This window comes from Sturnira hondurensis, unplaced genomic scaffold (assembly GCF_014824575.4).
Source record: "Sturnira hondurensis isolate 20B ecotype Veracruz unplaced genomic scaffold, ASM1482457v3 Scaffold0004152, whole genome shotgun sequence".
NCBI classification, from domain to species: domain Eukaryota; kingdom Metazoa; phylum Chordata; class Mammalia; order Chiroptera; family Phyllostomidae; genus Sturnira; species Sturnira hondurensis.
In genome coordinates this window covers 1,549,360-1,684,836 of record NW_028076783.1, presented here as the reverse complement: position 1 = coordinate 1,684,836, position 135,477 = coordinate 1,549,360, and the positions used below count along the sequence as shown (strand labels likewise).

Here is a 135,477-nt window from a genome sequence, read left to right as displayed (position 1 = left end):
GTGGGAATATGTGTACCCCTTTGTCCATGCATTTGGGGAGTTTCCTATATGTGCATGAGCATCCATGCATGCGCCTGTGTGTAGGTGCATGTGTAAGCCGCGCATGAACTGTGGTTCTCCTGGCTGCTGGGCCGCTGGTAATGAAATTCAGTGAGCTCTCCCCCACTGGTGGTTGGTAAGCTGGAATTTGGCTCTGTTCCCATTCTGGGTTCTCCCTCACCCAGAGCCTTGGCCCTGCCTTGTTCTGATAATGAAGGAAGAAAAGCAGGGCGGCAATCAATCATCACATATAAGCCAAAAATACCATTAGAGTTTACTGGGCAAGGGGAAAAACAGATTCAGTAGAGGAACCATATGATGGTCATCACAAACAAGGCCCAGGTCTGGGACCAAGTCCACCACTTGTTCGTGAAGCCTCTTGGTGGATTTATGAACCAGGTTGTTGGGCTTGAATGAGATGATGTGCACAGCCATTACGGACTCTACAGATATGCAGGAACGTGGAACCACTTAGACGAGGAATCAAATCGATGCTCACCAACCAGATGCGTTTTCTAAAGAGATTTATGCCACCATCATTAGTTACTGAATGCTTAATTATATGTCAGGAACTCTGCTAAACGATGCAGATGTAATATTTAATTCTCACAATCCTCAGAAATAGATAATATTATTCTTCCCATTTAACAGATGTGGAAACTGAGGGTTAAGAGAGTTACATAAATGGTATTCACAGCTAATAAGTGGTAGAAATAGGACTAGAGCTCAAAACTTCCTGATCGTAAAGCCCGTGTTCTTAACCACTGCACTCTCCTTTGACCTGCGCCCCTCAGGGTAATGCAGTCATGGGGTCAGCCACACCAGTGGCCAGTTCCAGCCCAGCTCCAGACAGGGAATTTAAGGATGCATGGATGTTCTAATTAAAAAAAAAAAATTGTCACCCTGGCCGGTGTGACTCAGTGAATTCAATGCCAACCTGCAAACCTAAAGGGGGCCTGTTCAATTCCCAGTCGAGGCACATACCTGGGTTGTTGGCCAGGTCCCCAGTTGGGGGCACGTGAAAGGCGACCACACATTGATGTTTCTCTCCTTCTCTTTGTCCTTCCCTTCCCCTTTCTCTAAAAAATAAATAAATAAACTCTTTCTATAAAATTTCTCATTGGATTGTATTGTAAGCCAAAGGGGCCTCCAACACTGAACATCACTCACACTGAAGGACATGGTGAAAATACAGACACTGGGTGAGGCTCTGAGTTCGGAGAAGCCAGAAAACATGGGGAAGACATGATAATAGAGGGATTCAGAGAAGATCTTCCCATGGAAAGCCCACCGACTTACGGGATTCTATTCCCAGGCAACTCAGGGAATTCATCTCTGGATAAACCGAATGGCCCTAGTAAAACAGTCACAGAGACTGATATGTGGGTATTTCCCAACAATAGCATCTAACCCCTTCAGTAAACTCACCAGTGTATGATCCTCAGTCATACATGTGGTATTCCTAACCAGGTTTTAGTGTGTCACTTTAGATACAGGCAACCGAAGATCACCTGACCTTTGGGGAAAGTCTTCAACACAAAACACATACAAAGACATCCAAAACGCCTTTTCACTCACATATCTAGCAAATTGACAGGATGAAGAGCTAGGGGGCCCGACAGACAACTTTCTCTCTCTCTCTCCACATTGCTTATCTACACAGCACCTTGGGCTTCCTGCTCGTATGGCAGTCTCAGAGTAGATGGACTCTTACACAGCATTGGCTTTCTCAAAAATGAGCCTTCCAACAGGCTCAGGAAGAGTCTTCGAAGGGGAAGCAGCTTTGGGAACTACTCACCAGAGCAAGCAAACCATGATGGAGCAGTAGGACAGAGGCAGAGGTGGTTTGGGGTGGAGGTGGTGAGTGTAACTAATAGATTATCTCACACATTTAGTACGTTTAAAATAGATTTGATAGGGTTTCAACAGATAGGTTGGAACATTTGGGATACATTTAATGGATACTTGGGGAATTAAGAAAAGAAAAAATGAGGCAATGATTATGATCAGGAAAGATAAAATATATCAGAAAGAATATGTAATAGAGTACCTTTGCTCAGTGTGAAAGATATTTATATGGTGATAGTAATGGAACCATGGCCACTGGTTGAACACAAAATCATGATGTGACTACGTTGGAAAGATGGGCAAAGAGGAAGTGGGATGAGGATGCAAGAGCACCAAACCCTATTCACCCTTACAGGAGGTCAATAGATAATGTCTCAGGTTGATCAATGGAAAAAATATAGTATAACCACATTATGAGTAACATAGAACAAAAAGAAGAAAAAACTCAAAAGAGTTTAAATTTTATGAAAAAGGATGAAAAAGTAATTGATTTGTTTTTACATATAAACCTTTTCAAATAGTTTTGCTTTAAAAATCTATATATTGAGCACACCCACCACCCAGACCTTCATTTCCAGATACCACTCTCTGGTACAAAGAACCAGGGCTCCTTGGAGAAATGGCTGATTCTAGGACTGGTCAGGGGATATCTTAAGTAAGTCTGGAGTAATTTCTCATTCTAGAAAGTATGGACATGCTTGGAAAAAAAACCAAAACAAAACAAAACACCAAAACACAATTATGGGATTGTTGCAGGGACAGAAGAGACAACTCCCAGCGACCAAACTTGAAACAATCTGAGCAATAAAATAAACCAAGTACTACTGAATTATAACCCAAGGTATAAATGTAATACATAAATAACTGAATCAGTAAATAAGTGAGGGGGCAGAGGGAAAAAGATCTTCTGTCCAGAAGAATTCCACATAATTTATGTAAATACTTTCTTCTTAAAGAGATGAAGCGTAACTCCTCCTTCTTAAATGTGGTCTTGACATATTGACTTCCTTCCAAAAAACATAGTGTGGAAGGAGAGGAAAGAAGGCTAACTTTACAGTGAAGAGACCTGGCAAGCGCTACCTCAGGCCACCAACCAAGGTCAATCTCAACAGAGATATGTCATGTTGATCATTTGCACACTGGACATAATATAAATGGTACTTTTCCTCTGTGCTCTCTTTTCAAGAAGCATAATCCCAGTAGAAGCATGAGAAAAACACCAAACACAATCAAATTGAGGGACAATCTGCAAAATATCTGACAAATACTTCTCAAAACTGTCAAGATCATCAAAAATAAGGAAAATCTGAAAAAAACTGTTGCAGCCAAGAGAAACTTAAGTAGACATGACAACTGTATTGGATAGGACCCTGGAAGAGAAAAAGCATTTGGTAAAAACGAAGAAAATCTTTGGACTTTTGTTGATAACACTGTGTTAATATTGGCTCATCATTTGTACCAAATATGCCACACTGCTGTAAGATGTTGACAATTGGGAAAACTAGGTGTGGGCTGGGTGAGAACTCTCTGTACTATTTTCATAATTTTTCTGTAAATCTAAAATAAAGTTTATCTATCTATCTATCTATCTATCTATGCTCCCCCAAGGACATGCTTATTGATTGTAGAGAGAGGGGACTGGAAGGAGAGAGCGAGGGAAAGAAAAATACTGATATGAGAGAGAAACACAGATCAGTTGCCTCTCTTGCAGCCCCTGACCAATGACCAAACCCACATCCTAGGCATGCTGTGCCCTGGCCGGGAATTGAACCCACATCTTTCAGTGTGCAGGACTCCGTTCCAACCAACTGAGCCACCAACCACAGCAATAAAGTTTATTTTCTTAAGTGCATGTATTCTTTTATTTTAGAAATGCAACTGTTAATAATAATTTGGTATCTGGAAAGGGCTATACACTAGAAAAAGAGACCAAGCTTAGTTTTCTTCTCTTCCTAAGTTAGGGTCCTTGGACAGGCTTCACAGAATTCACAAACATCCTAATAGTGGATGCTTAATTTGTATTACTGTATTAAATCATAGTATTCTTGAATGTATAGGCAAAGCCAAAGAAGGGTAGGACTAATGGTGGGAGGTGGGGTTGGGGTGGAGCGAGGGAGGAGTGATGGGGGGGAAATGGAGACAATTATACAATTGAACAGCAATAAAAAAAATTTGTTTTGAGAAAGACAAATACCATCAGTTCACTCATGTGGAATCTAATGAACAAACTGAACTAACAAGGAAAATGGGGACAGGCTCATACTGGAGAGCAGGATGACAGCTAGTGGCAGGGAAGGTCAGAGGACTGAGGGATGGAGCCGAAAGAAAAAAGGACTCATGGACATGGACAACAGTGTGTGATTTCTGGGAGAGAGGTATAAGGGGACTAAAAGGTAATGTAAAAAATACAATAAAGATTAAATTTTTAAAAATCAGTGGATTGAGCACCAGCATGGGAATCAAAGGGTCACTGGTTCAATTCCCAGTCGGAGCACATGCCTGGGTTGTCGGCCAGGTCCTCAGCTGGGGGCACACAAGAGGCAACCACACATTGATGTTTTTCTCCCTCTCTTTCTCCCTCCCTTTCCTTCTCTATAAAAATAAATAAATAAAATCTTTAAAAAACAATCGTAGTGTTCTTGGGGGAGGGTCCATAACAGTTCTAGATATTTCATGTGTCTGCCACCTTCTTTTTTGCACACGGGGGTTTGTCTTTGGATAGCCGGTCCTCCCTCCTTCTCTGTCAGTGAAGCTCAGGTGGTGCGATTTCATTCATGGCCATGGCGTCTGGCTCAAACATGGATAGGTGACCTAAACGAGGCCAAGAATACACTATCTGGACCCATTTACCAGGACCTTTGAGAGACAGACACCCTCCCAGTTCTCCACTGGTCTTTGAGCTGTGAGGATATGAGCCTGAATCCAGTGTTAGCCATCCTGCCACTGATAGGCAAAGCCGGGCTGATAAAAGAACCTATCAGGCAGAAGGCAAATGAAGAAATAGAGAAGCCTGGGCCTTTGACACGGTTTGAGGCCCTCAAACAAGGCACTTATTAGTGTGCCAATAAATTCTTTCTGGAGATTAAGCCAATTTTTGTTGTTTTTTTTGTCACTTGGAATCAAAATACCCTAAGTTCTTAAACCTAGAAGGACCTCTACATAGTAGTAATCTAGCTGATGACTAAAATTTTTCCAATTCTAAGAGTTTACAACTATTATCTGGCCCAAATACCTGCTTCATTAAACATGGACTTCACCCCGACCTCTCAATTATTTGGCAAGTGCTTGGCTACCTACTATACTCTAGGCATGTGGGAATTCTGCTAGGCTCTGGAATCAAGACAAACAAGGCACAGATTCTACCCTTAGGATCCTGACAGTTTCAAATCTTTAAGCAGAGGAAGCAGCATCAGGCTGATCTTAAAGATAAGGCCACTGAAGGCCTGAGATAAACCACTATTAAGTAATAGGGGAAAAAAAGAACATAAGTTCTCTGATAAAGTGTTCTTTAGAGTAACCAGTACTTCCTTTCTGGTAAATGGTGTTAATGTAATTCCACTTATTCATTTTTTATTTGTTAGCAGTCTTCACTAATTATAGCACAGGTTCGCAAACTATGGCCCATGAACCAAATCCATCTCTGTAAATAAAGTTTTATTGCAACACAGACATGGCATGTTTTTACATATTGTCTATGGCTGCTTTCTCACTACAATGATAGAGTTGCGTAAATACCAAGATACTGTATGGTTTTAATAGGGAAAGTTCACCAATCCCTGAACTGCATACTGAGTTCATGCTGTGCGACAGACACTGTTCTAAGGACTGAGATTGCAATATTACACCAACCATTCTTGTCCTAAATAAGCTCACGGCTGTGCCTCCTGGTGGTAGAAAAGCAAGTGAACAGGCAATACAGACATTGGGATGAGATGAGACAGGGAAAGGATGGAGCACTGCGGGAGTGTTGGGAAAAGGTTCCTAGCCCAGTACTGAAGGTGGAAGAAGAGAGTTGAGGAATTTTGCAAGTACAGACCTAAAGGACATTGGAGAAAGTTGGACTGGAGTGGAAAGAATTTATCAGCCTCCTTATTTTTTGTGATTTCCCATGGGATGGAAAATGAGATTGCCTGGGTTTCACCTTGACCACATACCCGCTGTGTGGCTCTGAGCAATTTACTCAGCCTCTGTGTTCAATTTTCCCTCTCTGAACTTGAGATAATAGCACCTACATCTTGAATTGCTGTGAGCACTAAATGAGAAAAAGCACAGTGGCAGGGAAATAGCAGAGTGCCAGGCAAATAGCGAATACTAAATATATGTTCATTATTATTCAAGTAGTTGTTATTTGGGTTAGGGTTAGAGCAGCAGAAAAAACAGAATGACCTGTTTTAGTGGATATATCTCATTGCCTGTCAACATCCCACCCTTTGTGGAACCAACCCTTCCTCAAACTCTGTGGCTCCACTCCAGCGTCTGAGTGAGGTGGGCATATGCTTTAAGTATAACTGTTCATTTTCATCTATTTTCTTGCGGGGATTGATACAAGGCAAAGAAAACAGACTGGTTTACTTGGAGAAATCAGTTCAATCAGAGACATGAAGACTCATGAATCTTGAAAAAGAAAGGCAAGTAAATGATCACAAATTTACCCATCCATCCAAAGCTTTATATATGTGGCCAAGCTTCTGCTGGCACACTCCCTGCCAAGCAGACCAATCTACCTCCATACAACCCTGTTTCTTGGGAAACAGGGTTAAGCAGTAAGGGGTTAGCAGTCACTAAGCTATGGCTCTGTGTTGGGCACTGTGGTAAGTGATTTTCACATAGAATTCCAACAACAAACCTGTTGAGGAAGTATTACTTTTTACCTATACATACAAGGAAAGCAGGCTTGGAAGATGTTAATAAAGAAAAGAAAAAGCTTTACCCCGACCCTTCACTTGCTGTTCCTTCATGTTGGTTTGTCCCAACATGGTCACAGGAGAGCTGGTATGCTTCTGAATATCAAAGTCATCTTTGGGAAGGGGAAAGGAGAGTCATGAGGGCTTTTGCATTATTATTCCTTGACTTTATTTGGAAAGAAAAGTCCTTCTAAGCAGACTTTACCTTACAATTTACTATCCAGAATGAGCTCACCAGCCAACTCTCAGATCCACCCTATGAGATGTCTACGACTAGGTCCAGACAAACTGGGGCATGCCTTGAGTCTGAGGTAGGAACCTAAAGTTTCTGAGAGCAAGGGGTAAAATATGATGGCCTCCTGGAAAGAAAGTAGAGTTCTATTAGGACATGGAAAAAGCTATTGGTGTAATGATGGACAGCATCTCCTTTATTGAAACACTCCGCCAGGACAAAGGAGTGTGTAAATACACCCCCTATGGCTGGCCCAATGCCAGGCTTCCAATAGATAACAAGTTCTTCTTGAATGAATGAATGAATGAATGAATATGAACAAATATTTTGCCTCATTAAAGGAGAAACTGATACAAAAGAAGACTAAAGTGGCTGTAAGAGATGTAAATATTTCAGAAATCCCTATGAGACCTTGTCTCTGAACCTCATTTTCTTCATCTGTGAAATGAGATTGAATCATCCTTTCACCAAAAAGTTGATTCGGGATTGAGTGAGACTACTTATGGGTAAGTTCTCTGAAATCATAAAGAATTAGGAAAACATTGTTTTGATTTATAAGCAATGGAAACAAAGATAGGAGGAAGCTGGCATGAGTCAATTGGACTTTGAACTCAAGCGCACAGGGGGACTCCGCAAATAGAAAAGGAGAAATGAAGCCTGGGTGGATACATGTCCTGGTTGGTTCAAGAAGTCATCGTTGCATTAAGTTTACCCTCTGGAGATGAGTTTCCATCTGATGAATGGAAAGTGCTGAAATCTTAGAAACCCAACTCTTACTTTTCTGAGAAGGTCAGGACTTGGGTTAAAACATCAAAAGTTAGTGAATTAGATGTAAGAATGGAAAAATACAGCATTCAGCAATCCTAGGGATATCCGAGTTGACCCAAATACAGTAAAATTACTACTTCCAGGTCACATTATATTAAGGAACCTCAGATAAATATAACTGGCTGCCTTTGGGCATTGAGTTCAATTTGATTTCATACAGCTTAGTGACAGTTCTTTTTATAAATATTCCCGTTATCTTCCAGACACCTAGTGGAGTAGCACATCCCACCCCCACAATGTTAGATATAGCCACGTGACTCGACTTAGCCCCTATGTGTGGGCAGAAGAGCCATGGGTCACCACCAGGGGGGAGCCTGTAAGAACTGGTGGACAATTCATTAGTTCCCTTCCCCTGACAGAGCAACTAGCTCCATATAGTGAAACCTCCACAAACCTGGGTTCCTGAGTGAGAATGACATGAAGCAGGAGCCCCTTCCCCAAGGACCTCAATGGAAGCAAGCAAAAACAATTTTTTTTTTGTTTTAAACCACTAAATTGTTTGACTGCAGCACAGGTAATGAATCTTCATACCACCTCAGCTTTGTGGAAACAGCAATGAGGAGTGGTTAAGAACATTCTCTGAAGTGAGGTTTGGGAGCCCCGACACTTACTAACCATGGAGCCTACCATTCTCCATCCCTACAGCCTTGCTATTCTTTCTCTATCCATCTAGCTCTTGACTTTCTGCTCTGTTTGAACCTTAAAATCACAAGAGGAGCTTCTAAAAAACATGCCCAGGTCCTACCCCAGCCATTGTGATTTTATGGCTCTTGGGTGTGGCCAGGGCATCTGTATTTTAGGCTCAAGTGTGAAGCTGGGTTTGAGAACCACTTGTCTAGAAACCCTTAACTTTATTTAACTGGATCACCCCTCAACACTCAGACAGAATCTTCTCCGAAGTCTTGCTGAATCCCAAGCTCCCACTTGGCTCCAGTAGCACCAGGGGCACACCTGATCTCTGTAATTAGAGCACCTTTTGCATATCTACTTTCTAACCAGGCAGGAGTCAATTGGAATATAGGGACAGCACTGAAATCTCCTGTAGCCCCAGCACCTAGCATAGATCCTGGAGATAGGATATATGTATATGTATATCTATATGTATATGTATATGTATATGTATATTCTGTAAATGCTTAGTTATTTAAATATGGAAAAGACCACTTGTTTAAAATTAAGAAACCATTGGTGGCTTTTGAGAAAACAGCTTTAAGGGAAGAATGGAAGAAATGACCAACAATTCTACATTGAAAAGTGAATGTGGAAGTACATCTGCTTAACTGTTTCCAGATGTTGCCTTGACACAAGAAATAGAAAAGCAGATCATGATGGTCAAGAGAATAAGTTATTTTTGAGATGGGAAAAAAGCAGGTTTTGTAGCATTAGGAAAGATACCATTCCAAAAGGAAGTGTGTTTCAGCAGAAAAGTATAATTTTCGTTAGTCGAGGATTCAGAATTAGGCGAAGGAAGTGGAGAGAAGAACACCGGCATACAAAATGTCCAAAGTGGTTATTTCTTTGTAGTGTGATTTGCATGGCATTTTTTCACTTACAGCAGCTGTTCATTAAGTATTTGTTGAATGAATAATTTCTGTGCATGTGAGTGAATGTGTGTATTTTTTCACAGGTGCAGAACAGTTTATCATTCAGTTTGAGGCACAATATCATCACCGGTCTGCTAACACCCTCTGTGCTTTCCCTGGTATCTATCTCCGTACCTATCCCAGTTTTTCTCTCATGTATTGTGTAAACAACACTAGACATGGAAGTATCCTTGAAATATGAATAGTACATTATATTTTAAACTTACAAAACATTTTCCTATAGATCTTACTCTGCTCCCCTTTTTATTCAACCCTATGTTTTTAAGATCTGTGTTACCATGTATCTTATAGCTTCTAATTGCTGCATGATGTACCATTATAGGCATGTTGCTTATTATATTTATCCATTCTTTTAATGATGGGCACCTAGGTTACAATCCCCCCTGACACAAAAGAAAGATTTCCATAAACAACATCATACATGTCCCTACATGGACCTGAGAAAGAGTTTCTCAGGGGTAGGTAACCAGGAAAGGGATTATTAAATCATAGGCTAGTCACACACTTAACTTCAATAAGCACTGTCGAATCTCTCTCCGGAACCACTGGCCACTTTTACTTCTCCCAGCTGTGTCTGGGAGTTCTGTTTCTCTACGTCCTTCCTATCGAATTTATCCCTCTTAATAATTTTTTCAAGCTAATGGATGTAATGTGTTGTTTTGTTCTCTCTGGATCTCTTTGATTACTGGGGAGTTTAATCATCTCTTCACACACTGGTTGTCTGTTTATGTTTCCCTTCCGTGAGTTGACTTCTCTTATCTCTGCTCACTTTTCTATTGGTTGTGTGTGTGCATGTGTGTGATGTCTTCTCCGAACATAAATTTCTTCTGCGCCATCGTCCCTCTCTCCACTTTGCCCATCAAATACCATATTAAACTGACATCCATAAAAATAATATACTAAAATCCAACCAGCTTTATCATATGGCTTCTGCTTTGGGAATCTTATTTAAGAAGAGTTCCCTTTCCACCCAAGATCACTACATTTGCTTACATTTTTCTCTATTAACCTTTTCATTTTACTTATGGTCTCTAATCCCTCTAGAGTTGGCTATTACATATGGCATGAGGGAAAGATCCCACTTAATTTTTTTGTATACTAAGATGGTTTTTCTCAGCAATTTTTGCTAAAACTCCATCCTTTCTTCACTGATTGGTAATGCCAATCAATCTCTCTCGTATAGGCTATGTGGACAGGTAGCTTAGTGAGCATGTGTGTTCTGTGCTGATTACTTGTTGTATCTGAGTTTGCTGTTTTTGTGCCACCACCACATTATTTGTGATGATGGCTGGGTAACAGGCTCTAATGTTAAGAAGGGTGACATTCTCCCACTGCCTTTGGTCTTTTCCTGAAGCTATCTTATATTTCCATGAAAATCCTAGAATCAATTGCTGAGTACTGAAAAAGGTCCTGTCAGGAGGATGGGAAATGGACAAGATGGGTGAAGGTGGTCCGAAGGGACAAACTGCATTATGAGATAAATTAGTCCTGGGCATGTCATGGACGGTATGACACCTACAGCTAATGACACTGTGCTGTGTATTTGAAAATTTTGCTAAGTGAGTAGATCTTAAAAGTTCTCATCACAAGAAAAATTGTAACTATGTGAGGTGAAGGATGCTAACATGTGGTGACCATATCACAACATACACACATACCAAATCATTGCATTGTACCATAATATACTGTACATCAATTATAGCTCAATAAAACTGGGGAATTCTGTTAGATTTTTATTGGAATTGGCTTGAATGGCCTTGTTGATTGAAGAAGAATTGTTATGTTTATGAATATTAAGTCATTCCATCCACAAACTTGCATTATCAGGTTTTCTTGTGTTCTTCAACTGAGTTTAAATTTTTTTCATAAAGGTTTAGTATACCTTGATTAGGTTAATTGCTACAGAATGTTGGTTTCTATTTCTATTGTCTATTTATGCTTTCTATTATTATTTTGATTTATACCTATTTTATATCTTCTAGGCAATTATTGCTGAGATAAAGATTGCTACTGACTTCTTAGCTACTTTCTATTTTATATTCAATTAACGTAAGTTACTTTTCAATTTTTTTTTAAAAAACATAAGAAGAAAAAAATAACACATAGAAAGTTTACCTTCGTAGGAACAAGGCTCTGTCTTTCTTTGTAACAGGAAGGAGAGAAATAAGAAAGAGTAAATACAGAGAAAAACTTAGTAGACTAAGTAAGGGAAGTTGAACAATTCATTCATGAAACTGAAATAGTCCTGAGGGGTTAAACCTCATCCTTTGAAGAAAGAAAATACTTTTCTGGTAGAAAACCCAATGTAATCATGTGAATGAAGGAGTTACTAGAGAAATAACCACTTTCAAAAAAAGTTATATAAACCCAAAATTGCAAGACTAACCCCTCAAAGCAAAAAGAAAACAACAATCAGAATGAAACCTAACTATGATATTCTCCACCTACTTTCTTATCTATGGAATGAGGAAACTGTACTAAATCATCTCAACTTCCTTCTGCCTCAAGTCTCTGAACATACTCTTTTGAGACGATGAACAGTGGGAGTGGGGAAAAGAATTCTAAGTGCGAATTAATCTCCTCTATCGACTTGCCTATTCTATTGCTTTCTCAGGCAATGAGACTTTGAGAAGAGCTATTTTGTGTGGAAACTAAAGGGCTGTAAGTTTAGTCCACGTAGACGCACAGAGACAGTTTGAGATTGGGCACGTTGGGAGAAGACCTGGGTTATGGGTTATTTTCATCACTGTCACTGGCTGGCTCCCCACCCAGCGCTTTCCCTGCCATCAGCTCCACCCGCACTCTACCATGGAAGCTCTTGTCAACGAGGTCGGTGGGTTTTAGCCTTTTCTGCTTTGGGAAGAGAAGAGGAAAAGAGAGAAGTGAAACTTCTGGACTTGCATTGTTAAAGGAAACTTGTTTTTTCAGACATCGTGCTGCCAGATTTTTACTCAAAGTTCCTCTTTTGTGAGGTAGCAGAGGTTTTTTCCCATATGCAAATTTAAAAAAAAAAAGTGAAATAAAGTACAAAACCCAGTACCTGAGTGTCTTGCATAATAGACACATTTCTTCACGTAGATGAGTTCTGTTTCTCCATCTATACAGCTGGTCCAGTGCCCTCCCCAACATCTCTAGGGTAACTTGGAAAGAAATTAAAGTTATGCTTTTGAAAAACAGCAAATCTTCAAATCAAATGATCACTTCAAAATACAAATATGTGGTTTAGAAATAGATGGAGATACAAAAAAATTCTTCAAAATGGATACAAGGCTGTTGATAATAATAGTACAAAATTTAAAATAACCTGATCTCCATGTGCTATCAATATGAAGGTTCATACTGAGTCGCCAATATAAAGATCTGGTGACCATTTGAAAGAATATTGTAGGTGTATATTTATTGATGTGAACCGGACACAAAAGATTATGCGCGATCTCAGCCTATCTTGTAAGAAGAAACACACACATACAACAGACAAACCTGCAATATTAAAAATGTTAACAATGGTCTCCTCTGAGCAGAGGAAACAGGTGATTTTAGGCACCCTTTTCCTTTATCGCTCTGTAATTTTTAATTTTGTGTACAAGGTAATTTATATTCTTGTGTTAAGGCACAAGTTTTAAAAAAAAAGAAAACCTAAACCAAAACAGCAGGTAAGCACTAGAGGGGTATGCCCTAATCCTAGCATGTTCAAACCTACCAGTAGAAAAATCCAAGTAAATCACCAAACGTTCTTCCTGCCTCAGTTTCTTTATATCTAAAGTAGGAAGAGCAGCCCTCATCCAGCATGGAGCTTCTGTGATTAGTAAAAACATTCTCCCACAAGCAGTTAGTAATTAAATTAAACATATGCTTGCTAGGAGGCCCAGCAATTTTGATGGGGGACTCAATGTTGGAAAAATCTTAGTTTCAGGTAATAGCTAATAAGCTTAGTAATCAATGGATGTAAAAAAACCTATTATTTCAGGAACTGAAGGTATGATCCACCTTGACTCCAGGAAACTACAAACACTCCCACCTTTGTGCCTAGGAGGACTACAAGCCATCAAGATGGCATGTGAGCAATTGTGCTCCAGGGTGAGATGCCCACTGCCCAGGGCACAGATGAAAGGATGTTGCAGCTTTTATCTGATTAACTTTTTCCCTGAATTCCAAACCTCTTACCTACACTTTCATTCTCCTTAATAAAAAAGTCAGTTTAAAATGGAATTTAAGATGGTCCGTTAGGGCGGCCATCTTCTCAGATCACTATCTGAATGAGGCACCCATAAAGATTCAATCCCTGCCTCTGCTTATTGGGTCTGGTAGGTGACAGGCAGCAGGAACACTGGCTTTTCTGGTTTCAATTCCACTCTTAGGTATTTGCCCAAGAGAAATGAAAGTGTGTCCTCACACAGACTTATACATAAATAAATGTCCACAGCATCATGGGCAGTAGCCAAAAACTGAATGTCCACACAACAAAACGCTAGTCAGCAATAAGAAAAACTACTGATATGTGCAAAGACATTAATGAAATCTCAAAAACATTACTCAAGGTGGAAAATCTAGACACGGAAGATTATGTACTATAATATTCCGTTTAAAAGAAGCAAAATCAACAGCTCTGGATGGTGTAGTTCAGCGGATTGGGTGCTGGCCTGCAAACCAAAGGGTCCCCTGTTTGATTCCCAGTCAGGGCACATGCCTGGGTTGCAGGCCAGGTTCCCAGTAGGGGGCAAGTGAGAAGCAACCACACAATGATATTTCTTTCCCTCTCTCTCTCCCTCCCTTCCCCTCTCTCTAAAAATAAATAAACAAAATCTTTAAAAAATAAAAATAAAAGAAGAAAAATCATAGTGACGGAAAGCAGATCAGTAGTTGGCCAGGTGAGGCTGGCAGCGAGGGCGGAGGCCTGCCTGCAGAGAGGCACATGGGAACACGCCCGAGCGATGGAAACTTCTGTCTGTGGTAGAACGTGGTGGTGGTTACGTAACTATGCGCATTTGCCACTATGATGTGCGCTTAAAATGGGTGAATTTTGCTTAGTGTAAATTGTACATCAGTAGAGCTGTTTTTAGAAGCACACAACAGAACTTTAAACAAACTCACACACGTCCAATAAAGTATGTGAATTATACTCTAAAATGTAAAGGTCCATAGAATGTAAGGAATTTTTCTTAAGTGCATTTCTTTTAACACTAAACTACGTACGCAAAAGCAACCTTGTCATGTATTCAGCTAATGGCAATTTCCCTTTGCTAAATGGGAGAGAGGGTGTAAGCAAAGAGAGAGAGGAATAAATGTTATCTACTCCTTTGATTTCTTTTAGCTGCATTGCATTTTACATAACAGTTCGGGAAAAAATACATTATCTCCTCTAAATTAATTCTGTTCTCTGCTAAATAAACACTTGGAAAGTAGAGAGAGGAAAGCAAAGGAGAAAAAACTTGCTCAGCTTCAGGCTCCAATCTCGCCATTGGAAACCTTGCAAAGCTAACATTGGACATTAAATATTTAGAAAATCTCCAAGTTCACATCCTGACACTCTGGACAACCTGAGTCTGAGCGTTGTTAATTACTTGCTTGAGGATGCATACTAATAAATGGAAGGGCCAGGCTCTTCCCTCTGATTAGAGCTTGGACAGCCTGCCTCAAAGAGGAATTCTCTGCAGAATAAATACACAGTGCGAAGCAACAAGGGGACGGTGAGGGGTCTGGGAGGAGGAAGTCCTTTGGAAAAAAGAAGTGGGAAAGGTGGGGTGGCCACACAAGAAGGAACCCAAAGGAGAAAAGGCGAGGTGCCAGCAGTCAGGTTCTCCTTTCACATCTGTGGCCTGCTGGCCTCTGGTGCCCCTCACCACGGGCACAGGGGAGGGGTGCCCACATGACAGCCTGGACTGTGCCAAGGGTGATGGCCCACTGTGTCTCAGTCATGGGGCAGAGTGTTTCTGTGCTAAAGGCTCCCTGGACCTTGGGGTTGAAAAGAAGCAGCTAACAATCCTGCCTTTTAAACTACAGGGCATTTCCATTTTGTGTCCAGGTTCTCCTGTCTTCCCCCTTTCCAGTTTCTGGGCTCCCAATGGAAGAGAGCCATGACGGCTGTGGGCAGGTGTGGCTTGGCTTCACCCTGCCTCGTCTCTTTAAGAAGGTGGTCTGGCAGACTTGAGGAACCTGCGGAAGCCACAGAGGCTTATACCCTCTTTACACCATCTTATTTCTGGGGGAAGCTTTTGCAAACTGACTTTCGTTGGTTTTATGTTCATACGATTACAAAACAATGCAGGATCATTACGTATCTGTCTTTTCTTGATTTCATCAAAGGGAAAACAGGAGAATGAGGCTATGCTCCAACACTCATCAATAGTGTTGGGATCCAGATCCTGTCAGTCAGAATCGCCTATGAGGCATCTATGTTTGTGACCAGCTTTTAAAATGTCCTGCGACATGTTTTAGGCTCTCAAATTTTAAATTAAAGTGTCTTTTACTGCACACATGTAATGTCCTCAGAACTGGTTGCACACTGCCTGGATACATCATAATTTATTTAAACAAGTCCCCTTTATTAGGTAGTCAGGTCCTCCCCCAATTTTTTTACTATTTAAAAAGAGCACTTTAACAATACCACTTATGAAGTATTCTTTCCATAAAAATATTGAGTTTGGATCTAATAAAAAATTTTAGCTCTTTTAATTTACAGGAAATGATCCAATCGGAAAAGTCCACAATGTAGGACATGTTAAGAATGGCTCATCTAGTCTTTCAACAGGCCGATGGCATGAAAGAAAGGGAGGAGTCACAGTTCTAAGTGAGAAGAAACTTAAAAGACATAACAACCAAATGCAATCTATGAGTTTTGTTTGGATACTGATTTGGATGAACCAATTATAAACAGACAATTGGAGAGGGGGCAAATGAGAAAAATTCAAATATGTTCTAGTATTAAAGAGTTATCACAAATTTTGTTAGGTGCAATAATGGTGATTACATACAAATTTTCTTTTACATTTCACAATTTTATGTTTATGTATTTCATACTGAAATACATAAATAAATGGACCTCACTTTAAAAAGTATTCTTGTCTATAAAAATGTCTAGGACTATAAAAAAGAAATAGAGGTTATAAAAATGTACCAAATGGAAACCATGAAATTGAAAAACATAACAAATAAAATACCATATTTCTCCATGTATAATGCACATTTTTTGCCCAAATTTTTGAGGAAAAAATAAAGGTACCCATTATACATGTGTAGTACCTGAAATACCTTGTATCTGCTCTCATGTTTTGTAATTATTTGTTACATAAAATTTTTTATAGTATAATATGTTTTAAAAATCCTAAATTCCTTCTTAATACAAAAAACAGGGATCTAAATATAAATAAATAATTTAATTAAATAATTAAAATTAAAGTTTTTTTCCCTGAAAGTTTGGGCCCAAAACATGGGTGGGTGCGCTTTATACATAGAAAAATACCGTAACTGAAATAAAAGCTGCTGGGTGGGCTCCATACTAGAGAGGAGATGATAGAGGAGATGAGAGAGGATAGAGGAGATGATAGAGGAGATGAGAGAGGATAGAGGAGATGATAGAGGAGATGAGAGAGGATAGAGGAGATGATAGAGGAGATGATAGAGGAGAGAGGAGATGATAGAGGAGATGATAGAGGAGAGAGGGTGATAGAAGATACAGGGTGACAGAAGAGAGAAGCAGAGAACTTGAGGACAGATTCACAGAATTTACCTGATCTGTGTAACAGATGGAAAACAGACTGGAGGAGGGGGGACCGCATCTCAGTGACCTGAATGATTATAACAAAGCACTAATATCCACATCACTGGAAGTCTAATAGGAGAGGGGAGAAAAAGTGGAACTGAAATGATGGGAAGAAATCATAACTGAAAACTTCCAATTAGGCAAAGACATAAACATGCAGTTCACAATTGGGTCTGCAGCTCAGGAGAGAGACTGTAACTATAATAGAGATTTAGGTCTCCAGTTAAGAGGGAGAAGGTGGCAAGAAAGAAGCAAGTAATGGAGTGAGTCTTGGAGGACGTGAGTGCTTAAGGAGACAGAGAAAAAGGGTCCAGCCACAAATGCAGGGAGGTAGGAAGAAAACCAGGACAAAGGCACCACTCCCTGAGAGCAAAGAGGAAGAGAGACTTGTAAGGAGGATGGTTTGGTCATTGGGGTCAAATGCTGTGAAAAGGTCCAGTATGATAAGAACTGAGAAACAGCCAAAGTTCCTTACATGAACTTTGTCTGACAGCTTCATTGGATGGGTGGAGCTAGAAGGCAGCCTGCATTGGCTCACAGAGTAAATGGGAGGCAAGGAAATGGATATTTGCAACAGAACAGTTGGACTGAGAAGTAAAGGAAAGGGAAAGGGTAGTAACTGGAGGTTGTTAAAGGGTCAGGGAAAGTTGGTAGGGGCTTTTGTGCCTCACACAGGCAGAAAGGTAGGGCCCAGGAGAAAGCAGAGGTTGCAGTTATAGACGAGAATGGAGTGTGCACATGTCAAGGTTTCTTACACAGTTCTCAAAGTCATGCTCCTTGTTCAAAGCACAGATACCTTTAAACCAAGCTTTTCTTTCCTGGGTTTGGAGCCCATAAAAAAATCCTTTCTCCCACAATCCTCAAATCACACATGTTCCTCTACCAATTAGTACAAGCCTTTTCCCTAATCTGAATTATTTTTTATTCTGGTGCAATGTACACACAATAAACTTTACCATTTTAAAGTGGTTTTGAGCATGTCCACAAAGTTGTACAACCATCACCACTATTTAATTTTAGAATGTTTTTATTACCCCCCCAAAACCCTATATCCCTTAGTAGTTACTCTCTATTCTTTCCTCCCAGCCTCTGGCAGTCAGTGCCCTACTCTCTTTCCCTATGCGTTTGCCTGGTCATTTTATAGAAGGAAATCATATACAATATGGCCTTTCACATATGACTTCTCTTACTCACTATAATGTTTTTGAGGTTCATCTATACTGTAGCACCAATAAGTACTTCATTTCCATTTTCTGACTAATATTCCATTATATTGATATATTACAAGTTATTTATTTATCAGTATGGACATTTGGATTGCTGCTATGAAGATTTGTATATAACTTTTAATGTTATTGTTACACCTTCCTGCCTCTTGAGAAACTTATTTCTTCTAATTTATTGATGAGAGAAAGACAGAAAGACAGAAAGAGGGGAGGGGGAGAATGAGAGATAGAGGGAGAGAGAGACTTCAACCCACTGCCGCACCCATCCATGCATTCACTGGCCAATTCCTGCATGTGCCCTGACTGGAGATGGAACCCAAAACCTGGGTGCACCAGGACCACACTCCAACCAACTGAACTACTCGGCCAGGGCACACTTTTTTTATGCACATATGTTTTCAATTCTTGTGGGCCTATTGGTAGGGGTGGAAATGCTGGATCATATAAAAATGTTATTGTATATTTAACTTTTTGAGCAACAGCCAGAATGTTTTCCAGGATGGCCATAACATTTCTACTCACAACTGCACTCTATAGGATTCCAATTTTCCACAGCCCCATGAATACTTGTTGTTTTATGGAATTTTAAAAATTATTTGTATAGTTATCCTAATGGACATGGAATGGTATCTCATTGTGTTTTGGTTACCATTTTCTTGATTATTAAGGATGTTAAGCACCTTTCATGTGCTTATTGGCCATTTGTGTATCTTCTTTAAAGAAATGTCCATCAAAGTCCTTTGCACATTTGAACTAGTTATTTGCATTTTTGTTGTTGCATTGTAAGAGTTCTTTATGTGTTCTACATGCTAGTCTCTTATCCAAAATGTGATCTGCAAATATAGTCTCCCAGAATGTTGGTTAACTTTTCACTTTCTTGATAGTATCCTTTGAGTAGAAGTTTTAAATTTTGATCAAGTTTAACATCTGCTTTTCCTTTGCTTGCTCACCCATTTCGTGTTATAGCTAAGAACCATTGCCTAATCCAAGGTTATAAAGATTTACACTTATATTTTTGCCTACTCTTAATCTTAAAAGCAACACTGTCTAGCAAGGATGTGGAGAAAAGGGAAATCCTGTACCCTGTTGGTTGGGTTGTAAATTGGTACAGCCACTACAGAAAACAGTACAGAGATTCATTAACAAATTAAAAATAGCACTACCATATGATCTAGAAATCTCACTTCTAGGTATACATTTAAAGGGAACAAACACACTACGTAGAAGAGAGTTGCACCCAATATTCATAGCAGTATTATTTATAATACCCAAGACATGGAAACAACCTAAGTGCGCACAGGTGGATGAATGGGCAAAGATGTGGAATTGTTATTATTCAGCCATAAAAAGGAATAAAATCCCACTATTTGCAACAACATGGGTGGACCTTGACAGCATTTTACCAAGTGGAGTAAGTCATACATAGAAAGATAAATACTGTATGATCTCACTTATATCAGATTTGTGGTTCCCAGGGTTGAGGGGTGAGGGGTGAGGAGTGAGGGTGGGGGAGAATTGGATAAAGCAGCTAAAAAGCACAAACTTCTAGGAAGAAGATAAGAAAGCACTGAAGATAAGAAAGCAAATTCAATTTGCAACCTAATGACTACAGTCAACACGGATGACATATGGCATATTTGAAAGCTGTTAAGAGAGTTAATCCTAAGAGTTCTCATCACATGGAAAAAATTTTTCTTTTTTTGTATCTATAGGAGATTACGAATTATTGTTATAATCACTTCACAATATACATAAGTAGAGTCATTATGGATTACACCTTAAACTGATACAGTGCTATAAGCAAATGAATCTCAATAAAACTGAACAAAAATAAAACTGCTCTAAAAATAAAGTTTATTCATTAATAAAAAGACAAAAATCTTCAGCCTGTCTTGTGCTACAAGTACAAGTACATTTGTTCAATCTGAATGAAAGACCAGTTAGGGGTGGAAAAATCAATGTAAATTTTTCTTTCTTATAGAAATGTGAATTAGTAGAGGGGAGCACAACTTGATTTGTTAAAATCTACAAGATGACTGCAGTTAACACCACACTTGTGACAAACTGAATGCTTTTCCCCTAAGATCAGGAACAGGGCCAGGAGACCAGGAGACCCCCCCTCGCCATTCCTTCTCAACACCACACTGGAAATTCTAGCTGATGCAATAAAATAGAAAGGTAAAGAGAAGGTGCACAGGTGGGGAAGGAAGAAATTGAGCTCTCTTTGCACATGATGTGACTGCCCACAAAGAAAATCTCGAAGAGTCGGCAAAAAAATAATTCTGGAACTAATAAGCAATTCCAGCAAGGTGGCAGGTTATAAAGTTAATATCCAAAGTCTATTACTGCCTTTTATACTTGTGATAAAAAAAATTAAAACTTGAAATAAAAAATACAAAATCATTTCACTAGCATATATAGGTAAAATATTTAGGTATAAATCTAACAAAATATGTTTAATATCTATATGAGGAGAACTACAAAGAATTTGATGACAGAAACAAAAAAAATTAAATATAGGGAGAGGTAGTCCATTGTTCACGAATTGGAAGACTCAAAATCGATGAGATGTCAGTTCCTCCCTATGTGACCTACAGACTCTATGAATCCCCGATTATGATTCCAGCAAGTTATTTTGTGGATAAAGACAAACTAATTCTAAAGTGTAGGTGGAGAGACAAAATAGTCAACACAGTACTGAAGAACAAAGTTCTCAAACTGACACTTCTCAACTTCAAGATTTATTACAAAGTTAACCATAATCAAGACAGTATACTACAAGCCAGAGCACAGAAAAATAAATCAATGAAACAGAATAAAGAGCCATAAAGGAGACCCACACACAAAGAGTCAACTGTTCTTTGGTAAAAGAACAAAGGTAATTCAATGGGGAAAGGATTGTTTTTTCAACATCTATTTTCAATGGATATATACATGTAAAAAAAAACAAACAAATGAAAAAAAACCCAAAAACCTAGCTGTAGATCTATACCTTTCAAAAAATTGACTTAGAATGAATCATAGCCCTTAATGTAAAACACCAAACTAAAACACTCCTAGAAGATAACACAGGAGAAAATCTAGATGTCCTTGGTTATGGCAATGACTTTTAAGATATAACACCAAAGACATGATCCGTTAAAAAAAGTGGTAAGTTTAATTTCATTAAAATTAAAAATGCTCTATGAGAGGCACTGTCAAGAAAGTGAGACAATAAGCCACAGATTGGAAAAAAAATATTTGCAAAAGACATATCTGATAAAGGACTATTAAGCAAAATACACAAAAACCTCTTAAAACTCAACAATAAGAAAATGAATAACCTGATTTAAAAAATGGTCAAAATATCTGAATAGACACACCATCAAAGAAGATATACAGATGGCAAATAAGCATATGACAACATATTCAACATGTTATCAGAAAATTACATGCAAATTTTAAAAAATGAGATACTATTATATAATGTAGTAGAATGGTTAAAATTCAACACCAAATGTGAACTGATGTGAAACAACAGGAACTAATTAATTGCTGATGGCATACAAAATGGTGCCACCACTTCGAAAGATGACAGTTCAGTAGTTTCCCACAAAACTAAATGTTGTGGACCACTCTGCCTGGTCCTAGGAATTGTAACTCTCTACCCCCTGTGGCTAAGGAGGAGTCAGTGACCTTTGGGATACTTAGCAGAGCTTGTCTCTGGTAGCAAACGCTGCCTCAGTTTCCTCTCCCTGCCCCCAAAGCTTGGTCAGAAGTCAATGATGGGTAAAACCCCTCACAGCGGGGGCAACCTAAGCAAGACTGGATTACATGGGAGGCCATCATGGAAGGACTCCGGAGCCTGCAATAAAGAACAATGAACTCTCCCCATCCCCCTCCATCTTTGACAAAGGCTGAGTCCCCATGTCCCCTGGGAGAAGCACTTCCTGGCTCTAATCCCCTTAAGCCTGAAAAACTGATGGGGAGGGGTGCAGCTCTTTGCCTTGCTAGAGCAATGTCCTGGGGAAAAATCTGGCATCACAAAGACTTCCTGATAAACCTGTGAAGTCTGCTCTGCTAAGAGTGCTTTCATTCATATGATAAGGGTCCGAGAGGAAATGAGTCTGTCTCCCCAAAGTTTCTGCAACTCTCTTCCTGACAGACACTGACTCAGACTAAGCCCTCAGATTTCTTTGAAATGTTATCTACTGTTTGATCCTTGCCACCCTGTATTCCTGTGCATTATAACACAATAAAGCCCTTGGAGGAAGGGGCTCAAGGCCTTTTTCCCCTGAGAAACTGGCCACTGCTCAAGGCCTTTTTCCTCTGGGAAACTGGCCACCTCTCCTCCCCAAGCAGATCACATCATGTCTCAGTCATGTTTACTCTCATCTGTGGCACACAGGGAGACTTGCAAGGAAACTCACCCCCACAACTAAACATACTCTCATCCTACAATTCATCAGCCACGCTTCTTAACCTACACGTGATTGGTTATAGCAACTTTATTCAAATGGCCAACACTTGGAAGCAACCAAATGTCCTTCAATAGGTCAATGAATAAACAAATTATGGTACAATTAAATTAAAAACAATTAAATATCATTCCACAATAAAAGGAAATGTATTATAAAGCCATGAGAAGGAAGAGAGAAAATGTAAATTCGCATTGCTAAGTGAAAGAAGTCAGTGTGAGAAGGCCCCATACGCACTGCATGAGTCCAACACAACAACATACTGGAAAGGGTGAAACTGCAAAAACAACAAAAAGGTTAGTGGTTGTCACAGTTTGGGGGGAAGAGGGACACAGATGGAGTGTAAGGGGGATAAACAGATGATGGTTCATCAGCTGCACCAAACGTACCTCACTTGGGGAAGAGGTGGGGTAAGGATCCTGAGTGCTTTGGGGAGAAGAGGGTAGTTACATGGGAACTCTCTGTACTTTCTACTCAATTTGACTGTGACCCTAAAACTCCTCTAAAAAATGAAGTCCAACAATGAAATACTACTAGGCCATAAAAAGAAGATAATTTTACCCTTTGCCACAGAATGGATGGACCTGGGAAGCATTATGCTAAGTGAAATAGAAAGACAATTAGATTTCATTCATAGGCGGAATCTAATGAACAAACCAAACTAATAAGCAAGGGAGAGACAGACTCATGGATGGAGAGCGGTGTGGGGGGGTCGGGGGGGGATCAAGCGAGAAAGAAAAAGAATTCATGGATATGGACACCAGTGTGGTAATTGTCGGGGGGCGGGCGGTGGAGGTGGAAAAGGCTATAAGAGGGATACATGGTGATGGGGGAAAATACAATAAAAAAAATAAACTATTAAAGAAATGAACTCTATTGAGAAATGTGTGAACCAGTCATCACCCAAGCACTGTCTAGCCGCAGGCCAGTTCAGCCTTCACCAGACAAACAGAGCCCATCCCAGCGACCCACAGTGTGGAACAAAGAAGGTTACCTTAGAGCAACTCCTCGGAGGCCAGAGGGACTTTCCTGTTTGCTTATTTTTACAGCTTGTGGAAGAAAACAACTAGTTCTTAGGAGGCCCAGGGACAGTCAGCTAGCATCTGGGCCAGTTTCCTGAGACACTTTCAGAAGTGTGGCGGGGCCAACTTCTTATTCCCAGGGCTGCCACGGATATAGTCCTGTCGCCATGGGAGCCAGACTCAGAGAATGATCTGCTGTCGCCCAGCGTCACGCCCCGCATTGTTGTTCACCTGTCCCAGCCCCTTGTTGATGTTTTTCTGATTTCATTTGTATTTCTTAGGCTTTTCCAGAGCGCCCGTCGCACAGAACAAGAAAACATGCACTCACTTTCCCCCATCAAAATTTCTCTAAATCATCTCAGCCTCGCCTACACATTGAAATCACCTGGGGAGAATGAAAAGTAATGCTATCTGAGTCCCACCTGCTGAGATTCTGGGTCGGTTCGTCTGGGCATGCGCAGTTGGCCAAGCGTCCCAGGTGATTCTGAGGCCCACGTTGCAAAGCCCCGGGGTCTCGGAGACTCTTTGAGGTGCCGGGGCTCCAGCCACTCATGTGAAGGATGTTGGTTCTATATTAGAAAAGAGAGTTTCAAACACACTACTCTCTCCCTCACCGCAACCTCAGCACACAGGAAGGTTCTAGGAAACATTCTTCGATTTTCTTTTTCTTTGTTAAATGTATTTTTTTGAATTTTTGTTCAAGTACAGTTTTCTGTCTTTTACTCCCATCCCAGCCCACCCTGCCAGTGCTCCCCACCCATTCTTCAATTTTCATAGAAACGTATTGAGCACCTACTATGTGTAAGCTGGGTGCTGAGAAACTGCAGACCCCTCCTTCAAAGCCTCAGTACACAAAGCATCGTCCACCCACACATCTGGAACACGGAGGCCAGAGCTATAGCGTCACTAGAGAGTCGCCATGTGTGCTTTGCGGGTTGGACAGACTCAGTTTGACATGCCTCTGCCCTCGCTCAGGGGCTGCGTCAGCCAGAAAAGGAGGGCGGGGCCCTCTGTAATTCACCCGGATGTGCTGCACGTGCCAGATAGGGCCCTGACCTCCTGCAGAAAGACTTATGGTGGACACAGCTCCATGCCCGGCATTATTTGTCAATTGATAAAAAGGGCTGCACGGGAATGCCCGTAACAGGGGCTTAATTCTGGTGAGGGCGATGAGGTCCAGCACAACTAGAGAGGTGGCATTTGAGCTGAGCCTTGAGGAATGGCATGCCCAGGGAGGAAAATACAGGAAAATACACCCTACAACAGGAGACAAGCATTCCCGAAGAGTGGGTTGACCTATGGAGTGAAGAGTGGGTATCTGAGGCATTTATTACCACCAGCACACATCTCTCCACTCCTCCAAGCCACAAGCTAGGGAAGACTGTATTCAGCTGCTGCCCAGCCCGGTGGGTCTAGCTCTGATGCCCGGTCTCTCTTCCTCCAGGACCCCTCTCCCGAGGCCCGCACACAGCCCTGTGAAAAGTCCCTCACTGCCAGAATGCACCCCTCTCCCATATCATTCCCCCACCTACTCTCTTCAGGCACGCCCATTAAACTGGCTTTGTATGTGTAAACTTAGGACACATCACTGGAGCATGTTCATAAATGTCAGTATAATAAGCAGGTTTAACCCTTAACACGTAAATGTTCCTAAGGGTGAGACTCTTCCCTAACAGACGTGTTCACAGAGCGTTTTGCCGCCAGCACCCATGGGACAGTGCCCATGTCTCCAGCATCATCTTTCCTCCCTGGGCCGTGCCATTCCTCAAGGCTCAGCTCAAACGCCACCTCTCTAGTTGTGCTGGACCTCCGCCCTCACTTTGCCGCAGCCACACTGGCTTTTTTTTTTTTTTTAAGATTTTATTTATTTTTAGAGACAGGGAAGAGAGTGTGAAGAGCAACGTCGATGTGAGAGCGAAGCGTTGATCACTTGCACCCAGGAATGTGCTCTGACCAGGACTTCCACTCTGCGGGAAGATGCCCCACCAACGCACTGAGTCCTGCGGGTCAGGGGCTTCTTTAGTCCTTGGAACCCACCGGACTCCCTCCCTCTTCATGCACAAGCGTCTTCCTGCCCCAAGGCCATCGGATTCCTCCTAGAAGCCGCCGTGTTTGGTTTCTCAAATGTCACCTCTTTCTCAGAAGCTGTTCTGACCAACCTCACACCACTCCCCACACACACACCTCACCTCCCCCACACCCTAGCATCCTGTACCATGGTGATTTTCAACCAGGGATGATACTGCCTCTCAGAAGACATCTACAGTTGTCACCGCTGGAAGGAACACAACTGTCCCCTCATTGGCAGAGGTCAGGGATGCTGCTAAACATCCTACCACAGACAATTATCTGGCTCCAAATGCCACAGCTGAGAAACTGGCTGTCACTGTACTCTCATTCTCTGCAGCATGATGGTCCGGGGCGGGGGGTCCCCTACTAAACTGCAGCTCCTCAAGAACTAAAGATCCCCTGAACCTAGAGGAGGGCCAGGCACACTTGACTCCCCAAACTTGGCCCACCTGCCCTTGTCCAGGGGATCCACCACATGTCGGAGATGCCGGGCAGAGACCACTGACAAGCCTGAGAAAAACAAAAACTCAACTTTCAAAATGAGAAGAAAAACCTCATCGTCAGTGTTAATAGAGTGAAACTAATAAAAGACCTCACGTTTTCACATACTCAAAATTATCTTCACCACCATCAGCAAAAGATTTGTTCTGCTACTTCTTAAAGATGTGCCAAATTACCTAAGTTTAAAATATGGTCTTAATTACACTGATATCCTCATGTCCCAAGAAAGATTTTAGAAAATGAAAACTCAATAGTTTCAAAGGATCAAGAAAAAAATTCTATACATTCTACATTAATAGAAAAAATGTAATATTAATTAAATATCTCCCTTCTTTCCTTCTTACCCTTCCTCCATTATTGACAATCATTTTCTAGTTTTAAATCATGGCCAAATTAACTTTTCAGAAAAACATTATTTAAAAAATATAAGAGGTACTCTATAGCAAGAGACTTATGAATGTAACACTATTGAAATTATTTACTAAATACTAATACCAGACCTACTCTTGCTAAAACCTCAAACAAAATAAAAACCCTTTGCATTTCTACAGTGGTGTTCACTTTTCAGACTTCTCATAATTGCCACTGTGCTCTGACCTTGCATGGGAACAATGATCTCTAATGGATGTAAAAATGAAGGCATAAGGAGCAACTTGCCCCCAATGTCATCCAGTGTCACTGGTAGGAGGCTGAAACTCAAGTCCTAGTTCTCACTCTGCATACCAACTACTGCCCCCCACCCCCCACCCCCACATATTGTTTCACAGGTACTGGTGGGCAGGGCAGCAGCTAACACTGTGCTCATGACCTCCAGACAAGTACTGGAAATGCTGGAACAAAGCTTGCCAGAACCCCAGAGCCTTTGATGTGCCATCAGTAAGGTCATGGAGAATGGAACTGCATCATAATTCAAAGCCCTACAAGTCACAAAGCAGGAAACAAGTGTGACCTGCAGGTTAAGGCAAGGACTAGGGAGTGAGAGGATGGGATGCCACCCACAGGGTCCTGATGGCACAGAAATGCCATCCAATGCCACAGGTCTTTCCAGAGAAGCTACAGATCCGGGCTTTAAACTGAAATCTCCACGTTCATGCATGTTGTCTTGAATTTAAAAGAAAAACACTGTAGTTTGAACAAACTCTTTTAAAATTTAATTATTGTTCAAGTAGTTTTCTGTCTTTTACTCCCATCCCAGCCCACCCCCCGCCCCGTGCTCCCCATCCCCCTCCCATCTCCACTCCTCTTAGTTGTTGTCCATGTGTCCTTTGTACTACTTCCTGTAAATCCTTCCCCCTTTTCCCCTGAAATTCCCTCCCCTCTGGTCACTGTCCGCCTGTTCTCTATTTCAGTGTCTTTCTTTTTAATTTGCTTGTTTGTTTGAACAAACTTTTCTAGACCAGATTAGGCTAGCCCAATTTGGCAAATCTGATGGACAATGTTTAACAATCTTATTTACCCATATAACCTTTATCCACAGGTGCTTGCTATTAATTTTCTAGAGTTCTACAGAATTGTGTCAAAGATGTTGCCTTCAAGCACAAGCCTCCTGCCCCCCTGGACCACCCTGGTGTAAGTAGCACTGAACCCCAAGCGAGAACTATTTCAGGACTAACTCAAATTGGAATCAATACCCAGCCTTGTGAACTATGAATGTTGAAATGTTTCTGGCGGAAAAAATCCTTATTTTTTCCTTGTTTAACTCTAAGCAAACTCAGAAATTTAATTCAGTTGTGAAAAAAGAAGAGCATTGAAATTGATTTGATATGAAATAAAACCTTCATTTTTCTAAAATATGGCCAAATGAAAAATAAAAATTAAAAAGAAAATTATTTTAAAAAATAAAACCTGTATTTTTTAATGATCAAAGGGGTTGGGGATGATTTAGAATCTCAGTTGAAACTAGTTAATACTCTCAAACAACACTAGTATACTTTTCTAAGGCAGCAAGCCTTCTTCCCTAATCTCTCCCTTTCTTTTTTCTTTTTCTAAAAAAAAATCTCAGTCCTGCATCACTCTAAAATTAGTTCAGATTCCCTGACAGTGGCCAACTTCCAGCTAAGTGCTGGAAGCTATGGCGCACGTAGCAGAAACAGAGTTATGTGTGTTCAATCAGATGGCAACTGATCTTCTTCCCCCGATATACTTAGTTCATTCGCCACCCTAGCTTCTAACTACTAGAAACCCCATCCTGGTCCAAGAAAGGACTTAAAACTTTACATTTTCAGCCCTGGCTGGTGTGGCTCAGTGGACCGAGTACCTACCTGCAAACCAAAGGACTGATTCCCAGTCAGGGCAAATGCCTGGTTTCAGGCCAGGTCCCCAGCAGGGGGTGCACAAGAGGCAACCACACACTGATGTTTCTCTCCCTTTCTCCCTCCTCTCCTCTCTCTCTCTGAAGTTAAATATAATCTTTTAAAAAATGGATGAGATATTTTCTTAAAACTTTACATATTCAGAACCATAAAGAAAAGATCTAAGGTGAAATCACACTGAATTTATCTCCCCGTTGAAGAAATAAAAACCTATGCCCCTCTATGATTTAAAACCCTTGGGTGACTTAAGAAATGAGACATTTGGAGTTAATAAGATTTTAAAAAAGAGATAATCATTAAATGTTTCCAAGTGAAGTCATTTAAGTACCAAGTCAGATTTTGATTTCAAGTCCTATGTGACCAAGGAGGCAGTTCTTTCCCCGTCTCTCCAGTGAGAATTCTTGCAAGACACAGGATTCATAAGGTCTAAAGTGTTCATTTCATACCCGGGAGAGAACTTGGCTATGATCAGAAAGACTGAGCCAGTTTCACATAAAAAAGTAGGACCTATCACCACTAAGATCGACTACACACAGATGAGCTAGACACATTCGAACCAACATCACTGACAGGTTGGAACACGGTGGGATATAGATAGAAAAGTCATTCTGGATCTTAACAGGACTCTGACACGGTGAGATCTGGTCATTGTCTTCTGCAATCAAGGGGATAAAGACTTGGACGGTCTCTGGGTCTTATTTCACATGTAAAGATTGTTCTCAAAGTGGACATTCTCTTCTGCTTGGTAGTGCACTGCGGCTCCATTTGGCGGAGTTCCAGTCAGAAGCTCTATGGATGAAGGCTTGCTACAAAAAGAATAACACAACTAAGTGAAAAGCAGGTCCCTTCCACACAATAAGCTACATGACCATTCATTTGCAAAGCCAGCGCCCCACTCACAAAACCTATTGCATGAGTACAGAAGCTTGCGGGGTTGTGAATATTAAGTTGTAGGATAGTTTGCTTAATAAGCAAGATTAAAAAAAACTAGGACATATTCAGACTACCATCTCTGAAGAGATTCATGTAATAGAACAGAAAATTGATAATCTAATACAATTACCAGAAATCAGATTGAAGTACTAAGAAATTAAGATGAATATTCTCAAAAGTGGCTAGCAAATGCTTTGGCTGCTGCCTTCCCAACTGTGGGTTGTGTCACTTCGGGGAGAGTTTTTAAATCTAGGGAGTGATGTACATCTTGTATCTGAGATAAACGGAGAATAATACGAAATACCAGTGCAGTAAAACAGCACTGTATCACACAAGTGTGCACTGGACAATGGGGTCAAAGTCTTCCTGTCTTTATGGTCACGACTGGAGAGCCGTGATAGATGACTTCTAGGGCACACACATTCAAGTCAGGTGGACTAAGAGGTACGAATAAAGTTTGGGGACAGCTGCTATTTCATAATTCGTGTATACTGATTTTTTTTATTACCTGAGCCTACCCAGAAATGATATGAAATGTATCAAGTCTTCCCCCAGCTCGCCTTTAACTGAACCAGTCGTACACGTGGGAGACCATTTAGGTGTCACGACTCGAAATGAGTCTGCGTGGCGGAGCTGCCAAAAAAGTGCTGTAAGGCTTTCCTTGTAAAGCTTTTTTTATATTTTATAACATTGTCTGCAACATGTTCTCATTCATAATTAAGTGATAAGAGGTGAATGTAAAGAAAACAGACATTGAAAGGACAGACACCAACTAAAGGGATGCTGTAGCCCGTGCTTCTGCCTGTAAGAAGTGTTTTCCCCTCCTATGGATGGAAGCAGGAGTTCAAAGCTTCCATCAGTATGGGTTTTGAACTCTGAAGGACCCAATACTGCATCTTTTAGCTACTGTGCGTTGTGAACTTGGACATCACTTCATATTTCGAAACCCGCTCTCTGACGTGTGGAGTGAGAACAGTGGGGCCTGTGTCACAGGTGTGGTGATAGGAAGGAATGACGGCAATAACTGAAGCCCACACTTGCGGGCACTTGCAGGGTGGTTGGTGATGCAAACTCAGTGGGTTGGCTCATGTGATGAAGACATAGGGAAGACTGACACCCACCAGTCATGAATGGCAGCCAAACAGGATGGCTTCTGAGTCAAAGAGAGACCTCACTTAAAGCCCAACTGGACTGAACAAAGCAGGCTACCTGGAGCTGGTAGCAAGTAGTGGTTTCACACCAATACCAGTCAGTGTTTGCTCAGATGAACCGAGGGCATGGATGAAAGTAAAGGGGATTTGAGCTTTAAGTGGGCAGTAGGATACATTTATAAAAATTGTAAACCAAATGGCTATGAGGCCAGATAACAAACATGAAGGAGCAGAGCAGGCTGCAGATGGAACCAAGGGGTGGGGGGACTGCAGAGCCCTGGAGGCCCCCACCCCACCTCAGAGCTTGTGCTCTGCTTGAGCCTAGTGTTGTCTCCCTCCAGGTCTTAGCAAGGGGCCTCCTGGTCCACCAGGGCCTGCTCACTCAGCCCCCTACCCAGGTCTACATTCCGCATGGTATTTGCCTGGAAGCACCTGCAGGACCCTGTCTATTTGCTTCTGTGTTTTTGTCTGCTTCGTTCATCTCTTTGGAATATAATAGGCTTCCAGTAAACAAAGCACTGAATGAAATCAAGGACAAACCAAACAACGCACTCCAATGTAATTTCACCAGACACAGTTTGTGACTCAGTGCCATTACTCTGAGAGATGAGGCTGGAGCGCTGTTTCTGGAGCAGCCCCTGGCACAATGCCAGGGGAATGGAGCAAGCTCAAACTATCACTGGACGCTGCGGGCGGCAATGCAGGCACTCACTACGCTAGATTTTTCAGCATCTGGGGTGCAAACTGGAGAGTTCAGGTCAAGGAGGAGAGGGACAGACAGAAATTTTTGTTTATTTTTACTGGGGTAGGAGCATCAACAGGCAGCAACACAAACCTTTCGAGCTTACCTTATATGCAACACCTTTGCATACGCACACACATTTCCTAAATTGGGGAGCAGTGAAGAGAAAATTAAACATGTCAGCCAAGAGTTCCATGAGATCTTTTCCCAAACATGTATATTATTTCTGCTATTACTTTAATATAAACAAAGTCGGTACAGAGCTAGGGTCTGAAAATTTTAAACTTAAAAGAATATATTTTTTTAAAGAAAACAAATAAAACTCAGACTAGGCTCTTACGTGGTAACTTCAGGTAACTTCTTTCAAATATGCAGGACCTAAATGAGTCCCTTCATGCAACTGTCTCAGGTTCATTGTTGGGTTAGTGAATTCACACACATGCCCACACTTACCTGATGCAATTATAATAATAATAATAATAATACTTCACTTGTTATACACACACACACACACACACACACACACACACACAGCTGGTGGATGGCTACTGAAATCTATCTCCCTTCCACTGTCTCATTGGCCTCCTCAGTTAAGTGAGTTTCGTAAGACTCTCAAGGATGTTATCCTTCACAGGAAATAAATTGGGTCTTCAGGGAAGGAGACGAGGAAGAGAGTCAACAAATCTTACACAATGAGGTTTGCTGCATTCCAGTCCCAACTCTACCCAACAAACTCTTACTTTTTAGTATTTAATTTCTCCTATTGCGCATTTAAATTTCATTTTTCTCTTTATAGGCCAACATTTTTAAGAGAAAAAGACAAGGTTATGAGACAGGGAACTTATGTGAAATCAGAATTACAAAGTGTGTGGAGCTACTTGAAACCAAGCTATCTGGCTCTAGGACCCTCGTGCTGTTCCCTTCGGCACAATCCTGCAACGACTTACGTACTTTTGGCAATTACAGCCACCAACACGCTGAGCAGTAGCAGCGCGGCAGCAGCGAGTCCAATGTAGAGAGCCTTATTGCTGCTTATCCATGGGTTTTCTTTCAAGTTCACCCGCTAAAGAAAGATCAGCAGATTGAAACAGCATCTTGTTAGAATTATAGGGAGAAAACAGTTCCTAAAATAATGTACTCAGACACATTTATCTTTACTGACCCTCATCTCCTTCTAGATCATGAGGAGTAAGACCAAATGATCGGAGGTTGTAACCAGGGTGAAATTATACAAGACTTTGAAATTCAGTGTGTATTTGGGAATGTGGAAATATTTTATATCATGCTTGGACTGGGACTTATGTGGGTGTATATTTGTCACAGATCAAACTGTATACTTCAATGGGTGCTATAATAAGCAAGTTACCCATATTTTAAAAAAAATCACAAAGCTATGTCCATAAATATATCCTATTATGATATTAAATAATAAAAACAATTTATACAAGTGGACTTTGTAAGGCCATGGTGCTATATAAGAGTTGGTGATGCTATATGATATCATCTGGATATATTTAACTAATGACTTTGGTCATTGATATAGTCCTTATTTTTTAACTATACAAGTAATTCAAGACTCTATTTATGTCTATATAATGGGCCCGAAAGCAACTGCTCACATAGTGCTGATTAATAGTTAACCTAAAATGCTGTGCAATGGGGCAAAAATGCAGAATTTGGTTTAAATCTCCTGGTGCAGTTCATAAGGACTAACCTCCTAGAACAAGGCTGAAGTATGCCAGGCGCCTTATAGCTTAGCTCCAATCCTAAACAGATCCCACAGGGTGGATATTTTGACAGAAAGGAAGTGGAAGATCAGAGAGAAGCGACAACTCTTTGCTGCATAAAAGTTTAATCTCTGGGGTCAGAATCCTGACTCTTTTAACTGCTTTGGGGCCCTCAACGAGTTAATTCAGCTTCTCTGAGCCTCTGTTTCTGTGTCTGTCGACTACAGATTAAATAGAGTGCTTGGGGAAGGTACACTTAGATACCTCCTGAGAAGCACTAAGAGGAATGTGAGGAGGGTAATTCAGCACTTGAGCCATCCATGTTTAAAGGGGAATCAGCCACTGTCCGGGAGGGAAAGCTGGGTTGGGATTCCCTGACCTGTGGGGGCTAAATGCTAGAGGGTACACGGGGCTGCCAAAGGAGAGCTTGCATTCCATGTCAAAACTATTACATTACATAAAAAGTGCACATGCTTTTCAAAATGTGCAGCTAAGCACGAAGGGAGGAAAACTAAAATCAACCATAATCCTAACATCCCAAAACAACCACGGCCACCACTTTTTATTACATATTCTTTTAGAATTTTTGTTTCTATTTTTTTAACATAAATAATGACTGCATTCAATATGTAATGAGGTATGTGTATTATTTTAAAAGTCAGTTCTCCACTCAGCAATCAGTGGTAACCGCCACCCCAAGTCAGAAACGCAGTGAGGGCAACACATGGGGGTGCTTAGTTAATCAACCCCTTTCTATTGAGCCTGGTGGTTGTTTAGAACATTCTCATGATTATAAACAGCAGCAATGAACATCTTTTCTCATGCATCTTCATGTAGTTGTAGACCACTCTGCCTGGTTTTGGAAATTGTATCTGTACCCCTTGTATCTGTATCCCTCGCCAAGGACGAGGGACAACCTTTGGAATGCGAGCCGCAGGAGACAAAGCTTGTCTCTGATAGCAAACGCTGCCTCAGTTTCCTCTCTCTACCCCCAAAGCTTGGTCAGAAATCAACCAGAGGTAAGACCCCTCACAGCGGGGTGCAACCTAAGCAAGACTGGATCACTTGGGAGGCCTTCATGGAAAGACTCAGGGGGCTTCAACAAAGAAAGAGCAATGGACTCTCGCCCACCAGCTTTGACATAGCCTGAGTCCCCACGTCCCCTGGGAGAAGTGCTTCCTGGCTCTAATCCCCTTAAGCCTGAATACCTGTTGGGAAGAGGTGCAGCTCCTTGTTTGTCCTGGGGAAAAATCTGGCATCACAAAGACTTCCTGATAAACCTGTGAAATCTGCTCTGCTAAGAGTGCTTTCATTCATATGATAAGGGGTCCGAGAGGAAATGAGTATGTCTCCCCAAAGTTTCTGCAACTCTCTTCCTGACAGACACTGACTCAGACTCTGAAGGCCTCAGATATCTTTGAAATGTTATCTACTGTTTGATCCTTGCCGCCCTGTATTCCTGTGTATTACAACCCAATAAAAGGCTATGGAGCAGGGGGCTTGGGGCCTTTTTCTCCTCTGAGAAACTGGCTGCTGCTGGCCTTTGTCTCCCCTGAGAAACTGGCCACAGCTCACTTCCCCTCCCTAAGCAGTTCACATCATGTCTCAGCCACATTCACTTTCGACCGTGGCACCTGGTGGGACTCAGGAGAGAAGTTGCCCCTACAATGTACTTGTTAATTTCTCTCATTCACGTAGTGTCCAGGAGGTTGACCTGCTGGGTCAAATTATACGCTGCATATTTTCAAGATGCAAGGGAGACTTCTTGATATCCTCAGAATCCAGGCACAGAAATCCCAAAATTTGGTACTGCCTGTCATGAACTTGCTTCTAAACTGCTTCTCCTTGCTGATAAACCTACATGCCCTATAGGTAACTGAGGTCAAGAACAATCTCACCACTCAGAGTATGAGTGTGTGTGAGGGTGTTTTTAATTCAGCATAAATCCGGTCATGGAGCAAGGCAATAATCATATCCACGGTGGCAGTTCTGATATTTAGGAGGTCTCTACACATTAAGCCCACATCCATCACACCAATCATGCCACATAAATTATTAAAGTAGTTCATATCACTCCTAAGGTAGCATTTTTTGTAACTAAGGCTAACAATATAAAGTAATCTGACCCTGCAGTAAACCTCCCCACTTTGTCTCAGCTGGAACTTCTTACTATTGCGGGTTGTCATTTCTCACCACTTCTGACAGTTAATGCCTTAGTAAGTCATCCTTTGGAAAGGTTCCAGTGTAGAAAAACTGCAGTGCCCTCAGATTTTCACATAGGAAGACACAGGGTTGGAAAGGACACTAGGGAGCTCATGTTGACACAGCGCCCTTCCCTTTCACAGTATTCGGGTTCAGGCGGCCTCCACGCCACTGAGGAGACTTCAAGCACGTTTCTCCCCTGATGGTACCTGGAGTCTCCCTGGGCGGGTTGTGTAACCTCACTCTCCTGGAATTAGTTCATTATTTTTTGTCCAATTTTTGGCCAGGAGAAAGTCTGTAGTCTGTGAAGATTGTGTGTATACTTGTATGAGAAAAATATCACTTACTGGGGATCTCTAACAAGCTGGCCTACCAATATCTATCTGAACTTTACAGATTAATTAAAGCATCCTTATTTAAGAAACAAATTATTTTCTTCTTTGTCTCTTCACTAGAAAGAATCAGCCTGGGGGCAAGCCTTAAAACTTGCTTCCAAAGGGACATACAGGGAAGGTGAATACATGGGAAACTTGCTTACATTTCCGCAGTCTTGCCAACCACCCTGTGAAGGCAGCATCACAGTGCTGTTCCCATCTGCTCAACAAAGAAAAAATTATTTAGAGTGAGAAAAAGTACTGACTTTTCACTACCAACACCAACTATATTCACATTGCTTTCTGATGACAAATAATATGCCCAAATGCAGCAGGCATTGCAGGAATTAGACCAAGTTACTAGTGTTTATGAATTTATCCTGTAAGGCTGTGTTTCTTAACATTTTTGTCATGGACCCTGTGAAAATGCCCCCCCCCTTTTTGTATGGAATAAATGCATCACATACAAAGTTTTACCTACAATTTGAGGAGCACAGAGGCCATTCTGGCAACTGGGTTAAGAATGGCACTTACACATAGGTAATACACATGGTGCCCTGACTTTCCAAACTTCTTCAGTCAGCATAAGCCTCCAGGGAGGGGTGCAACCACTTGCCCTTGGACCTGCACCTAGTCCCCAGCACTGGAATTGGGAGCTGACTCCAAAACACAGCCATAGGGCCTCCCCAGTCTGACAATGGCAACTAGTAAGGCCTACACTGAAAAAATTAAATGAGAAAGTATGAAGTTTCCTGGTGCAGACAACTGGCAAAGGGGGGTGGTGGGCCCTATGACAACCCAAATCCCTTCCAGACCTAACATGTTTTGCTTCTGTGAAGCTTCTGGCAGCCACGGAAGGAGGACTTGGGCACAGTGAGGGTTTGGCTCTAGAGCCTCAGACACCCACCGAGATGGAGACACAGCTGCTCCGACGTCTGCTCCACCATGGAAAGCTCTGCCTTCCCCAGGTTACAGTGACCCGATATTTGCAAAATCATTCCCCACAGCTACCTTCTTCCCACTCACATCCTAAAAGTGTGGGTGCAGCTGCCTGTCCCCTTGTGTTCTTATCCACTCTCACTGTGCTCATGTGTCTAAAAACAGTTTGCATGTCAGGATTCCACATTCAAACACAAATGTCACCATTCTGTCACCCCAAAAGAGGGCATCCCTCTGTGACTCTCACTGCAGGCCCTTTTTCAGAGAACCATCATCTTCCAGGAATGATTGGCAACAGGCAGGCCATGGAGGGCCCTGCAGATTGGCAGCTCCTGGGTGCAGTGAGTCATGCACAGGAGGAGTTGGCAAGGTTTGCCCCCATTTGGACACAGCACAAGCGCAGGACATACAGTCAGCTCTGCATTACCAAGGGGTTCAGCATGTGGCACTCCCCCCGCTCACCACTCTGGGTCACAGAGTTAGCTGGGAAAGATGACCAGCTTCAGGATCACCTTTCTCCACTCTGGGGAAGACAGCTCAGTCTTCCATTGCAAAAGAGTAGAGGGTACATGAGACTGGCCCAGAAAGCGGAGACTAGGGGAGGATTTCGGAAAGGCAATAGCAGATTCTCTGTGGGGCAGACCTCTCTCTTTGGTGCCAGTGCCGGTGGCCTCGAACCCTCTCTAGGTCCACTGGCAGGTCTCACAAGGCAGTAGGACAGCCTCCTAGATGTACTGAGGCTCTGGTGCTTGGCAAAAGGTCAGCACAGATGAACAGTTTGGTCTGGATCTAACTATTTTACAACTCTGGCCCAAAGTAGCAAGCCCAGTAATAAAGACATGTGGAGTCAGGATTGGTTCATGTGACTTAGAAAAATAGAGAGATGCATGTGGATGTTCCCAAATCATACAGGTCTCCTCCGCTAGTCAGGTTTCTGTGCCTGGACAGCTAAGTAATAATCACAGTGGCTACTGTAACTGTGTCCCAGGCTGTTCTTCACAAGGGTTCTGCATGGTCAGTGATGTTCCATGTATTATACAAATGTAGAAAACAGATTCAAAAAGGGTGAGACGTTTGTCCCAGTCACACAGCTGATTGGAGGGGCCAGTGTCGACATTCATGTCAGAGCACGTGCTCTTAACAACACGTCAGTGATCGTCAAATCTGAATGCTCTCGGTCTCCAGGGAAGAAAATAAGGTTACCTGTTGGGCAAGGGTCCAATGGTGAGCTGGTCGTATTTGTTTCCTGTGTTGTGATAGGCTGGGTGTCTGTTGTCTGCATTGGAGAAGATGATGTGGCTTCTGAAATGGAAAAGATGAAAGAGTTCTGTTCTATTCATGGAGAATAATTCCCAACCACCTCCAACAAAACTAAAATCAAGAAGTACCTTCGACCCTTTCCTAAAAATTTAATCCAAAATTTAATGATAATATTGAGGCCTTGTACTGCCATCTCAGTTTTTTTTGACTAGCAGTAATAAATCTGATATTGATAGTGCTCTAGATTGTTCACCGTCCACAGAAACTTTTCACACTCTTCATACCTCCAGGATCCCCCTGAGTGCAGAATGCCCACAACCGTGCACTATGCAGGAGACCATTTGTGTGAAGCTTTATTCATACAAACGACATTCCCTCTGCATGGAGCAGGGCCTGGCAGTGTGCACTGGTCTGTCCTCCTGTCCTCACACCAACCCCAATCTGGGTTTTCTGACCTCACTGAAGTTCCCACTTATCTGACCGCACACCTTTCCAGGGACAAGCACATGAGGACCAGCACAGGACACACACTCACATATCTAATTTCTGGAGGTCTCCTCAAGCTGACTATGCTGCCCAAAGTCTCGGCTTGGTAATCATTCACAACCCTCAAGGCCAAATGGACTCCAAAGAAGGACCTTGGCCCCAGTCCCCTCCTCAGTGGCATTCCAGGCACTACTCTTGTAAGACTCATTTCCTGTATTGTCTGACTCATCTTCCATGTCCCACCAACATACTTCACTAGATTCCCCAACACTCGGCTCTGCACCACTTGCCTCTTTACCAGGCCTTTGTATTCCCACCCCTGAGAGCACCACAGACTGCCAGAGCAAATGAGTGGTGCTGGCCGGGTAAGGATTCTCAAGCCTGGGCTTTCCTTAGTGCCTCTCACTGGTCTTTCTGTTTCCCCTTTGCCATCATCATCTTTGCGTTTCAACATCACCCTTCCTTAAGTTCTGAACCCATTTCATGTTTTCCTCCAACACTGAACCCAATATCAGGACATGACTCTCTTCAGGACAAAGGACAGGACAGTACAAGAAAGTCAGATGCTCAGACTCTCTCCACCATAGATCCCTGCACAACACCTCTTGACCTTAACTTCACCCTCCAGTTTGGTTCTCTGTGGGCCTCTTTCTTTCTCACCTGCTCCTATAACCTTACACCCAACCGTTCCACGAGTATCTCAGGAAACCGGTGTATGTTGAGACACCGGGGTCGGGCAGGGGTGGGTGTAAAGGAAAACGTCTCTGCATTGAATTAGCCCCGGTCTTCACCTCCTTCCTGTCCTGTAAAGCCCACCTCTGAACTTGGACTCCTACGAAACTGTCAGGATAAGGATACGGCTCAATTCAGTTAACAATACAATTACTATTCCCCAGGAGGCCACTCACATTTTTTTTTCTTCTGACTCTCTGCTTTAAATGAAAACAACAACAACAACAACAACAACAAAAACATGTATGTTCACTAAACCTTGTCCACTAATCCTCACACTTTGCAGGCACACACCAAGTCAGACTAAGTACAAAGAAGCCAAATCATTATTGAGAAACTCAACAGATTTTCTAGTATGTTCAGCTGCCTTCCCATATACAAAGCTGTTTTCTACAAACTTTTATGACTCTGAAATCCCAGATTAACCCTAAAGTCCTCTCTTCCAAAGTTAACTCATAGCCCAGTATCTCAGGGTCCTTCCTGGTAAACATACACACAGTTCAATGTGAGTCCAGGAAAATCAGTATGTCCCATTAGAACTCCTCAGAATCTAGACTACCTCAAGGAGTCAGAGAGGCATGAAGGCTTTGAGACTCTTCACTGAAAGTTATCTTTCTAATCCTACAAATAGAAGGTTTGAAACTAAACTGGTCCTCTGGAGATCAAGCTATTTCCCTACTCATCAGCTGAGTTATCACCATTTGTTTTACACCTGGACTCTCAACTATCAGAAATTTTAAGTGTGAACCATGTAGTTTAAATTGAAAAAAAGCAATACATTCCAAATCCCCCAAATTCTTAAATCTCATGTCATTATACAAATAGCATATTTTTCCATTTCTATGCTACGTAATAGTAAAGAATGCTTGACACAAAACTGTGTAAGTCACTGACTGAAACGAAAAACAGGGTAATTTATATAAAGGTTTTTTCAGCAAGGGTATCAGACCAGGGTGAATTCATCCTAACATAACCTTAGTCAGTGTTCATATTAGAAGGCATGACCCAGTAGTTATAACTTCGGCCCCAAATTCAAATTAATAGAGACAGAATCCTGACTTAATCACTTTCTATCCACATGCCTTTAAACAATGAACTTATACCTTGTGTCCAGGATCCAACCACTATATAATAGGGTTGAATCACACCTACAATGGATGGGGTTGTCATAAGAATTTAGTAATGTAACACTTATTTTTTAAAAAACCCTAAAACTTAGCAGATGGCATGGGTGAAGAAGGTAAAGGAATTTAGAATCACAAATTATTAGTTACAAGAACAGTTATGCAGATGTGAAGTACAGCATAGAAAATATAGTCAGTAATACTGTGATAACTTTACATGGTATCAGATGGGTACTTAATTTATCAGGGTGATCCCTTCTTAAGTTATATAAATGTCTAATCATAGGGGTGTGCACCTGAAAAATAATGCCATACATAAGTGTATTTTTAAACATAAGTAAAAACTTGTAAAGTGAAAAAAGAGAAAGAGAACTTAGCAGACTCCCGTGGCACAGGAGAGAGAGGCGATTATGACCTCAATGAAATTTTCTTCTCCAGATGAGACTCCAAAGTCAGAGTGGACTAAAGGATCTCCACTCAGACCTCCCTGTGAAGTCCAAGCTCATTACCCTGCCCCCTTGTGTTCTGGCAGTCCCTGAATTTTCCTGATTAGCCTGTGCTTTCCTGAGCCAAGTCCACATGCCGCTCGTTAGATATCAAAGATAAGTGGCCTGGGGATTATTTTTTTGGGGGGGGTGGGGAGCAGCGCTATTAATGCCTGCCCTTGAAAATCTAATTTTTAAAAACGATAGGTCTCCCTGGCTGGCATAGCTCAGTGGATTGAGCATGGGCCTGCGAACCAGACGATCGCGGTTCGATTCCCAGCCAGGGCACATGCCTGGGTTGCAGGCCGGTTCCTTGCAGGCTAACTACCAGCGGGGAATGCACAAAAGGCAACCATATATTGGTGTTTCTCTCCCTCTCTCCTTCCCCTTTAAAGATAAATAAATAAATAAATAAATAAATCTTTAAAAAAAAACGATAGGTCTCTTTACTCTGAAAATACTTATAGGTACAAAAGGTACGTGTAATCTGGAACGGAGACTGTCAGGATCTGTGAAACTCATGAATGGAACCCAGGGGGAGAGTATTAATCCTGGATTGTACTTCTTTTGCCTTAAGATAATACCCTAGGTCATCGACCTCCTTTCATTAGAGGGCCTCTGAACTCAAAAGTATATCACTTTACCTCTCAGAACGTCCCGTGTGTGCGCTGGTGCCAAAGCAGCAGAGGTAGAGACATTAGGTGATGTTGGGACACTGGTGGCCTTAGGTGGAGCTAGAAACGAATGTGAAAGCAAGGATTAATCAAGCAGCAGGAGACTAAGAGGCCTGGGATGCACCTGTACATCAACTCACCCCGTGAGACTCACCCTGAGCAGCATTGGGCATTAATCTCCCTGAGGCACTAGTCTCTCTGAATTTAGAATCCTTAATCCTTGGTCCACTAGAATTGAGCACATGCTCACAGAAAGGAAACAACTGCATTGAAAAGTATATATTTTAGGATGTTCGGAATACAAAAATGCTCCCCGGATTTAGCACTGAAACACTTTGAAAAGACTGGCCATGCATATCAGATTTACATATCTTTATATACATCAGTGAGGTGGGGAAAATGTATTCAAAAAATTAAAAAATAATTTAAAAAAAACCAACGTATACATTTTTCTCCACAGGTACCATATTTTTTTTCCTTACAAGAAGCTTTCTTTTATCTAAGCTAACTAAGTATAAAAGAGGACACTGGTATAGAGCCCACTGACTTCAAAGCTCTTCTTTTGAGAGATTCAGTATCATTTGGAATCAAGCCAATGTTTGCCTTGAGCGGAAAAAAACTTTTTTCAACAAATATCTGTGAGTTCCCATTACACACCAGGTATTAGTGTAAAGCAAGTGTCAGCAAACCTTGTGTAATGAGCCAGACAGTAAGTGTTAGGCTTTGAGGGTTCATGGCCCCAGTGGCTCTCGTTCAACTCTGTCGGTGTGAAAGCGGCCACAGACGGGAGAGTGTAATGATGGGATATGGCTGTGCCAGTAAAACCCTCATATAAAACCAGCAGTGGGCTTGGCATCCACAAGTGGAAGGTCTGAGGGCAGTGAGGACCAGAGGAACTCCACCGAGATGTGCTTGTGAAGACAGCATCTCGTTAGCCTGACCCTTCTTCTCTGGCATTCCCTAGATTTTCCTTGTAAACCTGTGCTCAACTGGGCCAAATTCACGTTGTCCTTCTTAGACATCCAATATCAGTGGTCTGGGGGCATTTAGCTAATGATGAATCCCTCTGAGAACCTGATTTGAAAAACAATGGGTCCTCTCGCTCTGAAGATACATGTAGGTACAGTAGATGCATGTAACGTGGGACAAGGTTTCACAAAACACATGAGGCCAGATGGAACACAAGGAAAGAACCTTTAGCACAGATCGTAACTCTGACTTAACACATGCCCTGGGTGGTCTACGTCTTCTCATTTGAAGACCTCTGGCCTCAGGGGCACATCAGTTTACCTGTCACAAGGTTCACCGTGGGTGCTGCAGTTGTAGGAGCAGAGGTGGAGACCTTAGGTGATGTCAGAGCACTGGTGGTTTTAGGTGGAGCTAGAGGCCAACAGGAAAGCAAGGATTAGTCAAGCAGCACACAGAAGAGCTCCATGCTGGGCCTGTACATCAACATAACCAATGAGAGCCCCGGGACAAAACCAGACACTAACCTCTCCTGAACTCAGAGTTCCTGTCTTGGCTCTACTACCATCGGACAGGGGAGGGCGTGAAGACAAGCCCACCAAAAAGAAACAGCTGCATTGAAATGTATATATTCCAGGAGGTTCAGAGGGGGAAAAGGTTACTCGGGTTTCACACTGAAGCACTTTGAAACATCAACCGTGCATATCAGATTTACATATCTTTATGCACATTGGGGAGGCGGGGAAAATGTCTACAGGCAGGACCTGTGTTTGCCCCCTCTGTGGTGAATGACTAAGATTTAAACAGTAGTTTCCAGACAAAGAATACTTGCCAAATGCATAGCAGTCATTTCAGTCCGTCCTGAGGGTACCCCCACCAAGGGTCCTGCACCCTCAATGAGGATTAACTCACACCACGTATATGCCAGATCACAGAGACAATTATACATTTGGCTGAAAGGTGAATGATTCTAACTAAAAGATGATAACAGGTAATAACTTTGACTCTTTCCATGACAGAGCAGATTTAGAATTTCAAAGCATTTACAGAAGGTCTCAGAGCTACCCAAAGAAAGAGCTGAAACTAGAATTAAATCTGAACAGAGTGGCTGGCACAAAAGCCGATTAATGAAGGCCTGATCAAATTTGTATGTTTTTTTCTCACCAGATACCTTTTAACCTGTGAGACACTTTGAAAAATCTGAAGTCTACTAACTAGAAACAGGAGACCACTTGACACAGGAGACCACTGATCTGCAAGCTCTTCTTTGAGGGATACAGTTTATCTAGAATCAAGCTAATTTTTGCCTTGAACTTTTTGTTAAGGGCCTGATGGTGCATGTTTAGGCTCTGGTGGCCCTGTGGTCCCAGGAGCAGTTGCTCATCTCTGTCAGTGGGAAAGTAGTCATAGACCAGACCATGTAGTGAATGGGTATGTCCATTCCAACAAGTCTTTATTCATAAAACAGTTGGTGAGGTTGTTTTGCACATGATCAGGCTCTGGGATATAATTTGTCAACTCTGATCTAGGGAGTAGTCAGAGTCTTTTAAGGAGAGTCTAATTTTATTCCCTCCCCCTAGTTCAAAGTCTACTCTAGAGAAAAAAAGCAAGCATGCAAAAAATACAATCAAATGAGCACAAGGAACAATAAAAAGGAGAAAAACCAATCAGACTGTGTAATGAAATTGACTTCATGGGTGGAAAACGTCCTTCCCAGGAAAAAGCTAGGAAGATACCAAAATAGACGCAGGTGAGGAAAAGCCTTAACAGAAGCTTGAAGAGTAACATCAGCCTGTGAAGAAGTGCAAAAAAACTTCAGCAAAGACTTGGTTATTGGAAGCGGGAAGTCACTTGTCTCGGCTTCCCACTGGACCCATGTCACACTGGACAAAGCAAAAGACTTGTCTGTTAAAGAACTGAGAGCCACCCTGGCTGGTGTGGCTCAGTGGACTGAGCCCTGGCCTGTGAACGGAAGAGTTGCTGGTTCGATTCCCAGCTAGGGCACATGCCTGGGTTGTGGGCCAGGTCCCCATCTGGGGATGTATGAGAGTAAACCAACTGATGTATCTCTAGTGCACCAATGTTTCTCTCTCTCCCTCCCCTCTCTCTAAAAATAAAATAAATAAAAAAAAAAAGAATTGGGAGGCAATTTAAAATTCCTCTACTAATTCCTTTCCATGTTATTTTTTAAAATGCAAGCAGACAGAAATTTTACAACTCCACAAAATCGAAACCATAATTTCTTTTCCAATTTCAGCCACTTCACACCTGTCTCCAGCCCACTATCTCACCAGCTTCTCTGACTTCCCTGAATCACGTTCCAGATATAGTTTTCCCAGATCAGCTGTTTCTTCCATCTCAGTTGACCTCATCTTACTTCTCCTCAGGAGGAAATAAGCCAAGGCCAAGCGTGGGAGATTAAAAAATAAAGTTTTGCTCAATTAAAAAAAAAAGAGAGAACATAGATTATTAAGGCAACCATTATTGACTTCTACTGTCAATTTAAAAAAAAAAACTGGCAGAGATTCATTTAGAAGGAGCATCAGAAACCAGAAAATGCATAGAACCTACTTCTTTAACCAAATAATAAGGCTATTAGGATGTATACCTCAAGATAGAATATAAATGTCCCAGATTTTTTGATTTCATAAAATTCTCTTTTAAAAGATTGTATTTATTTTTAGAGAGAGAAGGAAGGGACAAAAAGAGGGAAAGAAACATCTATGTAACAGAGAAATATAGATTGGTTGCCTCTTGCATACCCTCAAATGGGGACCTGGCCATCAACCCAGGCATGTGCCCTAGCTGGGAATTGAACCAGCAACTCTTCAGTTTGCAGGCTGGTACTCAATCCACTGAGCCATACCAACCAGGGCACAGATTTCATGAAATTCTTAAACCAACTGTGAATAGTTATTAGGTTGTGAGTGTTTTCATATTGCAATAATATTTTAAGCACTAAAGTGTTAGTGTTTAAGCCAACAACATTGGGATTTGATATGAGATAATACTACAAAAACCCATGGTATTGCAGGGGTATAGGTAGAACTATACAGGTTAACACTATGTGTATGCAATAACATTGAGTTGACAACTGTTAAAGATGGCGATCCATCTGTCAGTACCCCCAACTATAAAATAGGATTGAATTACATCTACAGTGCGTAAGGGTGTCATGAGAATTAGGTGAAATAAAGGTAAATAAGAATAGCTCCTTGCACATAGAAGACTGAGAAAATGTTAACTTCACTAAGTCTTATCCTTACGTGCACGGTCTGAACTCAGAGAGGACTAAAGGATGGACTAACTCCTGGTCAGCTCAGACTCTTGTTAAACTGACCCTTCTCTGGCATTCCTTATATTTTCCTCAGAAACGTGTGTTCAACTGGGCTAAATCCACACAGTCCTCATTACGTGTTAAAGATCAGTGATCTGCGGTTGGTTGGCTAATAATGAACAAATGTGACAATTGCTTTCAAGCCTGTGCTTGTAACCCCGGGAATAATTCATACCCTAGATTGTCCTTCTGAATTAACACCTGCCTGGGAGGTCTCCATTCTCTCCTTAGAAGGCCTCTGGCCTCAGAGACACACCATTTTACCTGTGTTAAGTTTTGGTGTTGGCGCTGGTGTTGTAGGAGCAGAGGTAGAGACGCAAGGTGATGTTTGAACACTGGTGACTTTGGGTAGATCTAGAAACCAACAGGAAAGCAAGGATCAGTCAAGCAGCAGGAGACAAGAGCTTTGTGCTGGGCCTGGGCTTCAACATAACCAATGAGAGAGAGTCCCCAGGCAGACTGGGCAAGAACCTCCCTTGAAGTCAGAGTTCCTGTCTGGTTCTACTACAATCTGCCAGGGGAGGGCATGGGAACAAGCCCACAAAAAAGGAAACAGCTGTATTGAAAAGTATATATTCCAGGAGGTTCAGAGCTGAAAAAGGTTACCCAGAATTAACACTGAAGCCCTTTGAGAAGATTTACCATGTCTAGCAGATATGTTATCTTTAGAAACATCCCTGAAGTGAGGAAAATGTCTTTGTCTCTAATTGCTGAATGACTATGATTTAAACAGTAGTACCCAGGCCCTGAACTTGACTAAATAAAGCACATGAAGGTCAGTCAGTCTTGAGGGTAGCATCCCAAGAGACCAGAACCCTCCATGAGTATTAACTCACACTCAGTAGCATATGCTGAATCACATAGACGATTATACATTTGGCTGAAAGGCAAATTCTGTCAGTAATGGTCCCTTTCCAACTAAGGCATGATAGCGAGTAATAACTCTGACTCTTTCCATGACAGAGCAGGTTAGGATTTCAAAGCATTTACAGAAAGTCTCGGGGCTACCCGGAGAGGGAGAGCTGTCACTAGAATTAAGTCCGAACATTGCCCGGCACCAAAGCAGAGCAATGAAGGTCTGATCAACAATGTGTACTTTTTTTTTTCCCCACAAGGCACCTTTTTATCCATCAAGCTTCCTTGAATTTCAACTCTACAACTAGAAAAGAGAACTTGGCATAGGAGACCATTGACTTGAAAGCTCTTCTTTAAGAGATCCAATTAAATTTTGAATCAAGCCAAATCTTGCCTTGAAAAGAAAAAGCTTTTTCAACAAGTATTTGTGACTGTCAGCAAACTTTACGTGAGGGGCTGGAGAGTACATGTTTAGGCTGCGGTGGCCCTACGGTCTCAGTGGCAGTCGCTCAACTCTGTCGGCACGACAGTGGTCATAGACCACATAGTATAATGATTAGGTATGACTGTTCCAATAAAATTTTATTCATAAAGCTATTTGTGAGGCTGTTTTGAATATGATCTGGCTCTGGACCAGAGTTTGCTCACCCTGAGGTGAGGTGTAGTCGGAGGCTAAGAAAAAACAGTACAATCCTATCCCCTCTCCAGTTTCAAATCTAATTTTGAGGGAAAAAAAGCAAGCACACACACACACACACACACACACAAAGATCTGACCACAGGGCCGTAAGGAACAATAAAGAGGAGGCTACCTAGTCAGGCTGTCTATTCAACTTGTCTCACTCGGTGGTAAGTATCTCCCCCACCCCAAAGGCTAGGGCAGTTGCTGTTGAGGAGAGGCCTTAGGAAAAGATTAAAGAGTAAACTCAGACTGTGCAAATGCAAGAAAATTTAAGCACAGATTTGGTGTTAGAAGCTGTGGGTCACTTAGGCTCAGTTATGGACCTACTTGGTGCTGGATACAGCAGTTGCCTTGTAATTACCCACCTAGTGAAGTCTCCTCCCACTTCCTTTCCATGATACTTTTAAAAATCCAGCCCGGTCCAAGTAATTTCACAGCCCCAAGGATGCTGTCATCATCATTTCTTCTTCACTTGCTGCCTCTTCACATCTGCCTCGAGCCCCCTGTCTCACCAGTTTCTTTGCTTCCCTAAATCGCCTGAGATGCAGTTTCCACAGAGTCAGCTGTTTTCTCCCTCTGAACTGACCTTATCCTACTTGCCTTCATAAGACAAACGCCCAGGCGATAACTTGGGAGATTACAAAACAAAGTTTCTCTTAAATAAAAGAAAAGTAGATGTAGGCGACTAAGACCACAGTAGAACTCAATGGGTTTTNGCAGTTCGATTCCCAGTCAGGGCACATGCCTGGGTTGCAGGCCGGTTCTTCTCAGGCTAACTACCAGCAGGGGACGCACAAAAGGCAACCATACATTGATGTTTCTCTCCCTCTCTCCTTCCCCTCTAAAGATAAATAAACAAATAAAATATTAAAAAAATATTCTACTCTTAAAAAAAAAAAGAAAAGAAAAGTAGATGTAGGCGACTAAGACCACAGTAGAACTCAATGGGTTTTGGGTTCTATTGTCAACATAAGGCCTTAGCGGATGGAAATTTATGAAGGAGAGCATCATGCAGGAAATCTCCAAGTATCACCTACTTTTTTCATCAAATGATAAGGCGATTTGTATGCCCCCACTCAAAATGGGAAAAAATGTAAACTTCCCAGATATTCACATTTCTTAAAATTCCTTAAACCAGTGGGTGAAATTATTGGGATGCCAAAAGTTTCATATTGCAACGAGGTCATTTTAATTTTCAAACAAACAACGTTATGCTATGAGATGTGCTTTAAAAATCGAAGGCAGGGCAAAAGGTAGATGTGGAACCACACAGACTCCACAAAGTATATGCAACAAGACTGAATGGACAATTGTTAAAACTGGCAATGTTTCTACTTGACAGTACCCACCACTTCAAAATAGGATTGAATCACGCCTATAGTACCTAGGGTCAGCACTTGAAACTAAGCAATATAATACTTCTGCAGGACTTAGCATGGATGCTGACGAAAGACACAGAATACACGTTAAATTCACTGAAATCTAATCCTCAAGTGTAGGATCCAACTTCAGAGTGAACTAAAGCTGCTTGTGAGGCCTGAAATCTCATTAACGTGATCCTTCTTCTTCGGCATAACCCTGTATTTTCCTTAGAAACCTGTGCTCAACAGGCCAAAGCTACACCATCTTCATTATATGCCAAAGATCAGTGGTCTGTAGTGTTTTGGTTAATAATGTAGCCCTTTGAGAATCTGACTGAAAAACTAATGGGTTTCCTCATTCTGATTACATTTATACAAAAGGTGCAGGTAATATGGGATGGGGGTTCTCAGACACGGTGAAATTCTCTCTTGGAAACCTTCTAAGAAAACCTTACGCTGAATTTGACTTCTGTCTGAATACAGTGCCTTCGGCAATCTACATCCCCTAATAGGAGGTCCCTGGCCTCAGGAACACATGTTTACCTGTCCTGAGTTTCTGCGTGGCTGCTGGCATTGTAGAAGCAGAGGTGGAGACCTTATGTGATGTCGGAGCACTGGTGGCCTTAGGTAGAGCTAGAAACCAACAGAAAGCTAGGATTAATCAGGCAGCAGGAGACAAGAACTTTGTGCTGAGCCTGGACTTCAGCAGTGAGAGGCATTCTGATCCCAGGGAGAATTAAGGCAGTAATCTCCCTGAACTGACAGTTCCTCTCTTGCTTCCACAAAAATCTGACAGAGGAGGGCTTGAAAGAAACACACACACACACAGCTATACTAAAAGGCATATATTCCGGGAAATTCAGAGTTGAAAAAGGACACATGGGATTTACCCTGAATAACTGAGAAAATCTAGCCAGGCCTATCAGATATATACCATAGTTTTGGGACTGTAAGATGCACACCCCCACCAAATTTGGGAGGAATAATGGTTGTTAATGCTGCTGTTGAGTCCTGTTGACATGTACATTAGTGAAATATAATGTTAATTATGCTATTAAATATTTTACCACATTTTTTTGCTTCAAAAATTTTTTCCCGATTTTCCTCCTCTAAAACCTAGGTGCGTTGTATGGTCTGAAGGTCTTAGAGCTACCCAGAGAGAATGCTGGAACTAAAATTAAGCCAAACCCAGTGTCCGGCATAAAAGCAGATCAATGAAGGCCAGAATCAACAATGTGTACATTTTTCTCACCAGCACCTGTTTTTGTTTCTTTGCTTTTACAAGAAACATCCTTAAAATGCAACTCTTATTAACTATAAAAGAAACCCTTAGACAACAATTGGTTTGAATGCTCTTCTTTTTCGAACATCAGTTTAATTTGGAATTAAACCAGTTTGTGCCCTAAAGGGGAAAAACTTTTTTTCCACATACATTTGTGAGCATCTACTACATGCAAGACCTTAGTCTAAAGCAGAGGTCAGCAAACTTTCTGGAAAGGGGCAGACAGTAAATGTGTTAGGCTTTGAGGGTCCTGTGGGCTCAGTGGCAACTGCTCAACTGTCAGCACGAGAGCAGCCACAGACTGAATGGTCTAATGAATGGGTCTGGCTGTTCCAATAAAACCTATTTGTAAAGCACTCGGGGTGGTGGGTGGGGGGGTGGCTGTTCTGGATCTTATCTGGCCCTGGACTGTATACTTGGCTGACCCTCATCTAAACTGTAGTCAGAGACTTTTAAGAAGTGTACCATCTAGTCCTTTGCCTCCAGTTTAAAACCCAATCTAGAGGGGAAAGCAAGCGTGCAAAAAATCTCATCGAAGGAGCATAAGGAAGAAATAAAGCAGAGGAAACCAAGACAGATGTAGTCATGAACTTGCCTTTACCAAAGGGCAATGTCTTCCCCAAGAAGAAGCAAGGAAGATGGAAGTATAGATGCAGGTGAGGGAAAGCTGTGACAGAAAGTTGAAGACCAAGCTGAGCCTGTGAAAAGTGCAAGGAAACTTCAGCACAGAATTGGTTATTGGAGCCAGGGAGTCACTTTGTCTCAATTATGGACCCACTTCCCACCGGACNACCCTCATCTAAACTGTAGTCAGAGACTTTTAAGAAGTGTACCATCTAGTCCTTTGCCTCCAGTTTAAAACCCAATCTAGAGGGGAAAGCAAGCGTGCAAAAAATCTCATCGAAGGAGCATAAGGAAGAAATAAAGCAGAGGAAACCAAGACAGATGTAGTCATGAACTTGCCTTTACCAAAGGGCAATGTCTTCCCCAAGAAGAAGCAAGGAAGATGGAAGTATAGATGCAGGTGAGGGAAAGCTGTGACAGAAAGTTGAAGACCAAGCTCAGCCTGTGAAAAGTGCAAGGAAACTTCAGCACAGAATTGGTTATTGGAGCCAGGGAGTCACTTTGTCTGAATTATGGACCCACTTCCCACCAGACAGAGCAGTGGCCTTGTAAATACCTGCCTATTAAAAAATTGGTAGGCATGCCCTGACTGATTGTGGCTCAGATGGTTGAGTGCAGGTTCAATTCCCAGCCAGGGAAACTGATCAATGTTTCATTCTCACCTCAATGTTTTTTTCCCTCCCTTTCCTCTTTCTAAAAATAAATCAAAAATATTTTTTAAAGTAAAAAAAATATTAGGGGGCACTGTAAAGTCTCCTATTAATTCCTTTCCATGTTATATTCAGCCAGATCAAAATAATTTCACAACTCCAAAATTTTGCAGTCTTAATCTCTTCTCCATTGCTGCCTCCCCACATCTGTCTCTGGCCCACTATCTCATCAGATTCATTGGCTTCCCTGAATCGCCTTCCAAATATAGTTTCCCCAGAGCCAGCTGTTTTCTCCATCTGAATTGACTTTATCTTACTTCCCTTAAGGGAAATAAGCCTAGCCCCAAAAATTTGAATTTACAAAATAAAGTTTATTTCAATTAAAGAGAGAGAGAGGTACAGATTGAGGCCATGGACCTTGTATTCTGCTGTCAATACAGTTTCAGTAGACAGACTATTAAGGAGCACTAGAAAGCAGGAAATCCTCAAACACTTACTTCTCTCATGGTATAAGGCTTAGCATGTCCACAGCAAGACTGAAGAACTGTCAACCTCCCAGTTTCTGGATTTCATGACATCTTAAAGCAACTGGTAAACAGTCATTGGAATGTAAGTGTTTTCAATTGCAATAGGGTCATTTCTATGTTTAAATAAGCAATGTCATGATGATGTAAAACATGCTTCCAAGAAATACAAGACAGGGCAAAGTGTGTGGGTTTAACTATATAGGCTCACACAGTGTATCAAACAAAACTGAGTTGATTATTTTTTTCCTTAAATGTTTGATTCCTCATTTTCTTAAGAATAGACAGATAATCCTATTGTTCCAATATGCTCTGAGTGAAGAAAATCAAATTTTAATTTTATGATGCCCTAAAATTCTAGTGCCAGCCTTAAAGGCAATGAAAGGAACTGTCATCAAAGAGTTGATCATTGTCAGCGCTGGTGATGTATCTACCTGTCAGTACCCACAACTATAAAATAGGATTGAACCACATCTACAGTGCATAGAATTGTCGTAAGAATTAAGTGATACAATACTTGTAAAAAAACTTATAATGCTTCCTGGCACAGAGAGGACTGACTAATTGTTAACTTCACTGAAATCTTATCCTTCAGTGGAGGGTTCAGCTTCATACAGAACCACAGGATCTCCATTCAGAGCCCTGTGTGAGGTCAGTGTCTCATTAAGCTGATACTTCTCTTTGGCTTTCCCTTATTTTCCTCATAAACTTGTGCTTAATGGGGCCAAATTCATACCATCCTCATTAGACATCAAAGATTTTGGTGGTCGATTGCCTAAAAATAAATAACTTTCAGAATTTGATCTTAAAAACAATGGCCCACTAGCTCTGAAAATACTTATAGCCTGCATATGATAAGACATGAGGGTTCACATATTCTGTGAAGCCCATGACTGGAACCCAGGGAAGAATTTGTATTTTGGATTATACTCCTGGCTTAATACATGCCCCTGAGTGGTCTTCGTCCTCTCCTAAGAAGGCCTCTGGCCTCAGAGACACATCAGTTCACCTGTGTTAAGTTTCGGTGTTATAGGAACAGAGGCAGAGACCCGAGGTGATATTCAAACACTGGTGACTTTGGGTGGGTCTAGAAACCAACAGGAAAGTGAGGATTAATCAAACAGCAGGAGACAGGAGCTTTGTGCTGGGCCTGGGCCTCAACATAACCAGTGAGACTGGGCAAGAACCTCCCTTGAAGTGGGAGTTCCTGTCTGGTTCTACTACAATCTGACAGGGGAGGGCATGGGAACAGGCCCACAAAAAAGGAAACAGCTACACTGAAAAGTGTTGAGGGCAAAGGGGAACTAGCCGGAATATAGCTGTAAGGAAGCAAAAGGTGTTTTACTAACTAATGCAAAGAGGCTCCGGGACACGCCCGAAGAGCAGGGTGTGTTCCAGGATGTGGGTTAAGAGCAAAGGTTAGTCAGGCAGATAGCCATCTGGACAGTCACTAGGAAGGGAAATTTTGCCCCTGTGCACGAGCTCAACTGACCAATCAGGTAAAGGAGCACGAGCCAGTGCACGAGTTAACTCACCAATGATCAGTAACCCTATTGTGCCCCTGAGCCAACCGCTAACCGCCACATCTGCTTCTGTATCCAGCTTGCTTGCGCGCCTCCATAAAACCCTAAGCCCGTAAGCGTTTGGCGCAACTCTCATTTGCAGCCCTTGCGGGCACCGTGTCTCCGGACACTTTGGAGAGTTCGCCCCTGCTCAGGTTAAACTTGGCCAATAAAATAACATCTTTGGAACCCCGAAAGTCTCCGACATTTGTTCTCGCGGTTGGTGAATGCAACAAAAAGTATGTATTCTAGGAGGTTCAGAGCTGAAAAAGGTTACCCAGAATTAACGTGGAAATACCTTACTATCCATACCTTTTGATTTATGTGTCTTCATAAACATCTGTGAGGTACAGAAAATGTCTCAAACCTGGACATGTCTTAGTTTTCTCAATGGCGCGTGATAAAGGCTTACTTAAATAGTAGCTCCCAGACCCAAAATGTTTAACAGGACTAACCCACACCCACTAGCTAGATCACAGGAAGGATTCATACAACGTAGATTTGGATAGAAGGGGAGTGGACCACAGGTGATGACTTTGACTTTTTCCAGAGTCAGAGGAGGTATAGGATTTGCAAGTCAATGGAGGAAGGTCTCAGAGCCACCCAGAGAGAGCTGAAACTAAAATTAACCCAAATCACAATGCCTGGCTCAGGAGCCTGTCAATGAAGGCCTGGTTCAAGAACGTGTCACTTTTTCTCACTATGTGCCTTTTTTTTTTTTTTTACAAGAAGCTTTCCTAAATCTAAACTCCACTAAGTATAAAAGATAACCCTTGTATAGGAGACCACTGACTTGAAAACTCTTCTTTTGAGAGATCTAGTTTAATTTGGAATTGAGCCAATTTTTTCCTTGAAGAAGAAAAAAACTGTCTTTCAACAAATATTTGTGTCTATGACATGCAGGCATTAATGTAAAGCTGAGGTCAACAAACTTGATGTAAAGGGCCAGAGAGTGCATTTTTAGGCTGGGTGGTCTCAGTGGCAGTTGCTCAAATCTGTCAGTGTGAAAGTTGCCAAACAAAAGATAGCATAAATGGGCATGACTGTAACGATAAAGCTTTATTTATAAAACAGGGGGTGGGCCTACTTTGAATCTGATCTGGCCCTGGGGCTATTGTTAGCTGACCCTGATCTAAGATGTAGTTAAAGGCTTTTAGGAACATACAATCCAATCTCCTTTCTCTAGTTTTAAATCTAACATGAAGGAAAAAAGCAAGCATGCATAAAACCTATTTAAAGAAACAGGAAAAATAAAGAGGAAAATAACTAACCAGATTGTCTAATGACCTTGTCTTCTTTAGGGCTTGCACAGGGTACATGCAACAAGATTGAATGGACAGTTATTGAAGCTGGTGTTGTATCTACTTGACAGTATCTTACAGAATAGATTTGAATCATACCTACAATGCATAGGGTTGTCATAAGAATTAAGTGATAATGTCTCCTGCCGTAAGAGACAGAGTAAATACTAACCTCACTAGAGTCTTATTCTGTGGAGTGGAGTCAAGGAAAGGATCTTTATTCAGAACTCCTTGGGAGAACAGAATCCCATTAACGTGACATTTTTCTCTGGCATTTTTTGTATTTGCTTCTTAAACCCATGCTCATTGTGGAAAATCCATGCCCTCCTCATTAGATATCAAAGATCAGTATCCTGAGGTGTTTGGCTAATAATGAATCTTACTATAACAACAAATGGGTCTCCTCATTCTGCAAGTACTTGAAGTTACAAAAGCTTCACGTAGTATTGGTATCACAGACCCTTCGATACCTTCATTTGGAGCCCCTAAGAACCCTCACCCTGGATGGTACATCTGACCTAACAATACCATGGATGGTCTACATCCTCAGACACACATTGCTTTACCTGTCACGAGGTTCACCGTGGGTGCTGCAGTTGTAGGAGCAGAGGTGGAGACCCTAGGTGATGTGGGAGCACTGGTGACCTTAGGTGGAGCTAGAAACCAAGGTGAAAACAAGGATTAATCAAGCAGCAGGTCACTAAGAGCCTTGTGTTGGGCCCATACACACACACAACCAACAGTGACTGTCCATCCCCAGGCATAAATCTCCCCTGGACTCAGAGTTCCAATCTTGGTCAATGAAATTCTTGCAGAGGAGGCCTAGAAGAAAAGCCAAACAAACAAACAAAAGACACAGCTGTATTGAAAAGTACATATGTTGGGAAGTTCAGAGGTAAAAAAGGATACCTGGGATGAACACTGAAGCACTTTGAGAAGACCAGCCTTGCCTATCAGATTTATGCATCTTCATAAAGATCAGTGAGGTGGGGGAAATGTCTAGAACCTGGATCGTCATTGTCCTTTCAGCGGTAAATGGCTAACTTAAAAAGTAGTTTCTAGGCCCAGGAAGGTAAAAATACATAAATAAATAGCATTAAACTTAGTTAGTCTGGAGGATACCCTCCCAAGAGACCTGCACCCTGAGTGAGGATTAGCTCACACTCGCTAGCCTACATTAAATCACACAGATGATTTATACATTTGGCTAGAAGGTGGACTGGACCATAGGGGCAGAGGGGTGTGGGATTCCAAACCACTTAGGGAAGGTCTCACTCAGAACTACCCAGACAGAGAGCTGAAACTAGAAGCAAGATTAAACACAGTGCCTGGCACAAATGTAGATCAAGGAAGGCCTGCTCAGCTGTTAGAGTGTTGTCCTGATACACCAAGGTTATAGGTTCAAACCCCAGTTAGGGTACATATGAGAAGCAATCAATGAATTCATAAATAAGTGAAACAACAAATTAATCTCTCTCAATAAATTTAAAGAAAGAATATATACATTTTTCTCAATAGGCACTTTTTTTTTACAAGAAGATTCTTCAAAACACAGCTCTACGAACTATGAAAGACACCCTGGGGAGCAGACAATTGCTTTGAATGCTCTCCTTTTTAGAACATCAGTTTAATTTGGAATTAAGCCAGTTTGTGCCCTAAAGGGGAAAAATGTTTTTTCCACATACATTTGTGAGCATCTACTACATGCAAGACCTTAGTCTAAAGCAGAGGTCAGCAAACTTTCTGGAAAGGGACAGACAGTAAATGTGTTAGGCTTTGAGGGTCCTATCGGCTCAGTGGCAATTGCTCAACTGTCAGCACGAGAGCAGCCACAGACTGAATGGTCTAATGAATGGGTCTGGCTGTTCCAATAAAACCTATTTGTAAAGCACTCAGGGGGCCTGTTCTGGATCTTATCTGGCCCTGGACTGTATACTTGGCTGACCCTCATCTAAACTGTAGTCAGAGGCTTTTAAGAAGTGTACCATCTAGTCCTTTGCCTCCAGTTTAAAACCCAATCTAGAGGGGAAAGCAAGCGTGCAAAAAATCTCATCGAAGGAGCATAAGGAAGAAATAAAGCAGAGGAAACCAAGACAGATGTAGTCATGAACTTGCCTTTACCAAAGGGCAATGTCTTCCCCAGGAAGAAGCAAGGAAGATGGAAGCAGGTGAGGGAAAGCTGTGACAGAAAGTTGAAAACCAAGCTGAGCCTGTTCAAAGTACAAGGAAACTTCAGCACGGAATTGGTTGCGGAGCCAGAGAGTCACTTTGTCTGAATTATGGACCCACTTCCCACCGGACAGAGCAGTGGCCTTGTAAATACCCGCCTACTGAAGAACTGGTAAGCACTATAAAAGCCTCTTACTAGTTCCTTTCCATGACCTTTTCAAAAATTTAACCGGGTCAAAATAATTTTAAAACTCTCAAAGTTTTATAATTATGATCTCTTCTTCACATGCTGCCTCCTCACATCTGTCCCTGGAGCTCCGTCTCATGAGCTCTTTGGCTTCCCTGAGTTGCCTTCCAGCTGCACGTCCCCTGGAATCAGCTGTTTTTCCACGGGAAATGACCTTATCTTACTTGCTGTTTTAAGAGTAATAACCTAGTTCAACAGTCAGGAGTATGCAAGTTTTCCCAATTTAATAAAAAAGAAATAGAGATACAGCTTATTATGGTCACAAATATTGCATTCCATTATCAATACAAGTCTTTACTAGAAGGAGATTGGGGTGGGGGGTGTGCGAGCCTTAAGAAAGCTTCTAAGATGCCCACCTCAGGAGAAAAGAAATGTAAACTTGCAGATTGTTGCATTTCAGGAAAATCTTAAAAGCAACTGGTGAACAGTTACTAGGATGCAAATGTTTTTATATTGCAATAAACTCATTTTAATTTTTAAACGAGCAATGTGATATATGAATTATGCTTCATGAAATCCAAAGTAGGGCAGAGGTTGGGGCTGAACTACATACGTTTAGACAACACATGCAACACAACTGAGTTGATATATATTGATAGTATTATGTAAAATATTGCTTACTTATGTATACGAAATTTTCCATAATAATTTTAGAATACTGAGAGTATAGTTCATTATTTTTCTAAGACATTAATTCAGAGAAAAAGATGTTTTTAAACTGAATAAACACATTCACTATATTTCACAAAGGAGCAGTGAATGCTTTTTCATGAAGTAACTAACATTTCGGAAGCACTGCTTCGAGACTGTGGACTGACCGCAAAGATCCTCTAGCCTATGTCCTTGAATTGAAATTGTTTTTAACACTTCATTCTACACAATTAAGCAATTCTGCTTCCCAGGAGTTATTAAAACACGGGACTGTAGGAACCTCCTCTTTCTTAGAGGAAGAGAAAATGATGTCCCCGCAGTAAACACCTCAGTTCACCCACATGAAGTGATCCAAGGAAGAAGCAGACAAGCTCACCTGGCTTTACATCCAATAATATGTTGACTTTCAAATCATTAAACCACCCGGAGTGCTCAACCCGGCAACAATACGTGCCGCTGTCAGACTGGGCTGCGTCCTCGATGGTTAAAGACACGTTGCCTTGCGAAATCACTCCCTTGAGGTTATAACGCCTGCTCTTCTGAAAGGTGATGCGGTGGCCGTCTGTCCAGATGAGTTGATTGAGGCACTGAGAAAGAGCACATGCCCCTCGGCCCCAGCACATGGAGGTGGTCCCCTGAGCGGTGGAGTAGGTACAGGGGAGCGTGACCGCCTGACCCACCACTCCGTCCACACGTGGCTGAGAAACCGCGGTGCCTGTAGATAAAGAGAACACAGAGCACGAGGCCTTGATATTCTAACTTCACATTTATTTCCACCTTTTTCTCTTTACATAGTTTATTTCATTCGTAATCATGTGACTTTACATCTTGAATCCAAAACTTTGTTATAAACATTTTTCTGTTTACATCTTTATCAGCATATTGGTTTTTGATATTTGTAAATAAAACATAGTTTAAACTTTTTTCTATATTTAGAATTCTTTCCTAATAGGATAAATTTCTAAAAGAGAAATCATCAGAATAAAGAGTAGAAATATTTTACGTCTTGTTTTCAAGTTTCTTTCCAAAATGTTCAAACCAAATGACACTCTAGCAAGACAAGGGCATGAGTTTCATTCTGGGTTTGACAGCATCTGCTTATTAAAGAGGAAACACAAGCATGTCGCTGTTCCCGTCCCCACAAGCCAATCACTGCCTCAGCTGACTATGTTTGCAAACTCAATTGCCATTGAAGTTTTAGCTTTTATTGCAATTTTTAAAATACCTATCGCAAATGAGGTCACCTCACTACCCCTCTTTCATAAAAATAAGCAGGGCTAATGTTTTGTTTAAAGTATTGTTGGCTCCAATTCTTTTGTAGTTCATAAGTGTGATGATTGGGTGTTCCTACTTTTGTGTGACATGTGTCTCCCACAAACCTTGCTACGACATCCGCACATTACCCATCTGGCATAAAAAATAAATAAATAAATGAAAAATAAAGTATTGGTGGCACCCTGGCTGGGGTGGCCCAGGGGGTTGAGCACTAGCCTGTGAACCAAAGGGTGGCCAGTTTGATTCCCAGTCAGGGCATATGCCTAGGTTTCAGGCCAGGTCCCCAGTTCGGGGTGTGCGAGAAGCAACCACACACTGATGTTTCTCTCCTTCTCTTTCTCCCTGCCTTCCCCTCTCTCTAAAAATAAATAAATAAAAAATTTTTAAAAAGTATTGTTGGCTTAAGGGCAGAAGTCTATTAAACTCTTTGGAAATCAATTTTTGAAAAATGGGTTTCTAATACTTCCAAGAGGAGAGAAGGCTTATCATGTGCTTTACGATTGTTCTAAAACACTCAAGTAGGTCCCTGTTCTCGTGAGTGGATGACAGCCAGCACCAGCACAGCCCACCTCCCCTGGTGAAGCCTGACAATTGGGGAATGTTCAATCAAGTGCTGAATTATGCCAACTAGGAACAAAACCTCTCTCCTGTGCGAGTGGCACTAAAACCCCATATCGTCTTCCTAAGAATCAAACTGCACAAAGTGTGCAATGAAAGACTGGTCACTCTCCCAACCTATCTCCATTTCTTCTTCTCATCCCCTCCACACTATAACATTGATACTATTTCTCACATACATACACATGCATATCCAACTATCTACCCACCGCCTTTTTTGTTAAAACACAAATGGCAGTTATACTTAGCCACAGATTTGGTAACTCAGAGCATTTAAGCCATCTCTTTGGAGGAAGATTGCAGCCTGGTTCTTTGCTCACTAGTTGACCCATTACCTTCCAACAGAGCCCAAGAACATCCATCTTCCTCCACCTCACCCACACACTCAGGGCTTCCAGACCCCAGCCCCCCTATTCACTTACCTGTCCAAAGTAGTATGAGGCCTGTGAAGGCTACCCAGGAACACATGATGGTATCAGCCTAAAGGGGAGAGAAAACAAACTGTTTGGTGTGTCCCCCACCAGATGGTATGGGGACAAGTCTTAATTCTCAGATTGCAACTTTTGCTTTCACCCCGACTGGGTGAATCACAGGAGCCCACCCTGCTGGGGGTTGGTAACCAAGTACAATGGCTTCAGGTCTCTGTTAGCTCAGGGTGGCTGAGGGCTCTGCACCTCCAACAGACAGGCAAAGCTGTCCTTGGAAGCAGACCCTTATTTCCCAGCTCCTATTTTCTTGTATACAGTGTGAGCAAGTAACCCCGTTTCATTATTTTCCATCCAGTTTTCCCAACATCATTTACTAAAGAGACTACCTTTAACCTTTTCTATATTTTGTCCATTTTTCATAGATTAATTAACCATATAGGTGTGAGATTATTTCTAGGTTTTCTATTCTGTTGCATTGAACTGTCTGTTTTTATGCCAGTACCCTGCTGTTTTGATTACTATAGCCTTTTGGTATAGTTTGACATCAGAGAGCATGGTACCTCCAACTCAAGATTGCTTTGGCTATGCAGGCTCTTTTGCAATTCCATATACATTTTGAGGATTATTTCTTTTTTTTTTTCTGTGAAAAATGGCATTGGTGTTTTGATAGGGATTTCACTGAATCTGTAGATTGCTTTGGGTATGGTTGAAATTTTAACAACATTAATTTTTCCTGTCCATGAGCATGGTATATTCTTCCATTCATTTGTATCATCTTCAGTTTTTTTTTTTCTCAATGTCTTATAGCTATGTGGCTTATTTTCCCTCATATTTTTTTTTATTTTGGAAGGCATGCACTTCTGTGCTAGAGGCAATATTTATACTAACACCTTTTGACACCTACCTGTATCCTATAAGGCATTCATTATTTTAGCTGCCCACCAGGTGTGTCAGTTTTAGAGCTGCTTAGGTGGGATTCTTGTGGTGGCTGAGGCCATTTGCTATTTGGGCTGGTCCTGGAGCTACTTGGTCGGAACTATTTTGAAGTAAGCCCAGGCCAGTCACTACTTATGCCAGGCTGAGGGCACTTGCAAAAGGCTACAATATGAGCTGAGGCTGGTACCATTTGTGCTAAGGGAGAAGCTACTGGGAGCTGAGGCTAGCCACTACTTACAGAGAGCTTAAGGGCTTTTAGGAGAGTCTGGGGGGATGGTGGGGATGGGGGTGTGGTTTGCAGAGCACAGCCATTGCTCATCCAGAGCTTGAGGGCATTTGGGAGGAGCAGTAGAGTATATCCAGACCAGCTGCTGCTCTTTTAGGGCTGGAGGACATTTGGAAAAGATTTTAAGGAAAGCCAGAAGCAACCCAGTACTCCTATAGTGCTAGAGGGCATTTAGAAGAGATAACAAGGGCCCCAAGGCTCCTCCGAAGGGTGTGGAGCTGCTGAAACTGGCCCAGTAGGCTGAGTGGGTTGGGAGTAGGGGAGGCCGGGTCTCAGGGGAAAGCTAGAGCAGGGCAGACAGTGTTAGCCCAGCGGATGGAAAGAGAAATTTCATGCCTGGCAGCTCAGGGCCACCTAGAGAACACAACAAAGGAACAATAACACCTGCCAGAGCTTCTGAGCCCTGAAACAGCTCCTACCAACCCTGGTCCCTCCAGTCTTTGCCCTCATGTTAGTCAACTTAGTTCCTCCCCTACGTCCCAGGCAATTCTGGAACTGCTACCTCTGTGTTGGAGCCGAGGGAGAGTGAGTTTGTGCTGAACCCTCTAAGCACAGAGCCTCGGTCTTCCACAAGCCTCCTTCTATCTCACACATAATCCCCACTGGTGTTCCAAGATGATCATTACAGGGACTCACCTTTCCAGCATAGGTGCCCCATGCAAGGGAGGCTGGTGTGGCACTCAGACCTCTGGCTCATCAGTGGGGACCTCTGCAGCCCAGCTCATTAACCACCATTCATTAACCCTCCCATTCATTAACCACCACCCGGGGGTGTGGGAACTGCCCCGACCCCATATCCACCCTTCCTACCTGTCTCTCTGGAGCTGCTTCTTTATAATCGTAGAGAACCTTCCGTTCAGTTAGTCTTCAGGTGGTTACCAGCGATGACTATGCTACAATTCAGAATCAATTCTGATGTGCTTCCGGGGAAAAAGTTAGTTCAGGATTTACTGGCTCAGCTACATAGACTCCGCCCCCCTCCAAATTTTCCCTAATTCCTATTGGCTGAGTCATCATTGTCTTTTTTTAAAATATTTTATTTATTATGTTTAGAAGCAAGGGAAGGGGAGAGAAAGAGAGGGCAAGAAACATCAATGTGTGGTTGCTTCTCATGCACCCCCAAATGGGGATCTGGCCTGCAACCCAGGCATATACCCTGACTGGGAATCAAACCAGTGACCCCTTGGTTCCAAGGTCAGTGTTCAATCTGCTGAGCCACACCAGTCATGGCATCATTGTCTTAATATGCCCTATAATACTCAGAAAGTTCAAGAAACAGAGTTCTAATTTTCTCCCTGGCGTAAATTTCCAGAGGGTTCTACTTACCAGTGAGTCAGGAGGCTTCCAGCTCCTCTCGTGGTTGGTTGTGGCTGAGTTTCCCCCAAAGGTTTTATGGGTAAAGACAGCTATCTCCCAGAATTCCATTCTTTATCTCTTCACCACGCCCTTGCATAGGAACATTGGGCAGTATCTTTGAAATCAAACTTCTCCAGTTGAGCCACAGTCCTCCGGCAGAATTTATCCACTTACTCACTTAAACAGATTACCAGGAGCTATCAGTGGGCTGGAACAGTATTTGTTCTCTGCTAGGTAGGTTGTCTTTAAAAGATTTGGCGCAGAGTTTGATTTTAAGTCAGACTCTAGGCCTGAAAAGTCATGCAGATTTTGAGAATGTTTATACACAAAGGGACCTTAAACTACTTGGGGCAGCTGTTCAACTTATAGTGACTAAACCGAGGACCAAAAGGAGGACCAGCAGATGGGGCCCATGGAAGACACAAAAGTGAAAGCCTGGTGTGCCCTCTCCTATTGCCTGTTCTTGTCACTCAACGAACACTATTTCACCAACTATTCATTGAGCAACCCATGCTAAGCAAGGGAACGTCCTATTCCAAAAAAAGAAAGAGAAAAGCAAACCTGTAGTCTCTACCCTAAAAAAGTTTAGAAAAACAAGTTGCTACTGTTAATAAAAATGAACTAGACCCCCATATAATTGATGCACATCTTTCAGGTGTTAATAGTGTGTCCACTGACACTCAGGGCATTGAACTTGTGTATAACAGAGATGTCAGAAAGCTGAGTGAGCTAAACTCCTGCCCACACAACTAGAGGCAACTGTAACAGGGGAATATTATAATGGAGAATTGTAACCCACCCCACCCTCTTTTTACATTCTTTCTGTAAGTGCTGACTCTGATTAATATGTAGCTTGTAGATAAATAGCATGTTTGTATAAGAATTCTAGGAACCAAATTCAAAAGATACAGACTCCAACCTTCAGGCATCCCCCAGCTCCAGGAGATTTGAGACCTTCCTCCCCGGAACCAGGATGACTAAAACCAGGATGAGGAACCCCGGACCATCACTTGCCCTATTGGAGTGGAGTGTGCTTGTCTGCACGTAAAGAACTATTCCACCCCCTTCCTCCATGTCTTTGTTCCGCCCCCCTCTCACTCCTTATAAAAACCTCTGCCTCGGCTGAGGTGTGGAGATGGGCTTTGAGATGTGAGTACCCCAGCTTATAGATGGCCAGAGTCTGCCAATAAACCACCTTCCTTTACATCACCCCTGCTCCCAAGAATGGGCTTTCACAGCAGGAGGCAGTCAGACCTGCGTTCAGTCACAGGAACACTTGTGCCCAGCAGGCTGTGTCCCTGAGGAATTACGCTATCATGGTGGCTTCACTGCACCCCGAAACGGAAACAACGGTGTCATCCACTTGGAAACATGGACAAAATCACGGATTTGCTCTGGGATCCACACTTTCCCTGGTAACCAGTGTGCCTTGTTGCATTGTCCCGTGATTGTAAGACATTGCCCTCACATCAGCTTTAGGGAAGATGGCTGGGTCGGAGAGACTTAATAGCCTTGGGCTTCTCCAAGATTTGTTATTTATTACTTCATAAAAGATTATAAAATATTTTCTAAAGGTGACCCGCCCACAAAACAACTATATTAAAGTAATGTGCATAGTGAAACAAATAGCCCACCATCACCACCACACATGAATACCTTAAATAATCATTAAAAAAAAAATCTTGCCCTGCTGGAGTAGCTCAGTGGATTGAGTGCCAGCCTAAGAACCAAAAGATGCCTGGGTCCTGGGCCAGGTCCCCAGCTGGGGGCATGCAAGAGGCAACTAGTTGATCGATGTATCTCTTGCACCTTGATGTTTCTCTCCCTCTCTTTCTCCCTCCCTTCACCTCTCTCTAAAAGTAAATAAATAAAGTTTTTTTTTTTAATCTCACTGTTTTCTCTGGGAAAGGAGATCCACAAGAAGCAAAAGGAATTTGAACAAGAAATCAGAAAAAAATAAATCACTAAAAAAAAAGAGAGAGAGAGAGAAAAGAATAAGACCAGGACAAGTTAACTAAGTTAAAGGTCAACGCCGGCAGTAGAGCGTAGCAGCTAGGGCTGTATGAGGAAATGAGTCACTTGGAATGTCCTTTTAATTGTAGTCAGCTTAACTAAGAAAAGGTACAGAAGAGCTTAAAGCCTGAAAGTAACATTTCTGGCTCATACTCATCTTTGCACAGGTTTCCAGTGAAAATCAGCCAAAATCTGAGCCCTGCTTAAGCTTGAGAACCTCTCACCCAAATGGTCCCCCAGCTGCCCAGCTCCTTTCCCCCTCTTCCCAACTGAGTCTCAGGAAACGTTGATGGAAATCTTGAAAATCACAGCTCTAGAGCATCTCTACTTCTCTCCGGGAGGACCCGCACTTCCTCCCTAGAAAGCTGGAGACAACCGAATGTGGTTTAGTTTAAATTTCTTATAATGTAAATTTATGAAACTTAGATGTAAATAAGAATAAGCTCAAGGGATGCCCCCAAATTAGTTGCAGTGACACCTTGGGGATTTTGTGGGTTCAGGCCCAGATCACCCACAATGAATCCAGTAGGAATCTTTGTGCTGGTGAAGGGCCCTGCCTTCCATGTGTGAAAATAACTCCAAACCGGTACAGCGCAACAAAGGGAAGTACAGATGAGGAACCGCTTGAAATTTCTGCTGCAGGAATGTCAAGCCTAGAAAAAGTAGCAGACAGATAAAACATAGTAAGCCCTTACTTTTTCATTCTAAAAAGAAAATGAGAGTCTGTCTCTTAGGCAAAGCTAGAGGAGCAAACCACAGACCCAATACTGTTACACTGTTTTGAAGTTACGTCTTGTCCCCTCCAGGGCATTTGAGGTAGCTTTTTGGTCCCCTTCTGCCATCTTCCCATTCCAAATAATTGACGTAATGTGGATCCTACTCTGAAAACCAGGGTTACAGCTCTAGCTTGCTGCCACGCTCTACTGCCGGCCTTGACCTCTAACTTAGTTAACTTGTCCTGGTCTTATTCTTTTCTCTCTCTCTCTTTTTTCTTCTCTTCTTTTCTCTTGCTCTCCTTTCCTTCTATTTTTCATTCGTGTAAGACAGTTTATTAATGAGGCAGTGAGAGAGAGAGAGAAAGAGTGGCTACTCCTCGGACAGAGCAGCCTTCATTTCTTACGAGGAAGAGGAGGGCAAACAAGACAAATTGCTATAATGCTTCAAACTTATCTTTCGATTACAAAAGAAAATGGAGATCATCAAAGAGTTACAGAAGCATGTGAGAAAAACTGGAAGTCTATATTTTAACCCTTTGCCCCTGTGGGGTAAATGTATTCATTTGTTTAATTTCTTCCAGATTTTTTTTTTACCAGTTTCCCAGCCCTGGAGGATAGAACCGGCAGACTGGCAGAAGGGGCCAGACCGTATTTTACAGACACCAGGACCCCAGGCCTTACTGCTGCCGAGAAGAGAAGGGTCTTCTAGACTTTCTTAAGGCAAAGAGAAATTTTTTACATTAACTATATATATATATCTATTCTGAAGGTTTTTATTTCTTTGGACAGAGCGGTACAGCATTCTCCCTGACAAGTAACATGAGCTTGGTCAGAGGAAGGGTTTTATCTCCTCCCTCACTGTTTTGTTCCTGGGACTAACCCAGTGCCTGACAGATCAGACCCCACATCAGACCCCAGATCAGTCACCACCTGGGAGGGGCAGTCCTCAGGCAGTGGCAGGTGTGAGTTGTTGATTAGGTCCTGGTGTGCTGAGGAGGGCCCAGCAGGAAGGGGGAACCAGATGGGGGTGACAGACTTCCAAGCACCTGACATGGGAGATGACATCGAGAGACAGCAGCCACTTTTGCCTGCATAAGAGCACATGTGGAGCTTGCAAGTATTCATGAGTTCTCCAAGAAGTGAGGTCACAGAGCTGTGTCCGTGAATTTCTATGGCGTGTGAGAGCAATGACAGGCACTGGAGAGACAATAAGTAAGGCAGACCTAGTCTCCACAATCCTGGGATGGAAGCTTAGGGACCACTGTCTTTCCACCAAGGGGCTTAATGCTGACAAATCCGAATTGCAGGAACCCTTTGCCTTCTTTCCACCAAGAAACAGACGTTGCATCCCAGGCACTGCTTCTTCTTCTGTGAACAAACAACACAGCTCCAGTTCTCCCCATGAATGGAGAAGTTGGTCAGAGACATTTCCCTTTGAGTGCATCCCAAGCAGAACTTGACGACATACACCGAGCATGCTTCCCTTTTCCCCAGGTGCTCCTGCCCCACCACCGGCTCGCTGGGCCATCTCATTGACTGGGGCAGGAGAGCTGTGCAGGGCCATCTGCTGCTGGAGCCTTCACTCAAAGCAGCAGAAACCCTGAGTCTCAAGGGAAACCTTCAAGACCACCTAGTTCTGCTCCAGTAGGTTCTTAACCTTCTATGAGTCACCATGCTCCTTGAAAATCAGTGGCCCTTAGACTTTCTGGACCAAACAGACACACACACATCCCAGCACATAACTTTCCCTACAGTTTCAGGAGCCTGGTGGACACATCACAGGCCTGAAATCCCTGGAACTCTCAGACCCCACAGTAAGAATTCCCACTTTACACAGAAGCTCACTTGAGTTCTGATGCCCCAGTGAGCAGTCTCCAGGCTGAGTAGCCTTGTTGGCGGGAGGCAGAGGCAATGCTGTGACAGGCCTGAGTGTTGTGCAGGTCAGGGTCCAGTCCTTGGTGAGCTCATTATCTTCGGACAATGGAAAAGGGTGCTTGGTAGCTGTGGCAGACACTTAAGGCCAATCAGCTGACATACTTCAGAGTTTCCAGAGAGGACAACCCAGGCTCCAACCCAGACATTGTCAGGATTGCTACTGACAGCTGACATAGCTATAGTACTCTGATGGATCTTCTATCTCGTAGATGTTGTCCTCGATCGTATAGATGTTTTCCTTTGAGCGCATCCCCTCTGCTACTGTGTTTTCTAACCCTGAGGGAGGGAGGTTGGCCAATGTGACGAGCCTGTGGAAATAAAATGTTGCAGTTGAGGGAAGCATTTCCCAGGCATCGTAGAATACGGAGAACAGGTTTTGCTGAAGAGACACCGACCCAACACAGTACATGATGCTCGACTGGGTCCTGAGTGGAGGGGAAAACATAAAACAGGACAAAATAATGTGAGGAATCCTGAGAAAATTTGTATCACTCTTAATTTGCTTAGGTATAAAAATGGCCTTGTGTGATCTCAGAGAATATTCTTATTCTTAGGAGGTACAGGTGGAAGTTTAGTGATGTGTGAAGATATCTAAAACATCCCTAAAATGGTTCAGAAGAAAAAAGTGTGTAAAAATAGAAAAATATATAAGGTAAATGTACCAAAATGTTATCAGACTTAGATAAAGGGTTCTATTGTCTGTTGTCCTATTATTTCAATCCTCCTATGCACGAATAATTTTACAAAACAAAAAAAGAGCCCTGGTTGGGTAGCTCAGTTCACTAGAACATAACCCCCATGAGTTGTAGGTTTGATCCCTGGTCAGGGCACATACAAGAATCAACCAATGAATGCATAAATAGTTGAACAACAAAGCGTTGTTTCAATCTGTTTTTCTTTTCCATCCTCTCTAAAAATCAATAACTACAATAAATAAGAACAGACTCATAAATACAGAGAACAGACTGACAATTGTGAGGGTGGCTTAGGGGATGAAGTGATAAGGTAAAGAAGGGATGAAGCATGGGACAAAATATAAAGAAACAAATTATGTTATATACCAAGCAAATTTGAGTTTGAATTCTGTCTCTGTTATATGACCTTAGGAAAGCTGGACTTTGGTTTTTCATTCATTTACTCAGGAAATATTTAGTGTCTTACATACTGCTCTGTGCAGCAAGAGATACAGTAGTGAATAAAACAAAAATCTCACAAAGGCTTCACATTAGTAAACTTTGTGTTTCTAGGTCCTCATCTGCAAAATGGGAATAATTAGCGCTCTACCTCACCAGGCTGCTGTACGGAGCATTTATCCACTCAATAGTCAAGCGCCTGCTAAATATCAGTCACTGTGATAGGGGATCCAGTTGTCAATATGGTAGACAAGTTCCTCATTTTCTATGCAGTTTGCCTTTATACGTAGAGATGAACATTGACCAAATTATGTCACAATTAACGATTTAATGCAAGTAACCGATACCTATGAATGCTATCACACTTAAGGTTTCAGCTCTAAGAAAGAATAGTGACACAGATCATTTAAAACTACTGATAGTTAAATACTTTACTTGACCTTTTAGACTTCTTTACTGCAGACTACTTTGTCTTCATGAATATATTGTCTCTACTTAGTTTAAAATTATTAGTGGTTTAGAAAGCACCCAGTAGACAGAGTTGTTGTTTTTTTTTTTTTTTCTTGAAATAGAGTGCATAGAACCCGCATACCAGATGTCACTGAAATCTAGTCAAAGGCATGTGAGCTGCATGCATTTGGAACTGGGGTGTCTGCATGTGTGTATACCAACATGTGTGATGTTTGTACAGGAATGGAGATGTTCGTATACTCAGACTGCAATATAATGAACCCTGTCTGCACATTTGAATCACTGGGAAAACTTTGAGAAAAATACCTATGCTTAGGCCTCATCCCTAAAGATTCTGGTGTATTTGCTCTGGGGTTGACAACACATTGTGTAAGTGCCATAAGGGATTCCAGGAGGTCATCTGAGTTAAGGACACCTGGATGGGGCTATTACAGCCCTGAGAGAAGATTATGGGTTTCTTGTTCACTTCTGGAACCCAGTGCCTACCCAAAGCCTGGATATAGTAAATGCTCAATCAATTGAAGGGTCAGTTCAAGGAAATGATCTGTTGATAAAGAAATAAGTATTTCCTATGAATGCAGAGATAAATTCTGTACCTTAACTTTAGGACTAAAGAAGCTACAGTGATCAGAAAGTACACAGAGCAGTGTGTTTTCATTTCATAAATTCAGGCCTAAAGCAAGAAGTATGTATAAGATTAGATCCCCAAGTCCCAGGGCAGGACTTTTGAGAGCAAAGATCAAAGCTGTATTAATGTAGTGACTGGCAAAATTCCTGCTTTCCCCTGCCTTACCCCTTATTCTTACCTTGAATTCTGTAACTTCTGTTTTCTATGAAAATGCCCTGGGTAAAAAAAGGGAAGAAAAGTCTATTAAAATTGCTTTCATTAATAAATAGAATGGACCAGCTGGGAGAGGTTTGAATGGCAGTGAGGCACGGAGGCTCATCTGAGAGAGGGCACCAGAAACATTTAGGAGAGCTCAGCACTGCAGAGCGCCAGTGTACGGATTTGATGTCACAACTCGAATGCCTGTCTCTGTGGTTGTAAGATCTCCTCGAGCAACTTCTAGGGAAAAATTTGCACATTTCACAGGACTTCCCCATCTGTTCTTCTAAGTAGTTGTGGCTTTGAAGAAATACGTAGTGTGTGTGTACAAAATGTCAGACTCTTTCCAGTCCTCATTAACCTCCCTTCAACCCTTAGGAAGTGTCCTTAATATCCAGGCCTTTGCAAAACTCAAACAGGTAGTGAGTGGCATCATTTGTTCTAATCCACCCATCAGCCACATTCCTCTGACCAGATCACAAACCCCACTACTATCATTAGTGTTGGCCCTAGGCCAAGCTGTGACTAATCAAGAATCCCAGCCTGGAGTTTTTTCCCCTAGCACAGGTTTATCTCAACAATTTTCTTCTCAAATACTCTCTTAAGCATACAGAAAGATTTATACCTTAGTTCGTAAACTATTCCCTCATTTTTCTTTCTTTTTTTAATTTCTTGCCTAAGGATATGTTTTGATTTTTAGAGACAGAGGGAGGGTGGGAGGGACAGAGGGAGGGCCAGAGGAAGGGAGGGGGAGGGGGAGAGTGAAAGGGGGAGGGAGAGAAAGACATCCTTGTGATAGAGAAATCTATGCCCTGACCAGGAATGGAACTAGCAACCTTTTGGTGCACAGGGCAGTGCTCCAACCAACTGAGCCACACCAGCCAGGACCTCATTTTTCCCCATATTCAAAATCCTCTGAACTCAGAAACCACCTAAAAGCTTCCTCCTACACCCCAGACATAATCACCTGAGCTGTGTCCCTCAGTGGTAGACGAGGGACAAGGTCACCATAGTCCTCCGCAAGGCTGTGGTGATGTCTCTCCACCAGGTCCAGGCAGGGGTGACCTCCGCTAAAGTGAGAAAGCAACGCAAGGATGAGGCTTCTCTGAGAGCAGGGAGCACGTGTCAGGAGTCAAAGGGGCAGCAGACAAAACAAGAAACACACAAATAAAGAGGAACACACGCTCAACTTTGAAACCTGGACACCTCCCTTGAGAGGATATCGTACATTTACAATGTTCATCGCACATCTGAAGAGCTGTTACCATCATCATTGTCACAGTCTAATTGTTAAGAACAGAACTAGCAGCCACACAAATGGCCACACTGATGCTCTTCGTTAAACATCTCCTAAAAACGTTCCAATGGCCTATATGGTAGGGATTATCATATTTCACAGAGGAGAAAGTTGCCAAGTTTAAGCAACTTATCCCAGGATCACACAGCTAGAAAGAGGGCGAGTTGGAGCGGAACTCAGCTCCAGCAGCCACGAAGCACGTGCTCTGTAAACCTCAGACCTCCAAGCACACGTGCCTCCCTGCACGCGCACAGCTCAGCGGGGCTCAATCCTGGCTGCCCGAGGTGGGGCGGCGGACGACACGGAATCACCTGGGGAAGACATTGGAAAACCCCAGGGTTTATGTTTTACCTCCAGAGACACTGCTTTCTCTGGCTTGTGGGTGGGACTCAAGCATCTGTAGGTGTTAAAAGCTCCGCAGGTAAATCGAGTGGGCAGTCAGGCTCCCAACCCCTGATCCAGGCCTTTCCTCCCATAGTCGTGAGGATGAAAAGTACAGCATAGGAAATACAGTCAATAACACTGCAATGGCCATGTACGGTGCCAGGTAGGTGTGTATGGAAATGTCGAGGGAGCACTTTTTAAAGTGTATGATTGTCTAACCACTGTGCTGTACACCCAATACCAATACAAAATTATATTGAAAGTAAGTGTAATTGGAAAATAGAAGGTAAACCGAAACAGAATAAAGTGGCTCTTAATCCTAAAAAAAATAAATAAAATGAGAAATGTTCTCTTAGGTTTGTTTAAGTCCAGACCCAAGTAGGTTCCTACTTTGCATTTTCACTGATATGTCCCCTAGAACAAGGGACATAAATGAAAGAATAAACAAATGGGATCTCATCAAAATAAAAAGCTTCTGCACAGCTAAGGAAAACAACATTAAAATGAAAAGAGAACCAACCGTATGGGAAAACATATTTGCCAATGATATCTCAGACAAGGGTTTGATCTCCAAAACATATAAAGTACTCACAGGACTCCACTCTACGGAGACAAAGAACCCAATTAAAAAATGGACAAAGGACTTGAACAGACATTTCTCCAAGAAAAACAAAGGATCCAGAGACGTAAGAAAAGATGCTTAGTACTGCTAGCCATCAGAGAGATGCAAATTAAAACCACAATGAGATACCACTTCATACCAGTGAGAATGGCTATCATAAACAAATCAACAAACAAATGTCGTAGAGGTTGTAGAAAAAAGGGAACCCTAGTTCACTGTTGGTGGGAATGCAGACTGGTACAGTCACTATGGAAAACAGTGTAGAATTTCCTCAGAAAACAAAAAATGGAGCTGTCTTTTGACCCTGAAATTCCACTGCTGGGATTATATCCTAAGAACCCTGAAATACTAATCCAAAAGGACCTATGCACTCCAATGTTCATAGCAGCACAAATTATAATAGCCAAGTGCTGGAAGCAACCTAAGTGCCTACTGGTCAATGAATGGATCAAAAAACTATGGTACATTTACATGATGGAATTCTATGCAGCAGAAAGAAAGAAGGAGCTCCTGCTGTTTGTGACAGCATGGGTGGAACTGAAGAGCATTATGCCAAGTGAAATAAGCCAGGTGGTGCAGGACAAATACCATAGGATCTCACCTTTAAGTAGAACCTAATCAACAAAACAAACTAGCAAGCAAAATATAACCAGAGACACTGAAATGAAGAACAATCTGATGGTAATGAGAGAGGGGTTGGGAAGGGATAATGTGGGGGAAGAGAAGGGTTTTCAGGAACAACTATAAAGGACACATGGACAAAACCAAGGAGGTGTGGAATCAGGGGAGGGAGCTGGGGACGGCTAGGGTTGGGGGGAGAAGGCAGACAACCTTACTTGAACAGCAATTAAAAAATAAAGAAATAGCACTTTAATGATGACACATATTTTTTTACAAAAATACTGAAATTGGGTCTAATCAAACATATAGCTCTTTCACCTTATAAGAAATCAAACACACTGAGAATCCACCTACAAGACATTTTACAGAATAACTGACCTAGCTTTTCAAAAAGTCAATGGCATGAAAAAAAAAGGAAGGAGTCACTGGTCTAGATGAAAAGACACTTAAAAGACGTACCAACCAAATGCAATCTATGAGTTTGGTTAAATTCCAATTTGGATTGATTAATAATAAACAGAGATTTGGGGGAGAAACCAGAAAAAATTGATTATGAATTGGTATGAGAGTTATCACTAGTTGTGTTAGAATATTGGTCATTACATATCAATTTTATTTTATATTTCACAGATTTTATTTGTTTACTGTTCGAGAGAGGGGAAGGGAAGGAGAAAGAGAGGGAGAGAAACACCAGTGTGTGAGGGGACACAGGGATCCATTGCCTGTTGCACATGCACTGCAACCGGGGACCTGACTTGGACGCCCCAACCCAAGGGAATCCTAAGGGAACTTGATGACTAGATCCCCAGGCATCCTAAGGTCCCCAGGTCCCCAGGGGAGTAGTCAAGGCTGATAAGGCCCCACCTTACTTTTCAATGGCTATCACCACCTTTTCAATGTTTTTTGTTTCTTTTTTTCTCTGATAATCTGATGTGATCAAGAGTCAAAGAAGAGTCTTGGGAGGTCGTTTTCTCCACAACTCACTGAAAAAAGAGCTTGGTCAGGGGGAGAACAAAAGACAAATTATTCCTTCCCCACCCCCCAGAGAACACTCTGAACTTGGAAGAAACATTTCTCAACAACTAGGCTATGAGGTTCATAAATTAAATATGCTTCCCCTGCAATTCTTAGGGTTTCCCTATATTTTTGGAACTCTGAGTAATTTTGCTTAGCCTCTATAAAGGTATTACAATTTTCACACAGTCTAAATATAAGTTTTTGTGTTCACTTCATGCAATTTATTTCTGAAATAAGTAGGAATGCAGAATTATTGCATGTTCTTTTTTTGCACATGTTCTTTCATGAAGTCTGTTTTTGTTAAAGTGTCAAATAGTTTGTAATAACCCTTCATCTGTACTCTGCACAAACAAAAAGGTAAAATCTTGGCTCCCGCCTGAACCAGAATGCCCAGGAGTATGTGGCCCAGGAGTCTGTACTCAGACAAGCTCCCAGCTGATCTAATCTGTTGCCTCCACCACTTAAAGCATCTACATAAGCTTTGCCATTCCCACAATGCTTTTTGCTACTATTCACTCAAGTTGTTTTAATTAACTTTAACATGGTAATCATCCTAAACAATATCCACTAAATTATGGTGTTTGAAAAAATTTTTTTTGAAGATTTTATTTTTTAGAGAGAGGTGATGGAGGGGAAAAGAGAGGGAGAGAAACCTCAATTGGTTGCCTCCCACATGCCCCTCAACCAGGGACCTGGCCCACAACCCAGACACGTGCCCTGACCAGGAATCAACCACCAACCTTTTGTTTCACAGGCTGACGCTAAATCCACAAAGCCACATCTGCCAGGGCAAAATTATGGTTTTGATGCATTGTTTTCTGAAAATACACAGCGAGTTATATACGTATTTCTGAAGTCCATCGTGGGCTAACCTGAAGCAGCCCCTGCATCATTCCACTGCCCCAAGCTGCAGGTTTGGGGAGACTGGGCTCAGCAGCTGCCACACCCAACAGATCAAAGACAAACTGTCCCCCTCCCCTTCTTCTTCTGAGGCCCCTCTCCCAAAGCCCTCACACTGCCTTGTGAAACCCCCTCTCCTTCAAGATGAGCCCCACTCCCACTATCCTTCCCTATATACCCTCTTCTGTCACCCCCACCTAACTGGCCTTTTCTGTATAAGCTTAGAACAGTGTCACTGAAGCACGTTAATAAATGTGAGCATAATTCTCCAGCAGATGTGTTCGCAACGCCCTTTGCAGCCAGCACCCGTGAGACAGTGCCCAGGTCTCCAGCCTCATCTCTTTTGCACCCTCGTCATTCACTTTGCTGCAGCCACGATGGCTTGTTTAGTCCTTGGAACACACCGTACTCCCTCCCTCTTAAAGCACAAGTGTCGTCCTGCCCCAAATACATGCACGTGGTGGATTCCACCCAGGGGCTGCTTCCTTTGCTTTCAACTCCAATGTCACCTCTTTCTCAGAAGCAGTCCCTGACCAATGCTGCACCACTCCCCACCCTCATGCCTCACCCCCCAGCATCCTGTATTACAGTGATTTTCAACCAGGGATGATACTGCCTCTCAGAAGACATCTGCAGTTGTCACCACTGGAGGGAACACAACTGTCCCCTCATTGGCAGGGGTCAGGGATGCTGCTACTCATCCTACAACAAACAATTATCTGGCTCCAAATGCCACAGCTGAGAAACCCGGCTGTCACTGTACTCTCATTCTCTGCAGCATTAATTGGTACCGGAACTGATGGTTTGGGGGTGGGGGTCCCCTACTAAACTGCAGCTCCTCAAGAACTGAAGTTCTGCTGCACCTAGAGGAGGGCCAGGCACACTTGACTCCCAAACTTGCCCCACCTGCCCTTGTCCAGGGGATCCACCGCACGTCAGAGATGCCGGGCAGAGACCACTGATGGGCCTGAGAAAAACACAAAGTCAGCTTTCAAAACAAGAACAAAAATCTCTTTGTCGGTGTGAATAAAGTGAAACTAATCAAAGACCCTCACGATTTCCCGTACTCACAATTATCTTCACCATCAGTGAAAGACTGGTTCTGCTACTTCTTAAAGATGTGCCAAATTTCCCAAGCTTAAAATACAGTCTTAGGTGCAATTGTGTCCTACTGTTCCAGGACAGATTGTAGACAATGAAATCTGAATACATTCTACAAGATTGATACACTTACAGGAAAATATTAATATTTTTTAAAAGATTGTATTTATTTCATTTTAGAGAGAGAGAGAGAGAAAGGGAGACCTGTGAGAGGAGCATCAGTTGGTTCCTCACGTGTCCCCAACGGGGGACCTGGCCCCAGGCCTGTGCCCTGACAGGGGGTCAAAACCCTGACCTTTCTGCTTGCAGGCTGGCACTCAGTCTGCTGAGCCACACCAACCAGGGAAAAAATAATTTATTATTAAGTAAACACCTTCTCTTCCTTCCTTCTAACCAGTTCTTCTCAATATGGATAATTATTTTCTATGGTATAAAATGATAGCCTAATTATCCAATTTTTACTTTTCCAAAAAAGAAAATTATTTTCAAAAATAAGAAGGCACCTCTCTAGCCCGGTGGCTCAGCCATTCAGAGCATTGTCTTGTAAACAAAAAAGTTGCGGGTTTAATCCCCAGTCAGGGCACATACCTAGGTTATGTATTTGATCTCCTGTTGGCATGCATATGGGAAGCTACTAATTGATGTTTCTCTCTCTCCCTTCTTTTCTCTCTAAAATCAATAAACACATCCTCAGATAAAGACTTAAATAAATAAGAAAGTCCTGTATAGCAAGAAACTCACAAATGCAGTATCATAGAAGTCATTTATTAAGCACTAGTGCTAGGTCAGCTACTACTAAACATCAAAAAAAATAAAAACACTTTGCATTTCTGCAGTGGTGTTTACTTTTCAGACTTCTCATATTGCCACTGTGCTCTGACCTTGCATGGGAACAATGATCTCTAATGGATGTAAAAATGAAGGCATAAGGAGCAACTTGCCCCCAATGTCATCCAGTGTCACTGGTAGGAGGCTGAAACTCAAGTCCTAGTTCTCAATCTGCATACCAACTTCTCCCCCCCACACACACATATTGTTTCTCAGGTACTGGTGGACAGGCCAGCCGCTAACACTGTGCTCATGACCTTCAGACAAGTACTGGAAATGCTGGAACAAAGCTTGCCAGAACCCCAGAGCCTTCGATGTGCCATCAGTAAGGTCATGGAGAATGGAACTGCATCATAATTCAAAGCCCTACAAGTCACAAAGCAGGAAACAAGTGTGACCTGCAGGTTAAGGCAAGGACTAGGGAGTGAGAGGATGGGATGCCACCCACAGGGTCCTGATGGCACAGGAATGCCATCCAATGCCATAGGTCTTTCCAGAGAAGCTACAGATCTGGGCTTTAAACTGGAATGTCCATGTTTATGCATGTTGTCTTGAATTTAAAAGCAAAACACTGTGATCTGAACAAACTTTTTTGGACCACATTAGGCTGACCCAATTTGGCAACTCTGATAAACAATATTTAATGATCTTATTTAACCACATAACCTTTATTCACAGGTACTTGCTATTAATTTTCTAGAATTCTGCAGAGTTGTGTCAAAAATGTTGCCTTCAAGTACAAGCCTCCTGCCCTCCTGGACCACCCTGGTGTGAGTAGCACTGAACCCCAAGCGAGAATTATTTCAGGACTAACTCACATTGGAATTAATACCCAGCCATGCGAACTACTAATGTTGAAATGTTTCTGGTGGCCAAAAAAAAAAAATCCTTATTTTTTGCTTCTTATTTAACTCTCTTGGCAAACTTGGAAATTAAATGCAGTTGTGAAAAAGGAAGAGCATTGGAATTGGTTTGATATAAAATAAAGCCTCATTCTTTTAAAATAATTTTATGAAAGGATGCTCAGCATTACTAGGCCTCAGAGAGATGCAAATTAAAGCCACAATAATTTTAATAATCAAAGGGGTTGGGGACAATTTAGAATCTCATTTGAAACTAGTAATACTCTCAAACAACGCTAGTGTACTATTCTAAGGCAGCAAGCCTTCTTCTCTAATCCATCCCTTTCTTTCTGCCTTTTATTTAAATCTCTACCCTGCATCATTCTAAAAATTCGTTCAGACTCCCTGACAGTGGTCAACATAAGTGCCGGATGCTAGGGCCCGGATGTAGCAGAAAAAGAGTGTGTGTGTATGTTAAATCAGGTGGCAACTGATCTTCCCCAATCTGCTTGGTCCACTCACCACCCTAACTTCTAACTACTAGAAACCCCATGCTGGTCCAAGGCAAAGCATTTAAAACATTATATTTTCAGAGCAAAAAAAAAAAAATTGAATGGCGAAATCACACTGACTTTATTTCATAATGACAGAAATAAAAACCTATGAACTTCCATGATTTGCAGCCCTTGGGTGACTTAAGAAATGCAACATTTGGAGCTAAGAAGATAAAAAAGAAGAGATAATCATGGATGCTTCCAAGTATGTCATTTAAGTAGCAAGTCCCATGTGACCAAGGAGGCAGTTCTTTCCCCGTCTCTCCAGTGAGAATTCTGGCAGGACACAGGATTCATAAGGTCTAACGTGTTTATTTCATACCCAGGAGAGAGCTTGGCTATGATCAGAAAGACTGAGCCAGTTTCACATAAAAAAGTAGGACCTATCACCACTAAGGTCGACTACACACAGATGAGCTAGACACACTTGAACCAACATCACTGACAGGTTGAAACACGGTGGGAAATGGATAGAAAAGTCATTCTGGATCTTAACAGGACTCTGATACGGTGAGATCTGGTCATTGTCTCCTGTGATCAAGGGGATAAAGACTTGGATGGTCTCTGGGTCATAATTCACACGCAAAGATTGTTCTCAAAGTGGACATTCTCTTCTGCTCGGTAGTGCACTGCGACTCCATTTGGTGAAGTTCCATCCTTAGCATCATTCGATGACAGTTTGCTGTATAAAAGAATCACATGGTAAGAGGAATGCAGATCTCTCTGTATAAGCAACACGTTTATTTACGACCAGGAAAGACTGAGAGTCTGCAGCTCCCAGAGCCCCACTCACATAACCTGTGGAATGAGTCGAACCCTACAGAGCTGTTAGTGTGCAGTCGAAGGAAAGCCTGTTTAACAAGCAGGTAGAAAACCTAAGCCGTATTAAATAAGTCCCACTAGTCTCCTTCAAGGGGCTCATGGGATGGAGTACAAAAATCGGCAATCTAAGACAGATACATGATATGAAATTGAAGTTCTAGATCAAGGTGCACATTGTCCAAGTCAGCTGAGAAACTGTTTGGCTGCTGTTATTCCAGCGTGGACTGTGACCTTTCAGAAATGGTATTAAACCCATGGTGTGGTCTGCATTCTGTATTTAAGATAAAATAGGGAACGCAAAATGTCAGGGTGTATTGGATATAGCATTTAAAACAGTGTTGTTTCACCCAAGTGTGTACGGGGTGACAGTGCCAAAAATCACCCGGTCTTTATGGTTAGTATCTGAAAAGCGAGAGTTAGATGGGTTTTATAATACACCTCCTCACATGTCAGGTACACGAAAACTTTATGTGTAGTGTTTTCATAGAGCTGTTTTATAATTTGCACAGTGACAATGTTTAATCCCTGAGCCTCTTCAGAAATGCTATGAAATGCATTGAATCTTCACTCAACCCAGATCTTTAACTGAACCAGTCATAAGTGTGAAACCTTCTAGGTGTCGATGGCAGGAAATGAGTCATAGAGCTGCCAGCAAACACGTCTGGAGGAAATACTTATTTGGGGGGTTTTGTTGTTGTCTTTGCCCTTTTTTATATTTTACAACATTGTCTACAGCATGTTTTCATTCATAATTAAGTGATAAGAGGTGAACGTAAAGAAAACACTGACATTGAAAGGACAAACACCAACTAAAGGGATGCTGTAGTCCGTGCTTCTGCCTGTAAGAAGTGTTTTCCCCTCCTATGGATGGAAGCAGGAGCTCAAAGCTTCCATCAGTATGGGTTTTGAACTCTGAAGGACCTAATACTGCATCTTTCAGCTGCTGTGCGTTGTGAACTTGAACATCACTTCATATTTCGAAACCCGCTCTCTGACGTGCGGAGTGAGAACAGTGGGGCCTGTGTCACAGGTGTGGTGATAGGAAGGAATGACGGCAATAACTGAAGCCCACACTTGCGGGCACTTGCAGGGTGGTTGGTGATGCAAACTCAGTGGGTTGGCTCATGTGATGAAGACATAGGGAAGACTGACACCCACCAGTCATGAATGGCAGCCAAACAGGATGGCTTCTGAGTCAAAGAGAGACCTCACTTAAAGCCCAACTGGACTGAACAAAGCAGGCTACCTGGAGCTGGTAGCAAGCAGTGGTTTCACACCAATACCAGTCAGTGTTTGCTCAGATGAACCGAGGGCATGGATGAAAGTAAAGGGGATTTGAGCTTTAAGTGGGCAGTAGGATACATTTATAAAAATTGTAAACCAAATGGCTATGAGGCCAGATAACAAACATGAAGGAGCAGAGCAGGCTGCAGATGGAACCAAGGGGTGGGGGGACTGCAGAGCCCTGGAGGCCCCCACCCCACCTCAGAGCTTGTGCTCTGCTTGAGCCTAGTGTTGTCTCCCTCCAGGTCTCTGCAAGGGGCCTCCTGGTCCACCAGGGCCTGCTCACTGAACCCCCTACCCATACCAGGGTCTACATTCCCCATGGTATTTGCCTGGAAGCACCTGCAGGACCCTGTCTATTTGCCTCTGTGTTTTGTCTGCTTCGTTCATCTCTTTGGAATATAATAGGCTTCCAGTAAACAAAGCACTGAATGAAATCAAGGACAAACCAAACAACGCACTCCAATGTAATTTCACCAGACACAGTTTGTGACTCAGTGCCATTACTCTGAGAGACGAGGCTGGAGCGCTGTTTCTGGAGCAGCCCCTGGCACAATGCCAGGGGAATGGAGCAAGCTCAAACTATCACTGGACGCTGCGGGCGGCAATGCAGGCACTCACTACGCTAGATTTTTCAGCATCTGGGGTGCAAACTGGAGAGTTCAGGTCAAGGAGGAGAGGGACAGACAGAAATTTTTGTTTATTTTTACTGGGGTAGGAGCATCAACAGGCAGCAACACAAACCTTTTGAGCTTACCTTATATGCAACACCTTCGCATACGCACACAAATATCCTAAATTGGGGAGCAGTGAAGAGAAAATTAAACATGTCAGCCAAGAGTTCCATGAGATCTTTTCCCAAACATATATATTAGTTCTGTTATTACTTTAACTACACAAAATCTGAACAAAGCCAGAGGCCAAAAACAAATTAAATTTAGGAGAACGCTTTTTGAAAGGAGGAAATCGAAACAAAACACAGAGTAGACTCCTCCCTGATAACTTCAGGTAACTCCTTCCGAATACACAGGACCTAGATGAGCCCCTCCATGCAAACTGTCTCAGGTTCATTGTTGGGTTAGTGAATTCACACACATGCCCACACTTACCTGATGCAATTATAATAATTATACTTCACTTATAAGAAATGGAATGTGTGGTTCTTCACAGAGGCCGGTTACACACACACACACACACACACACAGCTGGTGGGTGGCTACTGAAATATGTCTCCCTTCCACCGTCTCACTGGCCTCCTCAGTTAAGTGAGTGTCGTAAGACTCTCAAGGATGTTATCCTTCACAGGACATAAATTGGGTCTTCAGGGAAGGAGACAAGGTAGAGAGTCAAGAAATCTTACACAATGAGGTTTGCTGCCTTCCAGTCCCAACTCTACCCAACAAACTCTTACTTTTTAGTATTTAATTTCTCCTATTGCCCATTTAAATTTCATTTTTCTCTTTATAGGCCAACATTTTTAAGAAAAAAGACAAGGTTATGAGACAGGGAACTTATGTGAAGTCAGAATTACGCGGTTTGTGGAGCTACTTGAAACCAAGCTATCTGTTCTGTTCCCTTCGGCACAATCCTGCAACGACTTACGTACTTTTGGCAATTACAGCCACCAACACGCTGAGCAGTAGCAGCGCGGCAGCAGCGAGTCCAATGTAGAGAGCCTTATTGCTGCTCATCCATGGGTTTTCTTTCAAGTTCACCCGCTAAAGAAAGATCAACAGATTGAAAAAGCATCCTGTTAGAATTATAGGGAGAAAACAGCTCCTAAAACAATGTACTCAGACACATTTATCTTTATTGGCCCTTGTCTCCTAGACCATGAGGGGTAAGACCAAATGATCGGAGGTTGTAACCATGGTGAAATCCCAAGACAACTTGAAATTTAATACCCACTTGGGGATGTGGAAATCTTTCATACCACCCTTGAAGTGTTATTTATGGAGATGCACAGATCTGTTAAAGCTCAAACTGTATGCTTCAAAGGGTGTATGTAAATCCCCCATATAATTTTTAAAAATCAATAAGCTACATCCTCTTGCTATATTAAAAAAACATTTTTTTCATCTGCAAGTTGACTTGGTGATTCTATATGATGTTATCTGAATGTACACAAATATTCAACTTGGTCGTTAATACAGTCCTTATTTTTTAACTGCAATTCAAGGTTCTACTGATGTCTATGTAAATGGGCTCAAAAGCAGCGGCTCACAGACATGGCTCTGATAAAATTAACCTAAAATGCTGTGCAATTGGGTAGAAGTGCAGAATTTGGTTTAAGTCTCCTGGTGCAGTTCATAAGGCTCACCCTTCCACAATAAGCCCAAAATGTGTCTGGCACTGTCCCAGGCCCCGTGATACAGCTTAGCTCCCATCCTGAAAAGATCCCACAGGGTAGATATTTCAACAGAAAGGAAGTGGAAGATCAGAGAGAAGCATCAAGCCCCTTGTAGCAAGGAAGTTTAATCTCTGTAATCAGAATCCTGGCTCTTTTAGTCGCTTGTGACCCTCAACAAGTTATTCAGCTTCTCTGAACCTCCATTTCTGTGTCTGTCAACTATAGGTTAAATAACGTCCTTGGCCCTGGCTGGGCAGCTCTGTTAGTTAGAGCACCACCCCCTTATGCCAAGGTGAGGGATTCAATCCTCAGTCAGGACACAATACCAGAAGCAACCAATGAATGCATAAATTAGTGAAATAACAAATTGATGTTTCCCTCTCTCTCCCCTCCTTCTTCTCTCTCTTCAAAATCAACGAAAATTAATAAATATGCTCCTGGGAAAGGTACACTTAGATACCTCCCGAGAAGCACTAAGAGGAATGTGAGGAGGGTAATTCAGCACTTGAGCCATCCATGTTTAAAGGGGAATCAGCCACTGTCCGGGAGGGAAAGCTGGGTTGGGATTCCCTGACCTGTGGGGGCTAAATGCTAGAGGGTACACGGGGCTGCCAAAGGAGACTTTGCATTCCATGTCAAAACTATTCTATTACATAAAAAGTGCATGTGCTTTTCAAAATGTGCAGCTAAGCACGAAGGGAGGAAAAGTAAAATCAAACATAATAGTAACATATAGAAACAACCATTATTACCATTTTTATTACATACCCAATAATATTTAGCACTTCACTAGAATACTACTGCTCAAAAAGCCTTGGCAAAATAATTCCCAAACACAACACTGAGCCCCAGGGTGTTTCAGGCTTCTGTTAATGGAGCTGTGCATAGAATGCCAGGCCTCTGACAGGAAACAAAGTCAGGGAGAGTCGGGGCCACTGGCAGTAGGCACAGCCTCTCACAAACGTGCTTCTAAACTGTTTCTACTTTTTGCTAAACGTACCTGTCCTACAGGCAACTGAGGTCAAGAATAATCTCACCTCAGGATATTGGTTGCTTTTTTAAAATTCAACATGAGTCTGGCGGTGGAGTAATGTAACAATCATTTCCATAGTGATAGTTCTGATATTTAGTAGGTACAATCCATACAGATTCAGCCCAGGTCCATCAGATCAATCTGTGTCTGTGCCCAGAAGTTGTTAAAATCTTTAGAGTCACTCCTATGCAGTGTGCTCATTGTCACTGAGATATACAACATCAAGTCATTTGACCCTACACTAAACAGTCCGCCTTTGCCTGAGCTCGAATGTATTTTACTATAGCCAGGTTGTCATTTCTCACCACTTGGACCAGGATTGTTCTCAAACTATTTTGTCAGTTGCTCCTAAGAGTTGTTTGAACATGCAAAGGGAAAGTGTGCTCTACCCGGACAAAAGAAAAGTGTCCTGTGAATTATTTTGCCTCGCTTATGTGCGCAAAGGGAACTCTCGTGAGCATCATGATAGCACAGACCCTAATGTTGTTTTCCACCCCGACAGTGCAAGAAAATTTTTCAAATCACCAAGTTGAAGACATTGAAACCTCAGTAAGTCATCCCACGGGGAGATTCTGGTGTGGAAAAACTCTGCAGTGTCCTCAGATTTTCTACATAAGAAAACTATCAGGTTGGAACAGCCTCCAGTACCACTGCGGAGACTCCCCTGATGGTACCTGGAGTCTTCCTGGGTGGGTTGTGTTACCTCACTCTTCTGAAATTAGTTCATTATTTTTTGTCCAATTTTTGGCCAGGAGAAAGTCTGTAGTCTGTGAGGGTTGTGCCAATTTTTGTGTGAGTAAAATATCACTTATCAGGCATCTCTAACATATGAACTTCACAAATTAATTAAATCATCCTTATGTAAGAAACAAATTATTTTCTTCTTTGTCTCTTCACTAGAAAGAATCAGCCTGGGGGCAAGCCTTAAAACTTGCTTCCAAAGGGACATACAGGGAAGGTGAATAACATGGGAAACTTGCTTACATTTCCGCAGCCTTGCCAACCACCCTGTGAAGGCAGCATCACAGTGCTGTTCCCATCTGCTCAACAAAGAAAAAATTATTTAGAGTGAGAAAAAGTACTGACTTTTCGCTACCAACACCAACTATATTCACATTGCTTTCTGATGACAAATAATATGCCCAAATGCAGCAGGCATTGCAGGAATTAGACCAAGTTACTAGTGTTTATGAATTTATCCTGTAAGGTCATGTTTCTTAACATTTTTGTCATGGACCCTGTGAAAATGGACCCCCCCCCCCTTTTTTGTGTGTGGAATAAATGCATCACATACAAAGTTTTACCTACAGTTTGAGGAGCACAGAGGCCATTCTGGGAACCAGGTTAAGAATGCCACTTATACATAGGTAAGCAATATTTTTGTGCCAGCTAAGAACCCGTCAATGAGTGCTCAGAGTAAACATCAGACTACTCTATGCATGATGGACATTACATTGATTTTACACTCACACTATAAGGAAAATGTACTAAGACATATAAAGCAGGTTGCGTGTAACTCCTACATTATATGCCAATGTCTATTCTGTCTGGTATAAGTACTGCTACTCCAGCTTACTTTCTTTGTTTCCATTACGTGAAATATCTCTTCCCTGCCTTTAAAATTTTGAGTGTTCAAGTCATAAAAGTGCTTTGAAATATCTAGTTTGCAATAGAGAACATATGGCTGGCTTCCCTAGATAATTATAGGTTAAATGCAGAATTCTCTTTTAACTGAGAATCTACTATGTATGAAGCACTTCGCATCTGAACAATTTTTTAATCCCATTTTATAGATGAAGGAACAGACCTGGAATAGTTATACACATTTCCTACTCTATCAATGACAAAAGCGTCCGACCATGACCACCACACACACTTAGGTTCTTTGAAACTCCCTAACCGCTAACAAAGCTGTAGAAACTCAGGAGTAACTCCTGGGTTTACGTTTCACTCATTCTGAGACCACTTTAACCCAAGGCAGTGTCTAGGATTAGGCAATGTCTGCAGTCTAGGCTGTGTTTGACCTTAAGTAAGTCCTTCACATACAGGACTGGATGATGCAATAAAAATAGTGGGACCTCAGTCACAGGAGATTGAGTTCAAATCTGAAAATGTCCCTTAGAAGTGTGACCTTGACCATGGTCCATTGCATATACATATTTGTGTGTGTGTAGATACATATATACACAACATATATACATATACATACATATATATATACATTATATATATATATATATATATGCACATATATTTCTAGCTAGGGTAACCTTGAACTACAACATTAATATCACCCATCTCAAAATGTTGGTAACTTAGATGATGTATGTAAACTACTTAATGTCATATCAGTTAACTGTCAGCTGTTACTAGGTATAATGTCCTTATAAAGAAAGGAGCAGTGGGCAGCGCACAGTGCCCTGACTTTCCAAACGTCTTGCCTTCTTCAGTCAGCATAAGCCTCCAGGGAGGGGTGCAACCACTTGCCCTCGGACCTGCACCTAGTCCCCAGCACTGGAATTGGGAGCTGACTCCAAAACACAGCCATAGGGCCTCCCCAGTCTGACAATGGCAACTACTAAGGCCTACATTGAAAAAATTAAATGAGAAAGTATGAAGTTTCCTGGTGCAGACAACTGGCAAAGGGGGGTGGTGGGCCCTATGACAACCCAAATCCCTTCCAGACCTAACATGTTTTGCTTCTGTGAAGCTTCTGGCAGCCACGGAAGGAGGACTTGGGCACAGGGAGGGTTTGGCTCTAGAGCCTCAGACGCCCACCGAGATGGAGACACAGCTGCTCCGACGTCTGCTCCACCATGGAAAGCTCTGCCTTCCCCAGGTTACAGTGACCCGATATTTGCAAAATCATTCCCCACAGCTACCTTCTTCCCACTCACATCCTAAAAGTGTGGGTACAGCTGCCTGTCCCCTTGTGTTCTTATCCACTCTCACTGTGCTCATGTGTCTAAAAACAGTTTGCATGTCAGGATTCCACATTCAAACACAAATGTCACCATTCTGTCACCCCAAAAGAGGGCATCCCTCTGCGACTCTCACTGCAGGCCCTTTTTCAGTGAACCCTCATCTTCCAGGAATGATTGGCAACAGGCAGGCCATGGAGGGCCCTGCAGATTGGCAGCTCCTAGGTGCAGTGAGTCATGTTCAGGGGGAGTTGGCAAGGTTTGTCCCTGTTTGGATACAGCACAAGCGCAGGACACACAGCCACTTCTGCATTACCAAGGGGTTCAGCATGTGGCACTCCCCCTACTCACCACTCTGGGTCACAGAGTTAGCTGGGAAAGATGACCAGCTTCAGGATCACCTTTCTCCACTCTGGGGAAGACAGCTCAGTCTTCCATTGCAAAAGAGTAGAGGGTACATGGGACCGGCTCAGAAAGTGGAGACTAGGGGAGGATTTCGGAAAGGCAATAGCAGATTTTCTGTGGGGCAGACCTCTCTCTTTGGTGCCAGTGCCGGTGGCCTCGAACCCTCTCTAGGTCCACTGGCAGGTCTCACAAGGCAGTAGGACAGCCTCCTAGATGTACTGAGGCTCTGGTGCTTGGCAAAAGGTCAGCACAGATGAACAGTTTGGTCTGGATCTAACTATTTTACAACTCTGGCCCAAAGTAGCAAGCCCAGTAATAAAGACATGTGGAGTCAGGATTGGTTCATGTGACTTAGAAAAATAGAGAGATGCATGTGGATGTTCCTAAATCATACAGGTCTCCTCCGCTAGTCAGGTTTCTGTGCCTGGACAGCTAAGTAATAATCACAGTGGCTACTGTAACTGTGTTCCAGGCTATTCTTCTCATTTGATCCTCACAAGGGTTCTGCATGGTCAGTGATGTTCCAGGCATTATACAAATGTAGAAAACAGATTCAAAAAGGGTGAGACGTTTGTCCCAGTCACACAGCTAATTGGAGGGGCCAGTGTCGGCATTCATGTCAGAGCACGTGCTCTTAACAACACGTCAGTGATCGTCAAATCTGAATGCTCTCGGTCTCCAGGGAAGAAAATGAGGTTACCTGTTGGGCAAGGGTCCAACAGTGAGCTGGTCGTATTTGTTCCCTGTGTTGTGATAGGCTGGGTGTCTGTTGTCTGCATTGGAGAAGATGATGTGGCTTCTGAAATGGAAAAGATGAAAGAGTTCTGTTCTATTTGTGGAGAATAAGTCCCAACCACCTCCAACAAAACTAAAATCAAGAAGTATCTTCGAGTCTTTCCTAAAAATTTAATCAAAGATAACATTGAGGCCTTGTACTGCCATCTCAGTTTTTTTTGACTAGTGGTAATAAATCTGATATTGATAGTGCTCTAGATTGTTCACCGTCCACAGAAACTTTTCACACTCTTCATACCTCCAGGATCCCCCTGAGTGCAGAATGCGCACAACCGTGCATTATGCAGGAGACCATTTGTGTGAAGCTTTATTCATACAAACGACATTCCCTCTGCATGGAGCAGGGCCTGGCAGTGTGCACTGGTCTGTCCTCCTGTCCTCACACCAACCCCAATCTGGGTTTTCTGACCTCACTGAAGTTCCCACTTATCCGACCGCACACCTTTCCAGGGAGATGCACATGAGGACCAGCACAGGACACACACTCACATATCTAATTTCTGGAGGTCTCCTCAAGCTGACTATGCTGCCCAAAGTCCCAACTTGGTAATCATTCACAACCCTCAAAGCCAAATGGACTCCAAAGAAGGACCTTGGCCCCAGTCCCTTCCTCAGTGGCATTCCAGGCACTACTCTTGTAAGACTCATTTCCTGTATTGTCTGACTCATCTTCCATGTCCCACCACATGCTTCCCTGGATTCCCCAACACTCGGCTCTGCACCACTTGCCTCTTTACCAGGCCTTTGTATTCCCACCCCTGAGAGCACCACAGACTGCCAGAGCAAATGAGTGGTGCTGGCCAGGTAAGGATTCTCAAGCCTGGGCTTTCCTTAGTGCCTCTCACTGGTCTTTCTGTTTCCCCTTTGCCATCATCATCTTTGCGTTTCAACATCACCCTTCCTTAAGTTCTGAACCCATTTCATGTTTTCCTCCAACACTGAACCCAATATCAGGACGTGACTCTCTTCAGGACAAAGGACAGGACAGTACAAGAAAGTCAGATGCTCAGACTCTCTCCACTGTAGATCCACGCACAACACCTCTTGATCTTAACTTCACCCTCCAGTTTGGTTCTTTGTGGGCCTCTTTCTTTCTTACCTGCTCCTATAACCTTACACCCAACCGTTCCACGAGTATCTCAGGAAACCGGCATGTGTAGAGGCACTGGGGTTGGGCAGGGGTGGGTGTAAAAGAAAACGTCTCTGCATTGAATTAGCCCCAGTCTTCACCTCCTTCCTGTCCTGTAAAGCCCACCTCTGAACTCCAACTCCTACGAAACTATCAGGATAAAGATAAGGCTCAATTCAGTTAACAATACAATTAATTTTCCTTAGGAGGTCACACAAACATGTAAAGCCACACTCTTCTTCTGACTGTCTGCTTTAAACGAAGTAAAAAAACTCATGTACGTTCACTAAACCATGTCTACTAATCCTCACACTTTGCAGGCACACACTAAGTCAAACCAAGAAGCCAAATCAATATTGAGAATGTCAACAGATTTTTTGGTATATTCAGCTACTTGGGACAAAGCTGTATTTCCTATAAATTTTTATGTCTTTAAAACTCAGTTTTACCCTAAAGCCCTCTCCTCCAAACTTAGCTCGTAGCCCAATGCTTCAAGTCCTTCCTAGTAAACATACACTGGTTCAATGGGAATCAAGGAACATCAATTGTTCCATCAGAAATTTCTTGCTAAGAGGCTGTGACCTCTCTGTGACTCCTCAGAGTCCAGGCCACTTTAAGTTGTCAGAGACTGATGAAGGTTTTGAGACTCTTCACTAAAATTATGGTTCTGAAAAAAAGATTTCATTTATTTATTTTTAGAGAGGTGGGAAGGGAGGGAAAAAGAGGGAGAGAAACACTGACGTGAGAGAGATATATCAATCAATTGCCTCTCGCACACCCCCAACTGGGGACCTGGCCTGCAAACCAGTCATATGTACTCTGACTAGGAACTGAACGAGTGATCTACTGGTTTGCAGGCCAGCCCTCAACCCACTGAGCCACACCAGCCAGGGCTAAAAGTTACCTTTTTAATCCTATAAATAGAAGGGTTGAACCTAAACTGGTCCTTAGGAAGCCACTTATTTCCCTACCCACATGTGAAATTATTCTCCATTTGTTTTTCATCTGAACTCTTGACTATGGGAAATCTGAAGTGTGAAGCATGTAGCCTGAATTTAAAGAAGAACCATATGTTCTAATTCTAAATTCCTGGGCCTTAAATCCAACATTTACTTTGTCATCAATGTAAACAGCATTTTCCCCCTACTTTATGGTACATATTAAAGTAAAGAATACTAGAAGCAAAACCGTGCAAGGCACTAAATGATGTAAAAACCAGGATGTCAGTGTGGATGTCAGATCAGGACTAATTCATCCTAATATAACCTCAGTCAGTGCTCATGGTGGAAGGCACGATCCAATAGTTGTAGCTACAGCCCCCAAATTCAAATTAATGGAGACCGAATCCTGGCTCAACCACTCTCTATCCATATGCCTTTCAACAATAAACACAGACACTTTGCCTAGGTTCCCACAAATATAAAACAGGTGTGAACTGCACTGCCATTGCACAGGGTTGTCCTAAGAATCAAGTGATATGATAACTGAAAAATTTAGCATGATTGTTGTGACATAGGAGATGAAAAAATGTTAACTTCACCGAAATATGATCCTTGAGTTAAGTGCCTGTTTTTGGAACCTGAGCCACCTTAAGGTTCCCTCAGACAGAATCTCATTAACCTGACCCTTGTACTCTGACATTCCCTGTATTTTCCTTATAAACCTTCTTTCAGCTAAGTCAAATCCACATTATCCTCATTAGGTGTGAAAGATCAGTGGTCTGAAGCTTGTTGGCTAACAATGAATTCCTTTGAGAATCCAATTTAAAAAACAATGGGTCCCTTGATCCTGAAAATACTTGTAGGTAGGAAAGGTGCATAGAATACACACAGGGGTTCACAGACCCTGTGAAGCCATGTGTGGAACCGGAACAGAAGCCTTGCACTAGATTGTACTTCTGCCTTAACATAGCTCCTGGGATGGTCTACAACACCCTCTCACTAGAAAGCCTCTGGCCTCAGAAACACATCGGTTTACCTGTCTTGAGGTTCAGTGTGGACGATGGCATTGTAGGAGCAGAGGTGGAGACTCTAGGTGAGGCTGGAGCACTGGTGGCCTTAGGTGGAGCTAGAAACCGACATTAAGCAAGGATTAAAAGCAGCGAGAAAACAGAGCATTGGGCTGGACCTGTACTTCAACTCAACCAATGAGAGACCAACCCCAGTCTCCTCTCAACTCTGCATTCTTGTCATTAATTACTTCGAATATGAAATAGGAAGGCTGGAAACAGTCTGCTAAAAAGGAATTCCTGCATTGAAAGGTTTAGATTCCGGACGGTACAGAGGTGAAGAGATTACCCTAGATTTGCCCTGGAGCACTTTATAAAGAACAGCCGTACTTGGGGTGGTGAGCACACAATACAATATGCAGATGATGTATCATAGATTGAATACCTAAAACCTATGTAATTTTATTAATCAATGTCACCTCAATACATTCAATAAATAATAAAATTAATTTAATATAAAAAAGGAAGAATAGCCATACCTGTCAGATTCATGTATCCTCATAAACATCTGTGGAGGAAAAATGTCTAGAGCCTGGACCTGTTTTTGTCTTCTCAGTGGTGAATGACAAAGACTAAAACAGTAGTTCTCAGGTCCAGAATGTTTACAAAACAAACAATATTCAGCTCAATCAGTTCTGAGGTTACCCTCCCCAAGGACCAGCACCTTCAATGAGGATGAACTCACACCCACCAGCATATGCTAGATTGTAGGGAGAATCTATACAACATACATTTGGGTAGAAAGTAGACTAGACCACAGGTAATGACTTTGACTGCAGTCAGAGGTAGTGTAGGATTTCAAATCACATACGCAAGTTCTCAGAACTACCCAAAGAGAGAGCTGAAGTTAGAATTAAGCCCTAACACAGTGCCTGGCACAAAAGCAGATCAATGAAGGTCTGATTGAACAATGTGTACATTTTCCCCCCAATAAGTTTTTTTAAAGCTCAACTCAATGATTTAAAAAAAAAAAAAAAAAAAACCCTTGGATAGGAGACAATTGGTTGAGAAGCTCTTCTTTGTGAAGAGATTCCATTCAGTTTAGAATAGAGACAATATTTGCCTTAAGGGAAAAAACACCTTTGAACAAATATTTTGAGTGCTCATTACATGCAAAGCATTAGTCTAAAGCAAAAGTTAGCAACCTTCCTGAAAAAAGGCCTGAAAGTAAATTATTTAGGCTATGGGGCTCTCTGGGCTCAGTGGCAGTCACTCCAGTCTCAGGGTGAATGCATCCACTGACAAGATAGTAAAATGATTAGGTGTGGCTTTTCCGATAAAAATTTATTTATACAACAGGTGAAGAGCCAGTTTTCCAATCTTATCTGTCCCTGGGGCTATACTTCGCTGATCTTCATCTAAGGCGAAGTCAGAAGCTTTTAAGAGGAGTGCATTCCAATTTCCTCCCTACATTTTAAAAATGTAGTCTAGAGAGGAAAAGCAAGCATGCAAAATTTCTGATCAAAGGAGCACAAGAAACAATACGGAGGAGAAAACCTAATCAGGTTGTTTAGTGAACTTGTTTTCTTCCATGGTAAATAGTTTACCCAGAGAGTAACCACGACAAGGAAGATGCTGATGAGAAAAAGTTCTAGCAATAGGTTAAAGAAGGGACAAAGCCTGTAAAAAAAAATTTTTTTAAAGATTTATACTATTTGAAGAGAAAGCAGAATATAAACACTAATCCAAAAGAACCTATCCACACCAACACTTCCAATAGCCAAGTGTTGGAAGCAACCTAGGTGCCCATCAGAATGAGTGGATCAAAAAACTATGGTACATATACACAATGGAATTCTATGCAGCAGAAAGAAAGAAGGAGCTCCTATCCTTTGTGACAGCATGGATGGAACTGGAAAGCATTATGCTAAGCGAAATAAGCCAGGTGATGACAGACAGATACCACATGATCTTTAGTAGGAGCCTAAACAACAAAACAAACAAACAAGCAAAATATAACTAAAGATGCTGAAATAGAGAACAGGCTGACAGTGAACAGAGGGAAGAGGGGATGGAATTTCAGGGGAAAAGGGGAAGGGTTTACAGGAACAAGTATAAAGGACACATGGACAAAAATAAGGGGAGAGGTGGAAAGGGGAGAGAGGTGGGGAGGACTGGGGGGTGGGCTGGGGTGGGACTTAAAGACAGAAAACTGTACTTGAACAATAATTACAATTAAAAAAAGAAGACAACATAAGCAAAGAATTGGTTATTGGAGGCAGAGAATGACTGGCTCAATTATGGACCCACTTACCCACTAGAGCGAGCACTGGCCTTGTAATTACCTGCTTACTAAATAAGTGAGAGTCACTATAAAAACCGCCTGCTGATTCCTTTCTATAACATTTTTTTAATTCAGCCAGATGAAAATAATTTCACAACCCCAAAGAGGCCGTTATCATAATTTCTTCTTCACATGCTAACCCTCACATCTCTCTATGGCCCTCTGTGATCTCGTTAGCTTTGGGCTTCCAGAAGAGCATCCCAGAGTCAGCTGTTTTCTTCATCTAAACTGGGCTTATTGAGTTTGCCTTCAGAAAGAGAGATAAGCCAATTCCGAAAGCTGGGGGATCACAAAATAAAGTCTCTCTTAATTAAGAAAGAAATGGAGACGTAAGTTATCAAGGACACAGGTCAAAATAGACCTTAGTGGATAAATATTCACTAAGAGGAGCAGAAACCAGCAAATCCCTAAGAACCTAAGTTTTTTTTATCAAATGATAAGGATTATTGGTATCATAAGTATTAGTATGTCCACATCGCCATGGAAAAGGCAAACTTTCAGATGTTTGGATTTCATGAATATCTTCACAACAGCTGGGGAACAGCTATTGGGATGTAAAAGTTTTCATGATATAATAAGGTTGCTTCAATGTATACGCAACCAGATTGAACTGACGATTTGTACTGTTGGTGATGTATCTACTTGTCAGTACACTCAACCATAAAATAGGATTGAATCGCACTAAAAATGTACAGGATTGTCACAAAAATTTTTGACATAATACTTGTAAAGGACTTAGCATGGCTCCTAACATAGGGGAGAGGGCAAACATCGACCTCACTGAAAGCTTATCCTCGAGTGGAGGGTCTGACTTCAGAGTGGACCAAAGAATCTCCACTCAGAGCTGCTTGTGAGAACTGAAATCAACGTATAACCTGACCCTCCTTCTATGGCATCCCTAGAATTTCCTCATAAACCTGTGTTCATCCGGGCTGAATCCACAACAGCCTCGTTAGACGCCCAAGATCCATGGTCTGGGGTAACTTGGCTGATAATGAACACCTATAAGAATATGATTTAAAAAAAAACTATGGGTCCCTTCACTCTAAAAATATTTAAATTCCATGCATTAAAGAATGTGGATCACAAATACTGGGAGACCATATATTTAATCCAGGGCATATCTTATCTGAGATAGTCCCTCTAACACATGCCCTGGGTGGTCTACGTCTTCTCATTTGAAGACCTCTGGCCTCAGAGACACATCAGTTTACCTGTCACAAGGTTCACCGTGGGTGCTGCAGTTGTAGGAGCAGAGGTGGCAACCCTAGGTGATGTCGGAGCACCGGTGGCCTTAGGTGAAGCTAGAAACCAATAGGAAAGCAAGGATTAATCAAGCAGCAGATAAAACTGGGCACTAATCTGCTCTGAACTCAGAGTTCTGTTATTGATCAACTAGAATCTGACAGGGGAGGCAAAAAAGGGAAACAGCTGTATTGAAAGGTATGAATTTCCACATGATCAGAGGCAAATAGGGCATCTTGGCTTTGCAATGAAGCACTTTGAAAAGACCAGCCACGTCTGCCTGATTTACGTATCTTCATAAACATATGTGAGGTGGGGAAAATGTTTAGGGCCTAGACCTGCCTTTGTCCTTTCAAGGGCGAATGACTAAGACTTAAAATGTAGCTCCCCATCCTGCATGGTGTGGTTCAGTGGGTTTAGCACCAGCCTGTGAACCAAAAGGCTGGCCATTCGAGTTCAGTTCCCAGTGAGGGCACATGCCTGGCTTGCAGGCCAGGTCCCCAGTTGGGGGTGCACAAGATTCAACCAGTAGATGTTTCTCTTCCCCTTGCCATTCCTTCCCCTCTCTCTAAAATAAAGGACATTTATTTTAGCGTGGTTCCCATAAACAAATGTGGGGGGTTCTACCATTCCTGGGTCAGGGCACATACAGAAATCAACCAATGAATGCACAAGTAAGTGCAAAAACAAACTGATGTCTCTCTTTCTTTCCCACTTCCTCTCGGCAAATAAATACATTTGAAAATTTGAAATAAAAAGTGTGTCCCTTTTTTCTCACCAAAGGATACCATTTTAACCTTCAAGAAGTTACCTAAAATCTCAACTCTGGGGCATTCTTATATTGCCTCCCAGATATTGTTTTCCCAGAGTTACCTACTTTCTCTGTCTGAATCAGCCTTATCTTACTTGACTTCAGTAGAGAAGCAAGTAAAAGCCAAAAATTAAGAGATGTCAAAAAAAGTTTCTTTTAATTAAAAAAATAAATAGAGACACAGCTTATTAAGAGCATAGGCATTGAATTCTATTGTTAATACGAAACCTCAGTTGAGGAAGAAGTATGTTAAAAAATATATACATATATATATAAAAGATGAAAAAATACCCTAGTTAAGGGAGATTCATTAAAAGAACACCGAAACCATGAAATACTCCAGAACGTACCTCTCTCAGGGAATGTTAAGGCTATTAGCATGTGCATATCAAGAGGTGGAAACTTCTGAGATTCCTGGATTTCATGAAAATCTTTAAAGCAACTGGTGAGTGTATAGGGAATGCAAATGTTTTCACATTGCAAGAAGGTCATTTTAATGCTTAAACAAGTAATGTTGTGATGCGAGGTGACATTTACCTAAAAAATCCAAGACAGGGCAGAGCACGAGGGTGGAATTGCTTGGCTGACACAGTGTATATGCAACAAGATTGAGCTGACAGATGTTAAAGTTGGTGATGTATCTATCTACTTGACAATATCTTATACAATACCATTTAAATTATCCGCATGAAATTCTCTGCAGTAGTTTTACAATGTTACTATAGGTCATGTTATAAAATGGAGTGATTAAAGGAAGAAGCAGACAAGCTCACCTGGCTCTATATCCAATAATATGTTGACTTGCAAATAATTAAACCACCCCAAGTGCTCAACCCGGCAACAATACATGCCGCTGTCAGACTGGGCTGCGCCCTCGATGGTTAAAGACACGTTGCCTTGCGAAATCACTCCCTTGAGGTTATAACGCCTGCTCTTCTGAAAGGTGATTTGGTGGCCATCCGTCAAGATGAGTTGATTGTAGCACTGAGAAGGAGCACACGCCCCTCGATCCCAGCACATGGAGGTGGTCCCGTCAGCTGTGGAGTAAGTGCAGGGGAGCGTGACCGCCTGACCCACCACTCCGTGCACGCGTGACTGAGAAACCACAGCGTCTGTAGATAGAGAACACAGAGCACAAGGTCTCGATATTTGAACTTAACACAAGACCATGAGTTTCATTCTGGGTTTGACAGGATCTGCTTATGAAACAGGAAACACAAGCATGTTGCTCCCCAAGAGCCAATCACTGCCTCAGTTGAATATGTTTGCAAATTCAACTGCCATTGAAGCTTTTATTGCAATTCTTAAAATGTCTATTGCAAGTGAAGTCACCTTACTATCCCCCTCTCATAAAAATAAGCAGAGCTAATGTTTTGGTATTTTTTTTAATTTTTTTATCTTTTTTTTCTTTTTTTACAAACCCTTGTGTCGAAGCAGAGCTAATGTTTTGTTTAAAGTATCATTGGCTTAAGGGCAGAAGTCTATTAAACTCTTTGGAAATCAATTTTTGAAAAATGGGTTTCTAATACTTCCAAGAGGAGAGAAGGCTTATCATGTGCTTTACGATTGTTCTAAAACACTCAAGTAGGTCCCTGTCCTCGTGAGTGGATGACAGCCAGCACCAGCACAGCCCACCTCCCCTGGTGAAGCCTGACAATTGGGGAATGTTCAATCAAGTGCTGAATTATGCCAACTAGGAACAAAACCTCTCTCCTGTGCGAGTGGCACTAAAACCCCATATCGTCTTCCTAAGAATCAAACTGCACAAAGTGTGCCATGAAAGACTGGTCACTCTCCCAACCTATCTCCATTTCTTCTTTTCATCCCCTCCACACTATAACACTGATACTATTTCTCACATACATACACATGCATGTCCAACTATCTACCCACCGCCTTTTTTGTTAAAACACAAATGGCAGTTATACTTAGCCACAGATTTGGTAACTCAGAGCATTTAAGCCATCTCTTTGGAGGAAGATTGCAGCCTGGTTCTTTGCTCACTAGTTGACCCATTACCTTCCAACAGAGCCCAAGAACATCCATCTTCCTCCACCTCACCCACACACTCAGGGCTTCCAGACCCCAGCCCCCCTATTCACTTACCTGTCCAAAGTAGTATGAGGCCTGTGAAGGCTACCCAGGAACACATGATGGTATCAGCCTAAAGGGGAGAGAGAACAAACTGTTTGGTGTGTCCCCCACCAGATGGTATGGGGACAAGTCTTAATTCTCAGATTGCAACTTTTGCTTTCACCCCGACTGGGTGAATCACAGGAGCCCACCCTGCTGGGGGTTGGTAGCCAAGTACAATGGCTTCAGGTCTCTGTTAGCTCAGGGTGGCTGAGGGCTTTGCACCTCCAACAGACAGGCAAAGCTGTCCTCGGAAGCAGACCCTTATTTCCCAGTCCTTCCCCACACATAAAGCTCCAACCGATTCCTGATGCCCCCACCAGAGATGAGGGAGCGAACAGGAAGGAAGCCAGGGGCAGGCTCCATACAGGAGAACATGAGAGGAAAGACCAGTCTTCCAATGGTGGCAGTGCACTTACCCTTGGCCTTCAAGATGATAGTCAACTGGCCCTTTGCAAGATGAGGGTGCTTCCTGCCCTGTGGCCCCAATGGTTAGTCCCCAGTCTCAGTTATATTGCCAAGTTACATACTAACAAGAATTAAGCCAGACTGTGAATCACTGTGTTTCACCATCCATGCTACAAGAGACAACCCCACTCATGCATTTTACTGAATGATGTCAGAATCTGGACCAGACTTGGTGTTCATACACACAGACCCAGGGAAAAGCCTCAAGACTGAAAATCTACCTTCGTAAATGGAAGGCAGGGAGAGACTGACAAAAGAATTAGGCCATTCCAGTCTGGCAACTAACAGTAAGGAAAACTTAGATACAAACCTTCCCTCAAGTGATTGCAAGATAAAATGGATCTCCATGCCTCTTGGCAGGTACTGAAGAATTGTGTAGAGTATAGGGTGGGGACAGTCATCGGTACTAGTTCACAACTGCTACCAGGTATTGGAATTACTTTACCTACTTGACCAGGTCAGGACAATGGCCTGTTCCAAGAACTGGCACACAGCAGGAGACAAGGCAGGGGTACTGATCACTGTCAGAATGAACATCGATTATGATTGGGTAGGCTCAAAGAGGGGTCAATGGAAAGCAACCTCCACTCTGGCCTGGAACCCGCTTGTGGGACAAACAGCGGTCAGGTCATGGGACCATTTCTCCTCCACACTCCACCCCTCAGGACCGGCTCTTCCAATCTCAGGCCTCGTCTCTCCTGAGAGGTGGCCTGGGTGGTCAGCAAGGGGCTTCGTCAGTCTGAAGGTTGCTCACGCACGGCTAATTGACTGCACTGAAGACACAGTTCTCAGCAATAGCACAGACACATACGAGAAAAGAGGCAAATTGAAAGTAGTCCAAAATTAATCAATTAAATACATACCTACATAAATAAATCAGTCCAAATATTAGTAACAATTTTTTCCATCATGTTCCCCCAGGACCCAAACCAGTGGGTTAGTAGGTCACCAAGTAGGCTTGGGGCCAGATCACGTAAGGCATTTACAGTGTCCTTGACTTTTTATATGTGCTAACAAAAAAATGCTAGCAGATGCATCTGGCATAAAAACACAACTTTCCATTTGGATAATGGCACAGGTGGGTCCCATCCCCATAACTAGATGCCACAAGATCAGCAGAATTCTAAGGTCAGAAAGGCAAATATCCAGCAGGGACTTGAATTAAGAGATCTCCTCCCAGTATGAGAATTGTACTTGTAGTCTGTCCAGGCTGTGTAAGCCACACATGTTGGCCAGGAGGAAGTTGTGCTGTCTGGCACGAGAGGTCAATAGGAGGGGGAATGTGCCAGACTAGGACCCATTCAATAGTGCGTGTACCCGTCCATATGTTGCATGTCTCCATGGATGGGTCTCAACAGCATTGGAATGAGAAGGTCCACTAGGGACTCAGCAGTTCCTCCCCATCGAGGGACGTGAAGTGACCGACCCTCCCCGGCGGGAAATCCCATTGCGGATTTTGCTAAATGGCCCTTGTTCCAAGGACAGGAGTGCTTGGTGCCCTCATTATCACAACTCCTTCATCCATGACAAGCTTAGGGGCCAACTGCTGGGTCTTTTGTTCTCCACACTTTTACTGTAATTTAGCACAAAGAAAGAACCAAATTTTGATTGTGCGCCAGTTTACTTTTGACACTTAAATCCACTTAACTAAATGTAACCTAATTTTAGAGTGCTTAACCAGATCAGGACAAGGGGCCTGGGCCAGGAACCAGCACAAAGCAGAAAGTAAGGAAGAGGTGCTGATTTTTCTCAGAATGAACATCAGTCATCGTCAGATAGTTTCTAATGGGGGATTGTGGAGAGCAACCTCTCGTCTGGCCCAAGCCCAGCTCATGGGACAGACAGGTCAGGTCAAGAAACAACATCCTCTCCAGCTGGGATTCAGATCCCAGCTCTTCTACTTAGGGAGCTGGGTATCTCTGTGAGTTACTAAGCTGGTCCGAGCCTGGATTTCCTCATTCATAAAACAGCACTAAAAATACTTGCAATATCTCCCTTAAAGGACTGTTACAATGAACAAAAAGGCTGTGTGTGAACTCTGAAAACTAAACCTAAACCTGCATGAAAACTACAGCCTGGGTGGGCGGAGAATGCGCTGCGCTGCGTCGCAGGCTATGTGCACGCTGCTTTACAGAACCCCTAGGCGCCTAGGCGCTGCTCTTCGTCCCATTCCTGGAGGAGGAAGCTGAGGCCTGGAAAGGTTAAGTGAGCCTAGCTTCCAGACAAGGTCTTCTTACTTTTGCTCTTAACCATTAAACCATACAAACATATGTAAGCCTGCCTAGTACTTCATTAACTCCCCTTCTGGTCTAAAGATGCAGTAACTTCCTCCAGGCAGGTGCCGGTCTCCCATTTCTAGTAGCCCATGAGACCTTGTGGTGGAGACCTCAACCACCACCAAATCTGAGGGACGAATTCTGAAGTGCCTCCTCTAGAAGTAGGTCATGTCTTATTTATTTGGAAGGCAGAAGATTTAATGACTAGTTCTATTAAACTCTGCCCAAAAGCCCAATGGGTTACTGATAAGGATTTTCTAATTTAATCCAATTCTTCCATAGTTTTCACTATTACATTAAGGCTAACAGGATATGACTAAAGATACTAAGGATGAAAACGTCCAGGACTGTACACCTGAGCAGAGACACAGGTAAGTAAGCATTTAACTAATACAACTGGGCAGAATAACAGAAACAGTAGATATATATATCATCAGATATGTCATTCCCTGACTTATAACCTTCCCATGGCTCTTTCAGAAAAAAAGATCCTAACTCCTAACCCAGATACCAAAGCCCCGTGATCTGGCCCCCGCCTGCCTCTCAGGTTTTTCTGCTACTCTCCCCCCACCCACAGGGCTCTAGCCAAACCTGCTCTTTCAGATGCATCCCTACTTTAGGATCCTTCCATTGGCCATACTCTCTGCCTACCTCCCCATCCATTTACTCCACCGTCTCCAGGTTTCTCCTTTCCATTCTGATCTCTGCTGAATGTCACCCTCTCGGACACACCTCTGTTGCCTCTCTACCTGAAGTAGCCAACCACTTTCTGCGTCCCTGTATTTCAGTTTTCTCTGCTGTTCGTTAATCTTGCTTCCCGTGATGTGTCTGTGTATGTGTGCACACTGTCCATTTCCCTTAGAATTTTCTGTCATGATGGAGTTATTCTAAATGGGTGCAGGGCAAGCCCTTAACACATGGCTAACACAAATGAGGGAGTTACCATTTTTATTTGATCTTATTTTCATTAATTTAAATTCAGAAAGCATGTGAGACCTTTCTCCTGGCCTGTATTGTCAATTTGGCTGAAATAAACACTTATAGGAATGTAAATAATTTAAAGTTAAATAGCCACACGTGGCTGTTGTATTGCAGAGTACTCAACACTCGTCCATAAACCCTCTAAGGCAGAACGCCTCCCTTACCCTTTCTGTTCTATCCCTGGAACTTTGCAATGGGCCCAGAAGCACTGACTGAGTAACCAAATGGAAGCGCAAATGCATGGGGAGAGATTCTCTGTTGACCGAGGAGGCTTTTGACGGGGACTGAGAAGACATCTCCAAAAAAGGTGAAGTTCATAGTTGGAGCATGGAAGGAGGGTGTTTTAAAGGGAGGGAGTAATGAGCGAGAACCAAGACCAGGACACGGAACCAAAGCCCTGAGTTGCTAAGTAACTGAACATGTCATAGGACTGCATTTTCTGACAAGCCCCTCTCCTGTGAGAGACACCACTGTGTCCTAAAGGCTCCCAAACGACTCAAAGGATTTTTCTGTAAACTGGAGCTATACAACCTCTATACAACCTCTATAAATTGTTACTCTTTAGAGTCAACTTTGTGACTGATCCCACTTGAGGGATAGGCCCAGGCCCAGAACATGAATTTCCAGGTGTTCACTGCACATAAAAAGTCACATGCTTGCAGGCCAGAGGGTGACAGGAGCAGACTTACCTTCAAGAAGCAACACTGCTAGGCCGAGAACATGGAAAGCTGTCGGGAGACTACTGCAGTACTTTGGGATGGAGGAAGGGTTAGCAGTGGAGATGATCCATGAACACCTAGAGCTAAGACTCTGGAGGTTTAGAGAGTACAGCAAACAGGGTTCCCAAAGGCTGTGAAGAATAGGAGCCTAAAGAGGAGTCCAAGGAATCTGAGCCCAAACAGCAGAAACTGGAGGTGCCACTAATTTAGGGAAAGTTGCAGGTAACAGGTTTGGGAGGAAATGCTCTGATTTCAACCAAATGAGTTGGAGATGTCTTAGGCACCCAAGTGGGGACTGTTTGAGTTCAGAAGATAGGTCTGGAGGGACTAAGGGAACATGTTTGGTAGTCATCGGCCTGGAAATGGTATTTTTTTTTTAAGGTTTAGTTTATTTTTAGAGAGACGGGAAGGGAAAGAGAAAGAAAGGGAGAGAAACATCAATGCATGGTTGCCTCTCGTGCACCCCTTACTGGGATCCTGGCCTGCAACCTGGGTAAGTTCCCTGCCTGGGAATCAAACCAGCGACTTTTGGGTTCTCAGGCCCACACTCAATCCACTGAGCTACACGAGCCAGGGCTAGAAATAGTATTTTCAACTCTCAAACCATGAGGGTATGCTGAAGGCAATGCCTGTGACAAGGGACTAGGCCCTGGACCTTTCACAAGGGACTGAGATGGAAGAAACAATAATACACACATGGAAACAAACCAAGGAAGTAGTAAACACAGAAAAAATAAGTGGCATCTGGAAGCCAAAAGAAGCAAATGCATCAATGAAGAGGCAATGAATGTGAACCAAATGTCACAAAGGCAAAGAATGAGATGTGTTTAGGGGACTAAGCAACCTGCAAATCACTAACGACCTTGACAAAACCAGTTTCAGTGAGTGACTGGTTACATTCTCTGGGAATATTTGGGAAAACAGTTTATAAGGAAAGGCAAAATCAGGAGAGAGCTACAGACAGGGAACTCTTTCAAAGAATTTTGCAGCCAAAAAAGAAAGAGAAAATGAGATTTGGAGAGTAGGGGCAACCGATTTATTAAAATGCTAAAAATAACAGTATATTTATTTGATCTGGAAATGACTGAGGAAAGGAAGAAACATTTATTTGAGAAAGGAAAAATTGGGGGAGCGACGTAGGAATGGACTCCAGTGCCAGACTAGGGGGTTGGGCTTAGCTGTGCACAGGAGAACGAACAGACGAGGGAGGAATATATGACCTTCTGGCAGCACTAAGGTGACAGGAGAAGTGGGTGTCACAAAAGTGAGATCAGCCCAAGAAGGTGACATTATTCTCCAGCGACCATGAAGGAGAAGTAGGAGAATCACACCTAAGGATAGCTAATTTTTTAAAATCATCTGGGGTATCTGCAAATAATCCAGTCAAGCATCTCCCCCTCCTTAAAAGCATGCAATGGCTTCCCAGTGCCAACATCTAAACTCTACAAGCTGCCCACCTTCCCAAGCAGATCACACTGCTCCAACCCACACCTCATGAACTCCAGCCAAACCAGCTTAACCCATTTCCACCTGCTAGTCTTGCAGTCTCAGCAGTTTGTAACACAGAAGAGACTACAGTACTGCAAACCTGCAAGAGTCAGAAGCCAGCACTAGGCTCCTCCTTTACCAAACATTAGACTTTACGCAACTAGTTATTATTTACAATTCACAGATACATTTACTTTACAAATCACAAAATTCAATGAGCAAAACTACAAACCGCGATGCTCTAGACACACACGTTCCCATTTCCATGATATTCTACGGCACCCACTTCACAGCTGGAGAGAGGCTCGGCAAAGGAGCGTGTTCACTCTAAAGTCGCACGGCTTTCAAGCCTAAATATCCAGGTCTTCCTCCAACCCCATGCAATTCTCCTCCCTGATGTTGCCCGGGAAAAGCTTACCAGCTCAGATATGTGACTCCATAATTCCATTTAAATGAGATTCTGTCCCCAAAAGAATTCAAAGAACACTATTTGTGTGACTTTTCTCTAACTTTTAAATTTATTGTTAACCTACAGTTGATATAACATATGATATTAGTTCTAGGCATACAACAGAGTGATTGATTAGACACTGACATACCTTACAAAGTTGTCACCACAATAAGCCTAGTACCCTCTTGGCACCAGGCATAATCGCTGCAATATTATGGACTGTGTTCCCTGTGCTGTCCTCTACATCCCTGTTAGGAATTTTATGACCAGCAGTTTGTACTTTTTTATTCCTCTTGTCTTTTTCACCCATACCCTCCCCCACTCCAATCAGGTAACTATCAGTTTGATCCCTGTATCTATGAGCTTGTTTCCATTTTGTTTTGTTTGCCCTTGTTTTTACAGCCCACATGTAACTGAAAATGGGTGGTATTTTTTTTCTATGGCTGCCTTATTTTACTTAGCATACTACCCTCTTGGTCCAGTGTGTCACAAAAGGCAGGATTTCATTCTCTTTATGGCTGAGTGATATTCTGTTGTGCATATGAACTGCACGTTCTTTATTCATTCATCTATTGAAAGATGTCCAGGTTGCTGTTTGTGCTGAATTTAAGGGGATTTGGGAGAGATTGTAGGGCATGCCAGAAGCAGGCCATTATTCCTGTAGAGCTTGAGGGCATTTCGGAGAGACTGTGTGGGCTCCAGTGAAGGGCCTGGAGCTGCTAGAATGGGCTCCAGCGGGGTGAGTGTGTTGGGGGGTGGAGAGGCCGGGTCTCAGGGGAAAGCCAGAGCAGGGCAGACAGTGTTAGCCCAGTGGATGAAAAGAGAAATTTCATGCCTGGCGGCTCAGGGCCACCTAGAGAACACAACAAAGGAACAATAACACCCCCCAGAGCTTCTGAGCCCTGAAACAGCTCCTACCAACCCTGGTCCCTCCAGTCTTTGCCCTCACATTAGTCAATTTAGTTCCTCCCCTATGTCCCAGGCAATTCTGGAACTGCCGCCTCTGTGCTGGAGCCGAGGGTGAGTGAGTTTGTGCTGAACCCTCTAAGCACAGAGCCTTGGTCTTCCACAAGCCTCCTTCTATCTCATACATAATCCCCACTGGTGTTCCAAGATGATCATTACAGGGACTCACCTTTCCAGCATAGGTGCCCCATGCAAGGGAGGCTGGTGTGGCACTCAGACCTCTGGCTCATCAGTGGGGACCTCTGCAGCCTGGCTGTCCCTCCCATTCATTAACCACCACATGGGGGTGTGGGAATCGCCCCAACCCCATATCCACCCTTCCTACCTGTCTCTCTGGAACTGCTTCTTTATAATCATAAAGGACCTTCTGTTCAGTTAGTCTTCAGGTAGTTACCAGCGATGGCTATGCTACAATTTAGAATTAATTCTGATGTGCTTCCGGGAAAAAGTTAGTTCAGGATTTACCGGCTCAACTACATAGACTCTGCCTCCCTCCAAATTTTCCCTAATTCCTATTGGCTCAATCATCATTGTCTTTTTTATTTATTTATGTTTAGAGGGAGGGGAAGGGGAGAGAAAGAGAGGGCAAGAAACATCAATGTGTGGTTGCTTCTCATGCACCCCCAAAATGGGGATCTGGCCTGCAACCCAGGCATATACCCTGACTGGGAATCAAACCAGTGACCCCTTGGTTCCAAGGCCAGTGTTCAATCTGTTGAGCCACACTAGCCATGGCATCATTGTCTTAATATGCCCTATAATACTCAGAAAGTTCAAGCAACAGAGTTCTAATTTTCTCCTTGGCGTAAATTCCCAGAGGGTTCTACTTACCAGTGAGTCAGGAGGCTTCCAGCTCCTCTCGTGGTTGGTTGTTACTGAGTTTCCCCCAAAGGTTTTTATGGGTAAAGACAGCTATCTCCCAGAATTCCATTCTTTATCTCTTTACCACGCCCTTGCATAGGAACATTGGGCAGTATCTTTGAAATCAAACCTCTCCAATTAAGCCACAGTCTTCCAGCTGAATCTCTCCACTTACTTAAACAGATTACCAGGAAACATCAGTGGGCTGGAACAGTATTTGTTCTCTGCTAGGTAGGTTGTCTTTAAAAGATTTGGCACAGAGTTTGATTTTAAGTCAGACTCTAGGCCTGAAAAGTCATGCAGATTTTGAGAATGTTTATACACAAAGGGACCTTAAACTACTTGGGACAGCTGTTCAACTTATAGTGACTAAACTGAGGACCAAAAGGAGGACCAGCAGATGGGGCCCATGGAAGACATACTATGAGGCAGACACAGATGTGAAAGCCTGGTGTGCCCTCTCCTACTGCCTGTTCTTGTCACTCAACGAACACTATTTCACCAACTATTCATTGAGCAACCCATGCTAAGCAAGGGAACATCTTATTTCAGAAAACAAGCTGCCACCTTTAATAAAAATGAACTAGAGCCAACTGTTCCCCAATATAATTGATATATATATCTTTTCTTATTGATTTGAGAGAGAGAGAAACATTGATTTATTGTTCCACTTATTTATGCATTCATTGATTGCTTCTTCAATGTGCCCTGACTGGGAATTGAACCCACAATCTTGGCCTATCTGGACAACGCTCTTACCAACTGAGCTACCCAGCCAGGGCTTGATATATATCTTTCCGATGTTAATAGCATGTCCACTGACACTTGGAGTTCTGCACTTGGGTACGACAGAGATGTCAGAAAACTGGATGTGAGATGAGCTCCTGCTCGCACCCCCAGAGGGCACACACTACTTGTGCACAGCACAGTGTTCCCTGAGAAATTGGGCTATTATGGTGAGTTAATCCACCCCAAAATGAAAATAATGGTGTCATCTACTTGGAAACACAAACAAAATCACGGATTTGCTCTGGGATCCACACTTTCACTGGTAACCAGTGTGCCTTGTTGCATTATCACCTGATTGTAAGACATTGCCTTCACATGGGTTTTTGGGGAGATGGCTGGGTCGGAGAGACTTAATAGCATTGGGCTCTTAGCAGACAGGGTTAGGGGAGTTACCTAAAGGACTCTGAAACTCCCCAAACCGAAACGTCTACAGGCTTTGGGCACGCTAAAATGCCTGTGCTGATAGTGAATACTTAAAGTGCACGCTGGGCTCTGTCTGAATCCTTGTAGGCACTGTATTGGTGGTAGGCACGGGGACTTTCAATAATGTCCACAAAACCCTCTGCTTGTTAATAATGTACACTGACAAAGAATATCGACATTTTATGGCAACACTCACATGGAAACATGAGGAAAATAAGTGAGAAAAACAATTCACAAAATGATCTACTTCATAAGAACCTATTTTTGTAAAATCATTGCAACCAAATGACAACATATGTATGTGTGAATGTGTCTGTCTGGAAACTAAACTGGGAATGCATGTGTGGACACCCCTCAGACTGTCCCTGTCCTCTCTGGTAGGTCAGCTGAGACAAAGGGTCTTTTGGTTTAAGGCTATCTATGTTTCATTTGGGTATTTTTACAACAAGAATGTACCAGAGTACTGCTCATCTAATAATGTAGGTAAAATGTTTTAACTAATGAAAAACTCCAAAAAAAAGCAAGCCCCCAAACTGTGCATTCTTACAAAAGTGGAAATCTTTTACATTTATAATCATGTAACATATTTTTGCACTCTAGTTACACACATCTTTTTCTTTACCTCAGATGGAGGGAAAAGAAAGCAACTAAAACTGACTAAAACTACATTCAAAAATCACCAAGACTCTAGCAAGATGGAAGATTATGAAATAATGCTTGAGTGAACATATAAGCACTTACGCTGCAAAACATGTTTTTCTATAAAGGAGAAAATGCATCAGGTAGCTATACATTTATTTAGGTGTCAGCTGTTAGCATCTGGTATCACATCAGGCATTCACCTAATTAATATGTATCGAGCACCTGCTGTGTGATAAGAGGGTCAGTTCCAAGCAACTCTCTTATTCTATGAGAGTCACTTGGAATTTTACAGCTATAAATTAAGGGAGGGGTAAAGCCAAGGATTAACATTTCCTGGTTAAAAAAAAAAATAAAGACATCAACAGAAGATGCTTTTCTGCCTCATTCAGAATCTGGTACGCAGGTCTGCTAATGCTTATTGCCTTTTATTGTAGTCATTTGTGTGGGTATCAGGCTGCCCTGATGCACTGTGACTTCCTTGAAGGAAAACCATGCATCTTGTGCGGTGGCATAGGCATCATGGCTTGAGTCTGCAATAAACCAGGCCTATATTCCTGGATTCAGTCAGTCTACAAATGATTATCTAGTACCCACTATGAGTCAGACCCCTGGGATATGAGGTGAATGACAGGGTTTCCTTTCTTGAGCATCAAGAGACACAAATCATGAAAAATGTAAACAAATTAGAGAATTTTAGATTCAAATAAACTATGTAGGAGATAAACTGAACTAAGGATGGGCAGCTTGGCACTTTAGTGAGAGTGGCTTGGGAAAGCTCTTCGATGACATGTAAGCTGGAAACTCAAAGATGAGAGAGAGGCAGCTCTGCAAACAGTGTGAGGAAAGTATTCCAAACAGAGGACAATAACTGCGTTGAAAAGGCCCTAAAACCAGAAAGACCCTGGTCTGTTCTACGAGCAGAAAGGAAAGGTTGATGAGGTCAGTGGAAATCAAATCCCAGGGAAAGTTTTGAAAGGGTTTAAATAACAGAGTAGTTGAATCTGGTTGGCAATTTAAAAACAAAAGAGGAACTTCTGGCCAAGATGGAGGCATAGGTACACACATTGTGCCTCCTCACACAACCAAAAGAACAACAACAATTTAAAAGCAAAAAACAACCAGCACTGTATGGAAGTCGAACAACCAAGGAATGAAAGGAGACACATTCATCCAGACCAGTAAGAGGAGTGGAGACAGGCAGCCGGGCAGAGAGGACTCACAGCAAGGCACTGGCTGGAGGACCAGGGCAGACAATGCAGGGGCGGACGCCCTCAGCGAAGTGGTGGATTATGCAGCAGGGTGGGAAAAGCTGCAGCTAGCTGGTAAAACAGCAGTGGGTGGAACCAGCGAGGCAGTGGATTACAGACCTGGCAGTCCCACATTTGTGCACAGATAAACCAGGAGTTACAACTGGGGACCAGGACAGACTGCACAACCCAGGGTTCCAGGTGGGGAAATAAAGCCTCAAACCACTGATTGAAAACACCTGTGGGGGTTGAGGCAGGGGGAGAAACTCCCAGCCTCATAGGAGAGTTTGTTGGAAAGACCCACAGGGTCCTCGAACATACACAGACCCACCCACAGGGGAATCAGCACCAGAAGGACCCAATTTGCTTGTAGGAAGCAGGGGAAGTGACTGAAATCCAGCAGAGAGCAAAGCAAGCGCCATTGTTCCCTTTTGAGCCCCCTCCCCACATACACTGTCACAACCCAACCATGTGGGTTGCCCCACCCTGGTAAACACCTAAGGCTCCACCCTTCACTACATAACAGGTGTGTCAAGACAAAAAAAAAATAGCCTAAACAAAAGAACAGATCAAAGCTCCAGAAAAATATACAACTAAGTGATGAACAGATAGCCAAACTATCAGATGCACAGTCCAAAATACTGGTAATCAGGATGCTCACAGAATTGGTCGAATTTGGTCGCAAATTACATGAAAAAATGAAGGCGATGCTAAGTGAAATAAAGGAAAATGTACAGGGAACCAATAGTGATGGGAAGGAAACTGGGACTCAAATCAACAGTGTGGACCAGAAGAAAGAAAGAAACATCCAATCAGAAAAGAAGGAAGAAACAAGAATTCAAAAAAATGAGGAGAGGCTTAGGAACCTCCAGGACATCTTTAAACGTTCCAACATCTGAATTATAGGGGTACCGGAAGGAGAAAAGGAAGAACAACAAGTGGAAAATTTATTTGAACAAATAATAAAGGAGAACTTCCCCAGTCTGGCAAAGGAAATAGTCTTCCAGGAAGCTCAGAGAGTCCCAAAGAAGCTGGACCCAAGGAGGAACACAGAGACACATAATACCTACATTAGCCAAGATTAAAATGAAGGAGAGAATCCTAGAAGAAGCAAGAGATAAGGGGACAGTCACCTACAAAGGAGTTCCCATCAGACTGTCAGCTGATTTCTCAAAAGAGACCTTACAGGCAAGAAGGCGCTGGAAAGAAGTATTCCAAGTCATGAAAGGCATGGACCTCCATCCAAGATTGCTCTATCCAGCAAAGCTTTCATTTAGAATGGAAGGGCAGATAAAGTGCTTCTCAGAAAAGGTCAAGTTAAAGGAGTTCATCATCACCAAGCCCTTATTATATGAAATGTTAAAGGGATTTATCTAAGAAAAAGAAGATTAAATATATGAACAGTAAAATGACAGCAAACTACAATCATTAACAACCACACCTAAAACAAAAACAAAAGCAAACTAAGGAAACAACTAAAACAGGAACAGAACCACAGAAATGGAGATCACATGGAGGGTTATCAACAGGGGAGGGAGAGAGAGGGAGAAAAGGTACAGAGAATAAGTAGCATAGATGATAGGTAGAAAATAGAAAGCGGGGAGGGTAAGAATAGTATGAGAAATGTAGAAGCCAAAGAACTTGTCTGTGTGACTCATGGACATGAACTAAAGGGGGTGAATTTGGGTTGGAGGGGGTGTGAAGGGTGGAGGGGAAAGAAAAAAAAAGAACTGACATGTGCTTTAAATGTAAAACATGCACTGAATTTTGAAGACTTGCAATAAAAAATAATTAAAATCATTAATGATGCTTATATTTATTCTACATTGAAATAATACTTTAGAATTAAGTAAAATATATTCCTAAAGTTAATTTTGGCTATTTCATTTTTACGCTTTTGAATATGACTAGTAGAAAATTTTAAACTACCTATATAGCTCCTGTTGACATTTTACTGGACAGTGCTGGTCTAGAAAAATAAAATAATGACCCTGCTTATTCCTGGGGAGTGGGGGTGGAGAGAAGGTTTGATGAGGAGGACAGGGAATAAGGAGTTCCACCTTCACCTAAATCTACTGTGTTTTTCACAGAGCATTGAACTGAAAATTTAAAAAGTCAATAGTGGAAATCCAAGCAACGTTTGTAGTAGTTTAGGTGACAGTATTGTACCAATGCCAACGTCTCAGTTTTGACAAGTGTGCCCTGGTTATGTTCACTATTGACATCAGAGGAAACGGGGGAATCATTGCAAATTTCTGTAAATCTCGAATTATTTCAAAGTAAAACAGTAAAAAAAAACCAATAAAATAAACAAGTAACTTAACAAGGTGTGTGTTCTCTGCTTAAGGAGAGATTCTTGCTCAGAGTCTCAACACACAGGCAAGTGGCTCCAGACCAGCTGCCCCTCCCAGGGTCCCTCGTAGGCGCATTTGCTTGAAATGACGAAGTGAGGATGACTAAACATCATACTGTTTCGTTTCTATCTGAAATCCCACCCAATCAGATAACCTTTCGTCCCATGGTGACTAGAAACTATCTGGCTGCTGCTGGTATAGTAGGAATTTTTATTGCAGTAGGAGGGTTGCTGGAGAGAACCAAGAAAGTACAGCTCTTCTGAGAACTTCACGGAGGCCCGGATTGGGCAGATCTAAAAGCCCTTCACACTGGGTTAGTCCCAGGAACACACATTGGTACACACATCCCCCCTTCAGCTCTCAGATTTAGCCAGTACCCCGGTCAAGAGAGTTTTGCTAAGATCTTGTGGCAAATTTGGGAATAAAGAAATGAACTAAAATAGCTATAGTATTAGTAAAACAAAACCGTGTGAAACAACCTGAACCTACAAATATACAGCTGTTCTATTTTACTTCAGTGTTATATGAACAAGAATTAAATTCAGCACACAATTGAGAAGTAACAGCAAGTAAAACTGTGGATAATAAAATTGAAAACAGATGTCTAGACATGTGGATATTTCAGAGCTGACCAAATGAAAATGGACATTACATTGGAGTGTAAAATATTCCCATTTTGGATAAACTAGGGTTAAAATGAATGCAAAAGTAGAAATACAAAAAGGAGAAATTATAAAAGACAGCATAGCAATTGATCATGAAGCATGAAGCCAGTATGGACTGTAAGTTATAATAAAACGTTTTCCAATGGTGACATCCGCACAAAACAGCTACATTAAAATAATATGCATATTTAAACAGATGGCCCACCTCCACCACCACCACACATGAATAGTTTAAATAACAATTTTTTAAAAATCTCACACCCTGGCCAGTGGCTCAGGTACTCGGAGCGTTGTCCCGCACACAAAAATATTGTGGGTTCCTCCCTGGTCAGGGCACATACGTAGGTTGTATGTTCGATCCCCATTTGGGGCGCATACAGAAGGCAACTGATCTATGTTTCTCTTTCACATCAGTGCTTCTCTCTCTCTAAAATCAATAAACATGCCTTGTTTGGGGTGGCTCAGTGGACTGAGTGCCAGCCTGAGAACCAAACGGTCACCAGTTTGATTCCTAGTCAGGGCACGTGCCTGGGCTGCCGGCCAGGTCCCTGCTTGGGGACAACCAGTCGATGCAGCTCTCAGACATTGATGTTTTCCTCCCTCAATCTCTCCCTCCATCCCCCTCTCTCTGAAAATAAATAAATAAAAATTAAAAAATCAATAAACATATTCTCAGGTGAGGATTAAAAAAAACAAACTGCACTGCTTCTTCTGGAAGAAGAGGGTCACACCAAAAGCAGAAGGAGTTTGAACAAGAATTCAGAAAGAAATCACCACTATGAGGAAATGAGTCCCTTGGAATGTCCTTTATAGTTGTTGTCAATGTAACTGAAAATAAAACACAGAAGAGCTTGAAGGCTGAAAATAAGAGTCCTGACTCATACTGATCTTTGCACAGGTTTCCAGTGAAAATCAGTCAAAATCTGAGCCTTGCTTAAGCTTGAGAACCTTTACCCAAATGGTCCCCCAGCTGCCCCAATCCTTTCCCCTTCTTTCCAACCGAGTCCCAGAAAACGTTGAGGGAAATCTTGAAAATCACAGTTCTAGAGCATCTCTACTTATCTCCAGAAGGATTCATACTTTCTCAGTAGAAAGCTGGAGACAAACTAATGTTCTTGTTTAATTTTTTAAATTTAACTTTAAATGAGAATAAAATGAAAATTTAAATGGGACTTAAAATGGGCACCTCAGGATGACCCAAAATCAACTGCAGGCAAACCTTGGAGATATTGTGGCTTCGGTCCCAGACCACCCACAATAAAGCAGCTGAAAAGTTTTGCTGATGAAGGGCCCTGCCTTTAATTTGTGAAAAACTCACAGGTGAAGGACAGTAAGGTAAAGTACAATAAAACAAAGAACCACTTGGAATTTCTGTTTCAGGAATTTCAAACAGAGAAAAAGTAGTAGAACAAGGAAAACACAGCAAGGCTTGCCCTGGCCGGGTAGCTCAACTGGTCAGAGTGTCACCCAGTCAGGCCAAGGTCACAGGTTCCACCCCCTATCTGGACACAGACAAGAATCAACTAATGAATGCATAAATAAGTGGAACAACAAATTGATGTCTCACTCTCTCTCAAATCAATAAATTAAAAAAAAATTATAAGGCCTTACTTTTTCAGTCTTAAAAGAGAAGGGGCCTCTCTTTGCATGGCCTGTGAGAGACCAAGCAGAGCTCTGGGGAGGACGAAAAAAGCAAACGAACAAAATCTCTACACACTGCTATGAACAAAACACATACTCAACTAATTACAATTTTAATTACATTTTCACTTGTCATTTCCAGGGCACTTGGAGCAGCTTTGCATTCCGCTTTCTGCCGCCTTCCCCATTCCAAATAACTGATGGAGTGTGGCTCCTGCTCTTCAGACCACGGGTCCAGCCCCAGCTTGCGGCCACGCCCTCCCACGGACCTTGCTCTGTAAGCTGACCAGTCCTCCATTCCTTTCTACGAAGAGGAAGGCAGACAGGAAAACACTGCTGTCATGTTTACATCCAATCTTTTTATTACCGAAGGACCTGGAGATCATCAAACAATTCCAGAAGCATGTGAAAGGAAAAAGGGAAGGCTTGTCTCTTGACCATTTGCCCCTGCGGGGCAGCCTTATCAATTTGGGTCTGTTCTTCCAGATGTTTAAAGGTACAGAAGAAATTTGCACCAACTAGATATACTATTCGAGACTATTTTTCTTTTCCTTGGACAGAGCAGTACAGCATTCTCCCTGACAAGTAACATGAGCTTGGTCAGAGGAAGGGTTTTATCTCCTCCCTCACTGTTCTGTTCCTGGGACTAACCCAGTGCCTGACAGATCAGACCCCAGTGAATGTTCACAGCCCGAGTGGATGGAGCCGGGACTCCTGCCAGTTGGACTGGGAGCTCTGGGGGTTGGGGACGCATCTGTTCGGTCTGTCTCTCTGGTCTCGGCATCAGAGACCTGGTGCATAGTAAGTATTAATAAACTTTTTTTCAATTTGCAAAACAGCTCAGTGATGAAGACTGCCTAGTTCTGCCTGCACCATGTGCTCATGGATCACACTGATCGCTTATTCCCCTGTTGAGGGAAGAGGTCTCTCGCAAACGTCTTTGCCATGGTAAGTCGTGTTGCACACACTTGTCTGCAGATTTTGTAGGATGAGCACCTCCTTCTGAGGGGCCACTGAGCTGGTCCAGTGTGTGCTGAAGTCCCTTCCCTCCACAATTTCATAACTTCATAACATTCACGATTAACTTTTCAACCTGTGTGAGAGCCACTGCCTAGGACTTTGCAAAACAGTCTCCTCCCCATAGCTGCCTATAAAAGCCACTGCTTCCCCAAACTGCCTAGACGCAGCCCGAACAGAGAATCCACACAAGACTTCAGCCTGCCAGGAAGCCTCCTAGCAACAACCCAACAGGCTGCCTGTGCCTTTGGGGACCAGTGTCCATGGCCTGAGGCACAGCAGCAGTGTAGTCACCACCTGGGAGGGGCGGTCCTCAGGCAGTGGCAGGTGTGAGTTGTTGATTAGGTCCTGGTGTGCTGAGGAGGGCCCAGCAGGAAGGGGGAACCAGATGGGGGGTGACAGACTTCCATGCACCTGACATGGGAGATGACACTGAAGACAGCAGCCACTTTTGCCTGCATAAGAGCACACGTGGAGCTTGGGGGTATTCGTGAGTTCTCCAAGAAGTGAGGCCACAGAGCTGTGTCTGTGAATTTCTATGATGTGTGAGAGCAGTGACAGGCACCGGGGAGACAATAAGTAAGGCAGACCTAGTCTCCACAATCCTGGGATGGAAGCTTAGGGACCACTGTCTTTCCACCAAGGGGCTTAATGCTGACAAATCCAGATTGCTGGAGCCCTTTGCCTTCTTTCCACCAAGAAACAGACGTTGCATCCCAGGCACTGCTTCTTCTTCTGTGAACAAACAACACAGCTCCAGTTCTCCCCATGAATGGAGAAGTTGGTCAGAGACATTTCCCTTTGAGTGCGTCCCAAGCAGAACTTGATGACATACACCGAGCATGCTTCCCTTTTCCCCAGGTGCTCCTGCCCCACCACCGGCTCGCTGGGCTGTCTCATTGACTGGGGCAGGAGAGCTGTGCAAGGCCATCTGCCGCTGGAGCCTTCACTCAAAGCAGCAGAAACCCTGAGTCTCAAGGGAAACCTTCAAGACCAACTAGTTCTGCTCCAGTAGGTTCTTAACCTCCTATGAGTCACCATGCTCCTTGAAAATCAGTGGCCCTTAGACTTTCTGGACCAAACAGACACACACACATCCCAGCACATAACTTTCCCTACAGTTTCAGGAGCCTGGTGGACATATCACAGGCCTGAAATCCCTGGAACTCTCAGACCCCACAGTAAGAATTCCCACTTTACACAGAAGCTCACTTGAGTTCTGATGCCCCAGTGAGCAGTCTCCAGGCTGAGTAGCCTTGTTGGCGGGAGGCAGAGGCAATGCTGTGACAGGCCTGAGTGTTGTGCAGGTCAGTGTCCAGTCCTTGGTGAGCTCATTATCTTCGGACAATGGAAAAGGGTGCTTGGTAGCTGTGGCAGACACTTAAGGCCAATCAGCTGACATACTTCAGAGTTTCCAGAGAGGACAACCCAAGCTCCAACCCAGACATTGTCAGGATCGCTACCGACAGCTGACATAGCTGTAGTACTCTGATGGATCTTCTATCTCGTAGATGTTGTCCTCAATCGTATAGATGTTTTCCTTTGAGCGCATCCCCTCTGCTACTGTGTTTTCTAACCCCGAGGGAGGGAGGTTGGCCAATGTGACGAGCCTGTGGAAATAAAATGTTGCAGTTGAGGGAAGCATTTCCCGGGCATCGTAGAATAAGGAGAACAGGTTTTGCTGAAGAGACACTGACCCAACACAGTACATGATGCTTTATTGGGTCATGAGTGGGGCAGGGGGAGGAGGAAAAACCATAAAATAGAATAATTGGATAAATATTAAAATAATTTGAAGTAATCTTAATTGTCTTTGGTGTAGACAAATGGCATTGTGTGATCTAATACTCTTATTCTTAGGAGGTATGGACTAAAATTTGGGTGAACTGTCAAGATGTCTGAAACACCTTTAAAATGGTTCAGAAGCAAATTGTGTATATTAATAAAGAAACAGATAAAGCAAACATCGAATTTTTCACACATTTATGTAAAAGATTTATTGATCCTTCCACCACTATTCCCATTAATCTGTGGATTGGAAAAATTTCAAAAAACAAAAACCAAATGAATATAGTGGGTATCTAATCAGATTGAGTTTGAATTCTGTCATGTCAGTTACCAGCCACATAATCGTGGGAAAGCTGGACTTTGCTTTTTCATTCATTTACTCAGGAAATATTTAGTGTCTTACATACTGCTCTGTGCAGCAAGAGATACAGCAGAGAATAAAACACAAAAATCTCACAAAGGCTTCATATTAGTAAACTTTGTATTTCTAGGTCCTCATCTGCAAAATGGGAATAATTAGCGCTCTATCTCACCAGGCTGCTGTACGGAGCATTTATCCACTCAATAGTCAAGCGCCTGCTAAATATCAGTCACTGTGATAGGGGATCCAGTTGTCAATATGGCAGACAAGTTCCTCATTTTCTATGCAGTTTGCCTTTATACGTAGAGATGAACATTGACCAAATTATGTCACAAATAATGATTTAATGCAAGTAACCGATACCTATGAATGCTATCACACTTAAGGTTTCAGCTCTAAGAATGAATGGTCACACAGATCATTTAAAACTACTGATAGTTAAATACTTTACTTGGCCTTTTAGACTTCTTTACTGCAGACTATTTTGTCTTCATGAATATATTGTCTCTACTTGGTCTAAAATTATCAGTGGTTTAGATAGCACCCAATAGACAGAGTCATTTTTTTTTCTTGAAATAGGCCACATTGAACCCACATACCAGATGTCACTGAAATCTAGTCAAAGGCATGTGAGCTGCATGCATTTGGAACTGGGGTGTCTGCATGTGTGTGTACAAACATGTGTGAATATAGTCAGGAATGGAGACTAAGACTGCAATATAATGAACCCTGTCTGCACATTTGAATCACCCGGAAAACTTTGAGAAAAATACCTATGCTTAGGCCTCATCCCTAAAGATTCTGGTGTATTTGCTCTGGGGTTGACAACACATTGTGTAAGTGCCATAAGGAATTCCAGGAGGTCATCTGAGTTAAGGACACCTGGATGGGGTTATTACAGCCCTGAGAGAAGATTCTGGGTTTCTTGTTCACTTCTGGAACCCAGTGCCTACCCAAAGCCTGGATATAGTAAATGCTCAATCAATTGAAGGGTCAGTTCAAGGAAATGATCTGTTGATATAGAAATAAGTATTTCCTATGAATACAGAGATAAATTCTGTACCTTAACTTTAGGACTAAAGAAGCTACAGTGATCAGAAAGTACACAGAGCAGTGTGTTTTCATTTCATAAATTCAGGCCTAAAGCAAAAGGCAATTATAAGATTAGATCCCCAGGTCCCAGGGCAAGACTTCTGAGAGCAAAGATCAAAGCTGTATTAATGTAGCGACCGCCAAGATTTCTGCTTGCCCCTACCCAGCACTTTATTCTTACCTTGAATTCTGTAACTTCTGTTTCCTATGAAAATACGCTAGGTAAAAAAGAAAAGAAAAGTCTATTAAAATTGCTTTCATAAATAAACAAAATGGACCCATTGGAGGCAAGGAATGTTTAAAGAAATTTGGTTTCTCCTTAGATTGCATTAAATCAAACTACTACTGTGTGTCTTTGTTTATTACATGAACTATGCTAGAAAATGATAAAAATGCATTCTCCACATTTAACAAATAGCTGGAGCAACTACTATGTGTCTGGTAGATGCCAAGCATCAAGGACACAAAGGTGTATTATGAGCCCTGACTTTGTGCAACTTCTGTTCTAGTGAGGATGTATTTAAAATAATAAATACTATAATAAAATCCCGTTGTGATATAAGAGAAACCAACAATGTGTTGGAACTGATCCTAGAGAGGGTGCTCTGGAAAGCATGCTCAGAAAGGGGACCTTTAACATCATCCCTGAGAGAACTCGGCCACGTGAAGAGCCATCTGGATCATTCCAGGCAGAGAAAATCTTTGATAAAGGTCACAGTGAGTGACTGAAACGAAACGCATGGCTAAAATGAGAGGGCAACCCAAGATAAGGTTTGAGAGGTAGGCTAGAGCTAGATCCTAGAGAACCTTTTACATCAGAGTCAGGGGTTGGCATTTTATACCGAGACCTATAAGAAATAACAGAGGATGCAAATAAGATGTGATTGGGTTCAAGTAGATCTTGCGGGCTGCTATGTGGAAGGTGGACTAAGAGGAGGCAGAAAGAAGTGAGGAGGTAAATAGCTATGACAGTCCATCAGAAGATGGTGACCAAGAGAGACAGAGAGTAATGAATGGATTTTGGATATATTTTGAAGAACGGCTGTAGGAATTGAACTTGAATTGTGTGTTTGGAGTAAGGAAAGAGGGGATTCAAAGATGGTGTCTAGTTTTCTGGCCTTCAAAACCAGATAAAAGGCAGTGTAACAAGGCGATGGGAGGGTCAGGGAGGGAGAGGTTCCCTGCTGGGAAGGTGCAATATAGCCTGTAGAGTTCCACGGGACACATTAGATGCGTGAGACCTCCATGTGGAACTATCAACTGGACGGACACTCTGAGAACCGGAGAGAGATACTAAGGATGACATTTAAGTCTACGGACATTTCAGTCTATAGGCCATCACACAGAGGTGTAGAGAGAGGGAAATGGCCAGTGCTGAGGGATCTCAACACCTAGAAGTCAAGCAGAAGAGGAAATGAAAATGACTGAGAAGAAAAGGTCAATGAAGTAGGAGAGCAGTGTTTCAGAAGCCAAGAGAAAAAAGACTTTCTACAATGAGTGAGAGGCAACTCAAACATTGCTGCTTCAGCTCACTGGGAAGTCGGAGAAAAGACGGCCTTGGACACAGGTGCAGGGGATTAGCCTGGGACAAGAGGCCACTTCCCACTGCTCCCCTCATTGCAAGTCTTCTGGGGTCCCTTAAAATTTAGAATATGCACGTCTGAGAGGGAAGTAAGGTGTGGACGTACTCCCAACAGGGACCATGCCTTACTTCCTCTTTTTAAAAGTTTTATTTATTTATTTTGAGAGTAAGGGGAAAGGAGGGAAAAAGAGAGGAAGAGAAACATCAATGTGTGGTTGCCTCTTATGGCCTCCCCTCCTGGGAACCTGCCCCACAACCCAGTCACGTGCCCTGACTGGGAATCAAACTGGCGACTCTTTGGTTCACAGGCCAGCACTCAATCCACTGAGCCACACCAGCCATGGCTCCTTATTCTCATACTACATACTTTTCCATAGTAAAAACTGTAAACCCACTTTTTCCAGCCCTGTATGTGTGTGTGTGTATGAAAACAAAACATCAGACTTTCTACTCCTCATTACCCTCCTTTCCCCCCCTTGTACACATACTAGAATGGTCCCTAATATTCAGGCCTTGGAAGAGCTCAGAAAGGTAGTGAGTGTCATCATTGCTCCTTATCAACCGACAGACTCCATATTTATGGGGTCCAGTCACAAACCCAGAGAGTGATACCTTTGGTAAACCCTGATAAGTGTGTGGGTGGAATAGTTTCTTCTTCCACACAACCCATTTGGCAATAACGGCAGAATAACATACTAATAGTAAGGGGCAGGAGAACCCTTCTTCTACCTAGCAATCGCCTGTGTGACTCCAGGCACGTTGCTTTACTGTTCAGCACACTGGTTCTGCCCTTGGTAAATTAGAATAGTATTAGTACCTTTCTCCATACTGTAGTTGAAAGGATTTAACGCACATACAGCACTTGACAGCTTCTAACCACACGGTTAGGGAGACCAATTCATCCCGGCTTTCCCTGGACCGTCCTGGTTTCAGCAATGCAGTCCCACATCTTAGGAACTCCCTTCAGTCCTGGGCGGACCTGGGGCAGTTGGTCACCCCACGCGCAGTCCGTGTTTGTACATTAGTAAGAAAGGCTGCTGTAATGCCCGAGTCCCGGGGTGCACGGCCTTGGCCTCTGCTGTCAGAGAGAAGAGGCCATACCGCAATTTAAAAAGTGAATGAGGCTTTTGGGCTCCTGGAAGTGTTTGGGCCTTGACATGGTCACAGTTTCCCAGATGTAATTATCCACTAAAATTCACCAAGTTGAATATACTTCCAATAAGAGGTTTACTGTATATAAATCATCCTCTACTAACATTGTAAAAATAAAGACAAGTAACTTAGAGAAAAATGTGTGTGCTACGTGTGTGATGGAGGGAAAGACTAACGCTGCAGTCCTGGCCACACCAATGTTCAGGGACTCGATACCTCAACTCTAAAGTTCTGTGCCTGGGGAAACCAAGAAGATAGGAAAATTCACAGAAGGGAAGGATTTTCATTGTGGGGCTTCCTAATAAACCTAGACACGTTCATGAATTTAAAAGGTTACTTTTCTTAACAAAAGATAAGAGGTACTGGAATCGGCCTGCCTGAACTTGAGTTCCAGCTCCACCACTTACTGATTCTGAAACCTTGGGGACTGGGTCACTCTCTCTGAGCTCTGCTCTCCTCCACTGTAAAATAGGGGTAACGACCCCACCTACCTTGTAAGATGGTGACAATGATAAAACGTATGTAAAACACTTAGTCCAATGCTTGCTTGTTTCATGGTAACCACAGAATAAAAATGAGCTATTATTATTATTACTATTACTATTATTATTACTTGCTAGGATTTGAAAAGACTAGAGTTTTAGTCTAACCAGATTTAGGTATAATTATAAACTTATATTTTTATCTAGGTTTAGTTGGCTCCTATATTAACAGATTCTTTTTTAAAAAAATATTTTATTTATTTATCTTTAGAGGGGAAGGGAAGGAGAGAGGGAGAGAAATATCAATGTATGGTTGCCTCTCATGAGTCCCCTGCTGGGAACTGGCCTGCAACCCAGGCATGTGCCCTGACTGGGAATCGAACCGCAATCATGTGGTTCGCAGGCCCGTGCTCAATCCACTGAGCTACACCAGCCAGGGCTATATTAACAGATTCTTATCAGAGGGAGAGACATACAACATCAACTGACTTACATTTGAGAATTAAAGCACCAAAGATAAGAACCAGCGCCAGCCCAGCAGAAATCCCTGCTCCGATGTACACGCTTAGTCTGGTGGCTGCGCCAGAGTCTTGTAACTCATTAGCCGATGTAGAAATCTGCTGTGGAAACACAAACAGAATTGTAGCATCTGGCCAGAAATTGGTTGTATGCTCAGGCACTTCCTGGCTTGTGCTTTTTACAGCATCATGGGAGTACAGGGACCTGAAAACCACCCTGATCTGTTCCCTTCTAAACAAGCCTCGAAACACCTGGAGAAAGGGAGTAGCATAATCTTTGGAGTTCACAAGGGAATAAAATGTGCCCTTCTGTGCTGTGGGTAAAGGAGGAGCTCTTAGTAAATGGACTTCCCTCTCCCAGAAACAAACATGGGCTTTAGAGTAGAATCTTCTTCATTCAAGATCCCCCAGTGTTCCAGAAGTTTCCAGAGTAGTCGGAGTTTGGTGTCTTAAAGTGAAACCTCTATTGTCACAGAAAGACAGTGACTTAAAAGCCAGAGCTTTGCAGCCAGAGAGTCCCAGGTTCAAATCCAAGCTCTGTCACCAAGAGCTGAGTCGTCTTGTAGAGTTATTGGGAAAATGAAGTGACAAAAATATAAAATACTTGGCACAAGCCCTGATATTGATGACATGATAAATGCTTAATTAATAACAGTTATTGCCATTGCTGCCATTTGTTTGATTTTTTTTTTGATAACTGAAGGTCACACAGAAAAATCCTCTCCTTCTAAAATTCTAATCCATGTTCCCTCTTTAAAAACAATAGTCAACACTTTTAAAACAAAGAAGTAAAGAGAATTAAACCTTCTGTCTGTTCAATAAACATTTACTGCGGGAGTGCCACACGCAGGGTGTTGCACACCCAGCAGCTCGGGTGTGCGGAGGCACTTCGGAGGCAGTACTTGAGGGGGGAGGGAGTGTGCAGAGTGTGCCTACTTGATCAGGAAGAGGGGAGGGTCACACCCAAAACGCTGAGCCTCGGCGGTGATCACTGAGTAGCAGACTGAGTCAGATGAATGAGGACCCCTGGATAAGTTCCCAAAGCATCTTTAAGTCATTGCTGTAAGTACACTTTCTAGAGGTTTTCCCTTTTACTCTAAGACAGTGGGGGACACTAGGAGCGTCATTAATTGTAACATTGCTTTATTTATAGTTAGATATACAAATTCTTGGCTTAGAATGACCCTGACTGGTATCTTGTCTTACATAAATAAGTAAGTTTAAACAAAAAATTATGATCTTTTTCAATTGGATTGCAATGGAAGGAAGAAAAAACCATATTTTGGGGAGCTGGAGGGTCTCCGAATTCTCCACAGCGGTATGCAGCTGTGAGCTTTGTGAAGAGGGACAAAATGCTAATGCTTCTTCTCTTTGGTTTTCCAGCACTTACTACGTGCCAGGCACTTTACATGCCTCCCTGTTCTCCATGCTCACACCAGGCCTATGTTACAGCGGCTAGAACTGCTATCGTCAACATGGTATAGTCAAGGAATCTGAAACTAAGGAAGATAAAGGCATTTTTCCCCAAGGGAAGAGTGGTCAGGAAGGAAGGCTGAAGTCACACTCTATTTTCTCTGACTTCAACAAAACGCTAGCTCACACACATGCGAATGTTACTTACTGTTTCATTTTTATCGTGGAAGGTCTCCAGTGTCCGTGCTTCTGCCACAGAGAAGAAGAATATGGGTTAAAATGGTTTTTTTTATCTGAGTTTTTAAAAAGTCTTAAAGATACCTAACAATCCTGTCCGACGTTAATTTTGCTCCACACTCTTCACTACAATGAATTGGGAGACCAAAACGCTTTACTGAACACTTAGGAATCAACCTCAGGATTTTTTCATCCAGGTAGTGAACCCATTGCTACACATGTTCTATGAAGTGGAAATTCAGCCAGGAAGACCTACGTTGAGTATGCAGTTTTTTGTGTCCACAGGCCCTCTCGGGGTCTGCGAAATTCCAGAGACACTGATAACACTCCGGCAGGCGTTGTACTACAATTAGACCTCAACAGATAACAGGAGTTAATTTTCTCGAAAAGGTTTGACATTTTCTCAGAGGGAGACAGGGTAGTTGCTTGCCTAAAAATGGAAATAAAAATAACTATAGCTACAATCTACCAGGAGCAGGCATCACGCTAAACTTTTGAAATATCTCACTGAGCTTTCAAAACAACTGTCCTAAGGAAGGACAATTAGCTCCACTGCAGGTGAGAAGCCAAGAATCAGGAAATGACTTAAGCAGATCACACAGCTTAGTGAAGGGCAGAAATGGCCTTCCAATTTCGGTCTGCATGCCATCAGCATTCTTTAAAAAAAAATTAAGTATAGTTGGTATACAATATTATATTAATTTCAGGCACACAATACAGTGATTCGACATTTATATACCTTACAATGTAATCACCACAATAAGTCTAGTGATCATTTGTCACGGTGGAATTTACCACGATATCATTGACTATATTCCCATTCGCCTTTTTCGCCTGCTCCCCCTCCGGCTACCATTAGTTCGATCTCTGTTGCTATGAGTCTATTTTTGTTTCATTTGTTCATTTGTTTTTTTTAGATTCTACATACAAGTAAAACCATAAGGTGATCGATCGTCTTTCTCTGTCTGAATTATTTCACTTAGCATAATACCATTTAGGTCCATCCATGGATGTGGCAAATGGCAAGATTTCATTCTTTTTTTGTGACTGAGTAATATTCCATTGTGTGTGTCTGTGTATCCTCCTTATCTACTCATCTATCAATAGACAAGTTGCTTGTCTAGGCTTGTCTAGGAAACCTAGGTGGCTTCCACATCTAGGCTACTGTAAATATAAGCATACACTAAATTCTGCTGCCTTCAGCAACCTTCACATTGGCATTGTCTCTACTATTAAGCGCATCACATTACCCAGCTGCCAGCTCACCTTCTTCCCTTCCTGTTAGTCATCTGCCTACCGATTCGATGAACATGCACTACACATCTTCTCTGTCAGGCCCAGCAGACAGAGCAGGGAACGAGAAGGGCACAGGCCTGCTTGACCTTGTAGACACGGCTTTGGGACAACAGAGTGCGCCTACTTATTCTTTTGCTTCACTCAGAGATCCTGAAACTTCCTAAGTACCTCTGTCACTTTCTGGAGGCCTAAAAGCCTAAACCCTTTAACACAGAACCCCTGGTTTAACAGACTATGATCTTAATGTCATATGAGCATAGTCTCAGCCTAAAATTCTTTTTCTAAAAAACAGAAAGGAAGAAGATTACCTTCTAGTCACCTTTGTTTTTATTTCCCCAAAGGAATTTAAAGTATAAAAACCACATTGGTGGAATTGTTAAGTAAACATACATCTTCACCACACACAAGACTTTCTCCTATAAACCCAGTGTCCACTTCCTATATTTATTTGGCCTAAAACTACCTCACTTGTCTTTCTCTCTCTCCTTTTTTACTTAATTTTGCAGTGAAAATGATCAATAAACTAGAGCCTTTTTAGATCATCATGGTTTATTTTCACATAGATGCTTGTCAACCGAGATGGAACAGTTGGAACAAGTTGCAATGTTTCTCCCAGGAAAACCAAGACTTGGCTCTGGTGGAGGCAGCAGTGGGGGTGGATGCAATGGCGTTTGTTTGCTTATTTGTTTGTTTGTTTGTTTGTTTGTTTTTAGAGAGAGGCCAAGGGAAGAAGAAAGAGAGGGACAGAAACATCTATGTGTGAGAGATATCCGTTGCCTCTCACATGTCTCCAACTGCAAACCTGGCCTGCAACCGAAGCATGTGCTCTAAGTGGGAATCGAACCAGCAACCTTTCAGTTTGCAGGCCAGTGCTCAATCCACCGAGCCACACCAGCCAGGGCCCAGTGGTCTTAAAAGTACATTTAATAGTTACCACCTAGTATGTATTATGTGCCAGACATGGTGCTTAGCACCTTACATGCAAAATTTCTTTAGTCTTTACCACAACGGGTAGGTACTATTCTTTTCTCATTTTTCAGATGGAAAAACTGAGTCTCAGAAAGGCACTTTGCCCTAAGCATACAACTATCAATTGGCAAACCTGAGACTCAAAGTCCTCCAGAGCGGAGCACTTACCCATGACCCAGTCCTAGCTCCTTCAGGTGGAAGAGAGGTTGCATTTATTTTGTATTCAAGGTGGATTCAAAGCTTCTGGGATCCTTGGAACCCTCATTAAGGCTCTATTCCACTTTACAGCGAACACATTAAATGCATCCACATTCCACATTAAGCAGAGGTACATATGACTACACATGAGTTGACTTGAGGGTAACTGTCACAGTGTTACCTAGTAGAGCTATACAATTAAATAACATTAATTTGAAAATTTCATTTATTTTTCCTATTTTTGAATGCACTTCCTTTTTTTGTTTGTTTAAATATTTTGGGGGTGTTTGAAAAGCTGACATTATAGATACTGTGCCTGTGTTTCCTGGTGTAAGAAATGGTCCCATATTTTTTTTCCTACAAGTAGGGAACAAACAAGGAAGAACTGAAAGGAAGGAAACTTCTGTTTATGGTACAGACAACTCTAAGAAAATGCATTGTCTCATGAAAAGTGAACTCCCCGTTGAGAAATGCATGTGGGCATAGAGTGAGTGCCTACTTGGTGGTGCTATGTTAAAAAACACTGGAGAACAGGATGGGGCAGTGGGTTGAAATGACCCCTGAAGCCCCTTCTAAGTCTGTGGCTATAGGGTTTTTAAAATATCATAATAGTGCCCTGGCTAGGTAGCTCAGTTGGTCAGAGTACCATCTAGATACCACCAAGGTTGTGGGTTCGATCCCTGGTGACAGCACATACAAGAATCAACCAATGAATGCATAAATAAGTGAAACAACAAATCAATGTTTCTCTCTCTCTCTAAATCAATAAAAATAAAAATAACTTAAAAATTAAAATATCATAACAGCATACAATAAATATCTGATATTACTTGATTAGCTCACAACATGCATGATCATCTGTTTCCACCATATTTCATCTGCTCACTAATTGGGTACGCGATGGTGGCTAACAATCATGAAAGAACCAACAAAGATGAAACCTTTAGAGAGCTGACGTTACCATCTATACTAAAAACTAATTCTGAATGCTTTCTGTGGGCCGGGTACTACTCTGCCCTTTACAGACATTATCACATTCAATCTGTATAACGGTCCTTCGAAGCAGGCACAGGAGAGGTGAGGAATTGGGCCTTCCAGAGTTTGAGCAACTTCCCTGAGTTTATAAATCAAGCATGAAGAAGTGATCTTGGAACCCATTCCACCTGTCACTGTGGCACTTACCCACAATCTCAATCCACCTCTGGTTTTTATTGATAACATCAACAAACTAACATGGGTTGGGTCATGTTAGTTTGGGGCTATGATCAGACGCTGGGCCAAGCACATTAGTCATATGTCTTATGTAAATCTCATGAAGTACAGTTCATGACATTTATGAGATTAGGAAATGGGATTTACCTACTTATGTTTGACTTCACTTGGCAGGATGAGAATGGAGCTCCACAGATTTCCGGAGAGACTAGGTCTCTGGGAAATCGTGTTTAAGGTTAACCTTCCCCATTGATGTGACCTGAAGTCTGCTGTTCCGATCCTATCTTCTCTACCAGAGCAGCATGTAAAAGTCCTTGCTTAATTACTTAAAGAATTTAGCTTTATTCCAGTTAAAATAAAGGACATCACCTAATCCAATCCCAAACATGGTCTGGGGCCAAGTCAAGGCAAAACATCACCAATCTAGGAATCGCAGAATAATAGTGCAATGTAGAGAGTCTTTCGTTACACTAAATTTACTTAATTTAAAAGTAATGGCAATGTTAGACAGAAGTCTTGCTTTCCTTACTTGGCAAAATAGCTAGATCAAATTCTTTTAGGTGGGAGTCAGGAATTTTACTGGGTCATGAAATCCAAAACTCTCTGGGCAGAAGAGAAAGCTGAGATCCAAAGAAGTGAAACGCATTGGACCTAGACCAGACCTTGCTTGCCTAATCCAGATCCTAGCCTGGGCCCATTTTTCCCAGCACAGGTTTATCTTCATCATCTCCCTCACCTGAAATACTACTTCGTGCGTACAAAAACATTCATACCTCCACTCTTAAACTGTTTCCTCATTTTTTCTCCATATTCAAAATCCTCTGAACTCAGAAACCACCTGAAGGCTTCCTCCTACACCCCAGACATAATTACCTGAGCCATGTCCCTCAATGGTGGACATCCTTGGCAAGGCTGTGGTGATGTCTCTCCACCAGGTCCAGGCAGGGGTGACCTCGGCTAAAGTGAGAAAGCAAGGCAAGGATGAGGCCTCTCTGAGAGCAGGGAGCACGTGTCAGGAGTCAAAGGGGCAGCAGACAAAACAAGAAACACACGCTCAACTTTGAAACCTGGACACCTTCCTTGAGAGGATATCGTACATTTAAAATGTTTATCGTACATCTGAAGAGCTGTGCTACCATCATCATTGTCATAGTCTAATTGTTAAGAACAGAACTAATTAGCCACACAAATGGCCACACTGATGCTCTTCGTAAAACATCTCCTAAAAATGTTCCAATGGCCTGTATGGGAAGGATTATCATATTTCACAGAGGAGAAAGTCACCGAATTTAAGTAACTTCTCCCAGGATCACACAGCTAGAAAGAGGCCGAGTTGGAGCGGAACTCAGCTCCGGCAGCCAGGAAACACATGTCAGACTTCCAAGCACACACACCTCCTCGTACATGTACAGCTCAGCGGGGCTCAATCCTGGCTGCACCAGGGGGAGAATCACCAGGGGAAAACATTGAAAAATCCCAGGGTTTATCTTCTACCTCCAGAGACNTGATGCTCTTCGTAAAACATCTCCTAAAAATGTTCCAATGGCCTGTATGGGAAGGATTATCATATTTCACAGAGGAGAAAGTCACCGAATTTAAGTAACTTGTCCCAGGATCACACAGCTAGAAAGAGGCCGAGTTGGAGCGGAACTCAGCTCCGGCAGCCAGGAAACACATGTCAGACTTCCAAGCACACGCACCTCCCCGTACATGCACAGCTCAGCGGGGCTCAATCCTGGCTGCACCAGGGGGAGAATCACCAGGGGGAGAATCACCAGGGGAAAACATTGAAAAATCCCAGGGTTTATCTTCTACCTCCAGAGACACTGCTTTCTCTGGCTTGTGGGTGGGGCTCAAGCACCTGTAGGTGTTAAAAGCTCCGCAGGTAAATCGAGTGGGCAGTCAGGCTCCCAACCCCTGATCTGGCCTTTCCTCCCATTTTACAGATCCCATCCATGAGCTGCAATACAGACAGAGGAGTTAAACATGGTTGGGCATTGCTGAAGGGCCTGTAGGTCTCAGGGGGCCACCACCGCAGCTACAACTGGGGAGGCCAGAAGTTAGACCAATCAGTATGTTTAACATAATCTACAGATGAATCTTTTTCACAAGGAAAGCACACAAAAGTCCACTCACCTTGTTTGATGTCCAACTGCAGGTCTAATTTTTTATCATTCATTGGGCCTGTAAATTGGATGCGGCAGCAGTAGGTCCCACTGTCAGCTAAAGTCACATTCTCTATGGTCAAGGACACGTCTCCATTTTGCAAATATCCCTTTAGCTGATATCTGCTGGATACGCGATAAGTCACGTGCCTTCCGTCAGTGTGGAGCACCTCATGCTGACATTGAAACACGGGACAGGGTCCTCTGCCCCAGCACACAGGCACGAGGTCCTGAGGGGAGGATGGAGAGTAGTTGCAGGGCAGGAAAGCACTCTGGCCCACTTTGGCTGTGCGTGATCCTTCCAAAGACCCTGAAGAAAGAGAAAAGGAGGGCAAGATGCAGGCCATGAATGAGATTGGTCCAGTACAGGTAACGTGCAAGTAATGTCTTGTATTCATAGAATAAAGAAGAAACCACTGCAGCTACCCTATTTGAAGGAAGAGCCACTGAGACAATGACTCTCAGACTTGAGGGGCATCGGAATCACCGGGAAGTCTGGTTAAAATAGAGATGCCTGGGCTCAGTTCCTAGAATTACTGATTTAATAGTTCTGGGGTGGGGTATAAAATTTGGTATATCTAACAAGTTCCCCAGAATTGCTGACATGGCTGCTCTTGGAACCTCACTTTGAAGACCAGTGCTCTAGGAGAGAGTTATGGCCCAGGCCTGTGAACCCTGGAGGGCAGGGCTGATGGAAATAGTCATTGTTGGCCAGGAAAACAGCTCACCCATTCGGGCTACTTGTCAGTTCATCAACAAAGGCACTTACCCTATCACAATTCTCTTTTCTCTCTCTCTTTTTCTTTAAGCACCAGGCACATAATGAATAAAAACCCTTGCCTGAGTAAGAAACTAACGTATGGCTGTTTTGGGGTTTAAAATTAACTGCCTTTAAAAAAACAAACATACATTGTAACACAGTCAAACAACATTAAAAGGTATATGAAGAGGGCAGACTCCCTCTGCTCACTCCCATTCCCCAGGTCCCCTTCCCAGAGTCTCTACACTAAGAGGCATCCTTGTATTCCCACACCCTACAGCACACACACACACACAAACAGACGGCTACTACGTGTACTATTCTGCCCCTTGCTTTTTTCAATTAACATTATGAATTAGATACATTTCATGCCATTATGTTTGGTCAGTTTCACTGTTTGCAGCATGGATACATCACAATTTATTTATTTTTTCCACTCCCCTGTTCACAGATATTTAGATCGCTTCCAAACGTTCACGGCTGCGAATATTACGACAGCCATCCTTGTATCTTTATCCTGCACCACACCCCATCGCAAAGGTCCATGCCCAGACTTACTTGTAAGCAGTAGCAGCCACAGAAGGGCACAGTCGAAGGGAAGATGTGAAAACATGAGTTCTGCAGAAGAAAAGTCCAGGAATGGCTCTGCTGCTGTGCCGTTGTACCTCTCCAGCTGAACTGGATACTTCCTTCACAGTCTCTACTCCACAGTCATGAGAGGGGCGGCCACTGCCCTGAGAGCCAGCCCAGCAAACCAGTACGTCAGCCGACCGATCACTCTTCTATTAGTGTGGCTGAGTGTACGGTCACATCAAAGGAAACTCCAGTTCTCTGCTATGCCACACCACATACATCCTTTGGGGGCTCTGATATTTATTCTGTGAGTACTAACAAAGAGGAAGCGACACCCAGAGAAAAAATGTTAGTCAATCAAAAAAAGTGTCTCTCAGCAAGTAAAGGAAGCCTTCTGATACCTTCAAAGAAAGGGTCCTCTGCCTGAAATAGACTGTGTCTGGGTCCCACTCGATACCAGGGAACAAAGATAAAAATACACACACTCATTCAGAAAACCAGTCAGTTGGCCAGTTGTGTGACCGCTGCTGTGTCAGGCAGTGGACTGGAAGCTGGAGACCCCCCCAGTGAAGGGTGTGTTCCTTATTCTCCCATTTATGGCCCTTTCCACTCACTCCAGCACAAGCCTTTTTCTAACACAGACTGGCTTGTGTTATAGAAGCTTGCTGGATCTCAGTTTCCTCATGTATACAACTTGTAATGTGAGGAATTTGTGCTAATATTCTTACTTTCACTTGAACTTTCAAACTCTTCTACGTAGGGAAGACACAGTCCTGTCGGCAGTGATTCTTTGCCCCTCCTGTGGGCAAAATTGAGCAGACCTCAATGTTCAATTTCACCTTGTATACACAAGATGTCTCCTCTCCTCCCACCCCAGGGGCTTCAAGTATCAGTTGTCAGTAATCACTGCGGTAACATCTCAGACCCAAACAATCCCAGCCCTGGGAGACTGACTTTTGTCTGGAAAATTGAAAAGCCAAGGGTTCTTTACAAAAGACAAGGGAAATCACAGACTAAATAATTTCTCAAAACCTGTGCTCTTCCTCTGTCTTTCCTTCCTGATTTTCTCGTCACCGGCCTTTATGCCATTAAATGCATTTAACATAAATCTCCAGCTAGTTCTACATGGACACAGATAGTATCACAGAGCAAGCAGTTGGAGAAGTTGACTCCAGAGATCGAGTCAACTTCTTCATTTTACAGACGGGGAAACAGACACGAGAAGACTGATTTCCCCAAAGGCGCATGATGGGTAAATGAGAATGCAAGTCCTTAAACTCCAGATTTTTCCACTATAAACTATGTTTCAAGAGTTTGATATTTGTCCCTAACATGTCTGCCCCCATTACTAATAATAACCAACAAATGNATCACAGAGCAAGCAGTTCGAGAAGTTGACTCCAGAGATCGAGTCAACTTCTTCATTTTACAGACGGGGAAACAGACACGAGAAGACTGATTTCCCCAAAGGCACATGATGGGTAAATGAGAATGCAAGTCCTTAAACTCCAGATTTTTCCACTATAAACTATGTTTCAAGAGTTTGATATTTGTCCCTAACATGTCTGCCCCCATTACTAATAACAACCCACAAATGCTCACATTCAAGTGTAAGGTAGAATGAATTGACCATGGGACTAGGAGTCATACTAATTAACAGCATGGGGTATGTGAATTCTTTCTCAATAAAGCTGCTAAAAAAAAATTCACCTTAACATTCCAGCCAGGCCTCCTCTCCTACTGGGTATTTGCTAAGGTCACTCTGCCAACTTCTTCTCTAAGAGGACCCTTCTCACTGCCAGGAAGAGTTCTGGAAATGTTCTCTGGCATGTGGTGGCTTTCTAGCCTTAAAAAAATTATTGCAAACATTGCAGTGCCCATCCGTGTATCTTTATCTTGTGCTTTCCAATGGCGCCTAATTTTTTACTTCATATCAAATTTCCCTGATTATCCAAAAAATGTTCGCCAAAATATACAAACAAACAAAATTGAAAGAGACTCACAGACACAGAGCAAGGACCTAATGGTTGCCCGAGGGAATAGAAGGATAAAAACTGGGTAAAAAAGGTGAAAAGATTAAAAAGTAGAAATTTTTGAAAATATACTATAGTAATTATGCTATTATAGTCATCCCATTTTTTTCCTCCCCTTTATTCCCCTCTGTCCTGCACCCTCCCTTACACCAGCATTACTTGGTTAGGTGGCTCAGCTGGTTGAGCATATTCTGTGCACCACAGGGTTGCAGGTTCAATTCCTGGTCAGGGCACACGCCTGGATTGTGAGTTCAATCCTCAATCAGAATGTGTGCAAGAGACAACCAATTAATGTTTCTCTCTCATATCAATGTTTCTCTTTCCCTCTCTCTCTAAAAATCAATAAACATGTCCTCAGGAGAAGATTAAAAAAATTAATAAAATTAGGTAAAATAAATACACAAAGTACCATATTGGAAATATACTCAATAACACTGTGATAGCAATGTATGGTGCCAGGTAGGTGTGTATGGAAATACAGAGGCAAGGAAACAATTTTCAAAGTGTATGATTGTCTAACAACTGTGCTGTACACCTGATACCAAAACAAAATTATACTAAAAGTACACTGTAATTAAAAAATAAAAAATAACCCCCCCAAAAGTGGCTCTTAATCCCCCCAAAAAGATAAAATAAGAAATGTTCTCTTAAATTTGTTTAAGTCCAGACCCAAGTAGGTTCCGGCTTTGCCTTTGGCTCTCATCTGGCAGGTCATCTGGGACAGATTCCCTGCCCCTCCCCCCAGCCCCAGACTGGTCGCGCAAGTCAGCTGCCCTGTGGAATGGTCCGTGTTCTGGCTTTCTTTCTTCCCTGTGGTGTCACACTCTTTTCTATCTCTTGTAAATGAAACTTAGCACTAGAGGTTTGGCTGGATTCGTTCAGGTTTGACTTTTTGGCTAGAATACTTCACAGCTAGTGCCAGGGGCTTTAGATTCCATCACAATTGTCTGATTGCTCCACATTTAGAGATGCTAAGATGGATCGGCTTGCAACTTTCTCTTTCAAACGAACATCATAATCGGAAGATCTCTTCATTTCAGCTTATATAGAATATCCTCATTCTTCCTTACAGCTACACATATATATATTCCACTTAACAAAACAGTGGGTGGTGATGGACAGCTTCAGACCTACTCCACCACCTCCACGAGCAACACACCCACGGGGTGGGCTTGGTGAGCACTAAAGCCCCACTGGAGCATTTCCTGCTCAGCCCCTCTGCTGTAGTCACAGCGGGTCCTCGCAGCCAAATGGCCTGGAGGTCAATCTCTCCCAGGGAAACCAACAGCAATCAAGCCTCAGCTACAACAGGACAGTGCTCACAGCCCACACAGAAGCGCTCCTGGAGCACCCAGCTTCAGTGACTGGGGAGGCTGCACCACTGGGCCCTCCAGGACACCTGCTACATAAGGCTATTCTATGAAGACTGGGAGATGTAGCAGCTCTCTACCTAATACATAGAAACAAATTTAGGAAAGCAGCTAAAATGTGGAGACAAAGGAACAAGTCCCACATGAAAGAACAGGAGAAATCTCCAGAAAAAGAACTAAATAAAATGGAAGCAAGCAAACTACCAGATACAGAATTCAGAACAATGATTATAAGGATGCTCAAGAAACTTAATGAGAACTTCAACAGCATGAAAAAGGGCATAGAGACCATAAAAAAGAACCAGTCAGAAATGAAGGCTACACTAAAGGAAATGAAAAATAATTTACAGGGAATCAACAGTAGAGTAAATGAAGCTGAGAATCAAATCAGTGATTTGGAATATAAGGAAACAAAAAATTCCCCATCAGAGCAGCAAAAAGAAAAAGAAATTTAAAAAATGAAGATAGTATAAGGAGCCTCTGGGACAACTTCAAGTGTACCAATATTCACACCGTGGGGGTGCTGGAAGGAGAAGAGAGAGAGCAAGACATTGAAAACCTATTTGAAATAAAATGATGACAGAAAAATTCCCTAACGTGGTGGAGGAAATAGATATACAAGTCCAAGAAGCACAGAGCCCCAAACAAAATGAACTCAAAAGAGGTCCACACCAAAACACATCATAATTAACATGCAAAAGATTAAAAACAAAGAGAGAATCTTAAAAGCAGCAAGAGAAAAGCAGAGGGAAGCTCCCATAAAAAAAAAAAAAAAGCAAGGGATTTGGCTCCTATAAGACTGCTGGTTAATTTCTCAACAGAAACTTTGCAGGCCAGAAGGGAATGTCAAGAAATATTTAAAGCAATGAAAAGTAGGGACGTACAACCAAGATTACTCTACCCGGCAAAGCTGTCATTTAGAATGGAAGGACAGATAAAAAGCTTCCTAGACAAGAAAAAGCTAAAGGAGTTCATCATCACCAAACTAGTATTATGTGAAATGTCAAAGGGTCTTCTTTAAGAAGAAGAAGGAAAGAAGAAGGAAAAACATTTAAAAATATGAACAATAAACTGGCAATCCTACATATCTATGAACAGTTGAATCTAAAAAAAACCTGAAATAACGGAAGTAAATAAAAGCTAAAAAACCAAATCTAAAAAAAAAACAAATAAAAGAACAGAAACAGCCTCATAGATATAGAACATTTTGACAGTTGCCAGTTGCAAGTGGGTTAGGGGCAGGGGTGAAAAAGGTGAAAGGATTAAGAAGTACAGATTGGTTGTTACAGAATAATCAAGGGGATGTAAGTACAGCATGTGGAAATAGCCAGTAATATTCTAATAACTGTGTATGGTGTCAGATGGGTACAAGATTTATTGGGATGATCACCTAGTTATGTCTAATCACTGGGGTACCCATCTCAAATTAATATAATATTGTATGTTAAGTATAACTGAAAAAATGATTAGATGGAAAATAAATTTTAAAAAGAAAAAATGAGGTATAAATATCATATTCAGTATTAAGAAGGTAACAATCACAAGAACTTGAAACAAAACCAGTTAAATGTGGTTATCTTTGCCAAATAGAACTGGAAATGAAGAATGACAGAGATTTTTATCTAGTGCTTTATACTCTTGTTATGTTGGATTTTTATTACCATGTTTATCTTATCTTTATAATTTAAAAAAGTGGTGAACTGCCCTGGCTGGTGTAGCTCAGTGCATGGAGTGCAGGCCTGCAAACCAGATGATCGCGGTTCGATTCCCAGTCAGGGCACATGCCTGGGTTGCAGGCCAGTTCCCGGCAGGGGAAACACACCAGAGGCAACCATACATTGATATTTCTCTTCCTCTCTCCTTCCCTTCCCCTCTAAAGATAAATAAATAAATAAATATTTAATAAAAATTAAAAAGTGGTGAACTTAGTTTATACTATCTGGATGCTTACAATCGAGTTATGCAGCAAGGAAGAATTAAAATAGCACAGGTGGCAGTACCCTTCAGCAGTAACTTATCTCTTTTGAAACATACATGTCACAAAGTATAACCATTTTTCTTTAAGAA

The 135,477-nt window shown here is 42.5% G+C and overlaps 3 protein-coding genes and 2 non-coding genes across 7 annotated transcripts; 1 reads left to right on the top strand and 4 right to left on the bottom strand.

Moving 5' to 3' along the window:
* Window positions 1-29,157: 29,157 nt before the first annotated feature.
* HAVCR1 (hepatitis A virus cellular receptor 1) lies at window positions 29,158-62,305 on the bottom strand. The gene is made up of 12 exons (XM_037044998.1): window positions 62,196-62,305; window positions 60,158-60,215; window positions 58,219-58,557; window positions 55,342-55,431; window positions 46,199-46,288; window positions 42,922-43,011; window positions 41,602-41,691; window positions 38,074-38,172; window positions 36,096-36,151; window positions 32,580-32,691; window positions 31,735-31,771; window positions 29,158-29,608 (listed from the first exon to the last, which is right to left on the bottom strand). Exons 2-12 carry the CDS (start codon window positions 60,201-60,203, stop codon window positions 29,503-29,505), a joined length of 1,155 nt encoding a protein of 384 aa, XP_036900893.1. The 5' UTR covers window positions 60,204-60,215; window positions 62,196-62,305; the 3' UTR covers window positions 29,158-29,502.
* On the bottom strand, window positions 52,165-52,309 carry LOC118986231 (small nucleolar RNA SNORA79). The gene has a single exon (XR_005066332.1). It is a non-coding gene; the product is annotated as a small nucleolar RNA SNORA79 (small nucleolar RNA).
* Window positions 59,152-59,255, top strand: LOC118986232 (small nucleolar RNA U13). The gene has a single exon (XR_005066333.1). It is a non-coding gene; the product is annotated as a small nucleolar RNA U13 (small nucleolar RNA).
* A 4,482-nt stretch (window positions 62,306-66,787) lies between the features above and the next one.
* Window positions 66,788-130,684, bottom strand: HAVCR2 (hepatitis A virus cellular receptor 2). Of its 3 annotated transcripts, none has more exons than XM_037044823.1 (7): window positions 129,993-130,684; window positions 128,646-128,984; window positions 127,383-127,466; window positions 122,806-122,849; window positions 121,160-121,286; window positions 117,632-117,668; window positions 66,788-67,713 (listed from the first exon to the last, which is right to left on the bottom strand). In XM_037044823.1, exons 1-7 carry the CDS (start codon window positions 130,045-130,047, stop codon window positions 67,563-67,565), a joined length of 837 nt encoding a protein of 278 aa, XP_036900718.1. In that variant the 5' UTR covers window positions 130,048-130,684; the 3' UTR covers window positions 66,788-67,562. The 3 variants fall into 3 exon arrangements, with proteins under 3 accessions (XP_036900718.1, XP_036900719.1, XP_036900717.1); XM_037044824.1 differs by lacking the exon at window positions 66,788-67,713 and adding an exon at window positions 115,364-115,819 and having other exon boundaries at window positions 122,806-122,846; window positions 129,993-130,665; XM_037044822.1 differs by lacking the exon at window positions 66,788-67,713 and adding an exon at window positions 115,364-115,819 and having other exon boundaries at window positions 129,993-130,662.
* Window positions 78,578-98,226, bottom strand: LOC118986189 (hepatitis A virus cellular receptor 1 homolog). The gene is made up of 9 exons (XM_037044996.1): window positions 98,139-98,226; window positions 95,862-96,200; window positions 94,247-94,336; window positions 90,718-90,807; window positions 87,517-87,615; window positions 84,475-84,530; window positions 81,714-81,825; window positions 80,865-80,901; window positions 78,578-78,683 (listed from the first exon to the last, which is right to left on the bottom strand). The coding sequence occupies exons 1-9, from the start codon at window positions 98,224-98,226 to the stop codon at window positions 78,578-78,580; spliced, it is 1,017 nt and encodes a 338-aa protein (XP_036900891.1).
* Window positions 130,685-135,477: the final 4,793 nt, after the last annotated feature.

Coding starts and splice junctions, on each gene's coding strand:
- HAVCR1 (XM_037044998.1), bottom strand. CDS start 60,203: ATGTGTTCCTGGGTAGCCTTCACAGGCCTCATACTACTTTGGACAG. Junction 46,289..55,341: donor CACGGTGAACCTCGTGACAG/GTAAAGCAATGT, acceptor GTTGGTTTCTAG/ATCTACCCAAAGTCACCAGT. Junction 32,692..36,095: donor GTTGGCAAGACTGCGGAAAT/GTAAGCAAGTTT, acceptor ATCTTTCTTTAG/CGGGTGAACTTGAAAGAAAA.
- LOC118986189 (XM_037044996.1), bottom strand. CDS start 98,226: ATGTTCATTCTGACAGTGATCAGTACCCCTGCCTTGTCTCCTGCTGTG. Junction 84,531..87,516: donor GTTGGACCCTTGCCCAACAG/GTAACCTCATTT, acceptor TTTGTTGAGCAG/ATGGGAACAGCACTGTGATG. Junction 78,684..80,864: donor GCGAAGGTGTTGCATATAAG/GTAAGCTCAAAA, acceptor TCTTTTATACAG/CAAACTGTCATCGAATGATG.
- HAVCR2 (XM_037044823.1), bottom strand. CDS start 130,047: ATGTTTTCACATCTTCCCTTCGACTGTGCCCTTCTGTGGCTGCTACTG. Junction 122,850..127,382: donor CATTGAGGGACATGGCTCAG/GTAATTATGTCT, acceptor TCTTCTCTGTGG/CAGAAGCACGGACACTGGAG. Junction 117,669..121,159: donor TGGTGCTTTAATTCTCAAAT/GTAAGTCAGTTG, acceptor TTTTTTACCTAG/CGTATTTTCATAGGAAACAG.